This window comes from Thalassophryne amazonica, chromosome 18 (genome assembly GCF_902500255.1).
Source record: "Thalassophryne amazonica chromosome 18, fThaAma1.1, whole genome shotgun sequence".
NCBI lineage: Eukaryota > Metazoa > Chordata > Actinopteri > Batrachoidiformes > Batrachoididae > Thalassophryne > Thalassophryne amazonica.
This window is the reverse complement of record NC_047120.1, coordinates 47394631-47538809: the sequence shown is the minus strand read 5'-3', so window position 1 is coordinate 47538809 and position 144179 is coordinate 47394631. Positions and strand designations below refer to the sequence as shown.

The 144179-nt window shown below is 41.2% G+C and overlaps 3 protein-coding genes across 3 annotated transcripts; 1 reads left to right on the top strand and 2 right to left on the bottom strand.

Annotated features, from left to right (window-relative positions):
- The first annotated feature begins 64557 nt into the window (after nucleotides 1-64557).
- On the top strand, nucleotides 64558-115343 carry afap1l2 (actin filament associated protein 1-like 2). Its single transcript, XM_034193471.1, has 19 exons — nucleotides 64558-64620; nucleotides 65251-65422; nucleotides 78135-78200; nucleotides 83539-83630; nucleotides 98488-98599; nucleotides 100419-100630; nucleotides 102941-103120; nucleotides 103208-103294; nucleotides 103366-103450; nucleotides 103564-103668; nucleotides 105401-105612; nucleotides 107542-107687; nucleotides 107770-107884; nucleotides 109075-109317; nucleotides 111410-111674; nucleotides 113032-113205; nucleotides 113284-113471; nucleotides 114553-114714; nucleotides 114835-115343. The coding sequence occupies exons 1-19, from the start codon at nucleotides 64558-64560 to the stop codon at nucleotides 114859-114861; spliced, it is 2706 nt and encodes a 901-aa protein (XP_034049362.1). The 3' UTR covers nucleotides 114862-115343.
- LOC117530788 (kelch repeat and BTB domain-containing protein 13) lies at nucleotides 85413-87762 on the bottom strand. Its single transcript, XM_034193717.1, has one exon. It carries the CDS (start codon nucleotides 87435-87437, stop codon nucleotides 85920-85922), a length of 1518 nt encoding a protein of 505 aa, XP_034049608.1. The 5' UTR covers nucleotides 87438-87762; the 3' UTR covers nucleotides 85413-85919.
- Nucleotides 115047-135461, bottom strand: vwa2 (von Willebrand factor A domain containing 2). Its single transcript, XM_034193470.1, has 13 exons — nucleotides 135410-135461; nucleotides 134210-134284; nucleotides 131105-131238; nucleotides 127953-128062; nucleotides 125441-125638; nucleotides 125212-125345; nucleotides 124291-124420; nucleotides 123974-124029; nucleotides 123796-123903; nucleotides 123124-123705; nucleotides 122204-122755; nucleotides 121994-122116; nucleotides 115047-116423 (listed from the first exon to the last, which is right to left on the bottom strand). The coding sequence occupies exons 1-13, from the start codon at nucleotides 135459-135461 to the stop codon at nucleotides 116293-116295; spliced, it is 2385 nt and encodes a 794-aa protein (XP_034049361.1). The 3' UTR covers nucleotides 115047-116292.
- Nucleotides 135462-144179: the final 8718 nt, after the last annotated feature.

The window sequence follows — 144179 nt, the reverse complement described above, 5'->3', positions numbered from 1 at the left end:
TCAAATGAATTAAAGCTCTGTCTGGGTTTTTGATTAATTAATAAGCTGGAGTGGAAGATTGCTGCTAATCCTCCGCCTCGGCCCGTGCTACGAGCATTCTGGTAGTTAGTGTGACTCGGGGGTGTTGACTCATTTAAACTAACATATTCATCCTGCTAACCAGGTTTCTGTAAGGCAGAATAAATCAATATGTTGATCCATTATTATATCATTTACTAACAGGGACTTAGAAGAGAGAGATCTAATGTTTAATAGACCACATTTAACTGTTTTAGTCTGTGGTACAGTTGAAGGTGCTATATTATTTTTTCTTTTTGAATTTTTATGCTTAAATAGATTTTTACTGGTTATTGGTGGTCTGGGAGCAGGCACCATCTCTACGGGGATGGGGTAATGAGGGGATGGCAGGGGGAGAGAAGCTGCAGAGAGGTGTGTAAGACTACAACTCTGCTTCCTGGTCCCAACCCTGGATAGTCACGGTTTGGAGGATTTAAGAAAATTGGCCAGATTTCTAGAAAGGAGAATGAGCTCAGTTCTAATAACAGAGCTAACGTGTTGATGAGGGAGAACTTGGTGGAATAGTGAGGCTGCAAGAAGTAGAGGTGGTGAAGGTAGATGAGTTTAAGTACTTGGGATCAACTGTCCAAAGTAATGGAGACTGTGGTAGACAGATGAAGAAGAGAGTGCAGGCAGGGCAGAGTGGGTGAAGAAAGATTGCAGGAGTCAATGGTGACAGAAGGTTATCTGCAAGAGTGAAAGGGAAAGTTTACAAGACAGCAGTGAGACCAGCTATGTTGTACAGTTTAGAGACGGTGGCACCAACCCAGGAGGTGGAGCTGGAGGTGGCAGAGCTGAAGATGTGGAAAATGTCTTTGGGAGTGATAAGGGTAGACAAGATTAAGAACAGGGAGAGCACAGGTGAGATGACTTGGAGACAAAGTCAGAGCGGTGAGAATGAAATGGCTTGTCTATAGGTAGAGGAGTGGCCTAGGGTACATAGGGAGAAGGATGCTGAGGATGATGCCAACAGACAGGAGGAGAAGAGGGAGGCCAACGAGGAGGTTTATGGATGTGCTGAGGGAGGACATGCAGGTGGTTGGTGTGACAGAGGACAGGATGAGATGGAAATGGTTGACCTCCTGTGACGACCCCTGAATGGGAGCTAATAATAATAATAATAATAATAATAATAATAATCCTACAATGCACTGGTGGCCTGTCCAGGGTGTTATAGCCTCCAGCTCCCTTGTAACCTTTAACTGGAATAAGTGAGTATAGGAAATGAATGAATGAATGAACGAACGAATGAATGAAATCATAATGCTGGTCAACACGATTTTTTTTGCATGGAGTTTTTCAATGGATTTTGGGTAATTTGGGAGCACTGAATCCGAATCTGGTGTTAGTTTTTGCAAATCTCATCACATTTTTGCGCTATTAAAACATACTTCTCGTATTGAAGCATTGAAGCAAAAGCTGCAGTCTCGCACACCTCTTCGGCGCCGTAAACGACATTACGGCTCTTGTTCACATTTCGTGAACCTGGTTTTAAAAAACTATGCATTTGAAGCCGCTTTTGTGCATGATTAGTGGCGTCAAACTCGTGAGTGAATGAGCAATTTTTGCGTAATCCATCAATATGGAACATGCAGATTGCAAAAAAACATATGATAGCTCAGATTCAGATTCAGCACCCTAAAATGACCCTGAATCAGTTCTCAAAGTCTATGCAAGGAAAAAAATGTATTTTTTGTTGTTGCTGACCAGTGTTATGAGGTTGATTGTATTTTTAACAGCTAAAACACAGCATTCAGAGTTCTTACTTTACAACTACAGCACAGCTGCATAATTGACTAGAAAAAGATAAAAAAAAAAATGCTGCTTGTTTATTGTTGTTTGTCTTTTAACTGCTCCTGTTTTCAAAGCAGATCAGGTGCAGAATTGCGTTGGGATTTGGCACAACTTTTATGCTTGATGCCCTTCCTGACACAACTCCAGTTTTACCTGCCCCTTAGTAAGAACTTATACCTGTTCACATTTGGTTATTATGGGGGATTGTGGTGGGGTTTTTGCAAATGTTCAAATGCATTGCCATTTGAACATTTGCCATTTGTTTGTGTTTGTTTACACAACCCATGGCCTTCCTAAGAGGTCTCCCAACCAAGTACTGACACGGACCCAAACAACACAAACAAATAACTCAAAACAACAAGGAGCAGCTTGGATTGAATGTAGCTGTTTTTTGTTGTTGTTTTCATAATGCATTGCAGAGCTGTACATTTGTCATGCCTATACGTGTGGGATTGACTTTGTTGTGCTTGTCATGTGCCCTGTGCAAGTGTACTCTCCAGGAAAATCCAAATTTCAGCTCGGGACTCGATATCTGCAAATACTCAAAATTACAATACCAGTCGCTTTTCCATTCAACTGAATTGGAAACTGTGCAAACATCCGACTGGAATTGTAACACCAAAATCAAAGCTACACACAAATCAGGTTGTGCACTACAGGAACAATTCCCCTGGTTCTTGTACCTGGTACTTTCTGGATCAAAACCTTGTACTGGTGGATGAGCTCAAACAGTGGTGAGTGTGTGCTGTTTGGCAGCTGTGCACACCAGCACCAGGACACTGAATTACTAATAGTCACTGGCAGCTACTGGAAGGGGGTACAGTAAGGGAAACATGGGAAAATTCAGGGAGGATGACTAGAAGGGAAGTCTTTGTTTAGCATTCCAGATATGTTTCTCTAACTTGACTCGTCAGGATTTTCACTACAGGACTTCATTCTGCTGCTTTCTGCTTTCTGCTTTTTGCCAGAAATCAGGCTGAATTTAATGAAAGCACCCAGCGTGACGCTGAGTTTGGACAGCTTGCGGAGTGTGATGTCACGTGCCGATCAGTGTTGTAGTTACAGAGGAAACACTTCAGCAGCTCGGCCAAAAGATGATTATAGCACTGTTTGTGGACTGGTGGGCTCATCTGTCATCTTATTAATTGGAGTTTAAATGATCCTCTAATGAAAGGCATTAGAGGGCTTATGTGTGCCCTGTGTACTCTGCACACCACAATGTAAATATACCAGTAAATATACATATGTCTGTAATGGTGTTTTTGACTATGTTTGACTTCATCATATGACTTCTGTATGACTTTATTTACAAAGTCATTCATACCAGACATTAACAAATATTTTGCTGGTAAATATATGCTTCCGATCATCTATCTCAGCTTCTTGGTTGTTGCAATATACAAAAATAAGAAAAAAAACAAACAAAAATAATTCTCATCAAGCTTGATCCATCTAGGCAACTTAGTAGTTGATACATATAAAAAGATGTTTTTCGCACCATTTTTCCACCTTGACTTTGACCTGTGATCCTTGACCAAATTATTCAAAAACCTAATCAACATCTAGATATCTACCCAAGTAATATTCTCACCAAGATTGATCCATCTAGGCAACTTAGTTGTTGAGATTTAAAAAAGTTGTTTTTTGCACCATTTTCCTACCTTGACTTTGACCTGTGATCCTTGACCAAATATTCCAAAACCTAATCAACATATAGATATCTACCCAAGTAATATTCTCACCAAGCTTGATCCATCTAGGCAACTTAGTAGTTGATACATATAAAAAGATGTTTTTCGCACCATTTTCCCACCTTGACTTTGACCTGTGATCCTTGACCAAATGATTCCAAAACCTAATCAACATCTAGATATTTACACAAGTAATGTTCTCACCAAGCTTGATCCATCTAGGCAACTTAGTCATTGATACATATAAAAAGATGTTTTTCGCACCATTTTCCCACCTTGACTTTGACCTGTGATCCTTGACCAAATTATTCCAAAACCTAATCAACATATAGATATCTACCCAAGTAATATTCTCACCAAGTTTGATCCATCTAGGCAACTTAGTTGTTGATACATATAAAAAGATGTTTTTCACACCATTTTTCCACCTTGACTTTGACCTGTGATCCTTGACCAAATATTCCAAAACCTAATCAACATATAGATATCTACCCAAGTAATATTCTCACCAAGATTGATCCATCTAGGCGTCTTAGTTGTTGAGATTTTAAAAAGTTGTTTTTCACACCATTTTTCGACCTTGACTTTGACCTGTGATCCTTGACCAAATGATTCCAAAACCTAATCAACATCTAGATATCTACCCAAGTAATATTCTCACCATTAATCAATCAATTCAATCAATTTTTTTTTTTATATAGCGCCAAATCACAACAAACAGTTGCCCCAAGGCGCTTTATATTGTAAGGCAAGGCCATACAATAATTATGTAAAACCCCAACGGTCAAAACGACCCCCTGTGAGCAAGCACTTGGCTACAGTGGGAAGGAAAAACTCCCTTTTAACAGGAAGAAACCTCCAGCAGAACCAGGCTCAGGGAGGGGCAGTCTTCTGCTGGGACTGGTTGGGGCTGAGGGAGAGAACCAGGAAAAAGACATGCTGTGGAGGGGAGCAGAGATCGATCACTAATGATTAAATGCAGAGTGGTGCATACAGAGCAAAAAGAGAAAGAAACAGTGCATCATGGGAACCCCCCAGCAGTCTACGTCTATAGCAGCATAACTAAGGGATGGTTCAGGGTCACCTGATCCAGCCCCAACTATAAGCTTTCGCAAAAAGGAAAGTTTTAAGCCTAATCTTAAAAGTAGAGAGGGTGTCTGTCTCCCTGATCTGAATTGGGAGCTGGTTCCACAGGAGAGGAGCCTGAAAGCTGAAGGCTCTGCCTCCCATTCTACTCTTACAAACCCTAGGAACTACAAGTAAGCCTGCAGTCTGAGAGCGAAGCGCTCTATTGGGGTGATATGGTACTACGAGGTCCCTAAGATAAGATGGGACCTGAATATTCAAAACCTTATAAGAAGAAGAATTTTAAATTCTATTCTAGAATTAACAGGAAGCCAATGAAGAGAGGCCAATATGGGTGAGATATGCTCTCTCCTTCTAGTCCCCGTTAGTACTCCAGCTGCAGCATTTTGAATTAACTGAAGGCTTTTTAGGGAACTTTTAGGACAACCTGATAATGAATTACAATAGTCCAGCCTAGAGGAAATAAATGCATGAATTAGTTTTTCAGCATCACTCTGAGACAAGACCTTTCTGATTTTAGAGATATTGCGTAAATGCAAAAAAGCAGTCCTACATATTTGTTTAATATGCGCTTTGAATGACATATCCTGATCAAAAATGACTCCAAGATTTCTCACAGTATTACTAGAGGTCAGGGTAATGCCATCCAGAGTAAGGATCTGGTTAGACACCATGTTTCTAAGATTTGTGGGGCCAAGTACAATAACTTCAGTTTTATCTGAGTTTAAAAGCAGGAAATTAGAGGTCATCCATGTCTTTATGTCTGTAAGACAATCCTGCAGTTTAGCTAATTGGTGTGTGTCCTCTGGCTTCATGGATAGATAAAGCTGGGTATCATCTGCGTAACAATGAAAATTTAAGCAATACCGTCTAATAATACTGCCTAAGGGAAGCATGTATAAAGTGAATAAAATTGGTCCTAGCACAGAACCTTGTGGAACTCCATAATTAACTTTAGTCTGTGAAGAAGATTCCCCATTTACATGAACAAATTGTAATCTATTACCACCATGCTTGATCCATCTAGGCAACTTAGTTGATACATATAAAAAGATGTTTTTCACACCATTTTTCCACCTTGCCTTTGACCTGTGATCCTTGACCAAATATTCCAAAACCTAATCAACATATAGATGTTGGGAAAGTGTAGGTACACGGACCCACAACAGGGGGCGCAAATGAATGGACAATGGAGTAGGTCAAATAACAACACTTTACTGTTGTGAATGTGCACAACAAATACAACAGATTACAACAATGGACAAAAGTCAATTCACAAAGGTGTCGTGTGGGCAGGCTCGAAGATAGGAAACGTCTGTCCAAAGCAGAATCGGAACCACACGATTTCCTCCACCACCAGACCCCGGGAATACTGGAGCCGCCAAGTCCCGAATTCCCAGGTGGCCACTGCCTCCGCGTGTCGGACCTGGTACTGCTGGCGAGGAACAAAGAAACAATTAAATGTGGGCGCGTTTGCACCCAGTAATCCGCACGGCAGGAAAACTACCTCCACCTCTCGTTGGAAAAGGAGTCTGTTATACAACGCACAAAAGTCACAAAAGGTTACTGTCACACAGTTAGCTGAGAATGTTACCTTCCAGGTAGAACGATATCTCGGCAAAGAGGTGGAGACGTCGTCCTGCTGATGTACCCCTGCTGATTGGTAACAGCTGTTGCAGGTGATGCGTGACAGCTGTCACCCTGGCTGCTCCTGTGAGGCGGCTGCGCCCTCTGGTGCCTGGAGCCCGCACTCCAGACAGGGCGCCCTCTGGTGGTGGGCCAGCAGTACCTCCTCTTCTGGCGGCCCACACAACAATAGATATCTACCCAAGTAATATTCTCACCAAGTTTGATCCATCTAGGCAACTTAGTTGTTGATACATATAAAAAGATGTTTTTCACACCATTTTCCCACCTTGACTTTGACCATTGATTGTTGACCAAATATTCCAAAACCTAATCAACATCTAGATATCTACCCAAGTAATATTCTCACCAAGTTTGATCCATCTAGGCAACTTAGTCATTGATACATATAAAAAGATGTTTTTCGCACCATTTTCCCGCCTTGACTTTGACCAGTGATCCTTGACCAAATATTCCAAAACCTAATCAACATATAGATATCTACCCAAGTAATATTCTCACCAAGATTGATCCATCTAGGCATCTTAGTTGTTGAGATTTAAAAAAAGTTGTTTTTCACACCATTTTTCGACCTTGACTTTGACCTGTGATCCTTGACCAAATGATTCCAAAACCTAAACATTTAGATATGTACACAAGTAATATTGTCACCAATCTTGATCCATCTAGGCAACTTAGTAGTTGATACATATAAAAAGATGTTTTTCGCACCATTTTCCCACCTTGACTTTGACCTGTGATCCTTGACCAAATTATTCCAAAACCTAATCAACATATAGATATCTACCGAAGTAATATTCTCACCAAGTTTGATCCATCTAGGCAACTTAGTTGTTGATACATATAAAAAGATGTTTTTCACACCATTTTCCCACCTTGACTTTGACCTGTGATCCTTGACCAAATATTCCAAAACCTAATCAACATATAGATATCTACCCAAGTAATATTCTCACCAAGATTGATCCATCTAGGCAACTTAGTTGTTGAGATTTAAAAAAGTTGTTTTTCGCACCATTTTCCCACCTTGACTTTGACCTGTGATCCTTAACCAAATATTCCAAAACCTAATCAACATATAGATATCTACCCAAGTAATATTCTCACCAAGATTGATCCATTTAGGCGTCTTAGTTGTTGAGATTTAAAAAAGTTGTTTTTCACACCATTTTTCGACCTTGACTTTGACCTGTGATCCTTGACCAAATATTCCAAAACCTAATCAACATATAGATATCTACCCAAGTAATATTCTCACCAAGTTTGATCCATCTAGGCAACTTAGTTGTTGATACATATAAAAAGATGTTTTTCACACCATTTTTCCACCTTGACGTTGACCTGTGATCCTTGACCAAATATTCCAAAACCTAATCAACATATAGATATCTACCCAAGTAATATTCTCACCAAGTTTGATCCATCTAGGCAACTTAGTTGTTGATACATATAAAAAGATGTTTTTCACACCATTTTTCCACCTTGACGTTGACCTGTGATCCTTGACCAAATATTCCAAAACCTAATCAACATATAGATATCTACCCAAGTAATATTCTCACCAAGTTTGATCCATCTAGGCAACTTAGTTGTTGATACATATAAAAAGATGTTTTTCGCACAATTTTCCCACCTTGACTTTGACCTGTGATGTTGTGAAAGTGTAGGTACACGGACCCACAACAGGGGGCGCAATGAACGGACAATGGAGAAAAGTAAGAACAAGTTTTACTGTTGTGAAAATAGCACAACTGATACAACAATTAGCAATTTGGAGGTGTAAGCCGAAATCTGCTGGTGTCTTGTGGGCAGGCCCGAAGGTAGGAGACGTCCGTCCTAGTTGAACCGGAACCACCCAGATCTCCTCTGCCACCGAAACCCAGAAGTACTGGAACCGCCAAGTCCCGAATTCCCAGGTGGCCACTGCCTCCGCTCGTCGGATCCGGTACTGCTGGCGGGAAAGAACACAAACACACAGGTTGGGATGCGACCGCACCCGGTAGATGAGAGGGGCAAAGCCGCCTCCACCTCTTGTCACACTGAAGCAGGAAAGGTGAGTACTTATCTGAACACTTGGCCTTCCGCTGTCCTGAAAAGTTTATAAAGTATCGTCACACAGATATATGTTGCAGAGGTGATTACCTTAAACTCAAGGTGATATCTCGGCACTGAGGTGGAGACGCTGTCCTGCTGATATACCTCCGTACTGAGTGAAGTCAGCTGTGTCCAGTAATGGGTGACAGCTGTCACCCTGGCTGCTCTCATCAGGCGGCGGCGCCCTCTGGTGCCTGGAGCCCGCACTCCAGGCAGGGCGCCCTCTGGTGGTGATGGGCCAGCAGTACCTCCTCTTCAGCGGCCCACACACAACAGGACCCCCCCCTCAACGGGCGCCTCCTGGCGCACGACCGGGCTTCTCCGGATGGCGACGGTAAAAGTCGGCCAGGAGGGCCGGGTCCAGGATGAAGCTCCTCTTCACCCAGGAGCGTTCCTCGGGGCCGTACCCCTCCCAGTCCACCAGGTACTGAAGACCCCGGCCCATTCGACGGACATCGAGGAGCCGACGCACGGTCCAAGCCGGTTCCCCGTCGATGATCCGGGCAGGAGGTGGTGCCGGACCCGGGGTGCAGAGGGGTGAGGTGTGATGGGGCTTTATCCGGGAGACATGGAACACTGGGTGAATCCGCAGCGAGGCCGGCAGCTGAAGCCTCACTGCGGCGGGATTGATGATTTTGCGTATTTTGAAGGGACCGATGTATCGTTCTTGGAGCTTGGGGGAGTCCACTTGAAGGGGAATGTCCTTGGTGGACAACCACACTTCCTGCCCAGGACGATACGTGGGAGCCGGGGCCCGCCGCCGGTCTGCATGTGTTTTCGCCCTCGTCCGGGCCTTCAACAAGGCAGAGCGGGCGGCACGCCACACCCGACGGCACCTCCGTAGGTGGGCCTGGACCGAGGGCACACCGACCTCTCCCTCGACCACCGGAAACAAGGGGGGCTGATACCCCAAGCACACCTCAAACGGGGAGAGGCCGGTGGCAGATGACACTTGGCTGTTGTGAGCGTACTCGATCCAGGCCAGGTAGGTACTCCAGGCCGTCGGGTGCGCGGCTGTCACACAGCGTAGTGTCTGCTCCAATTCCTGATTCGCCCGCTCTGCTTGCCCGTTGGTCTGGGGGTGATACCCAGACGAGAGGCTGACCGTGGCCCCCAGTTCCCGGCAAAAACTCCTCCAGACGTGTGAGGTGAACTGGGGGCCGCGATCGGAGACGATGTCTGATGGGATGCCATGCAGACGGACGACGTGGTGGACCAGGAGGTCCGCTGTCTCCTGGGCCGTTGGAAGCTTCGGGAGGGCCACGAAGTGGGCCGCCTTGGAGAAACGGTCCACTATCGTGAAGACGACGGTGTTTCCCTGGGACGGCGGGAGACCTGTGACGGCGGGAGACCTGTGACGAAGTCCAGGCCGATATGGGACCAGGGGCGATGAGGCACGGGCAGTGGCTGTAGCTGCCCTGAGGTCTATTTGTGGTCAGCCTTGCCCCTGGCGCAGGTGGTACAGGCCTGGATGTAGTCCCGGACGTCGGCCTCCAGGGATGCCCACCAGAAGCGTTGCCGGACGACTGTCACGGTCCTTCGCACCCCTGGGTGACAGGAGAGCTTAGAACCGTGACAGAAGTCCAGGACTGCAGCCCTAGCCTCTGGTGGGACGTATAGTTTGTCCTTTGGTCCGTTTCCGGGGTCCGGGACACGGGTCAGGGCCTCCCGGACGGTCTTCTCCATGTCCCAGGTGAGGGCGGCCACGATAGCGGACTCCGGGATGATGGGATCCGGGGGATCCGACGGTTCCGTTTTGACTTCATCCTCGTGCACCCGGGACAATGCGTCCGATCTTTGATTCTTGGTCCCGGGGCGGTAGGTAATCCGGAAGTCAAAACGGCCAAAGAACAGTGACCAGCGGGCTTGCCTGGGGTTCAGACGCTTAGCGGTCCTGATGTACTCCAGGTTCCGATGGTCAGTGAAAACCGTGAATGGCACGGCTGTTCCCTCCAACAGATGTCTCCACTCTTCGAGGGCCTCTTTCACAGCAAGGAGTTCCCGATTGCCGACGTCATAATTCCGTTCAGCGGGGGTCAACCTGCGAGAGAAATAGGCACACGGGTGAAGGACCTTATCGGTCTTCCCGCTCTGGGAGAGCACCGCTCCTATCCCTGAGTCCGAGGCATCCACTTCAACCACTAACTGGCGGCTAGGATCGGGCTGCACCAGAACTGGTGCAGACGAGAAGCGCCGTTTCAACTCCTTGAACGCGGCCTCGCACCGGTCCGACCAGGTGAAGGGAACTTTTAGAGAGGTCAGGGCTGTCAGGGGGCTAACTACCTGACTGTAGCCCTTAATGAACCTCCTATAGAAATTAGCAAAGCCGAGGAACTGTTGCAGCTTCCTACGGCTTGTGGGTTGGGGCCAATCTCTCACCGCCGCAACCTTGGCCGGATCCGGGGCGACGGAGTTAGAGGAGATGATAAACCCCAGGAAGGACAAAGAAGTGCGGTGGAACTCACACTTCTCGCCCTTCACAAACAGACGGTTCTCCAACAACCGCTGCAGGACCTGACGGACATGCCGGACATGAGTCTCAGGATCCGGGGAAAAGATGAGTATATCGTCTAGATATACGAAGACGAACCGGTGCAGGAAGTCCCGCAAGACATCGTTTACCAACGCTTGGAAGGTCGCGGGAGCATTAGTGAGACCGAACGGCATGACCAGGTACTCAAAATGACCTAAGGGGGTGTTAAATGCCGTCTTCCATTCGTCTCCCTTCCGAATCCGAACCAAATGATACGCATTCCTAAGATCCAGCTTGGTGAAAATCTTGGCTCCATGCAAGGGGGTGAACACTGAATCCAACAAGGGCAACGGGTATCGGTTGCGGACCGTGATCTCGTTCAACCCCCTGTAATCAATGCATGGACGAAGTCCGCCATCTTTTTTACCCACAAAAAAGAAACCTGCGCCCATCGGTGAGGTGGAATTCCGGATCAACCCAGCGGCTAATGAGTCCCGGATGTAGGTCTCCATTGATTCGCGTTCCGGCCGTGAGAGGTTGTACAGCCTACTGGACGGGAACTCACTGCCTGGAACCAAATCAATGGCACAATCGTACGGGCGGTGGGGAGGAAGCGTGAGAGCCAGATCCTTGCTGAACACGTCAGCGAGGTCATGGTACTCCGCTGGCACCGCCTTCAGATTGGGCGGGACTCGGACCTCCTCCTTAGCTTGGGAGCCGGGAGGAACCGAGGAACCGAGACACTCCCGATGGCAGGTTTCGCTCCACTGCACCACTACCCCGGACGGCCAATCAATCCGGGGATTGTGCTTAAGCATCCATGGAAACCCTAAAACCACACGGGAGGTGGCCTGAGTCACGAAGAACTCGATCACCTCCCGGTGGTTACCTGACACCACCAGAGTTACTGGAGGTGTCTTATGCGTGATTGGTGGGAGTAGGGAGCCATCTAGTGCTCGAACCTGCACAGGCGAGGTAAGAGCCACCAGAGGGAGCCCTATCTCCCTGGCCCATCTGCTGTCAAGCAGATTCCCCTCAGAGCCCGTGTCCACCAGTGCTGGGGCCTTCAGGGTTGAATCCTCATACAGGATTGTGACTGGGAGTCGTGTAGCAATGTGGGTGTGTCCCACGTGAATGTTTTGGCCCACCCCTGGCCCAGTCTCTAAGGGCAGGCGTTGGAGTTTAACCGCTCGGGGCAGTCGTTTGCCATATGCTCACTCGAGCCACAAACATAACAAGCTCCGTGGGCCCGCCTCCTTTGTGCTCCAGGTGCCCTAAATGTTGCCCTGCTCGTGTCCATAGCTTCGTCAGCAGGGGGAGCCGTAAGCGCACGGAGCGCAGGAACAGAGGAGCGTGGGGAGGGCGGAGCTCGATCGGACCCGGAAGGGAGAGGGACGACGCGTGCCTGGCCACGCCCTTCGCCTCGTTCCCGACGGCGTTCTTCTAACCGGTTGTCGAGTCGTATGACTAGATCAATGAGCCCATCTAAATCTCGCGGTTCGTCCTTAGCCACCAGGTGCTCTTTTAGGACCAGAGACAGTCCGTTTACAAAGGCAGCGCGGAGGGCAGTGCTATTCCAGCCGGATCTCGCCGCCGCGATGCGAAAGGCGACTGCATAGGCAGCTGCGCTCCGACGTCCCTGTCGCATGGACAGTAGTGCGGTTGAAGCGGACTCTCCTCTGTTGGGATGATCGAACACCGTTCTGAGCTCCTGTACAAACCCATCGTACGTATGAAGGAGCCGAGAGTTCTGCTCCCAGAGCGCTGTAGCCCAAGCGCGTGCCTCCCCGCGAAGCAGGTTTATCACATAAGCTACTTTGCTAGCATCCGTCGCGTACATCACGGGACGCTGAGCGAAGACGAGCGAACACTGCATAAGAAAGTCCGCGCACGTCTCCACACAGCCTCCGTACGGTTCTGGAGGGCTTATGTATGCTTCTGGGGACGGAGGGAGGGACCGTTGAACGACCAGTGGAACGTTACTTTCGCGCGCAGGGTCCTCGGGAGGGAGAGCCGCAGCGGCGCCCGAAGGGCGTGCCTCCACTTGTGCGGCGAGAGCCTCCACCCTGCGGTTTAGGAGAACGTGTTGCTCGGTCATTAAATCGATCCGAGAGGTGAAAGCGGTGAGGATCCGCCGCAACTCACCGATTACCCCTCCCGAAGCCTCCGCCACGTCTTGGTCTTCCAGTGGCCGTTCAACAGCCGGTTGACGCCCCTCGGGATCCATGACGCTGGCCGAGATATCCTGTTGTGAAAGTGTAGGTACACGGACCCACAACAGGGGGCGCAATGAACGGACAATGGAGAAAAGTAAGAACAAGTTTTACTGTTGTGAAAATAGCACAACTGATACAACAATTAGCAATTTGGAGGTGTAAGCCGAAATCTGCTGGTGTCTTGTGGGCAGGCCCGAAGGTAGGAGACGTCCGTCCTAGTTGAACCGGAACCACCCAGATCTCCTCTGCCACCGAAACCCAGAAGTACTGGAACCGCCAAGTCCCGAATTCCCAGGTGGCCACTGCCTCCGCTCGTCGGATCCGGTACTGCTGGCGGGAAAGAACACAAACACACAGGTTGGGATGCGACTGCACCCGGTAGATGAGAGGGGCAAAGCCGCCTCCACCTCTTGTCACACTGAAGCAGGAAAGGTGAGTACTTATCTGAACACTTGGCCTTCCGCTGTCCTGAAAAGTTTATAAAGTATCGTCACACAGATATATGTTGCAGAGGTGATTACCTTAAACTCAAGGTGATATCTCGGCACTGAGGTGGAGACGCTGTCCTGCTGATATACCTCCGTACTGAGTGAAGTCAGCTGTGTCCAGTAATGGGTGACAGCTGTCACCCTGGCTGCTCTCATCAGGCGGCGGCGCCCTCTGGTGCCTGGAGCCCGCACTCCAGGCAGGGCGCCCTCTGGTGGTGATGGGCCAGCAGTGCCTCCTCTTCAGCGGCCCACACACAACATGTGATCCTTGACCAAATATTCCAAAACCTAATCAACATATAGATATCTACCCAAGTAATATTCTCACCAAGATTGATCCATCTAGGCAACTTAGTTGTTGAGATTTAAAAAAGATGTTTTTCACACCATTTTTCCACCTTGACTTTGACCTGTGATCCTTGACCAAATATTCCAAAACCTAATCAACATATAGATATCTACCCAAGTAATATTCTCAGCAAGATTGATCCATCTAGGCGTCTTAGTTGTTGAGATTTTAAAAAGTTGTTTTTCACACCATTTTTCGACCTTGACTTTGACCTGTGATCCTTGACCAAATGATTCCAAAACCTAATCAACATTTACATATGTACACAAGTAATATTCTCACCAAGTTTGATCCATCTAGGCGTCTTAGTTGTTGAGATATAAAAAAGTTGTTTTTCACACCATTTTTCGACCTTGACTTTGACCTGTGATCCTTGACCAAATATTCCAAAACCTAATCAACATATAGATATCTACCCAAGTAATATTCTCACCAAGTTTGATCCATCTAGGCAACTTAGTTGTTGATATATATAAAAAGATGTTTTTCACACCATTTTTCGACCTTGACTTTGACCTGTGATCCTTGACCAAATATTCCAAAACCTAATCAACATATAGATATCTACCCAAGTAATATTCTCACCAAGTTTGATCCATCTAGGCGTCTTAGTTGTTGAGATATAAAAAAGTTATTTTTCACACCATTTTTCGACCTTGACTGTGACCTGTGATCCTTGACCAAATATTCCAAAACCTAATCAACATATAGATATCTACCCAAGTAATATTCTCACCAAGTTTGATCCATCTAGGCGTCTTAGTTGTTGAGATATAAAAAAGTTGTTTTTCACACCATTTTTCGACCTTGACTTTGACCTGTGATCCTTGACCAAATATTCCAAAACCTAATCAACATATAGATATCTACCCAAGTAATATTCTCACCAAGTTTGATCCATCTAGGCGTCTTAGTTGTTGAGATATAAAAAAGTTATTTTTCACACCATTTTTCGACCTTGACTGTGACCTGTGATCCTTGACCAAATATTCCAAAACCTAATCAACATATAGATATCTACCCAAGTAATATTCTCACCAAGTTTGATCCATCTAGGCAACTTAGTTGTTGATACATATAAAAAGATGTTTTTCACACCATTTTTCGACCTTGACTTTGACCTGTGATCCTTGACCAAATATTCCAAAACCTAATCAACAATAGATATCTACCCAAGTAATATTCTCACCAAGTTTGATCCATCTAGGCAACTTAGTTGTTGATACATATAAAAAGTTGTTTTTCACACCATTTTTCGACCTTGACTTTGACCTGTGATCCTTGACCAAATATTCCAAAACCTAATCAACAATAGATATCTACCCAAGTAATATTCTCACCAAGTTTGATCCATCTAGGCAACTTAGTTGTTGATACATATAAAAAGATGTTTTTCACACCATTTTTCCACCTTGACTTTGACCTGTGATCCTTGACCAAATATTCCAAAACCTAATCAACATATAGATATCTACCCAAGTAATATTCTCACCAAGTTTGATCCATCTAGGCAACTTAGTTGTTGATACATATAAAAAGATGTTTTTCACACCATTTTTCCATCTTGACTTTGACCTGTGATCCTTGACCAAATATTCCAAAACCTAATCAACATCTAGATATCTACCCAAGTAATATTCTCACCAAGATTGATCCATCTAGGCAACTTAGTTGTTGAGATTTTAAAAAGTTGTTTTTCGCACCATTTTCCCACCTTGACTTTGACCTGTGATCCTTGACCAAATATTCCAAAACCTAATCAACATATAGATATCTACCCAAGTAATATTCTCACCAAGTTTGATCCATCTAGGCAACTTAGTTGTTGATACATATAAAAAGATGTTTTTCACACCATTTTTCCATCTTGACTTTGACCTGTGATCCTTGACCAAATATTCCAAAACCTAATCAACATCTAGATATCTACCCAAGTAATATTCTCACCAAGTTTGATCCATCTAGGCAACTTAGTTGTTGATACATATAAAAAGATGTTTTTCGCACCACTTTCCCACCTTGACTTTGACCTGTGATCCTTGACCAAATATTCCAAAACCTAATCAACATATAGATATCTACCGAAGTAATATTCTCACCAAGTTTGATCCATCTAGGCGTCTTAGTTGTTGAGATTTTAAAAAGTTGTTTTTCACAGCATTTTTCGACCTTGACTTTGACCTGTGATCCTTGACCAAATATTCCAAAACCTAATCAACATATAGATATCTACCCAAGTAATATTCTCACCAAGCTTTATCCATCTAGGCAACTTAGTCATTGATACATATAAAAAGATGTTTTTCGCACCATTTTCCCACCTTGACTTTGACCTGTGATCCTTGACCAAATGATTCCAAAACCTAATCAACATCTAGATATCTACCCAAGTAATATTCTCACCAAGCTTTATCCATCTAGGCAACTTAGTTGTTGAGATTTAAAAAAGATGTTTTTCACACCATTTTTCCACCTCGACGTTGACCTGTGATCATTGACCAAATATTCCAAAACCTAATCAACATATAGATATCTACCCAAGTAATATTCTCACCAAGTTTGATCCATCTAGGCAACTTAGTTGTTGATACATATAAAAAGATGTTTTTCGCACCATTTTCCCACCTTGACTTTGACCTGTGATCCTTGACCAAATATTCCAAAACCTAATCAACATATAGATATCTACCCAAGTAATATTCTCACCAAGATTGATCCATCTAGGCAACTTAGTTGTTGAGATTTAAAAAAGATGTTTTTCACACCATTTTTCCCCCTTGACTTTGACCTGTGATCCTTGACCAAATGATTCCAAAACCTAATCAACATTTAGATATGTACACAAGTAATATTGTCACCAATCTTGATCCATCTAGGCAACTTAGTCGTTGATACATATAAAAAGATGTTTTTCGCACCATTTTTCCACCTTGACTTTGACCTGTGATCCTTGACCAAATATTCCAAAACCTAATCAACATATAGATATCTACCCAAGTAATATTCTCACCAAGTTTGATCCATCTAGGCAACTTAGTTGTTGAGATTTTAAAAAGTTGTTTTTCGCACCATTTTCCCACCTTGACTTTGACCTGTGATCCTTGACCAAATATTCCAAAACCTAATCAACATATAGATATCTACCCAAGTAATATTCTCACCAAGTTTGATCCATCTAGGCAACTTAGTTGTTGATACATATAAAAAGATGTTTTTCACACCATTTTTCCATCTTGACTTTGACCTGTGATCCTTGACCAAATATTCCAAAACCTAATCAACATCTAGATATCTACCCAAGTAATATTCTCACCAAGTTTGATCCATCTAGGCAACTTAGTTGTTGATACATATAAAAAGATGTTTTTCGCACCATTTTCCCACCTTGACTTTGACCTGTGATCCTTGACCAAATATTCCAAAACCTAATCAACATATAGATATCTACCCAAGTAATATTCTCACCAAGATTGATCCATCTAGGCGTCTTAGTTGTTGAGATTTTAAAAAGTTGTTTTTCACAGCATTTTTCGACCTTGACTTTGACCTGTGATCCTTGACCAAATATTCCAAAACCTAATCAACATATAGATATCTACCCAAGTAATATTCTCACCAAGCTTTATCCATCTAGGCAACTTAGTCATTGATACATATAAAAAGTTTTTTTTCACAGCATTTTTCGACCTTGACTTTGACCTGTGATCCTTGACCAAATATTCCAAAACCTAATCAACATATAGATATCTACCCAAGTAATATTCTCACCAAGTTTGATCCATCTAGGCAACTTAGTTGTTGATACATATAAAAAGATGTTTTTCGCACCATTTTCCCACCTTGACTTTGACCTGTGATCCTTGACCAAATATTCCAAAACCTAATCAACATATAGATATCTACCCAAGTAATATTCTCACCAAGTTTGATCCATCTAGGCAACTTAGTTGTTGATACATATAAAAGATGTTTTTCGCACCATTTTCCCACCTTGACTTTGACCTGTGATCCTTGACCAAATATTCCAAAACCTAATCAACATATAGATATCTACCCAAGTAATATTCTCAGCAAGATTGATCCATCTAGGCGTCTTAGTTGTTGAGATTTTAAAAAGTTGTTTTTCACACCATTTTTCGACCTTGACTTTGACCTGTGATCCTTGACCAAATGATTCCAAAACCTAATCAACATTTAGATATGTACACAAGTAATATTGTCACCAATCTTGATCCATCTAGGCAACTTAGTCGTTGATACATATAAAAAGATGTTTTTTCGCACCATTTTTCCACCTTGACTTTGACCTGTGATCCTTGACCAAATATTCCAAAACCTAATCAACATATAGATATCTACCCAAGTAATATTCTCACCAAGTTTGATCCATCTAGGCAACTTAGTTGTTACGATATAAAAAAGTTGTTTTTCACACCATTTTTCGACCTTGACTTTGACCTGTGATCCCTGACCAAATGATTCCAAAACCTAATCAACATATAGATATCTACCCAAGTAATATTCTCACCAAGTTTGATCCATCTAGGCAACTTAGTTGTTGATACATATAAAAAGATGTTTTTCGCACCATTTTCCCACCTTGACTTTGACCTGTGATCCTTGACCAAATATTCCAAAACCTAATCAACATATAGATATCTACCCAAGTAATATTCTCAGCAAGATTGATCCATCTAGGCGTCTTAGTTGTTGAGATTTTAAAAAGTTGTTTTTCACACCATTTTTCGACCTTGACTTTGACCTGTGATCCTTGACCAAATGATTCCAAAACCTAATCAACATTTAGATATGTACACAAGTAATATTGTCACCAATCTTGATCCATCTAGGCAACTTAGTCGTTGATACATATAAAAAGATGTTTTTCGCACCATTTTTCCACCTTGACTTTGACCTGTGATCCTTGACCAAATATTCCAAAACCTAATCAACATATAGATATCTACCCAAGTAATATTCTCACCAAGTTTGATCCATCTAGGCAACTTAGTTGTTACGATATAAAAAAGTTGTTTTTCACACCATTTTTCGACCTTGACTTTGACCTGTGATCCTTGACCAAATGATTCCAAAACCTAATCAACATATAGATATCTACCCAAGTAATATTCTCACCAAGTTTGATCCATCTAGGCGTCTTAGTTGTTGAGATATAAAAAAGTTGTTTTTCACACCATTTTTCGACCTTGACTTTGACCTGTGATCCTTGACCAAATATTCCAAAACCTAATCAACATATAGATATCTACCCAAGTAATATTCTCACCAAGTTTGATCCATCTAGGCAACTTAGTTGTTACGATATAAAAAAGTTGTTTTTCACACCATTTTTCGACCTTGACTTTGACCTGTGATCCTTGACCAAATGATTCCAAAACCTAATCAACATATAGATATCTACCCAAGTAATATTCTCACCAAGTTTGATCCATCTAGGCGTCTTAGTTGTTACGATATAAAAAAGTTGTTTTTCACACCATTTTTCGACCTTGACTTTGACCTGTGATCCTTGACCAAATGATTCCAAAACCTAATCAACATTTAGATATGTACACAAGTAATATTGTCACCAATCTTGATCCATCTAGGCAACTTAGTTGTTGATACATATAAAAAGATGTTTTTCGCACCATTTTTCCACCTTGACTTTGACCTGTGATCCTTGACCAAATATTCCAAAACCTAATCAACATATAGATATCTACCCAAGTAATATTCTCACCAAGTTTGATCCATCTAGGCGTCTTAGTTGTTGAGATATAAAAAAGTTGTTTTTCACACCATTTTTCGACCTTGACTTTGACCTGTGATCCTTGACCAAATATTCCAAAACCTAATCAACATATAGATATCTACCCAAGTAATATTCTCACCAAGTTTGATCCATCTAGGCAACTTAGTTGTTACGATATAAAAAAGTTGTTTTTCACACCATTTTTCGACCTTGACTTTGACCTGTGATCCTTGACCAAATGATTCCAAAACCTAATCAACATATAGATATCTACCCAAGTAATATTCTCACCAAGTTTGATCCATCTAGGCGTCTTAGTTGTTACGATATAAAAAAGTTGTTTTTCACACCATTTTTCGACCTTGACTTTGACCTGTGATCCTTGACCAAATGATTCCAAAACCTAATCAACATTTAGATATGTACACAAGTAATATTGTCACCAATCTTGATCCATCTAGGCAACTTAGTTGTTGATACATATAAAAAGATGTTTTTCGCACCATTTTTCCACCTTGACTTTGACCTGTGATCCTTGACCAAATATTCCAAAACCCAATCTAGCCAAGTAATATTCCCACCAAGTTTGAAGAACATCCATCCAGCCCCTTTTGGGTCATCTTGTCCACCTACACGCACACCAGCGAAAACAATACCCTGTCTCATCAATGCACAGGATAATATGTATTTATATATATAATATAAATAATATGTATATATATGTATAATATGTATTGTATGTATTTTTTTTTTTTTAAATTGTGTGTTCACCTAAATAACATGAAATTATGGAGAGAAATAATAAGAACTATTTGCATGTTCCCATAAGCCTTGAAACTGAACCATATAATTGTGTATATTTATATTGTCATGTATATTGTTTAACTGAAGCTAAATTTCTTGGGGGTTTTATTAACGATAAATGAAGATGGAAAACATATTAATTATGTAAAATCTAAAATGTCAAAAGCCATTGCAATTTTGTATAAATCACAAGATTTCCTATTTCAACATTTATTAACTACCTTATATCACTCATTACTTGTTCCATATATGACCTATTGCACTGACATTTGGGGAAACACCTATAAAACTAATACAAATCCAATATTTTTACTACAAAAGAAAGCTATAAGAGTTATTAGTAATAAACTATATCATGAACCAACAAACCCATTATTTGTCTGTTTACATATTTTAAAATTTTGGGACTTAACTGATTACATCATAACATAAATCATGTTTGAAATTAAAATAAACTTTTACCACAACCAGGACGTTTAAAATGAGGGACTCCAGTTAGAATTTGCGAGGCACATTATTATTTGAGAAATCAAAGATTTGAACTACACTCAAAAACTGACTCATTGGATTGGATTTCCATCTAATATATGCAGTTCCAACTAAATTAAACAAAATTATCTTGCATGGATGTCCTTTTTTTGAGTTGGTGCTACTTATATTTATTAGATGGAAATCCTGCACATAATTGAATTGAGTCCATCCAATAAGTAATTTTTTGAGTGTACTGTAAAAATTATTATGTTTCTGTTAAAAGTGGAATAAGTGTCCTGATAACATTAAATCATTTGGAAACTTGGTTGGCTTTAAAAGGCTCTGTAAAATCATTTAATTACACTCAAAAACTGATGCATTGGATGAACTCAATTCAATTAGGGCCAGGATTTCCATCTAATAAATATGTGTAGTCCCAACTAAATTAAATTAAATCATCTTGCATGGATGCACTTTATTTGAGTTGGGGCTAAATGTATTTATTAGATGGAAATCCTGCCCCAAATTGAACTGAGTTCATCCAATGAGTCAATTGTTTGAGTAATCACTCAAATAAAACATCCTTGCAAGATAATTGAATTGAGTTCATCCAATGAGTCTGTTTTTTGAGTGTATCACTCAAAAACTGACTCACTGGATTGGATTCCATCTAATAAATATATGTTGTCCCAACTCAAATAAAACATCCTTGCAAGATAATGAAATTTAATTTAGTTGGGACAACATATATTTATTAGATGGCAATCCTGCACATAATTGAATTGAGTTCATCCAATGAGTCAGTTTTTTGAGTGATACACTGAAAAACCGACTCAATGGATTAGATTCCATCTAATAAATGTATGTAGCCTCAACTCAAATAAAACACATCCTTGCAAGATAATGTAATTTAATTTAGTTGGGACTATATATATTTATTAGATGGTAATCCTGCACATAATTGAACTGAGTTCATCAAATGAGCCATTTTTTGAGTGTACTTGTTATAGCATGATGAATTAGGTATATCGATTTTGTTTTTTGGGTTTGCACATTGTGCACTATTATTTGCATGGTTGTGCTTTGAAATTTTAGTTGTGATTAATTTATATTTTGTATTCGTTATCATGGGTATATGTATATTTCTATATACATATGTATACATTTTTTATAGTTAAAGGGCTGGGTGTTTATAAGCTCTTCCTTCTGCCTACACCCTTTCGGGCATGTTGTTAAACTGTTTTCTTTATGAGCTTTCTTTGCTATTTTTGAGTCTGTGTGTGCCGAATAAATTCATGCATTCATTCATTCATATTGTTTACCCTGTCCATACTCGTAAGTCCACTCACATTGTTGCTTATTTTGCTTTCCATGTTCTCGAGGATCCATCCTTTCCTGGGTAAAGGATTTTGGTCGGCTCAGTGTTTGTGGCTTTAGATTCTGCACAGCTGCAAAGGGGTTGGGGGGGGGCGTTGTCCATGGGTCTATGTTGGCGGCTTCTTTTCTTGCCTCTGGCGTCAGCAGTCTTCTCTAACAATGATCTGATTCTGTGATTGGAGCCAAAATAAAATGGGAGATAAATGGGAGAAGACGGACAAAAAAATGTTGACAGACATTTCTGGATCAAGGCAAAAATCAGTTGATACACGTGCAACAGTTTAAAATGTGCTGACCTTGTAACCAGCATGTCATTTTTACTTCCAACACAAGCTGTGCTATTTCATGCATCATAGTTAATCTATGCACCCATATTTTTGGCTTGTCCCATATAATCAGTTTTCTCAGCATTCCAGTAGCAGAGGGGCTTTATCAGCGAGCTAATACGGTTCACCAAGTTGATTTGGGTCGCGAGTACCAGCATCTTCGAGCAACAAATGACAACCTACGACTCCCCCAGGACACCAGTCCGACAAAGGTTACTTTCCCATCGAAGGCTGGAACTTGTTTACAATTGGACAATGCAGATGAAGTGACTTGTCCAAGATAGCGAACCCGGGAATCAAACCCTGGTCCACATATTGGTAGTTAAACTCCTCCCTCATTGAACTGATTTGATTTTTTAACAATTGCCAATTTTTGATCTATCAGTTGTGTTCAGCGCATTGCTGAATTAGATGATTTCTGTAACGGATGCGGAACGGACTCTACTGCAGGATCAGATCCAGCGAGTCCCTGACGGTGGACTGGAGACCTGCATGGACTCTCATCAATTGTTACTGTCTTGTGTTCTGTATTATAAACCTTTTTGGTAGAATGGCCTAAGCAGTGGGTCACCCCTTTGAGTCTGGTCTGCTTGAGGTTTCTTCCTTAAATTATTAGATGGACTTTGTCTTTACCACTGTCACCTGTGTGCATGCTCTAGGGGTTGGTAAGGTTAGACCTTACTTGTGCGCAGCGCCTTGAGGCAACTTTGTTGTGATTTGGCGCTATATAAACTAAATAAATTGAATTTAAATTGAATGTGTGAATTAACAACATGTATTTAGTAGACACTCGAAAATGACTTTAAAATCACTTCACCACAAAATAACCATGCCCCGGCCTTGGATCACCAAGAAAAAAATATATATATATATCTGGAGCTGCCACTACTGCCAGCGGCTTTGGCAATATATCATCAAGTGTTAGTGCGGACGGCCCCATATGACAAAAACAACAAAAAACAAAACCACCAGATGCAGTGGATGAACGGTAAATAGATTATAGATCAGACCAAGAATAAAATCACATATATTTTAAACAGATTGCTGAAATGTAGTCCACAGTAGACACCCCGTCTGAAATCCCTTCCTGAAGGTAAGTCCACTGAGTTTAGTGGGTTTGACCTCCCGTAAGTTCACCAGAGGAAGCTAAGCTGTAGGCCATCAGGGCCAGCATGGGGTCTGCATGTTCACTTGCATGTATGCGTGTCATGGGGTGTATTTGCCAAAGGGGAGCGAGTGGAGAGCGGATAATTCAGGAAGCTGCACTGGGCTATAAAAATGATGAAAAGAAAGATGGTCTTCCTGCTTCGTGGCAGTGGGGTTCTCCGTGGGAGTTTGGGCCTTGTTGCCCTCTGGGTCTAACTCTTGTTCATGTTCTACACATCAAACGTGGCTCCGTTTATGGGACACAGAAGCTCTGTGTCAGACCTCTATTGTGTTTTCGCATTTGGAGGAACTGAGACTTACAGACGAGGGTTTTACGTGCACGTGTTACCTGTGCTGTAATAACTAAGCACAGGCGCTTTTATGTGGGTGACTTTGAGGCGTTGTTGCTGCTTAGTTTTTATTTGTCAGCAGCTGCTTCTAGTCTGTCGCTTTTTCTTTCTCACTAAACTGGGACTGCTTGTAAAGTATCACTTTTACTTTGACCTGAATCACTTCAGTACCAGTGGTTTAGCTCCGGCACACGGTCGTAATCTGCACAGATCAGCACTTTTTTTGGAAGTGTGCATCATTTGAATGTTTAAAATTGCACAGTAACCCCAAAGTTAAATTTTAAGAAAAAAAAGTTAAACTAATAAAACTATAAGTGATGCTGGAATAATGGAAAAATAACAGTGAAAAGTATGTGTCTGCTTCAGGTAAATTCATACAAAATCATTTCTGGAGGGTGGTCTAGACTAGTAACTGTCTGGTACTTTAGTTTTAGAAAGTCACCACTGTGAACGCAAAAGAAATGGTTCTCTCTCTCACAGACCCCATCTAGTCTGGACATTGCTTGATCCTTTGTCCCTCAGGCCATCAGACTGTACAACTCCTCACTCAGGGAAAGGAAGAGTAACAGGAAGACAGAGGACGGGAAGGAGAGGAACAGTAGTAGCCAGTAAACCAGTATTGCTCAATATGTCCAGTATTTATATTTGCAGACTGTTTCTCTTTTTTAATTTTCATGTTTGATATTCTGTGTGCTTCTTACCCTGTGTGCTGCTATACAATACTGCTGGAACCTCAATTTCCCAGAAGGAGTCTTCCCAAGGGATCCATGAAGTTCTATCTAATCTAATCTAATCTAATCTAATCTAATCTAATCATCTCCCTTGTATTATTTTTCTTTCATGACTAAATCCTTTCCACAAGGTCATGTGTTGATATGGGCATGTTATTTGAGTTATAGAGCATAACTGTGTGTCTATTATATATTTCTGTGCATAAATGGTTTGTCTCTCTCCCTGTCAACCTCACCTGTTCCTAATCCATCATCAATCAATCGTCCATGACTTATCCAGCTGGAGGCAGACACGCATATTACATTAGTAAAACAAAGTTGTTGCTTGGACTGACCTGGTGCATCGAAGTTCAATATATTTTAATGTGTTGGACCTCATTATATGGTATTTTAACTCTGGAGGGATTACATCTCCCAGCTGGATTGGGAATGACATGGGATCCCCCAGGAAAAGCTCGATGACATGGTCAAGGATAGGGAAGTGTGGGTTGAGCTGCTTAGTCTGGTACCACTGTGACCCAGATAAGAGGCAGAAAATGAATGAATGAAAATAGTAGTATGTATTGTGTCTGAGTTATCGCATTGGCAAACCGGAGGTGATGGAGTCGTTTATCTATCTATTCACTCACTCCATTTGATATGTCAAAATACTTGAAGAGGTCATGTTGCCTTGTGCTGAAGAGGACATGCCCTTGAAATGGGTGTTTCAACAAGACAATGACCCCAAGCACACTAGTAAATGAGCAAAATCTTGGTTCCAAACCAACAAAATGAATGTTTTGGAGTGGCCTGCCCAATCCCTGGACCTAAATCCGATTGAGGACTTGTGGGGTGACGTCAAAAAAGCTGTTTCTGAAGCAAAACCAAGAAATGTGAATGAATAGTGGAATGTTGTTAAAGAATCTTGGAGTTGAATAACAGCTGAAAGGTGCCACAAGTTGGGTGACTCCATGCCTCACAGATGTGAAGAAATCATGAAAAACTGTGGTTATACCATGGTTATATCGACTTAGTTCTGATCAAGTTAGTACCACTGCTAACCAAATAATATCACAGCACTTACAGGTAACTCCAGACTGTCTGTGATCATCCTGGAGCTGATCAATGGTTGAGCCTTTGCCATTCTGGTTATTCTTCTATCCATTTTGATGGTTGTTTTCCATGTGCATGTCCCCTGTAAAATTCTTAGCCTTTCCAAAATCTAGGAATAATTCATTTAAAAAAGCAGTGGTTTTAGGATTGTCTTCCATTTTCAACAATACTTCACTGCCTTCAACGTTTCATTAATTTTGTGGTAATATGAAAGTAATCACACATTCAGTTTGCGTTGGCCAAAGAACAGGAGGACCTGAAGTTATCGTGCTACATAACAAACACAATACATTGTTGACAGACTTATTTGCTCACAAAGAAGCTTAGCAGGCTCATTTCCAAGATAGCTACATGCTAAGCTAGCATGTTATATCGACTTAGTTCTAATCAAGTTAGTACCACTGCTAACCAAATAATAACCGACCAATTACAGAGAGAGATTGTATTTGTACTATAATTGAAATACACACTGTTGAACAGTGTGTACTTTGGTCAACTATAATTGTATAAAATTAGAAAATGTACAGTAGTGTTCAGAATAATAGTAGTGCTATGTGACTAAAAAGATTAATCCAGGTTTTGAGTATATTTCTTATTGTTACATGGGAAACAAGGTACCAGTAGATTCAGTAGATTCTCACAAATCCAACAAGACCAAGCATTCATGATATGTACACTCTTAAGGCTATGAAATTGGGCTATTAGTAAAAAAAAGTAGAAAAGGGGGTGTTCACAATAATAGTAGCATCTGCTGTTGATGCTACAAACTCAAAACTATTATGTTCAAACTGCTTTTTTAGCAATCCTGTGAATCACTAAACTAGTATTTAGTTTAACCACAGTTTTTCATGATTTCTTCACATCTGTGAGGCATGGAGTCAACCAACTTGTGGCACCTTTCAGCTGTAATTTCACTCCAAGATTCTTTAACAACATTCCACAATTCATTCACATTTCTTGGTTTTGCTTTAGAAACAGCTTTTGTGATGTCACCCCACAAGTCCTCAATCGGATTTAGGTCCAGGGATTGGGCAGGCCACTCCAAAACATTCATTTTGTTGGTTTGGAACCAAGATTTTGCTTGTTTACTAGTGTGCTTGGGGTCATTGTCTTGTTGAAACACCCATTTCAAGGGCATGTCCTCTTCAGCATAAGGCAACATGACCTCTTCAAGTATTTTGACATATTCAAACTGATCCATGATACCTGGTATGCGATATATAGGCCCAACACCATAGTAGGAGAAACATGCCCATATCATGATGCTTGCACCACCATGCTTCACTGTGAACTGTGGCTTGAATTCAGAGTTTGGGGGTCATCTCACAAACTGTCTGTGGCCCTTGGACCCAAACACAACAGTTTTACTCTCATCAATCCACAAAATATTCCTCCATTTAGGCCAGTTGATGTGTTCTTTGGCAAATTGTAACCTCTTCTGCACGTCTTTTATTTAACAGAGGGACTTTGCGGGGGATTCTTGCAAATAAATTAGCTTCACACAGGTGTCTTCTAACTGTCACAGCACTTACAGGTAACTTCAGACTGTCTTTGATCATCCTGGAGCTGATCAATGGGTGAGCCTTTGCCATTCTGGTTATTCTTCTATCCATTTTGATGGTTGTTTTCCGTTTTCTCCCACGCGTCTCTGGTTTTTTTTTTTTGGTCCATTTTAAAGCATTGGAAATCATTGTAGATGAACACCCTATAATTTTTTGCACCTGCGTATAAGTTTTCCCCTCTCCAATCAACTTTTTAATCAAACTACACTGTTCTTCTGAACAATGTCTTGAACATCCCATTTTCCTCAGGCTTTCAAAGAGAAAAGCATGTTCAACAGGTGCTGCCTTCATCCTTAAATAGGGGACATCTGATTCACACCTGTTTGTTCCACAAAACTGACGAACTCACTGACTGAATCCACACTACTATTATTGTGAACACCCCCTTTTCTACTTTTTACCTACACCAAGGAGATTATGTTTTCGGTCGAGTTTGTTTGTTTGTCTGTCTGTTTGTCAGCAGGATAACTCAAAACGTTTTGAATGGATTTTGATGAAATTTTGTGGAGTGGTTGGAAATGACAAGAGGAACAAGTGATTAAATTTTAGTGGTGATCCGGATCACGATCCGGATCCAAGAATTTTTTAAAGGATTCTTCACCATTGTGGGATAGGGGGAATTTTGACATTCTAGTTTCTAACTCCACAAAAACAAGGCAGAAAGGCTTGGAAAAAAATTAGGGTGTAACATAGTCAAATGTTCTATCAAACAAGAAAGTTTGGTGATGATCGGATCCGGATTCCGGATCTGGTGATCCAGAATATGCAAAAATATAGGGAAAATAGAAAATGTGTCAGTGTGAGGTGACAAATGAAGCTATAGATGCACAACTAACACCAAATTGTAGCTGAATCTGTACTGATTCAGTAAGGTGTCATCAGATTTGATGTAGCTTCAAATGTTATGGAGCTAGATCCAGAAGAAAACCGCCATTACCGAAAAATCGTTTTTATACAATAACATTTGAACTAATAAAGACATAAAAGGGTGATTCTTAGACTACAGGCACTTATTATGTCCTTTGATCATATTGTATGAAAAACAGAAAAAAGGGGAAATTTCACACTTTTATAGTTATCTTTACAATGAAAGTGTGTTAAGAAATTTGTTGTAGTAGTCTATGATGACTTTTTCACCTTTTTTCAGCATCATTATATGCAAATATTGCCGTTTTGTGCTTGTCCCACACCCAGACTTTTGATCTTCAATGATAAAAATGAATGGTAAAGTAACATTTTTTCTAATGTTTTAAAATATCTCTGAATAAAATATCAGTAAAATAATCAAAACATAATTGGGGTATTCAATGTCATACAACTGTTGTGATTTTTTTTAAACAAAATGTAGTTGTCCCACACTATTGCCGTAATTTCCACCACAACACTGTAATGTCCCTAAACAGTGTGTATGAAAGACTGTTTGGGTAGTTTCTATGGAGATAAACAGTGACATCAGAGCACATGTATATAGCGCCAAATCACAACAAACAGTTGCCCCAAGGTGCTTTATATTGTAAGGCAATGGTGTGGTGGAAATTACATTTACAAGGCCAATAGTGCCCATAGTTAAAGAATCACCCAAAAGTGATTCCAAGTTCTAGTGGTATGTTTTCATGGTCAAGGATGTCAAATATAAAGGAAAGAAAAGTGTATATATATCATAGTTTTGGTTGTAACACTGAATTGTTGAATAGATCACTGTGCCAAGGAGGGAATCTCTTTAGGGTCAGTGACCCTGTGGCCTTGTGTAGCACATGCAACACTTAAAAAATAGTTCTATTTCAGAATTTACTGTTATTTATTTAGAGAAGTGTTTCATAAATGTTAAAAAAAATTAATATATTTGCAGTTTAGTTGAATAATAAATTGAATTTTGTCTCTCATTTGTTTTTGTCTATAAGCACATGCAATATCAATATCAGTGCTCAGATGACAGTAGCTTCTGGGAAAGGTGCAAGTTGCACCAAACTGTGATGCCAAGCACTAAGGATACATGCTATCCAGTCACAGCAGATGAAACTTTTTTTACTACTGAGCAAACATCATTGTTAGACTCTTTTAGGTTCAATGATTCCACAGCATGTAGATGTTATGGCGTCAGTGACCCCATGGCCTTGGTGGAGGTTTGCACTCTTCAAGTGCTTCTAGTTTTTACTAATAGCCCAATTTCATAGCCTTAAGAGTGTGCATATCATGAATGCTTGATCTTGTTGGATTTGTGAGAATCTACTGAATCTACTGGTACCTTGTTTCCCATGTAACAATAAGAAATATACTCAAAACCTGGATTAATCTTTTTAGTCACATAGCACTACTATTATTCTGAACACTACTGTATCTTAGCGAGCTAACATGATAACCACCCTTGGATAACATGAAGGGCAATTTAGTGAGCTGTCAAACTGCCCTCGACTCAGTGGAAGAGTCAAAATATGGAGTTGTGTGATATATTTGAACATTTTAGGCTTTTTCAAGGCCTAAAATGTTATATAGCTGAGCTGTTTCGACACACAGTCATAGCATTGTGGTATTTTGAGAATGATTACGTAACATGAAACGCACACTATCTAATTGTAAAAGGCAGACTGTATTTTATTTCATTTATTTGTTTATTTTGTACAATATGACACCCTTTATTTTAAGGACACCAGCTGATTCATTTATGTTGTGCAAATCGGCCATTTTACCAGATGTACCTTGCTCGTATCAGGTTGGACCCCCTTTTGCCTTCAGAACATACAGTAGATTCAACAAAGTGTTGGAAACATTCCCCAGAGATGTTTGGTCCATATTGAGACCAGTGCTGTAGCTGTTACTGTGTTTTCCAGACACCCCACTGGTATGTCTGAGATCTGGTTCCATTTCTCCTTCTTGACTTCACTTCCCTTTTAGGTGAAGTTGTAGCTGTTTCATTAGTTGCCAGGCACACTTTGCATCTCTTTGAGTTAAAAATGGAATTATGTAAGTGCCATTTTTTAAAATTTATCTTAATATATTGTGAGTTAGGGGAACTTAGTTCTAGGGTCTACTCGTCCTAGTCCTAGTATTAAGGAGAGCATGCTGACGTGGTTTTTACATTTGTGGTAGGCTATATGTTGCACTAAAGTAGGTTAAGTAATATTACAAAAGTGTGACAATTAAAAAAAACATTTGATTATGGTGAATTACCATTATTTGTTGATTTTCAATTCAGCAGATTTATAGACAACAGTACAATTAATATGTTTTATTTTTGTAAAATGAACAAGCCTGGATCTGGGTGGTTAGCTATTTGAAAGTATTACATTTATTTGTGAACTTTAAAATCAGTTTGGGGTTGCAATATACACTATCAAATAATATAAAGAGGTTAGGGCCAGTGGACCCTAGGACTAGTGGACTCTGGGACTAGTGGACCCTCCCTGTCAGTTGGTATGTTGTCACAAATAGATAACAAACATCGTTCACTGTTCGCAGTGAGCAATGTTTGCTATTTTGAATTACCATGAAATGGGATTAACATTTGACAGTTTAGCGAGACAATAAGATGTAGTTATATATGATTATCTGCCAGTTTGTATCGTGAATACTGATGTGTGGAAAAAAAAAAATGTTTTCATGTTTAACAAATAGCTTGTAAATGTTTCAAGAAAAATGAAAGGCATCACAGGGCTGATGTCCCTTACCAAAAAGTAGTACATGCAAGTATGTTTCAAGTATACTTCCAGTTTACTTTTTATATACTTATCAGTACTATTTTTTGGTAAGGGGTATACCCCCACACACTTCATCATATGACTTCATTACTAAATCATTCATTCCTTTGACCATAATTGTAAAGTGCTTTGAGCTTCCGATGCAGATGGAAAAGCGCTATATAAATGCAGTCCATTTACCATTTAGATTTAATTTAAGGCACACTACTCGTCTGTGTGCATTATTCCAGTCCACCAAGCTGTAACGGTACTGGACTCGACTGGGGAAGTAACCAGTGGTAGACTGGTGTCCCTTCCTGGGGGAGTTGTAGACTCTCATCCATTCGTGCTATGGAATCCAGAGATAGGCGCCACCATCAGTAGACCTCAGGGCCTACATCGAACTGTGAGCCGGACTGTCTGAGACATCTTCCAGAGTCTACGACTTGTTCTGTTGCAGAGCCTGTTCTGTTGCTGTCATGATTAGATCCTCTGTGCTGGTCATCAGACTAGCCTTCTCTTGTTCATGGTAGATCAATTTATGTAGAGATCAACTATGTCACCTATTTGTCATTGGTAGATCCAATGAAGAAGCTTCCATGCTACCTCCTCGTGTATAGTCTGAGGCCCTCACTGAGCACTTTGTACCTGGCGGCCATCCATCCTGATGTACTCACGGACCCCAGCTGAGTCGTCTCAGGGTGGTGGAACTCCCCAAGCACTGTGAGGAGTTTAACTGTCTTCTCTTCTATGACCTTTTTTGGCCAATTTATGATTCCGGCTGGGTAACTGGTTGGGCACCCATCTCGGGTCAACCTCGCTGTTGTGCTGTGAGTGAGAATGTTTTGTACTTTATGTGGATACAAATATTGGAACAGTATGACGGGACAGAAGTGAGCTATTGCCAGTCTTTGACAAACCACAGTGTGGTGTGTTCTCTGACATTTCCAGGCAAGACTGCTTGTTTTGAAGTGAAAAATTAGACTTGGGACACTATTTGAACTTAAAGGACCGATCAGTTATGGGATCAGTGGTTCTCTTTGCCGAGGATCCTGGCGACTGGACCAAGTCAAGGTGACACTTGTGTGATGCAGCACCAACACGTACGCCCAAACCTGACACGATCGGGTCTCTTTCCACGTCCTAATCTGGGAATCCTCATAGAGACACATTCCTGCCGAAAACCTTATTGACATTTGGGAAAAAAGAACAGATGGTGTGCAGTTGGTTAGCAGATCTGCATACGGACAAACAGACATCCAGAACTTGTTATATAACCAGTTTCTTAACTAGACACGGAGAAAGCAAAGTGAGCACATCTGTGGCTATTTTCAACATCTGCACCACATCTGAAAACATGAGAGTAATTCAGAAAGCAAAGGAAGTGTCCCCAACAGACCTCGAGGAGCAACTCCAACTACACGGCCACTTTATATCTCAGCCACTTTTATTACATCATCAGAATGAAGATCAGATTTTCCCCTCGCGTCTATAATTTTTCTTTTGTTTTCTTTAACTCACCGCCCATTTGCCTTCTTCACCCCAAAATCAAAATCATGAGCACAAGGAAACATTGCGTAATTATTGATTTATTTATTTATTTTAAAAAAGGGAACATATGATTATGCACGAAGTGAAAAAAAAAAATCTCACCAGAACTCGATATCTGCTCCCTGAAATGATACTAAAAGTCAATACATTACGTGATGACATGATTGTGTCTAATTTGCATATGGTGGGAAATTGAGCAGCATCCTGTTTTCTTGAAGTTTGGATCGTTTTGTTTTGTTGTTGGAGTGATGGTGTGGAAGATGGGTGGAGACTATATAGCAGCATTTTTTTTTACATTTGTTTTCATTACATTTTTTTATTTTACTTTTTTTTGTAATGTTATATTCAAATAACTATTTACAAACCGACTGGTTTGTGTGGAATAGACAGATAGGATGGCTCTTGTCTAAGGAAGCTGAAAAAGTCACTAATCTGGCAACGCTGCATGTGTGCAGTTCTCTTTAGATGGACAAGTAGTATGGATGATGCCAGACCATTTTGACATAGGGTCAGAAGAGCAGGGTGCATGACCTCCCAAAATGAATAACAAAATTAACCTCAAATAAAATCCTGACCACTTATTTGACCATTTCTAGCCTTAAAGCAAAGCAAGAAGAGGTTAATTGTGTGACCATGGCCATCTGTTCATCTGTATGGGGTGATATCTTCTAAATGCAAAGAGAAATTTCAATCTAACTTGGTGGATAAACTCAGTCATTCATCCGCTTGCAACACAGGTCATGTCAAGGTCAAAGATCAAGGTCAAATTGGTGGTATTTGTCAATAAATAAAATTAAAAAATTAAATAGACCATAATATCAATCAATCAATCAATCAATTTTTTTATATAGCGCCAAATCACAACAAACAGTTGCCCCAAGGCGCTTTATATTGTAAGGCAAGGCCATACAATAATTATGTAAAACCCCAACGGTCAAAACGACCCCCTGTGAGCAAGCACTTGGCTACAGTGGGAAGGAAAAAACTCCCTTTTAACAGGAAGAAACCTCCAGCAGAACCAGGCTCAGGGAGAGGCAGTCTTCTGCTGGGACTGGTTGGGGCTGAGGGAGAGAACCAGGAAAAAGACATGCTGTGGAGGGAGCAGAGATCAATCACTAATGATTAAATGCAGAGTGGTGCATACAGAGCAAAAGAGAAAGAAACAATGCATCATGGGAACCCCCCAGCAGTCTACGTCTATAGCAGCATAACTAAGGGATGGTTCAGGGTCACCTGATCCAGCCCTAACTATAAGCTTTAGCAAAAAGGAAAGTTTTAAGCTAATCTTAAAAGTAGAGAGGGTGTCTGTCTCCCTGATCTGAATTGGGAGCTGGTTCCACAGGAGAGGAGCCTGAAAGCTGAAGGCTCTGCCTCCCATTCTACTCTTACAACCCTAGGAACTACAAGTAAGCCTGCAGTCTGAGAGCGAAGCGCTCTATTGGGGTGATATGGTACTACGAGGTCCCTAAGATAAGATGGGACCTGATTATTCAAACCTATAAGTAAGAAGAAGAATTTTAAATTCTATTCTAGGATTAACAGGAAGCCAATGAAGAGAGGCCATATGGGTGAGATATGCTCTCTCCTTCTAGTCCCCGTCAGTACTCTAGCTGCAGCATTTTGAATTAACTGAAGGCTTTTTAGGGAACTTTTAGGACAACCTGATAATAACGAATTACAAAATATGTGACGTTATCTTCAAAATGCAAAGAGTAACTTCAGTCACAGTTGGTGGATAAGCTCTGATCCTTCCTCTTGCAACACAGGTCATGGCAAGGTCATTTGTTGAAGATCAAGGTCAAATCAAAGGCAATTCTCAAAAATACAAAGTAATATCTTCAAAGTGCAAAGAGCAATTTCAATTAAACTTGGTGGATAAAATCTGGTCCATTCTCTCAGAACATAGGTGATGTCAAGGTCATAGGTTAAATGTCATGGTTAAATCAAAGGTAATTCTGTAAAATATAAGACTACATCTTCAAAGTGCAAAGAGCAGTTTCACTCATACTTGGTAGATAAATGTAGTGAGATGAGATTTAGTGTCATTGTTATTACACGAGTGCAACAACAACGAAATTATGTTTATAATTACCTCAGACAAAATACAGCAATTAATCCACAAGTATTACTACGTGAACGTAATAATGGCACACATCAGAATTAAAGACAACACATATACATTTGACATTGTTTATGTGCACTAAACTTGAAGCAGTCCTCATTCGAACTGAGGCAAAGTGGATGAAGGCCACAGCAGGAGGGGCCTGCGCCGCCAGCTTGGGAGTTGAAGGCTGCAGCAGTAAAAACCGCGCTGCCTTCGAGGTGGCAGGGAGTAAGCCAGGGTGAGGGGAGTGGATAGACAGAAAAGGAGGAGAGGAGAGGGGAGGAATGCGACCAACCTTGCTGGAGTCCCAAGCTGAACTGTCCTCTCACAAGACAGTATTCAAACTTTTAACCTTCATGAAAGACATCATAAAACATGCATGCACACACTCATGATCGCTCTACCCCGCAACCGCTTAGACTTTGCACACACATGCTACTCACATGTAAGTGTAAAGTCACATTATGGGTATATTAAATTGATACTGTCCTATCTGGGCAGAATATTATCGTCCTATTTTATCTTATACTAAGCTACTGCATCATAATAGCTGGCGGCCAGGTGAGGCTGGAAGCCTTGTTTTCAATTGTGCATTTTCGACCTGTGGGAAAGTCAAATCATTGTGCCACAAACATCAAAATACTAAATGAGGGAAAGTGTTCACATCCCTCCTGCAGAGTTCCAGACAAAAAAAAATACTAACACTGAAAACACTGGTGCAGCATATGGTGACCTCCTGGTATTTATTGCCCTCTAGTCTCTTATCTTTGACTTTGTTTTATTCTGTTTACTCAGTTTTTTCCTTTTGATTTCTAAACACTGGAAGGTATTTCCAATGAGCCATTCATTTTTCGATATGAACTTCTTGCAGCATTCGCTTTCCACAGTAAGTGAATTAACTTGATTTCAGGATGTTTTGGAGACTGTCAGGGGAAGAAATTCTCAGCAAACCAACACACACACACATATATATATATATATATATATATATATATATATATATATATATATATATATATATAGCAACATTTTATCAGCAAGAAAATGGTCAAAGCATATGTCTAGGAAATAAATTTATGGCTGGATAGAAAGCTGAAAGGTGACGTTTTTCATACCACTGTCAATATTGGCCCTGCATTTTGTCAGTCTAGCATAAAGTCACTGCACCCGTTTGACACTCTTGGTCTGGTGCCAAAACTCAATCATTTTTGTTCGCTGTAGTACGCTTAATCTTGGCATTTTCCTGAGTCTTGCTTGGCATCAACATAAACTTCAGGGTCTCTGCAAGTAAAAAAGAAACATAAGTGATTAAGTTTGTAACATTTAAGGGTCAAACTGAGTGTTTTAAATTATATTTTTTGGGACACCCTATATATGGGTGATTCTTAGACTACGGGCACTTATTATATCCTTTGATCATATTGTATGAAAAAACAGAAAAAAGGGGAAATTTCACACTTTTATAGTTATCTTTACAATGAAAGTGTGTTAAGAAGTTTGTTCTAGTAGTCTATGATGACTTTTTCACCTTTTTCAGCATCATTATATGCAAATATTGCCGTTTTGTGCTTGTCCCACACCCAGACTTTTGATCTTCAATGATAAAAATGAATGGTAAAGTAACGTTTTTTTCTAATGTTTTAAAATATCTCTGAATAAAATATCAGTAAAATAATCAAAACATAATTGGGGTATTCAATGTCATACAACTGTTGTGATTTTTTTTAAACAAAATGTAGTTGTCCCACACTATTGCCGTAATTTCCACCACAACACATAATGTCCCTTTAAACAGTTTGTATGAAAGATCGTTTGGGTAGTTTCTATTGAGATAAACAGTGACATCAGAGCACATGTATATAGCGCCAAATCACAACAAACAGTTGCCCCAAGGCGCTTTATATTGTAAGGCAATGGTGTGGTGGAAATTACATTTACAAGGCCAATAGTGCCCGTAGTTAAAGAATCACCCATATATATGTTGTTTTTTTTTTTTTTCTTTTAATGGTAAAAGGGGTGGGTGTTTATAAGCTTTTGCTTCTGCCTACACCCTTTCGGCTGCACAAAACTGTGAAATTGTTTCATGAGATTTTTTTTTTCTTTTTTTGTTAAGTACTGTATGTATGCATGGGTGCTGAATAAACTCATTCATTCATTCATTCAAGTTTAACAAAATGAAATGCCTGCACTCAGGACCTGCACAGAAAATGAGTGCTGACAGGAGCCTGATGTGATCCCACTTTTTTTCCTTGCAGGATTTATTCACATTTAACATGAAAACTCCACTCTGTGTCCTTATATTTGTGTGGAATACACCGGCTTGCTGAACATGTGCTGTAGAAGTATGAAGGGCACTGATAGGGCCAGACATCACCAGCATGTTTCATAACATTTTACTGACATCATCCTGATGTCTCTTGTAGTCCATAATGACAACTGCTTAGCTGATTGATACAAATTTCGGATCACCTCTCTCGCTCCACCGGTTGCAGAGATATTATGGAAAATGTGTTTTTCAGACAATTATGATATCAATCTTGCCATCTTTGTGATGTCAGGATAACTTCACTCACACATTTGATTACAAATGTGATCGATATCCATTGAAATCAGTTTAACTGTAGTAGGGCGTACTAATTAACATTCTAATCCAGTTACATTTTTTTCCACAAATCTGATTGGTTAAGCGTGTGAGATTTCAGACTGTATAATATCGGGGTAACGTTGGCAAAATATTTGACAGTGTCCGGTGTTCTGACGAGATGTCATTCCCGTTGAATGTCATTACTGTCCTCCGCGCAACTGCGCGTGCGCAATATAGTCGGGATGTGGAACTGTCGATTTATGTGATGAGACACACAATTCGACAGAACACCAGCTGCATGTGCTGCTAGCTGTTAGCCCTGTTAGCTGAGAGCGAGAGAAAGTCGCGTACCGACACCGCCGCCGAAATGGGTGAATTTAAGGTACCATACGAAAGTATTGATGTGGATTCTGATACAGAATTACCGTTTCACGTTTGATGGATTACTCCGCGCCCTGACCACTGTTGGAGCGATGCAGCCTCGGCTCGACGGTAAGCCTCGCCGACCGAATTACCTACAGAAAAATAAACCGTGCAAACGATGGAAATGGATTAGAATGGGAATAACCCCGTTGTGTCTGATGATTTGCGGACGTTCATGCTGTTATACGGTCCCAAATAGCCTCCTTTTTACCTTGTTTTAATCCTCCTACGCTGTTTTAACCAGCTACGCTAACGCATCGCCAGTACACAGACACAACAGAGTTATTCCCTCATCATTGCGATTCTCAGAATGTAAAGGATGGAGAACCACGCCCTTTTTTCTGAGTAAGAACCAAAACTTCTGAATCTCCCCTCATATATTTTGGCTAAATTGTCTTTGGCCGAATGCTTTAGACAAACTTTGCCCTTTGCCCTGGATTTGTTGTCTTATCACAGAACTCAAGTGAGAGTGAAATCAAACAAAAACCTCATGACAAGAACAAGGAAATAGAACTGGAGGTGATAGTCTAGTGGTTAAAGGTGTTGGGCTTGAGTCCAGAAGATCATCGGTTCAAATCCCCGCCAGACTGGAAAATCACTAAGGGCCCTTGGGTTGTATGGCAGCACCCTGACATCGGGGTGAATGTGAGGCCTAATTGTAAAGCGCTTTGAGCGTCTGATACAGATGGAAAAGCGCTATATAAATGCAGTCCATTTACCATTTTATTTAACTGCAGGTGTGAAGAGAAGAAAGGTTGTGGAAACTTCTCGGACTTGAACGTCAACAGATTTGTCTTTGTTTTTTGTGCTGTTTAAGATGATTTCATGGCAGAATAAGGGATTTTTATGGGGGAGATGTTCAGTGGCTGTGGCCCACAGAGACGGGCCTCCCTCTTCTGTCAGCTCACTCTGTTTCCTGGGGGGCCGGGGCCAGTATCCTCACAATCCAAAAGGCCTTCTGATCCATCCCTGCTAAAACGCTCCTAGGGAGAAGGTTATTAGCAAATAAACAAGTACAAATCTGAGCAGCGGTGAAAGCAAATGCGGATTTAGCAGTCATAGGGACACGTCAACACATATGGGAGTGGGGAGTCGCTGTTTAAGCCGATTTTGATGAGGTCACACTCCCCGTGTGTGTGTTTCTGCACAGTGTAGCGCCTTGCAAAAGAAGTTGACTCTTTTTCAGTTTTTAAACATGATGCTATTTTCCTGTGAATCATCAGTTTATCTTCAAGTGGTAGCGATTGCAAAAGTCCAGCACCTTACTTTGCCAAAAAACAAACAGTCCTAATGTGGTGGAGTGCAGGGCGGGGGGAGCACGGGGGTGGGAGGTGATGACAGTCAGTATGATATGAGTTTGAGCCGGAAGGAGCCACTAAAACTGATTATTTGACAGTTTTAAATTTCAGACAGAGACAAGCTCATTAAACAGCTTTTTTATACGTCATGGGATTTTGTTTGGTTTCAATATGATCGTCACTTTGTTGCCCCAGTGGGTAATGCCACTGGCAGGGGTGGTGGAGAAATCTTTTTTGTTGTTGTTGTTTAATTCTATCAGTTGACTATAACATCTCCAAAACCCTGTGAAAAGTCGGTCATCATAAAGTAAGAATCCCTGGATTAATTTACACAAGAGGAATTGATGCGCTGAGTGGCAGCATAATATGTGTCTGTGTATGAAATAACTCAGACTTGGTTGAGCAGATTATCACCAAACTTGGTAGGAATAGTCCTTGTGTGTTTGTCTCCAGGTGATTATTTTGTAGAGTCGATCAATCTAAGGTTAAGGTTGAGGTTGTCAAAATAAAGTTGGGAGGAAAAGACATTTTTTGTGATGTCTTTGCAAATGAGACAATGTGAAACTTAAATCAATCAATAAAGTATCTCTTATCAAATGGCATGAGTGACATTATGATTTTTTTTTTTCTTTCCCTTTACATACCCATGTTTTCCACAGTATACGTCACACCGGAGTGGAAGTCGAGCCTGTCAAAAATGTCACATCTTTTTTAAGAATCATCAGCTTTTTAATTTGAGATTTGTGTGCATTATTGTATGTAGTGTACTTTCCATTATTGCCGTGTATTATTGTATTTTTATAGCTTATTTTGTTTACTGCTTTGATTCCTAGAAAATTCCTATATAAATAATCAAAATAATTATTATGGCTATTATTAACGAACACTTGATTTTTTCGGGATATAAGTCACAGGGCCTCCCAAATTAGTAAAAAATATTTAAAAAAAGTGACTTATACTCTGGAAGCGCCCTCTCGTGCCTGAAGCCCGCACTTCAGGCAGGGCGCCCTCTGGTGGTGGGCCAGCAGTACCTCCTCTTCTGGCGGCCCACACAACAGGTTTAAGGACTTTGCCCAAAGGCCCTTAGTCATCTTCCGGTCTGGCAGGGGTTTGAAGGATCCTCTCCCCCATCATCTGCCCCTCCTTAGGTCCAAGGTCACATGTTCAATTTGCCAAATCCCTAACTGTCTGTGTGGAGTTTACATGTTTCAGGACATCTATCAAACATTCACCCCAGTTTAAACGCCACATGAGGGCGGAGTCTGGTGTGGTGCGCTGGTCAAAGCCCCTTCGAGCAGAAGAAACCAGCTCAGTAAAACTGATTTGCAACAAACAAAGGGGTTTTCGTGCACTCTGAAGGCCAGTATGATGCGCTCCTACTGAGAAGCGCCTCACGTTTTCTTCTTTATTTCTCTTGTGTGTGTCTGTCTGTTGAAGCGCGCCCTTAGACTGAGGTCCTCTGTAGCTCAGGGGGCCTATTCACAAGAGTAGGGGGACAGTGAAGATCAACACAAAGAGCTTCCCACACAGCGGCGATGGTTGTGAGCTTTTAGCACTGACCCTTGAAGGATGTGTGTGGGCTGCACCCAGACATGGTGGCCCCGCCGCCTCTGTCCGAGGCTCCACCCTCCTCTAGCCTTGACCTATCGCTAAACTTGTTTAACTCTGGAAACAAGCGCAAACAGACTTGCAGCTGTCAATAGCGTACAAGAAAAGAGAGATGGGGGAAAAAAAACGGAATGACTCAAAGTCTGAATGAGGACCAACTGTCACACTCTGTACAAAATGTCAGCCTGCAGAACTGCACAACACCACGGACATGGGAGCATTCCAAGTCCTTCCTCTGAAGCACTGTTATACACTAAAATGTGTGCCAGGAACATTTGTTTTGCTCATGAAAAAAAAATCATGACTAACTGAGCTGAACTTGTTCTAATAATCCAAGAAGACAAACAGCAGGAATGTTTTTAACACTCTTATCTTTTCAGTGCTGGACCAGCTCCTGGTGGAGCTCCACCGCTTCCTGCTTATCCTGGACAAAGAGAACCTGAGCGGGAACGCCACCATCCAGAAGGGCATGCTGTCTGACCTCCTACAGGTCCTACAGAGCTTCCAGCGGTATATAACCTTAGAATAGGTGTAGATAAAAGCATCGTGTTGTGCAAAAATCTAGAAACACAACATAAAGAGTGAGGTCGCTTTCACACCGAGCTTGTTTGTTGTTCATTTTGATCCCAACCAGAATAGCAGGTGTGAAAGCTTCCTCAGACCAACAGACCATGACAAAAGACCAAAATCTGGTCCGCCCGAAAAAGGTCCAGTGTGTTTGCAGCATAAAAAACATTTTCCATGGGCTCTACATTTCTATAATGAGTTGGAATGGCGTGTGACTCCAGAGTGTTTTTAGAACCTTAGACCTCAACAGTTTTTATAACTCAACACTTTTATTTCCTGTTAATTACATTTTTTTATATTTATTTACTGTGCTACTGTATTTATAAATTGCTTAGGTTCTTGTTATTATATACACACCATTATTATTATTATTATTACTTGTATTTTGTCATCTGATTTTTAAATGGACGACAATGGAAATAAGTGTTTTCACTTACTTGTGTCATCCATGTATTTTTAACATATTTACCAATATATTATGTACTTCCATTGAATAAAATCTTAAAATTTTAATATATAGATGATTTACTGCCACCTGCTGGATTGGCGTGTGCATTCTGCTGCAAACAGGTGCTTTTAATTTGGCACACCCACAAACAGAGATGGTGGCAGAAGACATCAAATGCAGTACACGGTAACGGCAACATGACAGCTCACTCATGGTAACATGACACTTAACTAAACCGACTAAACAAATTGAACTACAAAAACACAATAAATCAATAACACTAACAGCGCTGTTAAACTAACATGAACTGCAACAACATTTAAAACCTCAACTCCCATGGTGCATTGCAGCACAATGCAGATATTAGTTAACGATTGTTCACTGGTTAAATAATATCGCTAATTTCTCCAAAAATATTAGTCCTATCAACTTCCGTTTTTGCAGTGTTCATCCTGACCCAACATATATAAGCATACCAAACAGCAAATGTCAACTCTCCCCAGTTTTCTCCATGACATACATACACAGAGAGGCACATCAGATGGAATGTTGCAACAATCTTATCATATAAACAACACAGAAACCTGTAATCGCTAAGGGTCTATGACACTTTCTCTGCCTGAAAACTGGCAAAATGTTGGCCGAAGGCATTTTTAGGCCTCACTTTGGCCTACATCTTCAATATGAAAGAGACAGAACACCAATTCAATATTTTGAAGTTTCGACAACTCGTACACATATTTTTTGCAAAACGTTTCAGAGTGGTGCTATTTATCACACATGGTGAAAAATGTGATTGAATTTCACTAACTTTCAGATTTGCCCCTAATTAAGTAGGTCTTGTAGACATAAACAGTGGTTTAAACATGTCAGTAAAGACCAATACTAAAGAATGAAATGCTATTTTATAATGTTTTTTTAGATTAAAATGGCATACAGAGGCCTTTTAATACATGGGCGAAATTAAGATTTTCAATTTTTTTTAGGAATTCCACCCTCCATAAAATTTCCCACATTCAGCCTAGTGCTAAAAACATGATTGTTTTGCAACCAGCAGTGAAAAATGAGATTTTCATGTGAATTTCTTGCCTCTAGTTGTTGTATTTCTAGAGCTGTGACCCTGTGAATTATCTACCTGAATGACTGCCATAGGTCTAAACATACCCCCTTATAATGGGGTGTAAAAACAAAATGCGTAGCGCGTACACATATGACCAAAAACCCGATTCCTACCTTCTTTTTCAACCTAATGGCACACTGAAGCTGATTATAATGCAAATCAGAATTCATATTAACTGTCAACTAGCAACCATAGATGTATTTAACCAATTCCTCAGAATAGTCATTTTAAATATTCCCAATATATAAACACGCCCAAAACATAAACTCAACCTGTGATCTTAACTATTAACAGACAAAATCAAAATCAATCACTTTGGCTTTGGCTAACCTTCAAACATTCCACCATTAAATATTAATACATATATTATCAAGCATCATATAAAAAAATCTAATAACATCTCCCTCTCCCTCCTGGGGAGGGCGGAATGTGTGTTTTCTCAAGCTCGGTTCCTCTGCCAGTTGCCTCTGAGTTTGAGGGTTTGGTACAGTATCTTAGATGTTCATAAGCATCTTGTGGACAGAGACCTCTGATTTTGTGTCTGGCATCTGCTGGAGCACTCTTCAATGTGGTGGTTACAGCTCCTAGTGCTCCTTTTATCACTGGGACCACTTTGGACTTCACTTTCCACATCGCTCCAGTTGCTCCTTCAGCCCTTGGTACTTCTCTGTTTTCTTATACTCCTTTCTGATGTAGCAATCCCAGCTGATAGCAACATCAATCACAACTGCGGTCTTCTTTCCCTTGTCGACCATGACTATGTCTGGTTGGTTTGGCCAGCAGCTTCTTGTCAGTCTCTGAATATGAAGTCCCACAGGTCCCACAGCCCTGTCATTCTCAACCACCTTTGGTGGCATCTCCTATCGGGACTTGGAGACTTCTAATCCGTATGCGGCAAGATGTTCCTGTACACGATTCCCGACACCTTGGTTGGCCAATCAGTGTACACTGTCCCAGCTTGCATCCTGCTACTATGTGTTGGACTGTCTCTGGGGCACATTTGCACAGCCTCCAACTTGGGTCCTGTTGGCTGTGGTAGACTCCTGCCTCTGTGGATCTGGTGCTTAGGGCTTGTCCTTGTGCTGCCATGATCAGAGCCTCTGCTCTGTCCTTTAGGCTGGCCTTTTCTACCCACTGGTAGGACTTGTCAGCCACTTCCTCTATCTGTCGCTGGTGTATCCCATGGAGGGACTTGGTCTTCAATGATACCTCCTCCTCTTGTTCCTAACACCATCTGTCTTCAGCTGTCTTAGGCATTCTAGTAGCAGCTGATCTCAAGGGGCCATCTTTCTAATGTATGTATGGATGCTCCTTGTTTCATCTTGATTTGTGGCTCTGACACTCACTAATCCTCCCCTCCCTCTTTCCATTGCTCATAGAGACTCAGGGTGCTGTACTTTGGGTGGAAACCTCTGTGCATGTGAGTAGTTTTTGTGTCTTAACATAAGTGGCATCTATCTCCTCCTGTGGCCAACTTACGATATTATCCCAACTGGGTATCTGATGACTGGTAGGGTGTTATGTAGATGTCTTGTATCTTATTAAGAACATCCATCCAGCCCCTTTGGGTCATCTTGTCCACTACACGCACACCAGCGAAAACAATACCCTGTCTCATCAATGCACAGGATAATATGTATTTATATATATAAATAATATGTATATATGTATAATATGTATTGTATGTATTTTTTTTTTTTAAATTGTGTGTTCACCTAAATAACATGAAATTATGGAGAGAAATAATAAGAACTATTTGCATGTTCCCATAAGCCTTGAAACTGAACCATATAATTGTGTATATTTATTGTCATGTATATTGTTTAACTGAAGCTAAATTTCTTGGGGGTTTTATTAACGATAAATGAAGATGGAAAACATATTAATTATGTAAAATCTAAAATGTCAAAAGCCATTGCAATTTTGTATAAATCACAAGATTTCCTATTTCAACATTTATTAACTACCTTATATCACTCATTACTTGTTCCATATATGACCTATTGCACTGACATTTGGGGAAACACCTATAAAACTAATACAAATCCAATATTTTTACTACAAAAGAAAGCTATAAGAGTTATTAGTAATAAACTATATCATGAACCAACAAACCCATTATTTGTCTGTTTACATATTTTAAAATTTTGGGACTTAACTGATTACATCATAACATAAATCATGTTTGAAATTAAAATAAACTTTTACCACAACCAGGACGTTTAAAATGAGGGACTCCAGTTAGAATTTGCGAGGCACATTATTATTTGAGAAATCAAAGATTTGAACTACACTCAAAAAACTGACTCATTGGATTGGATTTCCATCTAATATATGCAGTTCCAACTAAATTAAACAAAATTATCTTGCATGGATGTCCTTTTTTTGAGTTGGTGCTACTTATATTTATTAGATGGAAATCCTGCACATAATTGAATTGAGTCCATCCAATAAGTAATTTTTTGAGTGTACTGTAAAAATTATTATTTCTGTTAAAAGTGGAATAAGTGTCCTGATAACATTAAATCATTTGGAAACTTGGTTGGCTTTAAAAGGCTCTGTAAAATCATTTAATTACACTCAAAAACTGATGCATTGGATGAACTCAATTCAATTAGGGCCAGGATTTCCATCTAATAATATGTGTAGTCCCAACTAAATTAAATTAAATCATCTTGCATGGATGCACTTTATTTGAGTTGGGGCTAAATGTATTTATTAGATGGAAATCCTGCCCCAAATTGAACTGAGTTCATCCAATGAGTCAATTGTTTGAGTAATCACTCAAATAAAACATCCTGCAAGATAATTGAATTGAGTTCATCCAAGAGTCTGTTTTTTGAGTGTATCACTCAAAAACTGACTCACTGGATTGGATTCCATCTAATAAATATATGTTGTCCCAACTCAAATAAAACATCCTTGCAAGATAATGAAATTTAATTTAGTTGGGACAACATATATTTATTAGATGGCAATCCTGCACATAATTGAATTGAGTTCATCCAATGAGTCAGTTTTTGAGTGATACACTCAAAAAACAGACTCATTGGATTAGATTCCATCTAATAAATGTATGTAGCCTCAACTCAAATAAAACACATCCTTGCAAGATAATGTAATTTAATTTAGTTGGGACTATATATATTTATTAGATGGTAATCCTGCACATAATTGAACTGAGTTCATCAAATGAGCCATTTTTGAGTGTACTTGTTATAGCATGATGAATTAGGTATATCGATTTTGTTTTTTGGGTTTGCACATTGTGCACTATTATTGCATGGTTGTGCTTTGAAATTTTAGTTGTGATTAATTTATATTTTGTATTCGTTATCATGGGTATATGTATATTTCTATATACATATTATACATTTTTTATAGTTAAAGGGCTGGGTGTTTATAAGCTCTTCCTTCTGCCTACACCCTTTCGGGCATGTTGTTAAACTGTTTTCTTTATGAGCTTTCTTTGCTATTTTGAGTCTGTGTGTGCCGAATAAATTCATGCATTCATTCATTCATATTGTTTACCCTGTCCATACTCGTAAGTCCACTCACATTGTTGCTTATTTTGCTTTCCATGTTCTCGAGGATCCATCCTTTCCTGGGTAAAGGATTTTGGTCGGCTCAGTGTTTGTGGCTTTAGATTCTGCACAGCTGCAAAGGGGTTGGGGGGGGCGTTGTCCATGGGTCTATGTTGGCGGCTTCTTTTCTTGCCTCTGGCGTCAGCAGTCTTCTCCAACAATGATCTGATTCTGGTGATTGGAGCCAAAATAAATGGGAGATAAATGGGAGAAGACGGACAAAAAAATGTTGACAGACATTTCTGGATCAAGGCAAAAATCAGTTGATACACGTGCAACAGTTTAAAATGTGCTGACCTTGTAACCAGCATGTCATTTTACTTCCAACACAAGCTGTGCTATTTCATGCATCATAGTTAATCTATGCACCCATATTTTTGGCTTGTCCCATATAATCAGTTTTCTCAGCATTCCAGTAGCAGAGGGGCTTTATCAGCGAGCTAATACGGTTCACCAAGTTGATTTGGGTCGCGAGTACCAGCATCTTCGAGCAACAAATGACAACCTACGACTCCCCCAGGACACCAGTCCGACAAAGGTTACTTTCCCATCGAAGGCTGGAACTGTTTACAATTGGACAATGCAGATGAAGTGACTTGTCCAAGATAGCGAACCCGGGAATCAAACCCTGGTCCACATATTGGTAGTTAAACTCCTCCCTCATTGAACTGATTTGATTTTTTAACAATTGCCAATTTTTGATCTATCAGTTGTGTTCAGCGCATTGCTGAATTAGATGATTTCTGTAACGGATGCGGAACGGACTCTACTGCAGGATCAGATCCAGCGAGTCCCTGACGGTGGACTGGAGACCTGCATGGACTCTCATCAATTGTTACTGTCTTGTGTCTGTATTATAAACCTTTTTGGTAGAATGGCCTAAGCAGTGGGTCACCCCTTTGAGTCTGGTCTGCTTGAGGTTTCTTCCTTAAATTATTAGATGGACTTTGTCTTTACCACTGTCACCTGTGTGCATGCTCTAGGGGTTGGTAAGGTTAGACCTTACTTGTGCGCAGCGCCTTGAGGCAACTTTGTTGTGATTTGGCGCTATATAAACTAAATAAATTGAATTTAAATTGAATGTGTGAATTAAACAACATGTATTTAGTAGACACTCGAAAATGACTTTAAAATCACTTCACCCACAAAATAACCATGCCCGGCCTTGATCACCAAGAAAAAAATTATATATATATCTGGAGCTGCCACTACCTGCCAGCGGCTTTGGCAATATATCATCAAGTGGTAGTGCGGACGGCCCCATATGACAAAAACAACAAAAAACAAAACCACCAGATGCAGTGGATGAACGGTAAATAGATTATAGATCAGACCAAGAATAAAATCACATATATTTTAAACAGATTGCTGAAATGTAGTCCACAGTAGACACCCCTCTGAAATCCCTTCCTGAAGGTAAGTCCACTGAGTTTAGTGGGTTTGACCTCCCGTAAGTTCACCAGAGGAAGCTAAGCTGTAGGCCATCAGGGCCAGCATGGGGTCTGCATGTTCACTTGCATGTATGCGTGTCATGGGGTGTATTTGCCAAAGGGGAGCGAGTGGAGAGCGGATAATTCAGGAAGCTGCACTGGGCTATAAAAATGATGAAAAGAAAGATGGTCTTCCTGCTTTCGTGGCAGTGGGTTCTCCGTGGGAGTTTGGGCCTTGTTGCCCTCTGGGTCTAACTCTTGTTCATGTTCTACACATCAAACGTGGCTCCGTTATGGGACACAGAAGCTCTGTGTCAGACCTCTATTGTGTTTTCGCATTTGGAGGAACTGAGACTTACAGACGAGGGTTTTACGTGCACGTGTTACCTGTGCTGTAATAACTAAGCACAGGCGCTTTATGTGGGTGACTTTGAGGCGTTGTTGCTGCTTAGTTTTTATTTGTCAGCAGCTGCTTCTAGTCTGTCGCTTTTTCTTTCTCACTAAACTGGGACTGCTTGTAAAGTATCACTTTTACTTTGACCTGAATCACTTCAGTACCAGTGGTTTAGCTCCGGCACACGGTCGTAATCTGCACAGATCAGCACTTTTTTTGGAAGTGTGCATCATTTGAATGTTTAAAATTGCACAGTAACCCAAAGTTAAATTTTAAGAAAAAAAAGTTAAACTAATAAAACTATAAGTGATGCTGGAATAATGGAAAAATAACAGTGAAAAGTATGTGTCTGCTTCAGGTAAATTCATACAAAATCATTTCTGGAGGGTGGTCTAGACTAGTAACTGTCTGGTACTTTAGTTTTAGAAAGTCACCACTGTGAACGCAAAAGAAATGGTTCTCTCTCTCACAGACCCCATCTAGTCTGGACATTGCTTGATCCTTGTCCCTCAGGGCCATCAGACTGTACAACTCCTCACTCAGGGAAAGGAAGAGTACAGGAAGACAGAGGACGGGAAGGAGAGGAACAGTAGTAGCCAGTAAACCAGTATTGCTCAATATGTCCAGTATTTATATTTGCAGACTGTTTCTCTTTTTAATTTTCATGTTTGATATTCTGTGTGCTTCTTACCCTGTGTGCTGCTATACAATACTGCTGGAACCCTCAATTTCCCGAAGGAGTCTTCCCAAGGGATCCATGAAGTTCTATCTAATCTAATCTAATCTAATCTAATCTAATCTAATCATCTCCCTTGTATTATTTTTCTTCATGACTAAATCCTTTCCCACAAGGTCAGGTGTTGATATGGGCATGTTATTTGAGTTATAAGAGCATAACTGTGTGTCTATTATATATTTCTGTGCATAAATTGGTTTGTCCTCTCTCCCTGTCAACCTCACCTGTTCCTAATCCATCATCAATCAATCGTCCATGACTTATCCAGCTGGAGGCAGACACGCATATTACATTAGTAAAACAAAGTTGTTGCTTGGACTGACCTGGTGCATCGAAGTTCAATATATTTTAATGTGTTGGACCTCATTATATGGTATTTTAACTCTGGAGGGATTACATCTCCCAGCTGGATTGGGAATGACATGGGATCCCCCAGGAAAAGCTCGATGACATGGTCAAGGATAGGGAAGTGTGGGTTGAGCTGCTTAGTCTGGTACCACTGTGACCCAGATAAGAGGCAGAAAATGAATGAATGAAAATAGTAGTATGTATTGTGTCTGAGTTATCGCATTGGCAAACCGGAGGTGATGGAGTCGTTATCTATCTATTCACTCACATCCATTTGATATGTCAAAATACTTGAAGAGGTCATGTTGCCTTGGTGCTGAAGAGGACATGCCCTTGAAATGGGTGTTTCAACAAGACAATGACCCCAAGCACACTAGTAAATGAGCAAAATCTTGGTTCCAAACCAACAAAATGAATGTTTTGGAGTGGCCTGCCCAATCCCTGGACCTAAATCCGATTGAGGACTTGTGGGGTGACGTCAAAAAAGCTGTTTCTGAAGCAAAACCAAGAAATGTGAATGAATAGTGGAATGTTGTTAAAGAATCTTGGAGTTGAATAACAGCTGAAAGGTGCCACAAGTTGGGTGACTCCATGCCTCACAGATGTGAAGAAATCATGAAAACTGTGGTTATACCATGGTTATATCGACTTAGTTCTGATCAAGTTAGTACCACTGCTAACCAAATAATATCACAGCACTTACAGGTAACTCCAGACTGTCTGTGATCATCCTGGAGCTGATCAATGGTTGAGCCTTTGCCATTCTGGTTATTCTTCTATCCATTTTGATGGTTGTTTTCCATGTGCATGTCCCCTGTAAAATTCTTAGCCTTTCCAAAATCTAGGAATAATTCATTTAAAAAAGCAGTGGTTTTAGGATTGTCTTCCATTTTCAACAATACTTCAGTGCCTTCAACGTTTCATTAATTTTGTGGTAATATGAAAGTAATCACACATTCAGTTTGCGTTGGCCAAAGAACAGGAGGACCTGAAGTTATCGTGCTACATAACAAACACAATACATTGTTGACAGACTTGTTATTTGCTCACAAAGAAGCTTAGCAGGCTCATTTCCAAGATAGCTACATGCTAAGCTAGCATGTTATATCGACTTAGTTCTAATCAAGTTAGTACCACTGCTAACCAATAATAACCGACCAATTGCAGGAGAGAGATTGTATTTGTACTATAATTGAAATACACACTGTTGAACAGTGTGTACTTTGGTCAACTATAATTGTATAAAATTAGAAAATGTACAGTAGTGTTCAGAATAATAGTAGTGCTATGTGACTAAAAAGATTAATCCAGGTTTTGAGTATATTTCTTATTGTTACATGGGAAACAAGGTACCAGTAGATTCAGTAGATTCTCACAAATCCAACAAGACCAAGCATTCATGATATGTACACTCTTAAGGCTATGAAATTGGGCTATTAGTAAAAAAAAGTAGAAAAGGGGGTGTTCACAATAATAGTAGCATCTGCTGTTGATGCTACAAACTCAAAACTATTATGTTCAAACTGCTTTTTTAGCAATCCTGTGAATCACTAAACTAGTATTTAGTTTAACCACAGTTTTTCATGATTTCTTCACATCTGTGAGGCATGGAGTCAACCAACTTGTGGCACCTTTCAGCTGTTATTTCACTCCAAGATTCTTTAACAACATTCCACAATTCATTCACATTTCTTGGTTTTGCTTTAGAAACAGCTTTTGTGATGTCACCCCACAAGTCCTCAATCGGATTTAGGTCCAGGGATTGGGCAGGCCACTCCAAAACATTCATTTTGTTGGTTTGGAACCAAGATTTTGCTTGTTTACTAGTGTGCTTGGGGTCATTGTCTTGTTGAAACACCCATTTCAAGGGCATGTCCTCTTCAGCATAAGGCAACATGACCTCTTCAAGTATTTTGACATATTCAAACTGATCCATGATACCTGGTATGTGATATATAGGCCCAACACCATAGTAGGAGAAACATGCCCATATCATGATGCTTGCACCACCATGCTTCACTGTGAACTGTGGCTTGAATTCAGAGTTTGGGGGTCATCTCACAAACTGTCTGTGGCCCTTGGACCCAAACACAACAGTTTTACTCTCATCAATCCACAAAATATTCCTCCATTTAGGCCAGTTGATGTGTTCTTTGGCAAATTGTAACCTCTTCTGCATGTCTTTTATTTAACAGAGGGACTTTGCGGGGGATTCTTGCAAATAAATTAGCTTCACACAGGTGTCTTCTAACTGTCACAGCACTTACAGGTAACTTCAGACTGTCTTTGATCATCCTGGAGCTGATCAATGGGTGAGCCTTTGCCATTCTGGTTATTCTTCTATCCATTTTGATGGTTGTTTTCCGTTTTCTTCCACGCGTCTCTGGTTTTTTTTTTGGTCCATTTTAAAGCATTGGAAATCATTGTAGATGAACACCCTATAATTTTTTTGCACCTGCGTATAAGTTTTCCCCTCTCCAATCACTTTTTAATCAAACTACACACTGTTCTTCTGAACAATGTCTTGAACATCCCATTTTCCTCAGGCTTTCAAAGAGAAAAGCATGTTCAACAGGTGCTGCCTTCATCCTTAAATAGGGGACATCTGATTCACACCTGTTTGTTCCACAAAACTGACGAACTCACTGACTGAATCCACACTACTATTATTGTGAACACCCCCTTTTCTACTTTTTACCTACACCAAGGAGATTATGTTTTCGGTCGAGTTTGTTGTTTGTCTGTCTGTTTGTCAGCAGGATAACTCAAAACGTTTTGAATGGATTTTGATGAAATTTTGTGGAGTGGTTGGAAATGACAAGAGGAACAAGTGATTAAATTTTAGTGGTGATCCGGATCACGATCCGGATCCAAGAATTTTTTAAAGGATTCTTCACCATTGTGGGATAGGGGGAATTTTGACATTCTAGTTTCTAACTCCACAAAAACAAGGCAGAAAGGCTTGAAAAAAATTAGGGTGTAACATAGTCAAATGTTCTATCAAACAAGAAAGTTTGGTGATGATCAGATCCGGATTCCGGATCTGGTGATCCAGAATATGCAAAAATATAGGGAAAATAGAAAATGTGTCAGTGTGAGGTGACAAATGAAGCTATAGATGCACAACTAACACCAAATTGTAGCTGAATCTGTACTGATTCAGTAAGGTGTCATCAGATTTGATGTAGCTTCAAATGTTATGGAGCTAGATCCAGAAGAAAACCGCCATTACCGAAAAATCGTTTTATACAATAACATTTGAACTAATAAAGACATAAAAGGGTGATTCTTAGACTACAGGCACTTATTATGTCCTTTGATCATATTGTATGAAAAACAGAAAAAAGGGGAAATTTCACACTTTTATAGTTATCTTTACAATGAAAGTGTGTTAAGAAATTTGTTGTAGTAGTCTATGATGACTTTTTCACCTTTTTTCAGCATCATTATATGCAAATATTGCCGTTTTGTGCTTGTCCCACACCCAGACTTTTGATCTTCAATGATAAAAATGAATGGTAAAGTAACATTTTTTCTAATGTTTTAAAATATCTCTGAATAAAATATCAGTAAAATAATCAAAACATAATTGGGGTATTCAATGTCATACAACTGTTGTGATTTTTTTTAAACAAAATGTAGTTGTCCCACACTATTGCCGTAATTTCCACCACAACACTGTAATGTCCCTAAACAGTGTGTATGAAAGACTGTTTGGGTAGTTTCTATGGAGATAAACAGTGACATCAGAGCACATGTATATAGCGCCAAATCACAACAAACAGTTGCCCCAAGGTGCTTTATATTGTAAGGCAATGGTGTGGTGGAAATTACATTTACAAGGCCAATAGTGCCCATAGTTAAAGAATCACCCAAAAGTGATTCCAAGTTCTAGTGGTATGTTTTCATGGTCAAGGATGTCAAATATAAAGGAAAGAAAAGTGTATATATATCATAGTTTTGGTTGTAACACTGAATTGTTGAATAGATCAATGTGCCAAGGAGGGAATCTCTTTAGGGTCAGTGACCCTGTGGCCTTGTGTAGCACATGCAACACTTAAAAAATAGTTCTATTTCAGAATTTACTGTTATTTATTTAGAGAAGTGTTTCATAAATGTTAAAAAAATTAATATATTTGCAGTTTAGTTGAATAATAAATTGAATTTTGTCTCTCATTTGTTTTTGTCTATAAGCACATGCAATATCAATATCAGTGCTCAGATGACAGTAGCTTCTGGAAAGGTGCAAGTTGCACCAAACTGTGATGCCAAGCACTAAGGATACATGCTATCCAGTCACAGCAGATGAAACTTTTTTTACTACTGAGCAAACATCATTGTTAGACTCTTTTAGGTTCAATGATTCCACAGCATGTAGATGTTATGGCGTCAGTGACCCCATGGCCTTGGTGGAGGTTTGCACTCTTCAAGTGCTTCTAGTTTTTACTAATAGCCCAATTTCATAGCCTTAAGAGTGTGCATATCATGAATGCTTGATCTTGTTGGATTTGTGAGAATCTACTGAATCTACTGGTACCTTGTTTCCCATGTAACAATAAGAAATATACTCAAAACCTGGATTAATCTTTTAGTCACATAGCACTACTATTATTCTGAACACTACTGTATCTTAGCGAGCTAACATGATAACCACCCTTGGATAACATGAAGGGCAATTTAGTGAGCTGTCAAACTGCCCTCGACTCAGTGGAAGAGTCAAAATATGGAGTTGTGTGATATATTTGAACATTTTAGGCTTTTTCAAGGCCTAAAATGTTATATAGCTGAGCTGTTTCGACACACAGTCATAGCATTGTGGTATTTTGAGAATGATTACGTAACATGAAACGCACACTATCTAATTGTAAAAGGCAGACTGTATTTTATTTCATTTATTTGTTTATTTTGTACAATATGACACCCTTTATTTTAAGGACACCAGCTGATTCATTTATGTTGTGCAAATCGGCCATTTTACCAGATGTACCTTGCTCGTATCAGGTTGGACCCCCTTTTGCCTTCAGAACATACAGTAGATTCAACAAAGTGTTGGAAACATTCCCCAGAGATGTTTGGTCCATATTGAGACCAGTGCTGTAGCTGTTACTGTGTTTTCCAGACACCCCACTGGTATGTCTGAGATCTGGTTCCATTTCTCCTTCTTGACTTCACTTCCCTTTTAGGTGAAGTTGTAGCTGTTTCATTAGTTGCCAGGCACACTTTGCATCTCTTTGAGTTAAAAATGGAATTATGTAAGTGCCATTTTTTAAAATTTATCTTTAATATATTGTGAGTTAGGGGAACTTAGTTCTAGGGTCTACTCGTCCTAGTCCTAGTATTAAGGAGAGCATGCTGACGTGGTTTTTACATTTGTGGTAGGCTATATGTTGCACTAAAGTAGGTTAAGTAATATTACAAAAGTGTGACAATTAAAAAAAACATTTGATTATGGTGAATTACCATTATTTGTTGATTTTCAATTCAGCAGATTTATAGACAACAGTACAATTAATATGTTTTATTTTGTAAAATGAACAAGCCTGGATCTGGGTGGTTAGCTATTTGAAAGTATTACATTTATTTGTGAACTTTAAAATCAGTTTGGGGTTGCAATATACACTATCAAATAATATAAAGAGGTTAGGGCCAGTGGACCCTAGGACTAGTGGACTCTGGGACTAGTGGACCCTCCCTGTCAGTTGGTATGTTGTCACAAATAGATAACAAACATCGTTCACTGTTCGCAGTGAGCAATGTTTGCTATTTTGAATTACCATGAAATGGGATTAACATTTGACAGTTTAGCGAGACAATAAGATGTAGTTATATATGATTATCTGCCAGTTTGTATCGTGAATACTGATGTGTGGAAAAAAAAAAATGTTTTCATGTTTAACAAATAGCTTGTTAAATGTTTCAAGAAAAATGAAAGGCATCACAGGGCTGATGTCCCTTACCAAAAAGTAGTACATGCAAGTATGTTTCAAGTATACTTCCAGTTTACTTTTTATATACTTATCAGTACTATTTTTTGGTAAGGGGTATACCCCCACACACTTCATCATATGACTTCATTACTAAATCATTCATTCCTTTGACCATAATTGTAAAGTGCTTTGAGCTTCCGATGCAGATGGAAAAGCGCTATATAAATGCAGTCCATTTACCATTTAGATTTAATTTAAGGCACACTACTCGTCTGTGTGCATTATTCCAGTCCACCAAGCTGTAACGGTACTGGACTCGACTGGGGAAGTAACCAGTGGTAGACTGGTGTCCCTTCCTGGGGGAGTTGTAGACTCTCATCCATTCGTGCTATGGAATCCAGAGATAGGCGCCACCATCAGTAGACCTCAGGGCCTACATCGAACTGTGAGCCGGACTGTCTGAGACATCTTCCAGAGTCTACGACTTGTTCTGTTGCAGAGCCTGTTCTGTTGCTGTCATGATTAGATCCTCTGTGCTGGTCATCAGACTAGCCTTCTCTTGTTCATGGTAGATCAATTTATGTAGAGATCAACTATGTCACCTATTTGTCATTGGTAGATCCAATGAAGAAGCTTCCATGCTACCCTCCTCGTGTATAGTCTGAGGCCCTCACTGAGCACTTTGTACCTGGCGGCCATCCATCCTGATGTACTCACGGACCCCAGCTGAGTCGTCTCAGGGTGGTGGAACTCCCCAAGCACTGTGAGGAGTTTAACTGTCTTCTCTTCTATGACCTTTTTTGGCCAATTTTATGATTCCGGCTGGGTAACTGGTTGGGCACCCATCTCGGGTCAACCTCGCTGTTGTGCTGTGAGTGAGAATGTTTTGTACTTTATGTGGATACAAATATTGGAACAGTATGACGGGACAGAAGTGAGCTATTGCCAGTCTTTGACAAACCACAGTGTGGTGTGTTCTCTGACATTCCAGGCAAGACTGCTTGTTTTGAAGTGAAAAATTAGACTTGGGACACTATTTGAACTTAAAGGACCGATCAGTTATGGGATCAGTGGTTCTCTTTGCCGAGGATCCTGGCGACTGGACCAAGTCAAGGTGACACTTGTGTGATGCAGCACCAACACGTACGCCCAAACCTGACACGATCGGGTCTCTTTCCACGTCCTAATCTGGGAATCCTCATAGAGACACATTCCTGCCGAAAACCTTATTGACATTTGGGAAAAAAGAACAGATGGTGTGCAGTTGGTTAGCAGATCTGCATACGGACAAACAGACATCCAGAACTTGTTATATAACCAGTTTCTTAACTAGACACGGAGAAAGCAAAGTGAGCACATCTGTGGCTATTTTCAACATCTGCACCACATCTGAAAACATGAGAGTAATTCAGAAAGCAAAGGAAGTGTCCCCAACAGACCTCGAGGAGCAACTCCAACTACACGGCCACTTTATATCTCAGCCACTTTTATTACATCATCAGAATGAAGATCAGATTTTCCCCTCGCGTCTATAATTTTTCTTTTGTTTTCTTTAACTCACCGCCCATTTGCCTTCTTCACCCCAAAATCAAAATCATGAGCACAAGGAAACATTGCGTAATTATTGATTTATTTATTTATTTTAAAAAAGGGAACATATGATTATGCACGAAGTGAAAAAAAAAATCTCACCAGAACTCGATATCTGCTCCCTGAAATGATACTAAAAGTCAATACATTACGTGATGACATGATTGTGTCTAATTTGCATATGGTGGGAAATTGAGCAGCATCCTGTTTTCTTGAAGTTTGGATCGTTTTGTTTTGTTGTTGGAGTGATGGTGTGGAAGATGGGTGGAGACTATATAGCAGCATTTTTTTTTACATTTGTTTTCATTACATTTTTTATTTTACTTTTTTTTGTAATGTTATATTCAAATAACTATTTACAAACCGACTGGTTTGTGTGGAATAGACAGATAGGATGGCTCTTGTCTAAGGAAGCTGAAAAAGTCACTAAATCTGGCAACGCTGCATGTGTGCAGTTCTCTTTAGATGGACAAGTAGTATGGATGATGCCAGACCATTTTGACATAGGGTCAGAAGAGCAGGGTGCATGACCTCCCAAAATGAATAACAAAATTAACCTCAAATAAAATCCTGACCACTTATTTGACCATTTCTAGCCTTAAAGCAAAGCAAGAAGAGGTTAATTGTGTGACCATGGCCATCTGTTCATCTGTATGGGGTGATATCTTCTAAATGCAAAGAGAAATTTCAATCTAACTTGGTGGATAAACTCAGTCATTCATCCGCTTGCAACACAGGTCATGTCAAGGTCAAAGATCAAGGTCAAATTGGTGGTATTTGTCAATAAAATAAAATTAAAAAATTAAATAGACCATAATATCAATCAATCAATCAATCAATTTTTTTATATAGCGCCAAATCACAACAAACAGTTGCCCCAAGGCGCTTTATATTGTAAGGCAAGGCCATACAATAATTATGTAAAACCCCAACGGTCAAAACGACCCCCTGTGAGCAAGCACTTGGCTACAGTGGGAAGGAAAAACTCCCTTTTAACAGGAAGAAACCTCCAGCAGAACCAGGCTCAGGGAGAGGCAGTCTTCTGCTGGGACTGGTTGGGGCTGAGGGAGAGAACCAGGAAAAAGACATGCTGTGGAGGGGAGCAGAGATCAATCACTAATGATTAAATGCAGAGTGGTGCATACAGAGCAAAAAGAGAAAGAAACAATGCATCATGGGAACCCCCCAGCAGTCTACGTCTATAGCAGCATAACTAAGGGATGGTTCAGGGTCACCTGATCCAGCCCTAACTATAAGCTTTAGCAAAAAGGAAAGTTTTAAGCCTAATCTTAAAAGTAGAGAGGGTGTCTGTCTCCCTGATCTGAATTGGGAGCTGGTTCCACAGGAGAGGAGCCTGAAAGCTGAAGGCTCTGCCTCCCATTCTACTCTTACAAACCCTAGGAACTACAAGTAAGCCTGCAGTCTGAGAGCGAAGCGCTCTATTGGGGTGATATGGTACTACGAGGTCCCTAAGATAAGATGGGACCTGATTATTCAAAACCTTATAAGTAAGAAGAAGAATTTTAAATTCTATTCTAGGATTAACAGGAAGCCAATGAAGAGAGGCCAATATGGGTGAGATATGCTCTCTCCTTCTAGTCCCCGTCAGTACTCTAGCTGCAGCATTTTGAATTAACTGAAGGCTTTTTAGGGAACTTTTAGGACAACCTGATAATAACGAATTACAAAATATGTGACGTTATCTTCAAAATGCAAAGAGTAACTTCAGTCACAGTTGGTGGATAAGCTCTGATCCTTCCTCTTGCAACACAGGTCATGTCAAGGTCATTTGTTGAAGATCAAGGTCAAATCAAAGGCAATTCTCAAAAATACAAAGTAATATCTTCAAAGTGCAAAGAGCAATTTCAATTAAACTTGGTGGATAAAATCTGGTCCATTCTCTCAGAACATAGGTGATGTCAAGGTCATAGGTTAAATGTCATGGTTAAATCAAAGGTAATTCTGTAAAATATAAGACTACATCTTCAAAGTGCAAAGAGCAGTTTCACTCATACTTGGTAGATAAATGTAGTGAGATGAGATTTAGTGTCATTGTTATTACACGAGTGCAACAACAACGAAATTATGTTTATAATTACCTCAGACAAAATACAGCAATTAATCCACAAGTATTACTACGTGAACGTAATAATGGCACACATCAGAATTAAAGACAACACATATACATTTGACATTGTTTATGTGCACTAAACTTGAAGCAGTCCATCATTCGAACTGAGGCAAAGTGGATGAAGGCCACAGCAGGAGGGGCCTGCGCCGCCCAGCTTGGGGAGTTGAAGGCTGCAGCAGTAAAAACCGCGCTGCCTTCGAGGTGGCAGGGAGTAAGCCAGGGTGAGGGGAGTGGATAGACAGAAAAGGAGGAGAGGAGAGGGGAGGAATGCGACCAACCTTGCTGGAGTCCCAAGCTGAACTGTCCTCTCACAAGACAGTATTCAAAACTTTTAACCTTCATGAAAGACATCATAAAACATGCATGCACACACTCATGATCGCTCTACCACGCAACCGCTTAGACTTTGCACACACATGCTACTCACATGTAAGTGTAAAGTCACATTATGGGTATATTAAATTGATACTGTCCTATCTGGGCAGAATATTATCGTCCTATTTTATCTTATACTAAGCTACTGCATCATAATAGCTGGCGGCAGTGAGGCTGGAAGCCTTGTTTTCAATTGTGCATTTCGACCTGTGGGAAAGTCAAATCATTGTTGCCACAAACATCAAAATACTAAATGAGGGAAAGTGTTCACATCCCTCCTGCAGAGTTCCAGACAAAAAAAATACTAACACTGAAAACACTGGTGCAGCATATGGTGACCTCCTGGTATTTTATTGCCCTCTAGTCTCTTATCTTTGACTTTGTTTTTATTCTGTTTACTCAGTTTTTTCCTTTTGATTTCTAAACACTGGAAGGTATTTCCAATGAGCCATTCATTTTTCGATATGAACTTCTTGCAGCATTCGCTTTCCACAGTAAGTGAATTAACTTGATTTCAGGATGTTTTGGAGACTGTCAGGGGAAAGAAATTCTCAGCAAACCAACACACACACATATATATATATATATATATATATATATATATATATATATATATATATATATATATATGCAACATTTTATCAGCAAAGAAAATGGTCAAAGCATATGTCTAGGAAATAAATTTATGGCTGGATAGAAAGCTGAAAGGTTGACGTTTTTCATACCACTGTCAATATTGGCCCTGCATTTTGTCAGTCTAGCATAAAGTCACTGCACCCGTTTGACACTCTTGGTCTGGTGCCAAAACTCAATCATTTTTGTTCGCTGTAGTACGCTTAATCTTGGCATTTTCCTGAGTCTTGCTTGGCATCAACATAAACTTCAGGGTCTCTGCAAGTAAAAAAGAAACATAAGTGATTAAGTTTGTAACATTTAAGGGTCAAACTGAGTGTTTTAAATTTATATTTTTTGGGACACCCTATATATGGGTGATTCTTAGACTACGGGCACTTATTATATCCTTTGATCATATTGTATGAAAAACAGAAAAAAGGGGAAATTTCACACTTTTATAGTTATCTTTACAATGAAAGTGTGTTAAGAAGTTTGTTCTAGTAGTCTATGATGACTTTTTCACCTTTTTTCAGCATCATTATATGCAAATATTGCCGTTTTGTGCTTGTCCCACACCCAGACTTTTGATCTTCAATGATAAAAATGAATGGTAAAGTAACGTTTTTTTCTAATGTTTTAAAATATCTCTGAATAAAATATCAGTAAAATAATCAAAACATAATTGGGGTATTCAATGTCATACAACTGTTGTGATTTTTTTTAAACAAAATGTAGTTGTCCCACACTATTGCCGTAATTTCCACCACAACACATAATGTCCCTTTAAACAGTTTGTATGAAAGATCGTTTGGGTAGTTTCTATTGAGATAAACAGTGACATCAGAGCACATGTATATAGCGCCAAATCACAACAAACAGTTGCCCCAAGGCGCTTTATATTGTAAGGCAATGGTGTGGTGGAAATTACATTTACAAGGCCAATAGTGCCCGTAGTTAAAGAATCACCCATATATATGTTGTTTTTTTTTTTTTCTTTTAATGGTAAAAGGGGTGGGTGTTTATAAGCTTTTGCTTCTGCCTACACCCTTTCGGCTGCACAAAACTGTGAAATTGTTTCATGAGATTTTTTTTTTCTTTTTTTGTTAAGTACTGTATGTATGCATGGGTGCTGAATAAACTCATTCATTCATTCATTCAAGTTTAACAAAATGAAATGCCTGCACTCAGGACCTGCACAGAAAATGAGTGCTGACAGGAGCCTGATGTGATCCCACTTTTTTTTCCTTGCAGGATTTATTCACATTTAACATGAAAACTCCACTCTGTGTCCTTATATTTGTGTGGAATACACCGGCTTGCTGAACATGTGCTGTAGAAGTATGAAGGGCACTGATAGGGCCAGACATCACCAGCATGTTTCATAACATTTTACTGACATCATCCTGATGTCTCTTGTAGTCCATAATGACAACTGCTTAGCTGATTGATACAAATTTCGGATCACCTCTCTCGCTCCACCGGTTGCAGAGATATTATGGAAAATGTGTTTTTCAGACAATTATGATATCAATCTTGCCATCTTTGTGATGTCAGGATAACTTCACTCACACATTTGATTACAAATGTGATCGATATCCATTGAAATCAGTTTAACTGTAGTAGGGCGTACTAATTAACATTCTAATCCAGTTACATTTTTTCCACAAATCTGATTGGTTAAGCGTGTGAGATTTCAGACTGTATAATATCGGGGTAACGTTGGCAAAATATTTGACAGTGTCCGGTGTTCTGACGAGATGTCATTCCCGTTGAATGTCATTACTGTCCTCCGCGCAACTGCGCGTGCGCAATATAGTCGGGATGTGGAACTGTCGATTTATGTGATGAGACACACAATTCGACAGAACACCAGCTGCATGTGCTGCTAGCTGTTAGCCCTGTTAGCTGAGAGCGAGAGAAAGTCGCGTACCGACACCGCCGCCGAAATGGGTGAATTTAAGGTACCATACGAAAGTATTGATGTGGATTCTGATACAGAATTACCGTTTCACGTTTGATGGATTACTCCGCGCCCTGACCACTGTTGGAGCGATGCAGCCTCGGCTCGACGGTAAGCCTCGCCGACCGAATTACCTACAGAAAAATAAACCGTGCAAACGATGGAAATGGATTAGAATGGGAATAACCCCGTTGTGTCTGATGATTTGCGGACGTTCATGCTGTTATACGGTCCCAAATAGCCTCCTTTTTACCTTGTTTTAACCTCCTTTTTACCAGCTACGCTAACGCATCGCCAGTACACAGACACAACAGAGTTATTCCCTCATCATTGCGATTCTCAGAATGTAAAGGATGGAGAACCACGCCCTTTTTTCTGAGTAAGAACCAAAACTTCTGAATCTCCCCTCATATATTTTGGCTAAATTGTCTTTGGCCGAATGCTTTAGACAAACTTTGCCCTTTGCCCTGGATTTGTTGTCTTATCACAGAACTCAAGTGAGAGTGAAATCAAACAAAAACCTCATGACAAGAACAAGGAAATAGAACTGGAGGTGATGGTCTAGTGGTTAAAGGTGTTGGGCTTGAGTCCAGAAGATCATCGGTTCAAATCCCCGCCAGACTGGAAAATCACTAAGGGCCCTTGGGTTGTATGGCAGCACCCTGACATCGGGGTGAATGTGAGGCCTAATTGTAAAGCGCTTTGAGCGTCTGATACAGATGGAAAAGCGCTATATAAATGCAGTCCATTTACCATTTTATTTAACTGCAGGTGTGAAGAGAAGAAAGGTTGTGGAAACTTCTCGGACTTGAACGTCAACAGATTTGTCTTTGTTTTTTGTGCTGTTTAAGATGATTTCATGGCAGAATAAGGGATTTTATGGGGGAGATGTTCAGTGGCTGTGGCCCACAGAGACGGGCCTCCCTCTTCTGTCAGCTCACTCTGTTTCCTGGGGGGCCGGGGCCAGTATCCTCACAATCCAAAAGGCCTTCTGATCCATCCCTGCTAAAACGCTCCTAGGGAGAAGGTTATTAGCAAATAAACAAGTACAAATCTGAGCAGCGGTGAAAGCAAATGCGGATTTAGCAGTCATAGGGACACGTCAACACATATGGGAGTGGGGAGTCGCTGTTTAAGCCGATTTTGATGAGGTCACACTCCCCGTGTGTGTGTTTCTGCACAGTGTAGCGCCTTGCAAAAGAAGTTGACTCTTTTTCAGTTTTTAAACATGATGCTATTTTTCCTGTGAATCATCAGTTTATCTTCAAGTGGTAGCGATTGCAAAAGTCCAGCACCTTACTTTGCAAAAAACAAACAGTCCTAATGTGGTGGAGTGCAGGGCGGGGGGAGCACGGGGGTGGGAGGTGATGACAGTCAGTATGATATGAGTTTGAGCCGGAAGGAGCCACTAAAACTGATTATTTGACAGTTTTAAAATTTCAGACAGAGACAAGCTCATTAAACAGCTTTTTATACGTCATGGGATTTTGTTTGGTTTCAATATGATCGTCACTTTGTTGCCCCAGTGGGTAAATGCCACTGGCAGGGGTGGTGGAGAAATCTTTTTTGTTGTTGTTGTTTAATTCTATCAGTTGACTATAACATCTCCAAAACCCTGTGAAAAGTCGGTCATCATAAAGTAAGAATCCCTGGATTAATTTACACAAGAGGAATTGATGCGCTGAGTGGCAGCATAATATGTGTCTGTGTATGAAATAACTCAGACTTGGTTGAGCAGATTATCACCAAACTTGGTAGGAATAGTCCTTGTGTGTTTGTCTCCAGGTGATTATTTTGTAGAGTCGATCAATCTAAGGTTAAGGTTGAGGTTGTCAAAAATAAAGTTGGGAGGAAAAAGACATTTTTTGTGATGTCTTTGCAAATGAGACAATGTGAAACTTAAATCAATCAATAAAGTATCTCTTATCAAATGGCATGAGTGACATTATGATTTTTTTTTTTCTTTCCCTTTACATACCCATGTTTTCCACAGTATACGTCACACCGGAGTGGAAGTCGAGCCTGTCAAAAATGTCACATCTTTTTTAAAGAATCATCAGCTTTTTAATTTGAGATTTGTGTGCATTATTGTATGTAGTGTACTTTCCATTATTGCCGTGTATTATTGTATTTTTATAGCTTATTTTGTTTACTGCTTTGATTCCTAGAAAATTCCTATATAAATAATCAAAATAATTATTATGGCTATTATTAACGAACACTTGATTTTTCGGGATATAAGTCACAGGGCCTCCCAAATTAGTAAAAAATATTTAAAAAAGTGACTTATACTCTGGAAGCGCCCTCTCGTGCCTGAAGCCCGCACTTCAGGCAGGGCGCCCTCTGGTGGTGGGCCAGCAGTACCTCCTCTTCTGGCGGCCCACACAACAGGTTTAAGGACTTTGCCCAAAGGCCCTTAGTCATCTTCCGGTCTGGCAGGGGTTTGAAGGATCCTCTCCCCCATCATCTGCCCCTCCTTAGGTCCAAGGTCACATGTTCAATTTGCCAAATCCCTAACTGTCTGTGTGGAGTTTACATGTTTCAGGACATCTATCAAAACATTCACCCAGTTTAACGCCACATGAGGGCGGAGTCTGGTGTGGTGCGCTGGTCAAAGCCCCTTCGAGCAGAAGAAACCAGCTCAGTAAAACTGATTTGCAACAAACAAAGGGGTTTTCGTGCACTCTGAAGGCCAGTATGATGCGCTCCTACTGAGAAGCGCCTCACGTTTTCTTCTTTATTTCTCTTGTGTGTGTCTGTCTGTTGAAGCGCGCCCTTAGACTGAGGTCCTCTGTAGCTCAGGGGGCCTATTCACAAGAGTAGGGGACAGTGAAGATCAACACAAAGAGCTTCCCACACAGCGGCGATGGTTGTGAGCTTTTAGCACTGACCCTTGAAGGATGTGTGTGGGCTGCACCCAGACATGGTGGCCCCGCCGCCTCTGTCCGAGGCTCCACCCTCCTCTAGCCTTGACCTATCGCTAAACTTGTTTAACTCTGGAAACAAGCGCAAACAGACTTGCAGCTGTCAATAGCGTACAAGAAAAGAGAGATGGGGGAAAAAAACGGAATGACTCAAAGTCTGAATGAGGACCAACTGTCACACTCTGTACAAAATGTCAGCCTGCAGAACTGCACAACACCACGGACATGGGAGCATTCCAAGTCCTTCCTCTGAAGCACTGTTATACACTAAAACGTGTGCCAGGAACATTTGTTTTGCTCATGAAAAAAAATCATGACTAACTGAGCTGAACTTGTTCTAATAATCCAAGAAGACAAACAGCAGGAATGTTTTTAACACTCTTATCTTTTCAGTGCTGGACCAGCTCCTGGTGGAGCTCCACCGCTTCCTGCTTATCCTGGACAAAGAGAACCTGAGCGGGAACGCCACCATCCAGAAGGGCATGCTGTCTGACCTCCTACAGTCCTACAGAGCTTCCAGCGGTATATAACCTTAGAATAGGTGTAGATAAAAGCATCGTGTTGTGCAAAAATCTAGAAACACAACATAAAGAGTGAGGTCGCTTTCACACCGAGCTTGTTTGTTGTTCATTTTGATCCCAACCAGAATAGCAGGTGTGAAAGCTTCCTCAGACCAACAGACCATGACAAAAGACCAAAATCTGGTCCGCCCGAAAAAGGTCCAGTGTGTTTGCAGCATAAAAAACATTTTCCATGGGCTCTACATTTCTATAATGAGTTGGAATGGCGTGTGACTCCAGAGTGTTTTTAGAACCTTAGACCTCAACAGTTTTTATAACTCAACACTTTTATTTCCTGTTAATTACATTTTTTTATATTTATTTACTGTGCTACTGTATTTATAAATTGCTTAGGTTCTTGTTATTAATATACACACCATTATTATTATTATTATTACTTGTATTTTGTCATCTGATTTTTACATGGACGACAATGGAAATAAGTGTTTTCACTTACTTGTGTCATCCATGTATTTTTAACATATTTACCAATATATTATGTACTTCCATTGAATAAAATCTTAAAATTTTAATATATAGATGATTTACTGCCACCTGCTGGATTGGCGTGTGCATTCTGCTGCAAACAGGTGCTTTTAATTTGGCACACCCACAAACAGAGATGGTGGCAGAAGACATCAAATGCAGTACACTTTTCGCTCATGGTAACGGCAACATGACAGCTCACTCATGGTAACATGACACTTAACTAAACCGACTAAACAAATTGAACTACAAAAACACAATAAATCAATAACACTAACAGCGCTGTTAAACTAACATGAACTGCAACAACATTTAAAACCTCAAACTCCCATGGTGCATTGCAGCACAATGCAGATATTAGTTAACGATTGTTCACTGGTTAAATAATATCGCTAATTTCTCCAAAAATATTAGTCCTATCAACTTCCGTTTTTGCAGTGTTCATCCTTGACCCAACATATATAAGCATACCAAACAGCAAATGTCAACTCTCCCCAGTTTCTCCATGACATACATACACAGAGAGGCACATCAGATGGAATGTTGCAACAATCTTATCATATAAACAACACAGAAACCTGTAATCGCTAAGGGTCTATGACACTTTCTCTGCCTGAAAACTGGCAAAGATGTTGGCCGAAGGCATTTTTAGGCCTCACTTTGGCCTACATCTTCAATATGAAAGAGACAGAACACCAATTCAATATTTTGAAGTTTCGACAACTCGTACACATATTTTTTGCAAAACGTTTCAGAGTGGTGCTATTTATCACACATGGTGAAAAATGTGATTGAATTTCACTAACTTTCAGATTTGCCCCTAATTAAAGTAGGTCTTGTAGACATAAACAGTGGTTTTAACATGTCAGTAAAGACCCATACTAAAGAATGAAATGCTATTTTATAATGTTTTTTTAGATTAAAATGGCATACAGAGGCCTTTTAATACATGGGCGAAATTAAGATTTTCAATTTTTTTTAGGAATTCCACCCTCCATAAAATTTCCCACATTCAGCCTAGTGCTAAAAACATGATTGTTTTGCAACCAGCAGTGAAAAATGAGATTTTCATGTGAATTTCTTGCCTCTAGTTGTTGTATTTCTAGAGCTGTGACCCTGTGAATTATCTACCTGAATGACTGCCATAGGTCTAAACATACCCCCTTATAATGGGGTGTAAAAACAAAATGCGTAGCGCGTACACATATGACCAAAAACCCGATTCCTACCTTCTTTTTCAACCTAATGGCACACTGAAGCTGATTATAATGCAAATCAGAATTCATATTAATGTCAAATAGCAACCATAGATGTATTTTAACCAATTCCTCAGAATAGTCATTTTAAATATTCCCAATATATAAACACGCCCAAAACATAAACCTCAACCTGTGATCTTAACTATTAACAGACAAAATCAAAATCAATCACTTTGGCTTTGGCTAACCTTCAAACATTCCACCATTAAATATTAATACATATATTATCAAGCATCATATAAAAAAAATCTAATAACATCTCCCTCTCCCTCCTGGGGAGGGCGGAATGTGTGTTTCTCAAGCTCGGTTCCTCTGCCAGTTGCCTCTGAGTTTGAGGGTTTGGTACAGTATCTTAGATGTTCATAAGCACTCTTGTGGACAGAGACCTCTGATTTTGTGTCTGGCATCTGCTGGAGCCACTCTTCCAATGTGGTGGTTACAGCTCCTAGTGCTCCTTTTATCACTGGGACCACTTTGGACTTCACTTTCCACATCTGCTCCAGTTGCTCCTTCAGCCCTTGGTACTTCTCTGTTTTCTTATACTCCTTTCTGATGTAGCAATCCCAGCTGATAGCAACATCAATCACAACTGCGGTCTTCTTTCCCTTGTCGACCATGACTATGTCTGGTTGGTTGGCCAGCAGCTTCTTGTCAGTCTTGAATATGAAGTCCCACAGGTCCCACAGCCCTGTCATTCTCAACCACCTTTGGTGGCATCTCCTATCGGGACTTGGAGACTTCTAATCCGTATGCGGCACAGATGTTCCTGTACACGATTCCCGACACTTGGTTGTGCCACTCAGTGTACACTGTCCCAGCTTGCATCCTGCTACTATGTGTTGGACTGTCTCTGGGGCACATTTGCACAGCCTCCAACTTGGGTCCTGTTGGCTGTGGTAGACTCCTGCCTCTGTGGATCTGGTGCTTAGGGCTTGTCCTTGTGCTGCCATGATCAGAGCCTCTGCTCTGTCCTTTAGGCTGGCCTTTTCTACCCACTGGTAGGACTTGTCAGCCACTTCCTCTATCTGTCGCTGGTGTATCCCATGGAGGGACTTGGTCTTCAATGATACCTCCTCCTCTTGTTCCTAACACCATCTGTCTTCAGCTGTCTTAGGCATTCTAGTAGCAGCTGATCTCAAGGGGCCATCTTTCTAATGTATGTATGGATGCTCCTTGTTTCATCTTGATTTGTGGCTCTGACACTCACTAATCCTCACCCTCCCTCTTTCCATTGCTCATAGAGACTCAGGGTGCTGTACTTTGGGTGGAAACCTCTGTGCATTGTGAGTAGTTTTTGTGTCTTAACATAAGTGGCATCTATCTCCTCCTGTGGCCAACTTACGATATTATCCCAACTGGGTATCTGATGACTGGTAGGGTGTTATGTATTGATGTCTTGTATCTTATTGCTGCCATTGAACCGGCTTTTCAGCACCTGTCTGTCCTTCTGGAGGTATTTGGCTGTGGCTGACCTTCTTGCATGCTCATCATGGTTCCACACTTATCTAATGCTAATGCCATCACAATATCTTCTCCGTAGATCATGGTGAGGTACATCAGTGAGTTAATGTCTATATATCTTGGCATACAGCTTGGTGTCATCCATGTACAGGAGAAGGCTGATGGTTACTCCACCCCTGAACTGATATCTGTATCGTTTCTTTGTGATGAGCTGGCTGAGGAGCTTGAGGCCTGTGTTGAACATCAGTGGGAACAGTGTGCCATCTTGGTATATTCTGCACTTGACAGTGACTTTTGTGATTGCCTTGGAGTTGACCTCCAATGGTCTACTGGTAAATGGAGAGTCTAGCTTTCAGGCTCAGCTCTTTCTTCATCACAATGGTCTGGTACAGCGTCTACAGGACCACAGATGCAGCCCCAATCCATCTATTGAGCACATGCTCTGTGTTAACCCCACTCCAGAAAAAGACCCCAATAATACCTATGACTATAAGTCACAGAAGTAGCTGTTGTGTACCAAGGTTCTTGAAAAGGAATGGAATACCCGGTGGATTTACCATTACGGCAGGTACAATCAAATTTTGGCAAGAGCTTTCATATATATATATATATATATAGAGAGAGAGAGAGAGAGAGAGAGAGAGAGAGAGAGAGAGAGAGAGAGAGAGAGAGAGAGAGAGAGAGAGAGAGAGACTTTAGACCTTGTTGTCAGTGGGTTTGAAATAGAAAACCTGCAGAAATACTGTGCCAACTGTAACAGGAAGTTCAAGATGGCTTAGTAAGCAGTGATCAAAATCTGCAACGTAGAACAAATTTAGAGTTAAAAAGAAAACATTTTAAAATACTGTAACTGCTGCTGGCTGATTTATGGAGGTTTAAAATTCAGCAGCATCTCTCTGTGAGCTTCCATCCATCCTCACGTTCTATACCGGCTTTGTTTCAGTGTGTCGACTGAACCTTTACGCCCGTGTCTCCTTCTGTCTTTGTTCTTCAGCCGTCACACTTTTCCATGTCGGATCCTGGACCCGTCTCTCCGTACTTCCTCTCCTGGCTCCGAGCTGTATCATTTTTCCGAAGCTGCATTTATCCTCCAGAGACACTCACTTCCTTTGAGAAGCAGTTTATAAATAGCAGCTCCATTCCCCTCAGTACCATTAAAAAAAAAAAAAAGTGTTTTCGATGTAGATGCAAAACCAGCGTTTGAATTGGCCGTTGTTTGATTTCACCTCGTCGTATCGATTTCAAAGGAGAGGCGTTGTCCAGGGTGTCAGTCCAGGGTTTGTGTTTTGTTTGACTTCCTCTCGGGGTGTAATGTTACTCAGCTTAAAGTCTAAATTTAATGGAAATTAGTTCTGAAATTCTCCGGAAATAAATTCCCATAACAGGTTGCAGCAATGTGCTGGAGTCTCCGGAAAACCAAAAACCGCCGGGAATATTGTTTTGGGAAAAAGACATCCAGCCAGGCTGTTTATGTGGCAGTGTATCCACCAGCTTGTAATTACTTCACCATGTTCAGACCGACGTTAAACCAAACACAGTCCTTTTCTCACTAAGCGCACTTCAGCAGAGAGTTTCATCCTCTCTGGACTTTTCCTCAAATTATTTGATGAAATACTTGCATTTGACTGCACCGAGAGGTCGAGTTGGTCTCTGAGGTCAGACCCTCTCAACACTCAGCTCTGTGGGACATTAACCGGTTGTTCCACCCACGTGTAGCGTGAACACAGTCGTTCAAAGGGTTTGGGTCTGATTTGAATCAAACGTAGTGGAATGGTGGAGGGTCAGCTGAGGACAAAGTGATTTTATTTTTTAGGGAAAAATGGTTAAAAGTAAAGGTTATAGGCCAAGGTCAAAAGTTAGGACACACTTTCCCAATGGCTACTTTGAGGAACTGGTTTAAGATGATGACTAATATTAAATACTGACTTGAAGTAAAAGATATCTTCATATTAGTCACAGGGCCTTTGACCTTGAGTAATCTTGAAAGGTCAAAATCATTTAAAATGGCTACTGTAAGGAAATGATTAAAGACAGGTTTGTGGTTGCAACTGAACAAGAAAATCAAGTTGGTCACATGACCTTTGACCTTGGGTGACCTTGAAAAGTCAAACTAGAGTGGTTATTTTGAAGAATTGGTTAAACATAAGGGCAGCACGGTGGATTAGCGGTTAGCACTGTTGCCTCACAGCGAGAAGGTCGTGGGTTCAATTCCCGTGGTCTTTCTGTGTGGAGTTTGCATGTTCTCCCCGTGTTTGCATGGGTTTCCTCCGGGTGCTCCGGTTTCCTCCCACTTCCAAGGACATGCGGGTTAGGTGGATTGGAATCTTTAAATTGTCCGTAGGTGTGTGTGGGTGTGTCTGTGTTTGTTTGTCTGTTTGTGGCCCTGCGACAGACTGGCGTCCTGTCCTGGGTGTACCCCGCCTCGCGCTCTATGGCTGCTGGGATAGGCTCCAGCCCCCCGTGACCCTTAATTGGACTAAGCGGTAGAAGATGAATGAATGAATGAATGAATGGTTAAACATACGGCAGTGATTACTGTTACACACTAATATGAAGTTATATATCGTTGTATTGGTCACATGACATTTGACCTTGGGTGACCCTGAAAGGTCAAAACCCATTTAAAACGGCTACTTCAGGGAATTGATTAAAGACAGGCTTGTAGTTTATTACCGTGCATGAATATGAAGTTACATTTCTCCTTCCCATTGGTCATATGACCTTTGACCTTGGGTGATCTTGAACTATCAAGCTAATTTTAGAGTGGCCACTGGTGAAAGATTACTGTTACACATCAATATTAAGTCATATATCTTCTTTGTATTGGTAACATGACCTTTGATTACTTTGAAAGGTCAAACTCATTTAAATTGGCTACTTTAAGGAATCAATTAAAGATTGGCCTGTAGTTTACTACTGAACATGAATATGAAGTATTATCTTCTTTTTATTGGTCACATGACCTTTGACCTTGGGTGACCTTGAAAGGTAAAACTCATTTAAACTGCCAACTTAAAGGAATCAGTTAAAGATAGGCTTGTAGTTTACTACTGAATATGAAGTTGTATTATAGGTATTCTTTTTACTGGTCACATGACCTTTGACCTTGGGTGACCTTGGAAAAGTGCAGCGCATTTAAATTGCCAACTTGAAAGAATCACTTAAAGGTGATAGAGAGAGGTTGAATGGGGCATTAATCCTTGTTCTGTGATGTGATATGTAGCCCAAAATAATTGGTTGGGTCTGCAATGGCTCAGAACCTTCCTAAAAGGCTCTCTGAAACAGCTATGTTACTATGCTGGGTTTAGAATACTTCGTTTGCATTTAATGACGTCGTTTTGCAGCTTATTTGGCAACCTCATTATGAAATGCACATAGGTGTTGGCGCTGATCGGTTGCCGTTGTTTGACTGGCTGCCCTTGCTCTCACTGAAAAGAAAGCACTCACACTTTAGCAGCTCGGAGAAAAAAAAGCATAAAAATGTCTTTGTAAAGCTCAGTGCCATTACCGGCATCACTGGTAGCTGTTGGCGCTCTTTTTTCTTCTGGGCGAGAAGGTTCTTATAAACAGACACACGCAGAACACAATGCGCGTGCTCTCCCTTCGCGGCTCCGATGAGGACGAAAAAAAACAAAACATGCAAAATTGGACTAAAAAAAATCCGCGAAACTTGCGAAATTTGTTTTGTTTTACTTCGGTTACTGTGACTTCCAAAGGTTATGCAGTGAAATAAGCAAGCTGCCCTTTGCAGGCTTACTTGCTGCCAGCATAATAATGCAAATAGCTAGCTGCTAAGGGGTTAGCTCATTCCCTTTAGAGGAACAAACCAGAGCTAACGTGCCATTCTAACGTGCAATTCTTACAACAGGAATATAGCGCAACACAAATTTAAAACAAAAGAAAATGTGATACTCACAGGCTGTACTGATTGCTGGGGTTGATTTTGTCGCAAAGTCGGAACTGACCCTCTACTGAGTATTAAATGCCGACTGAAGCCAGCTCGAAATTGAGCAAGGTTTGTGAAACAGTCCTCCGTGAAATGTGCAGAGCAAAGAAATAGTCGGCGGTTGTTTGTCCTGGGGATGCGGTTAAAAATGAATAAAAGCCAGTGATTGTGTACACTGCTTTCCATGGGAAGAATATGGAAAGATCGTAGTCCGCTATGACAGCCTGGGAAAGCACACCTGTAGCTCACTATTGCTCCTCTTCCAGTGGTAGGAATGGGTGGGCACAACCTTATGAATAATTCATTTTGAAGGGGCGTGTGTGAAAGGGGGTGGGTGTGGGTGTGTGTGTGGGGGGGGCTATTGGTGAAAATGTGACGTAATGTTTCCCTCAAACACAAATTGGCTTATTTTCTGGCGGCAATTCAAAAAAGGAGAATTACTTGAAACAGAGGTTCTGAAACTTGCTGGCACTTCGTGTGTATTCCGCACAGCGGGGAGACTCTGAACTAACACCAAAAACATGAAAAAGATGATTTTGATTCTCTATCCCCTTTAAAGATAGGCTTGTATTTACAACTAAATATGAATATGAAGTTATATTTCGCCTCATCATTGGTCATATGACCTTTGACTTTGGGCAACCTTAAAAGGTCAAACTAATTTAGAGTGGTCACTTTGAGGAATTGGTTAACGATGCACCAGTGATTATTGTTACATACTAATTTGAAATTGTATATCTCCTTTTTCATTCATCACATGACCTTTGACCTTGGGTAACCTTAAAAGGTCAAACTTTAGGTCATAACTGATTAGGTCACACAGAAATCTTTTCAACGTCCTGCATGATAAAAGTCACTGATTTCCTGCAACGACACTGGGTTTTTTGTTTGTTTGTTTTTTTGCTCTGCTGCCTCCCCGTGAGGTAAAGTCTTGGCACGTGCACGCTGGACGCAGCCGACGGTTAAGGGGCTGCATTATACTTAGTTGTATGATCTTCAGAAAACCTTCAAACCTGGCAGTTTTCTGACTGATCTGCGATGAACGATGAGAGCAGCCATCACTGTGCCCATCTGTCCACACAATGGGCTGCCTGTTCCGAGCAAAGTTCCCCTTTAATCTTGGACATTAAGATGAAAGTATGCGCGAGACGTGCAAAAACTGAAGCGCACGACTGGGAACCTCCATCTGAGCCAGCAGAGCGAGACATTTTAAAGACAAATGTGTCAAATTTCATGAGTTGCTGCAGACTGAAGAGTGAGACTGAAAGAGGCTGCGCATTAAATCAATCTAAATTTAGCAACAGCAGTGAAACATTATAAGGCGGCGACGGAAACTGACACAACAGAAGCCCGGTGAAGAGTTTCTGATGGTTTTAATGATGCAGCAGCCTGAGTGCAAAAGCACCACAAACACACACACACACCTATTTAAAAAGTCACTCAGTGAGGGGTGGGTCTGCAGAATTTCTTTTCGCTACTTCATAAAAACAACCGCATACTCAGGCGTAAAAGTTTGGGTTCTGAGAAATATAGGTGAGGACTAGTGAACCTCATATTTTGGGGCACGTTGGTATCTTTGAACATGCAAAAATATAATAAAGACAGATAAGATTAACGAGGCGCTTGTGAAGCCTGAAGGGTTCTGTTCACCACGAGAGGCCACTTTGCAGACTCACTCACTCACTGAGTGACTGACTGAATCCTCTGCTTCTCCTGCTAATTGCAGGCAACAGGTGCATAAACCGCAAACGTACAGTAAATCAACACCCGCTGCTGTCATCAGTACTAAAAAGTATTAAATATGAGTGGAGTTTCTCATGCAATTTTTGATGATTACTTCTTAAAAACACCAATCCATCTGGTAACTGATGCAAACAGAAAGTTAATTACTCTGCACATCAGCAAAGTTGCAATAACAGGATTTTGTTGTCATTGCCGTGTGTGTATGTGTGATACGCTGGACAAGATAACTCAAAAATGGCTGGACGGATTTCCTTCAAACTTGGTGGGAATATTACTTTGATAGTCACCAAGAGACTAGTAAAAGATCAAGGACCGAGACGTCGCCCGGTATGGCGGAGCCGGGGTCCCACCCTGGAGCCAGGCCTGGGGTTGGGGCTCGCGCGCGAGTGCCTGGTGGTCGGGCCTTAGCCCATGGGGCCCAGCCGGGCTCAGCCCGAAAGAGTGACGTGGGCCCGCCCTCCTGTGGGTTCACCACCTGCAGAGGGGGCCATGGGGGTCGGGTGCAGAGAGGATTGGGTGGCGGTCGAGGGCGGGTGGCCCGGCGGCCCGGTCCATGCTCACAGCCCCTGGCTGTTGGGACGTGGAATGTCACCTTGCTAGGGGGGAAGGAGCTTGTGCGGGAGGTTGAGCGATACCGACTAGAGATAGTCAGGCTCACCTCCATGCACAGCTTGGGCTCTGGTACCCAACTCCTGGAGAGGGGCTGGACGCTTCATTTTTCTGGCGTCGCCCACGGGGAGAGGCGGAGAGCTGGGGTCGCATTGCTTATTGCTCCCCAGCTCAGTCGCCAAGTGTTGGAGTTCACTCCGGTGAACAAGAGGGTCGCGTCCCTACGCCTTCAGGTCGGGGACAGGTCTCTCACCATTGTCTCGGCCTATGGGCCGAGCAGCAGTGCAGAATACCCGACCTTCCTGGAGTCCCTGGGAGGGGTACTAGATAGCGCTCCGACTGGGGACTCCATTGTTCTCCTGGGGGATTTCAACGCCCACGTGGGCGGCGACAGTGAGACCTGGAGGGGGGTGATCGGGAAGCACGGCCTCCCCAATGTGAACCCGAGTGGTGTTCAGTTGTTGGACTTCTGTGCTAGTCACAGTTTGTCCATCACGAACACCATGTTCGAGCACAAGGGTGTCCATAAGTGCACGTGGCACCAGGACACCCTGAGCCGGAGGTCGATGATCGACTTTGTAGTCGTATCATCTGACCTTCGGCCATGTGTCTCGGACACTTGAGTGAAGAGAGGGGCAGAGCTGTCGACTGATCACCACCTGGTGGTGAGTTGGATCCACTGGGAGGGTAGGAAGCCAGTCAGACCTGGCAGGCCCAAACGAATCGTGAAGGTCTGCTGGGAATGACTGGCGGAACCCTCTGTCAGCGAGGTCTTCAACTCCCACCTCCGGGAGAGCTTCTCCCAGATCCCGGGGGAGGTTGGAGACATGGAGTCCGAGTGGACCATGTTCTCCACCTCCATTGTCGATGCGGCTGCTCGTAGCTGTGGTCGCAAGGTCTCTGGTGCCTGTCGCGGCGGCAATCCCCGAACCCGGTGGTGGACACCGGAAGTAAGGGATGCCGTCAAGCTGAAGAAGGAGTCCTACTTATCTTTGTTGGTAGGTGGGACCCCAGAGGCAGCTGACAGGTACCGGCAGGCCAAGCGTGCCGCAGCTCGTGCGGTCGCAGAAGCAAAAACACGGGTCTGGGAGGAGTTCGGGGAGGCTATGGAGGAAGACTATCGGTCGGCCTCGAAGAGATTCTGGCAAACCGTCCGACGCCTCAGGAGGCGGAAGCAGCTCTACACCAGCACTGTTTACGGTGCGGGTGGAGAGCTGTTGACCCTGACTTGGGATGTTGTCGAGCGGTGGAAGGAGTACTTCGAGGATCTCCTCAATCCCATCATCACGTCTTCCGAAGAGGAAGCAGAGACTGGGGACTCAGAGGCGGACTCATCCATTACCCAGGCCGAAGTCACCGAGGTGGTTAGAAAGCTCCTCGGTGGCAAGGCTCCTGGGGTGGATGAAATCCGTCCTGAGTACCTTAAGTCTCTGGATGTTGTGGGGCTGTCTTGGCTGACACGCCTCCGCAACATCGCGTGGCGATCAGGGACAGTGCCTCTGGATTGGCAGACCGGGGTGGTGGTCCCTCTGTTTAAGAAGGGGGACCGGAGGGTGTGTTCCAACTATAGGGGGATCACACTCCTCAGCCTCCCCGGTAAGGTCTATTCCAGAGTACTGGAGAGGAGAATTCGACCGATGGTCGAACCTCGGATTCAGGAGGAGCAGTGTGGTTTTCGTCCTGGTCGCGGCACACTGGACCAGCTCTACACGCTCCATCGGGTGCTCGAGGGTTCATGGGAGTTTGCCCAACCAGTCCACATGTGTTTTGTGGATCTGGAGAAGGCATTCGACCGTGTCCCTCAGCGCACCCTGTGGGGAGTGCTCTGGATAGTCCTTTGCTAAGGGCTATCCGGTCCCTGTACGACTGCAGCAGGAGAATGGTTCGCATTGCCGGTTGTAAGTCAAACCTGTTTCCAGTGCACGTTGGCCTCTGCCAGGGCTGCCCTTTGTCACCGGTTCTGTTCATTATTTTATGGACAGAATTTCTAGGCGCAGCCAGGGTGTAGAGGGGGTCTGGTTTGGGAACCACAGAATCTCGTCTCTGCTGTTTGCGGACGATGTGGTTCTGTTGGCTTCGTCAATCAGGACCTTCAGCGTGCACTGGGGCGGTTTGCAGCCGAGTGTGAAGCGTCCGGGATGAAAATCAGCACCTCCAAATCCGAGGCCATGGTTCTCGACTGGAAAAAGGTGCTTTGCCCTCTTCAGGTCAGTGGAGTGTCCTTGCCTCAAGTGGAGGAGTTTAAGTATCTCGGGGTCTTGTTCACGAGTGAGGGACGGATGGAGTGTGAGATCGATAGACGGATCGGTGCAGCATCTGCAGTGATGCAGTCGCTGTATCGGACCGTTGTGGTGAAGAGAGAGCTGAGTAGGGGGGCAAAGCTCTCGATTTACCGATTGATCTACGTTCCGATCCTCACCTATGGTCATGAGATTTGGCTCATGACCGAAAGAACGAGATCGCGAGTACAAGCAGCCGAGATGAGTTTCCTCCAAAGGGTGGCTGGGTGCTCCCTTAGAGATAGGGGGAGGAGCTCGGTCACTCGGGAGGAGCTCGGAGTCGAGCCGCTGCTCCTCCACGTCGAAAGGAGTCAGTTGAGGTGGCTTTTCTGGATGCCCCCTGGACGCCTCGCTGGAGAGGTGTTCCGGGCACGTCCCACTGGGAGGAGGCCCCGGGGAAGACCCAGGACACGCTGGAGGGACTACATCTCTCGGCTGGCTTGGGAACGCCTTGGGGTTCCCCCGGAGGAGCTGGGGGAGGTGTGTGTGGATCGGGAGGTCTGGGCGGCTTTGCTTGAGCTGCTGCCCCCGCGACCCGACTCCGGATAAAGCGGAAGAAAATGGATGGATGGATGGATAGTCACCAAGAGATGGTTAAATTTGGGAGTAGACTGATCAAAGGTCAAGGAAAACGTGGCGTTTAAAACCTTCTTTTGTATATCTCAGCAACCAAGAAGCCTAGATGGATGATCTGAAGCATACACTTGATGAGCAAAATATTTGTGATTGATTGGTATGAGTGACATCACAATGAAGTCATACATAACCAAAAACACCATTACAGATATATCTATATATACTTGTACCTTTATATCATGGTGTGCAGAGAGCGTGCAGGGTAGGCAGCAGCCCTCTGATGCCTTCCATTTACTGTCTGTTGTCTGTGTACAGGTGGTGATGAAGAGTACATCTACATGAACAAAGTTATTGTTATTGGAAAGGACAAAGATGACAAAGGTGAGTTTCAGAATCCACTTGTACCTCGTAAACGTGAAAATGATCAGGCTGCTTGTGTCTTCTGGTATTCTCTGTGACAACATTCTGGTTAATATGTGGGGGGGGGGGGGGGGGGGAAAGCTCCCACAAACACACACACACCCCCACTCCCCCCTCCCACCCCATTTCCTGTCTGTTTCTTTATAACTCCTCAACATGTGAGCCTGACCTGTTTTGTTTGGACAGTGATGAAGAATGCGGTTTTCAGCGAGGACCAGTTTGAACCCTCATATTTTCAGTAACGCCACAAGTTCCTTACACACACAGAGGCTGCAGGAAACGTGAACGCTGAGGTGCGACGGTCAGCTTCTCAAGCGCATATGACGGTTTTCAATGTCAGATCGAGGTCAAGAGAACGACACTGTTGACAAAAGGTTTTCAGGTTGTTGGACATGTTGCTAATAAATCAGAGCTGTGTTTAGGTCCAGACGATGGGAGCAGGGTAACATTGGAACTGGTATAGTCCATGAGCCACTCGTCAGTTTTGACCAAATCGGTACCATTAAAGGGGAATAAACAACACTTTGAATCCAGCCTCAGTGTATCATGGTCTACACAAAAAATGTATGATAACCATCCCAGGGTGGTAGCTCTAGCCAGGTAGGGGTCAATGAAGAATTATACAGAGGTCAAACTTTAAAAATGCTCTAATCATACTGAAAACTATATCACATTACTTGTCTGATCATAGCGATTCCAAAAAGGTATAGTTTGGACTATCTGTGATGGAATGGTCTGGAGTTATGGGGTAAAAACAGCAAAAATGGTGACAAAGGTCAATTTCAGTTTGTATGGGGGTCAAAAGTTAAAGTTGCTAAAATTCAGTAAAAAATTATGCAAATTATTGTTTGGGTTAATAGGGTTCTAATAAGGAATAGTCTGCACAATTTGTCATGCTTAGTTATCATGTTACAGGGCAATATACGAGGTCTGTGATGAAAAAAGCGGTCCTTTTTATTTTTTTCAAAAAATAAATGGATTTGATTCATATGTTTTTACGTCAGACAAGCTTGAACCCTCGTGCGCATGAGTGAGTTTTTTCACGCGTGTCGGTGACGTCATCCGCCTGTGGGCAGGCCTTGAGTGAGGAGTGCTCCACCCCGCCCGTCGGAATCTCTTTGTCTGAATAGCCGCTGCAGATGGCGCGCGTTGCTTTATCAACATTTTTTCTGGACCTGTGAGGGATATCTGAGTGGACACTATTCGAGAAATTAAGCTGGTTTTCGGTGAAAAGTTTAACGGCTGATGAGAGATTAATGGGTGTTTCTGTCGCTGTAAGGACTTCCCACGGAGCGGGACGTCGCGCAGCGCTTCCAGGCGCCGTCGTCGGCCTGTTTCGACCTGAAAACATCCTAATTTAAGGCTTAATTCACCCAGGACGTCGTGAGAGAACAGAGAAGATTCAGAAGAGGCCGGCATGAGGACTTTATGCGGACATTCCACGGTTTAAGGACATTTTGTAATGAAAGACGTGCGCGCAAATTCGCAGAGTCGTTTCCGTGACGACTCGGCGAATCTGTGTGTGCCGCGACAGGAAAAACACCTCCGTGTTGAAAACCATTTGTAAAATTCAGGCGGCTTTTGATGGCTTTCAACAAGTGAGTAACTGAGAAATTGTTTAACAGCTTGGGCATGTTCCAACTTGCCCATTAAGGTTTCCAACGGAGGTTTTTCCTGTCGCGACCCCCGCGGTCGGGTCCGGCCCGACATGTGACTCTGCCCGCACGTTCTTTCATTACAAAATGTCCGTTAACAATGGAATGTCCGAATAAACTCCTCATGCCGACTTCTGAAAGTTCTCTGTTCTCTGACGACTTACTGGGTCAACAGAGCCTGAAATGTGGAAGTTTTCAACTTGAAACGGCGAGACGCTGCTGCCTCGAAGCGCAGATCGCTTACGGCGACACTACCAGACCAAAATCTTTCATCAGCCGTTAAAATTTTTACCGAAAACCAGCTGAATTTATTGAATGGTGTCCGCTCAGTTGTGCCTTACAGTTTTTGAAAAAATTTTGATCAAACAAAGCAGCAGTCTCTGAGCCATTCCTAAACAATGAAAAAAACGACGAGAGGGTGGGCGACTCCTCACTCAAAGACTGCCCACAGGCGAATGACGTAACCGACAGGCGTGAAAAAACTCTCGCATGCCCACGAGGGTTCAAGCATGTCTGATGTAATCACACATGATTCAAATCCATATGGTTTTTGAAAAAAAATAATAAGGTCGGATACTTTTATCACAGACCTCGTATGTCACATGTCATAGAATCCAATAGATGTTAAACTTGTTTGATCTTTACTTTGGAGACCAAACATTCAACACAGTCAAAACTATTGCATTTATTAATCCTATTATTTCAACCAATAATTTGCATCATTTTGTACCGAAATTGGAGCAACTTTAACTTTTGACCCCTGTACAAACTGAATTTGACCTTTGTCACCATTTTTGCTGTTTTTACCCCATAACTCCAAAACATTTCATCACAGATAGTCCAAACTATATATTTTTGGAATTGTTATTGTTATGTTATGATATATTTTTCAACATGATTGGAGCATTTTTAAAGTTTGACCTCTGTGTAATTCTTCACTGACCCCTACCTGGCTACAGCTACCACCATGGGACGGTTATCATACATTTTTGTGTAGGCCATGATACACTGAGGCTGGATTCAAAGTGTTGTTTATTCCCCTTAAGTGGTACCAAAAACCTGCTTGGCTCATGAACTAAGTAATGATCTTGTGTGTGACCAGACTGTTCATTTAAATCACTGCTTTACTCTGTTTGTGAAGGTTGTAACAGAGTTACAGAGTTTTTTTTCTTTTTCTGAATTCCTTTCTCAATTTTAAAAGGTGTTTTCATACTAAATGGTAATTCTTTTAAATGGCCACTTTTTTCGAAGTCAGACATCTGCAGATATTTACTGTATTTTAATTCAATTTTAAAGCTGAAAATGTGTTTTCATTTTAATTGTTTGAAATATTGTTCATGATTTAATTGAATAATCTTGATGTAAAGTACTTTGAACTGAATTTTTGCATGAAATCTACACAAGGTTTATTATTATTATTATTATTATTGTTGTTGTATTGGCCTGAATATATGACAGTGTTTTATAATTGGAAATAATCTCAAAAATATTATATGGGATCATCTTATAATCACAGACTCTAATTTTACATCAGAGTTTCATCTCACAAGGTGCATTTATTCATACTGTTGTCAACAAATGTATTTTCTTATTAAGAAACTAGATTTAGTCTTTAGAAAGCCCCCCCCCCCCCCCAACTATTTCCGTGGAGGGCGGACTAGACTTTCACATGTCATACATCTGCAAAGCTAGGCAGAGCCAAATACACACCAAATACACTCTGTGTGCTCTTATTAGCATTATTTTCAGATATAAGCATTTTCTAATAACAACACTTGGTCAAATAATATTTAATCTTCATTAAGTATTTTTTCCAAAAATAGGCCTCGAGGTCTTAAAATCATGGACTACACTTTTATGTGTCATACGTCCACAATGGTAGTTCTTGCCAAATACGCTTTCAATCTACTTATATTAGCTTTGTTGTCAAATAATAGCATTTTCTTTTCAAGAAACAGGATTTGGACTTAAGAAAAATTTTTCAGAAAGAATTTTTTCCAAAAACATCTCTTGAAAAAGAAGGGTTGCCATCACGGACTTGAATGTTACATGACATACATGTGCAATGGTAGGTGATGCCAAATACCCAACAAATACTCTTCCAATGTGCTTTTGTTAACTTTGCTGTCAAATAATTGCTTTTTCTTTTTGAGAAACAAGATTTGCTCTTCAGAAATCTTTTTTTTTTCATAGATATGTCTTGAAAAGAGGGAGTCTTATATTTGGGCCAATACTGTTGTGATGGGTATATATGTTCCCTATGTGCAGCTTCTAACTGTAATTGTGATTCAGTTCATCATGTTGCCCACCCTCACAATCTGTCAAAATTGCTTTAAACCTCTGACAAATGCTGAGGGATACTTTGCTGAACCAGAAGATGTCCCAAATTTCCCAGCAAGTTTTTCTGTGAATCATTTTGCAAATCATTCTCATCCATTTTTCGTGCCAAAACTAAATCCTTATAGAGTGCCCTCCAAAGGTATTGCACCAGTGGAGGAGCAGAGAAGGATTTTCTTTCACCAAAACATCAAATCTAGGCTTGCATCTCAGATGTACCTTTTGGCAAATTGTAGCTGAACCATCGTGTCTTCTTTTTAAGAAAATCCTCCTCTGTACCACTTCATCATGAAGCTGTATAAATGGGAATTCAAAATGCAAAACATGCACTATGCACAATTTGTCCAGTCACAGCCACAGAAGCTTGCTGGGTTGTCTTGGTGGCTTTCCTCACTCTTCTCCTCGCACAGTCACTCAGTTTTTTGAACTGTCTACTTCACACAGATTTATCACAGGGTGCCAGGGTGTATTTCTTCATAATTGATACAAATAAAGTCCAAGACACATTCAGTGACTTGGAAATGTTCATGTATCCATCCCCTGACTTGTCTGATGAAAACTGGCAATAAAACTGATTATTTACAGGTATTATACCAAAGGGACCCATTACTTATGCAACCATCATCTTAGCTTTTATATTTTTAATTCATTTACGAGTATATTGAGTTATAGAGATTTACTATGACTGAGTTTAGGGAAGATAATTTTAGAAATTTTGATGTAAGCATGATTTACTTTTTGTGTTTGAAATGCCATAAACAAATTTAAATGTGTGAAATACCAAGGAGCCCAATACTTTTGTAGGGTACTGTATTTCCGACCTGCGTCAGAAATACAGTACCCTACAGTACCTGTCCAAAGAAAAACTACATTGAAGCTTGATGACTGAACATTACAGCGCTGTAGCGCTGCCCATCATTAGTAAACAGATCAAGTTACTAAAACCCGTAATTTTTATTCTCATATACAAACCCTTTTTGTCAGTCATGATGTTGTATTGTGGTATTGTGTGGTATGCATAATTGGATTGTTGCTACAGCACTGTACAAATACGTCCCCTAGATTCGAGTTATGTGGTCAATGTAATAGTACAATGAAGGGTCTTGTGCCCTCAGTTACCCTTAGGGGTGTTGGGATACACTCATATTTAGAGTAGACATCTGGAAATGGCATTGCATAAAAATAGAGAAAATTCTGACTTGCATGATGAATTTGTTCTTTCGTTTATCCTGAATTCCTATTCATGGGAGTGTAAATTTAAGGTTCTGTTGTCTGCTAACATCCTCCGCTTTGTTTGTATGACCCAGATGACAGATCAGACGCGCTGGTCAATGGAAAAGCAACAAAACATGCCCCCGTCCCACAGAAGAGTCTTCCTGAGCTGCCGCCGCCAAGAATAGTAAGTTTGACCCCATCAGATTGGACTAACACACGAGTTGGCGAATTGGCTTTTTTGAGCTAATGCCAGTGTGGTCCGAATGCTAATAGCGTAACTGTTAAATTTATAGTACATGGGAAAATTCATCTCATTAGAACGATAAGTCCACAAAATGTCAAATTCCAGCTTTGATTCCAGTTGACAGTATTTTGGATTCTTGTTACAGTACAAACATTAAGCACACCAACATAATGTGGACTAGAAACACGGGTTACAGTGAACCCCATCGTTTTTTATTATTATTATTATTATTATGCTAATCAATACAATCACTGACCAAACAAGCCAGATGCATTCCCCACAATCCTTGAAGTGGCTGGCCTGAGGCTACTTGAAATTTATCCTCCCACAGAAACAGGTATTTAAGCACTCGTGGGAGTTATGGACTGAGGAAATGAATATGCAGGAATTTGCATGAGAGAGTCATGGTGTTTCGGTTCAACTGTGACTTCTGGATTCTGGGTGTAAAGGGGATTATTAACATGTAAAATGAGAGGATGAGATCCCAGTCACACCAGAGATTTTGGCAATGCAAGTTTTATCAGTGTAATCTAGTTTAATCTCCGATACTGGTTCTGGTTTTGCTGTGGTCACGGTCTGGTCATTATTATATACAACCAGATAGGCTTTATAAAGTTACAAAAAAAAAAGCTGCATGTAACTTCAGTCATACCTTGCCTCTAATTTCCATCATGCATGTGATGATACGATTAGTCCTTGCAATCAGAACAGACATGTCAAGGTGGCAAACAGATCGTATATCATACAGGATACCGTTCTACCACGATTCAAAAAAGTGCAAAAATGGGATGAAACGGCTTAATCTGGCTTGCCTTCTAACAAACTGACTTATAAAGTGCAGACCTGGCAACTGGCTGGCTTATAAAGTGCAGACCTGGCAACTGGCTGGTTTATAAAGTGCAGACCTGACAACTCCTCTGAAAAGGAAAGAAAGGGGCTGTGCCCTTGAGCTGCTCAACATTGAACAAAAACCGCAACAAACGCAGCTTCTGCTTCAAATTTTTACCCAGATCTAGCGCAACAAGTTTCAAGCCATAGTCACTACCAATACCCTGTTTAAAGAAGTCCAAACATAATTAAAGCCGTTAAGACTGCAAATAGTTACCACGTACCATCAATGATTCTGAGAACCAGGATGAAATTTTCAAATGGTTCAAAAACTGGATCCTGATTTCAAATCTGGTGCCAATGATGGCTGTAACTACTATGTATACCAAGTTCATTCAAGATTTACAAAGATGGATCAAGAAGTTACTATGATGCTTCAAAGCATGTCCCGATTTGCTATTCAGGATTAAATGGGAAGGAACGGCGCTCTGTGGAATAGCCCCATTAAATAAGGAAAACAAACTTGTTTTTCTATTCACGTTAACCAAAATTTAATCATCTTATCCTCATCATCTTACCCTGCAACAAGGCTACACGTCTAGGCATCAGACAAGTTCTCACTCCATGAAATTACCAGGTAGCTACAAGGCTTTTGCAAAAGCCTAGGACTGAATACAGTTTCACAAGTACTAAGTTCAATTTATGGTAAAATAACTCACTGGGGTGACACTGGCATTACCCAAGGAACACATAATATCCCAACACATCATGAGCTTGCAAACCAGTTCCTGTTCAAGCTAGCTAAATGCTAACCAGCCAAATTAGCTGACTTGGCAGCCCACTGAAGTTGCTATGCTAAGCTAGCTGGATAGCTAACTTGCTCAGTTGGTACTAGAACAGTTACTTCAAAGTCTACTATCAAATTGTGTCTCATAAATGACTTCAAACTGAATTGATCTGTTTTGTGAACATTTCAAACTATACCAGGATTTTTATGAAATGGATTATTCTTATATATGTACAACTAGCTATTTTAGCTGCTCCAATTACCAACATTTGCTTTGGTTGCTTCAAAGATCAACAGTATAAAAATGTGATTAAATGCAAACTCTATCGCCAAGGTTCACAAAAGTTAGCGTTATTATATAAGCAAATGAAAACTCAAAGCCTAAAATAAACTAAAGTAGTGACTGTTGCTAATCAGAACGATGCTTCTGGTCAGCAGAAGTGTATTTACTTCTGTGTGTTTCGTATGTGTAGCGCATGTGAAAGTGAAAGCATCATCTCTGAAAAACATCTTTGTGAGTACAGATTAGACAGTACGACTGTGTTTCAGTTCTCCCTGCAGTCTACTTCCCCCACCATATGACCATGACACTGGTTTTCATTCATGTAGACATGTCATGGTTGTGATTCAGCCTCCTCAAATTTGAAAGACATGTCTGGCGAAGCCATTTCTTCTTCCTTCCCTTCTGCATTCAGCTGTGGGACAACTGGTCCCGTCTTGGGAAGCCTGAGTAAACACGTCCATAGTGATCCACTCTTTGGGAATCCCTTCATCTGTCGTCTAGGTTTCCATCCATCTCTCGTGATGGTATATTCAAGTGTTAGCATATGTTTAACTGTAAATGCAGAATCCCCCCTTATCATAGCAGTGAACAGCGACCCCTTGCTGTTTATATAGTGTCCTGAAATAGCGGTCCACTGGCCTGTCGTAATATTGTAGCAGTCCATTAGGCAACGAAGGAAGTCGTCGCAAGGTCCGTTACGCATCACATACAAATTGTCCCTATGGGCAACCATATAGTGGCCGTAGCTTTGATGTCTGAGCATAGTGGTTGTAAGTTTCCACTCATTGTTCACCGGTATGTACTCGTAGATATCTGTGGTATCTGGAGACTTCCAGAAGCAAATGAACATCCGCCGCCTTGCAACAGCGGATGCGGCGGACGCTACAGGTCTTGGTGCATGTTGAATGAATGTCCACTCACCCTTCTCAATGTTGTAACTCTCTGCTGTAGAAATTATGTTTTTTTTGTACTCGCCTCCTACTGCGTAGAGTCGACCCTCCAACCCCAGGAGGGTGAAATCGCATCTTGGTTGCTGGGGACCAGGAAGAGAAGTCCAGACCCCCGATTCAGGGTCGTAGCAGAAGCTGCTATCTACAGTTTCTTTACTATAACTGTAAACTCCCCCGACGATGTACAACCGATTGTCAACCACTGCCACTCCAGCCATGGAGGTGCTACAGAGAGTGGGGAGGTTTGTCAGAAATTTCCAATCACCCTCATTTTCGTCGAGGTAGCAAACAACCCTGAAGGAGTCATCCAGTATTTCCATTGAGGGAGAATGGGTGCCTATAGCGATATACGCAGCAGGGGATAATGACTGAGCGTATTCTAGCAGTTCTTCGGGTAGTGAACTCTCCGCACTTTCTTTCAAGTTATCAAAATCATCACAAAGGAAAAGAGCGGCATTGTGGAACAATGAATGCACGCCAAAGATGGAAGCTGCATGGTAAAGCAACAGGCAGTTGTCCATGTCAATGATGTCACACAGATGTTTGACCAAAAGTGATACCTGAAGGAAAGCAGCGCACTCTACAGCGTCTACCAGTTCGTCTGGGTCGCTGATGGTGGGCGTCTCTCCCCTCCACACAGAAAGAGCGATTAGGAAACCCCTGGCATGCACGCCACCCTTCAGATAAACCTCATCCTGGTTACTTTCCATCATTCCTGAGTGAAAGAGAGCACGGAAGTAGTCGCTGTACTTTGCTAGCTCGGCCCGTTCCACAGTGAAAGAGCACTCCTCCACCTTCACTCTCACACAGCCCGCTTGGTTCTCTCTGTCCTCTAGATCAAGGGTCGCATTCCCTGCACAAATATCCTGTCTTGGTCGCGGGCCTGCAGGCGCTTCCATGATCTCAGCTCGGTTTTCTTCCTAAAACATCCAGTTAAGTGACAATGCAGAAACAAGTGTGTGACTTGAGCACAGATTAGCCACATTTTTCCCAGAAATGGACGGTAAATAAAGGTTTGGGAGGGTTCCATTGCGTCCTGTCTGCATGGTCTGAAAATAGAGTTGTTCTATAGATAGCAGCTGTGCCTCTTGCAAGTGATAGGGTTGAAAGGAAAACTGTTGACATCCTCAGTACGCGTAATGTGGCGGTGAGCAACTGGTGATTATCATAACCACAATATGATTGGTTAGTATTTGCTGAATTATTCATGATTATGCCAACTACCAGTATTACCTCTTAAATACAAGCCGTAACTACCAGGGCACTCATTAAAGTGAATTCCTCTGTCAGTGCCCAAGATACACCATGTCAATATGGTTAAAGCCTTTAAAATGTTCTGGATATACTTATTTCTGCAAAAGTGATCAAAAAAATTTAATGGAAACCAAATTATTATTATTTATTATTATTGTTATTATTTTTAGGCTGATTCATTCCTAAAACACGCCCCCCAAAAACATTGTTTAATATTTGCCTCAAACAATATTAGCATTTATTAATATGCCCTAATTTGGAATGGAACAGCCCCTAAAATGTAAAGTATTTTGGAGTATCTGTCATATATATCACAAGAATTCAAGAAAAAATAATTCGGAATAATCTGGCAAAAGTATTCAGTCACAGTCTAGCCTAAACAATATAGGTTAAATGTCTTATTGTTTGACTTATAAGTCCCTTCTGAATATAAGTTGTAGGGTTTCCTATACTAGTAAACTAACCCCAACATATAGTCTGGAATATACAGCAATTTTTCTGTGACTTCACTTTAAAATGTCAAAGTGTTTATTCCAGACCGGGTGTTGTGCCAAATTTGTCTTGTTTGTCATATTAGCACAAAATTTTCATCAAGTGTTGTGAAAACTTTCAGGCTTCCCAAAAAGGCTTCATGAGTTGAAGTGTCATATTAACATAATTTCTGTTTAGACCATTTAGATTTCTGACAAACCAATCAAATCCCGTCACAATCATTTTTATATAATACAGACCAAATACATTTTCATCAGCCATCAGACTGTACAAATCCTCACTCAGGGGGAGGAGTAACAGGAAGACAGGGGACGGGAAGGAGAGGAACAGTAGTAGTCAGTAAACCAGTAGCGAGCGGTATTTCTGGTATTTATATTTGTGTATTTATATTTACAAACTGCTTTTTTTACTTTCACTTTTGATACTGTGTGTGCTTCTTACCCTGTGTGCTGCTATACAATGCTGCTGGAACCTCAATTTTCTTGAGGGAGTCTTTAACAAAGTTCTGCCTTATTTAATCTTATTTTTATTCACAATTTATGTATATTAAAATGGTAACTTTTCATTAGTAGCATATGGATAAAAAGACGTTGTACAACAACATAAGACTAGTGGTTTGGGGGAAGTGGGATTGGTGACAGGTTCGTTCATCCAGGGCGGATTCGGCTCCCTAAAGCCTGTCCATTGCGACAGGTCTGTTGTGACTTATGTCACAAGGGTCACAGAGGTCACAACAGTTTACATGTGAACTCATACAACATTATTCTGACAATGTACCATTGGCAAATTGAAGTTGGAGCAACACTGGCATCACGTTGATTGACGTCAAAATGTAATATAACCAAAAAAAAAAAAAAACATTTTGGTCGTGACCTAATTTCAACTACATCACAAGGGTCATAGGGGTCACAGAGTGCTCATGTGTATGCCAAGATTTCATCCACAGTGCATGAAAGCGATAAGACGAAGCATTGATGATTTTTTTTTTTTGCAGCGAAAACATGGATATACAGATGCAACCCATTTAAGAATGACTAAAACATGAAGGATTTACTCTGAGAGGTCAACATGTTCCCAGCACAGTCATGGAAAAATAAATAACGTACATACAAACCCTGTGTCATGTGAATTTTTAAAGGGGACGAACGTGACATTTACTGCCCCTCTTCGTCCTCATTTTGATGTTTTTTGTTCCATGTAACTAAAAAAACTGGCGTGTTTGAAGAACTGGCTCGATAGCGACGTCTCAGAGAGCGTTCCTGAATCTGGCCTTTCAGACCTGATTGTTTATATCGCTGTTTTCTGCCGCGACCTCCCAGCAGATACACTCTGTATGTGTGCTTTCGTTGCGCGGGATTCTTGGCATGGGAACTGGGGATTTTCCATGTAACTGACTGTTCGTTTCGGGGCTCTTTTTTTTTTGCCCACTCTTTACTCAAAGCCCCTCCGCCACACCCCTATCCCTCCTCCGCCACCCCCTCCGCTCACTTTGTTATTTATGCCTCGACTCCTCGATCCGTCGCTTTGAGCCCATGTTGCTGTGGTGAGGCTGTTTATTTGAAGTCACTGGGTTAAAGTGATTATGGGGAGAGGTGGAGACGATAAATATTCTGCTGATACCCCTCGAACATAAAAACCACTTATAAAAAAAAAAAAAAAAAACACACCGACAGGTCGGATTTTGTGGAATGTTTCTGCTCTTTTGTGTTTGCCTGAAAAACAGGCATATGTAGGATTTTGGAGGTGAGCGAGTGAGTGAAAGGTGGAGCGTCAGACTCTGGAAAAGAGAGATAAGTGTGGGTGGGTGGTGCAGGGGGCTGCTGGTGCGGTTCTGAAATGCCTCATTCTTCGTTTTAATTAATAACACATGCTTTAACTGCTGGAGGGTTTTTTGTGTGTGTGTTCCACTGAGGAGCACTTAACATTCGTGTTTGTGTGCACATGTGTTTGCTGTGCTTTGCAAACATTTGTTTTCTAACTTCCAACATCACTTTTGATGGTCAAGTCCGGTGCCACCGACCGAACGGTCCCCCCTAAAAAAAATCGATGCGCCCTGCCTTCACTGCGCATCGTCATGAGCCGCGGTTCACCGATTATCACCTCGTTTCTGCTTCAAACTGCACTCCAGTTATCATTTATCTCAGTGACAGATATCTGAAGCTTTTGGACAACAATCATTTCAACATAAATTCAGCATTATTTCATCATAAAAGGCGCAGGAAGCGATCAGAGCGCCGTGGCTACACGAGCTGCTAGCTGATGCGTTCACTGCGCGTTGGTCATTTCAAAGTGTCGCCTCGTTTCTGCTTAAAACCGACTTTAGAATGATTTAAGAGGTTTTACCTTTATCATCTGATGGTTAATAATCCCATGAATCCATTTGATCGCTTTATCTTATCATCTTATCAATTTTATTTATATAGCGCCAAATCACAACAAACAGTTGCCCCAAGGCTCTTTATATTGTAAGGCAAGGCCATACAATAATTACGTAAAAACCCCAACGGTCAAAACTTTAGGTGAAGAGAGTCCATCTCAGAGCTCCAAAATGACGCATGTGCAGTGGAGGGCGGACCAGTTTTTAGGGACGGACCATTTGGTCTATGACACCGGCTATCAGACATCTGTAAAGGCATCTGTAAATGGTAAATGGACTGCATTTATATAGCGCTTTTCCATCTGCATCAGACGCTCAAAGCACTTTACAATGATGCCTCACATTCACCCATTCCCATACACACTGGCGTCAGGGTGCTGCCATGCAAGGTGCTCACTACACACTGGGAGCAACTAGGGGATTAAGGACTTTGTCCAAGGGCCCTTAGTGATTTTCCGGTCAAGCTGGGATTTTAACCGAAGATCCTCTGGTCTCAGGCACAACGCTTAACCACTAGACCATCACATCACCTCCAGTAAAAGTGAACGAGAGAGTCCCTTATCTCTGCAGTGAAAATCGTGTCTCTGCGTCCTCGGTCTTTGAGATCGAGATACGCCTGGGAAGAGCCTATGGAGTCAGTCCGGCAGTTGTGAGACTTGGATGCTCCTCAGTGACCTAAGGCGACAACTAGATGTCTTTGGTGTTAGAACTCTTCAGAGAACCTTTGGGAACTGGGAGAAATCCAACGGAACACCTACATTTCTTCTGGCTGTAGCAGATAGATGGCTACTTTCCAATAGACTGACTGTCTGCTTGGGCGGTTGCCATGCAGTACCCCAAACAGGTCCATAGTGTGGTGGACGCAACGATGCACATCACCCACACGTGCTCTAAGACCTGACCTGACACAGCTCTTAGGTTTTTGACGGCTCACTCTCGGGAATGTTCAAATAATCGTCTTCATCATTCATTAAAAGTGCAAAATGCAACATTTTGACCTTCATTGTACAGTTGGACAGTAATTGTAATCGCTAAATGACTTTTTTGGGGGGAAATAGGGGCCCTCTCCACCAAAGCCAAGCGTCTCGTAGCAGAAAACTAGCCTTGCAACTTTAGGAACACCAACCCGGTGTCCTTTGAACCACAGTCTCGGGTCTCACGAGAAACACAAACTGCTTTACTGCACTCCAACAACACATACACACCCCTATCAATGCACCGGCGATCCAGCAGCTATAAGAACAAGCCAACAATGACTATTTCTTACATGTTCATCAACATGGCAAAGCCCTCGAAAAGCAAAGAACACAGCTGTCGCAGGAAGCAAGGAAGAGAAAAAGAGCGTGTGACCGCGCGAGGTGTCACGCATAGCGGGTGAGAGCCTCAGTCAGGCTCTCACCCACTAGCGAGAACTGAAAAATAAAGGAGTGTGCAAAACGGATGCAGCCCTGCTGTTCTCGCTGCTGCACTTGTAAGTATATTGAAATAAACTCGATTCTCTATGTATTTCTGTGTGTTGTCGCTTTCTTGACATGGCTCCACGGATTGCGTTCGCCAGTGCCATTGAAAACAAATACACATGGAGAGAGGGATGTTGGGCTTGCAGTGAATTTTTATGACAGTTTTGCTACATATGCACTCCAAGCTGTAGGGGGAGCTCTGTAGAGAAGAATGCGACCAAAAAAAACAGACAAAACAGCGGGAAACTGACAGGAGTTGCATCAAGCCTCATTAAACAAGAGCAATCCGAGATTTCTGATGTCCGCCAATCTGGATATGGATCACCTCCAAACTTCAGTGGAGTCTTCCATGCCCTAATATCTATTTGTGATGCAAATTTGGTGTGAATCCATGAGTTAATTTTGACGTAATCCTTCAAAGCCTATATAAGTTGAAATCTTGATCCAGAATACGGATCCTGATCATCTCCAAAATTTAATGGGTTCTTCCGTGGCCAAATATCTATCTGTGGTGAAAATTTCATCAGAATCCTTGCAGTAGTTTTGACATAATCCTGCTAACAGTCAGACAAATAAATAAATAAGCGTCTATGATTTTATTACATCCTTGGCGGATGTAATAATACAGCCGGTACCTTAGTGGCATACAGAGTTGTACTACCAATATATAGACCTAGACCTGGACAAGACATTTCATCTGCATTGTTCCAGTCCACCAAGCTGTAAACGGGCACCAACCATTGCTGGCGTAGTAACCTGTATCAGACTGGAGTCCCGTCATAGACTCTCAACCACTTCACATTGCACATTTGTTTCATGTGGAAATGTCAAACATCTGCCAGCATTGGCTCGATTAATTTCAGTAAATATAACCACTTCCATGCTGATAATTGACTTATCATTGGAGTTTGACTGATGCACACTACTCACCCAGCATCCTAGTCCCGGCCTCACTGCTGTGTCCAGGTTAGCTCAGAAAATATACCCCAAACACCTCCCAATCAAAACTGTCTCTAGTCATTTGTTGGTGCTTCATTTAAAATAGTCACTCAAATTCTCAATCTGGGCTGGTGTGGTGGCCAGTCAGTTAGTGCACTTGGCAGAAGGTTCCTGGTTCAAGACCACTCTTGCTCATTCTCCCTCAGGAAAGGCAGCCGGCATAAAACCTGCGCTAAATCAACATTGGAGATCCAGAGTTTATAAAGGAGAGAAGCCAAAGAAACTTACTTGTTCAAATTTTCTATCTGATTTGAGGTCTGAACATTTTTAAAGCACTATATTTAAGTGATTTTAACCTACATTAACCACAGGGTGAGCAGTTCTTTCTGCAATCTACCCCACCCATCCTTCTTCCACTTACTGGTATGTAGGCTAATCTCTCTCTCTCTCTCTCTCTCTCTCTCTCTCTCTCTCTCTCTCTCTCTCTCTCTCTCTCTCTCTCTCTCTCTCTCTCTCTCAGACACACATAGTTGTCCCTCTGACTGTTTGTGACTCATGACATCACTTATTGTGATAGCTGAGTGCATCATCTGCTATGTGTTAGGGAAATGTGGCTGTTCTGACATGATGGGAAAGGAGCTCATAAACAGGGAATTCCTCTTTACTGGGAACTGACAGCCCACATCAGGACCGATTCTGTCATAATTCTCTGTAAATTTATATGCATCACTAACTGTCGCCGTAGTAATTTATAATCTGGCACAATCATCATTATGCCTATGGCAACATAGTTTTTTTCTACCTTCTGGGGTGAGTCGGTTGGTGGGTGGTAGTGGGGGGGGTAATGTCTATCTGTGCTCCTTTTGGTTTGTTTAACTGATGTTGAGAAACACTTCGAACACCAAATTTGCCCCAAAATTTATCGAACGTTTGTATTGAGAGCTACTGGTTCATGTGTGTGAATGTGATTATAATTTGCATTTGTATAAACAATATCATCCCAGAAATAATTTACAAAAAAAAAAAATAAAAAAAAAAATAAATTTCATTATGTCCAATTTTATTTAACAATTCTGTTTTTATTTAACCCCATAAATATTTGGAAAGTAATAATATTTTTGTTATTTGAGCTCACTAGTTGCACCATTAGAGGCACAGAGAAAGGTGCTGATTTAAAAACTTGCCCTTTAGTGTTATAGTGCTGGACATGAGTCTTGATACCACTTTTTGAATGTCCGTCTTGTCTGGGACTCAACTATATTTTTACTTGGTCTTGTCTTGGTCTCAGACAGAGGACTATGGATTTTATTTCAAATTTGGTCAACACCACAACCCTGCCTTGGTCTTGACTTGGTCTCAACTCCTCAAGGTCTTGGTCTTGTCTCTGTCTCTCCCTGCCTTGGTCTTTGCTTTTTCAGTCTCTCCCTGCCTTGGTCTTGATTTAGTCTCACCTTCTCCTCAAAGCCTTGGTTGCCTTGATCTCAATACACTGTAGTCTTGGTCTTGACTTGGTCTCATTTTAGGTAGTCCATGGATTTCATTTTAAATCCTGTCAAGCCCACAACCATGCGTTGGTCTCAACTCTCCAAAGCCTTGGTTATCTTAGTCTTGATACACTGTAGTCTTGAGCTTGACTTAGTCTGAACTCCTCAAAGTCTTGGTCTATTACCTCTGTCACACCGTGCCTTGGACTTGGTCTCTTGTGTCTGTCTCATCCTGCCTTGTAGTGCAGCAGCTAAGAATATTTAGAGCAAAATCCTGCAAATGGTGATACAAGCATCAAATTCGACACACACACACACACAAAAAATGACTAGCCACTTGAATTTTCAATATGCAGCCAGGGAGGGAATTACACAGGGGCCAAAATTAAAAATACTTCAGTCAAATTGAAAAAAAATGATGCAAATTATTAGTTAATGGGGTGTTAAAAAGGAATAGTTTGGACCGTGTATCATGCTTAGTTATCATGTTACAGGGTAACATATGTCACATGTCATATAATCCAATGGACGTTGACCTTGTTTGACCTTTACTTTGGAGACCAAGCACTCAACACAGTCAAAACTATTCCATTTATTTAGCCTATTTGCTCAACCAATAATTTGCATCACTTTTTACCAAAATTGAAGGAACTTTAACTTTTGACCCCTGTACAAACTGAAAATGACCTTTGTCACCATTTTTGTTGTTTTTACCCCATAACTCCAGAACATTCAGTCATAGATAGTCCAAACTATACCTTTTTGGAATCATTATGATCAGACAAATAATGTAGTGTAGTTTTCAATTTGATTGGAGCATTTTTAATTTTGACCCCTGTGTAATTCTTCAATTGACCCCTCCCTGGCCGCCTACTGAAAATTCAAGTGGCTAGTTGTTTTTTTTTTCTAAGTAGTAATGTCTAAGGAGTAGTTGTGCCGACTTTGGTGCTTGTATCACCATTTGCAGGATTGTTTCAGTTATCGGCTGCACTGTTGGTCTTGGTCTCTGTCTCACCCTGCCTTGGTCTTGGCCTTGAGTTGTTCTCAACTCTCCAAAGCCTTGGTTGTCTTCCTCTCAATACACTGTAGTGCTGCAAACTCAAACCAAAATTGGTATTAAAAATGATCTTTTATTTTCTGACTTTTTAAGTCTGGTCATCTACTGTCCCTTAAAAAGGAGAAGACATTTAAAAAGGACTGCTGTAACTCCTGGTCCATTCTGTTGATATGAAAGTAAACTGACTAAAAGTCAGCTGTTAATACATAATGTCTGTATCAATGTCATAATAAATAGACCTGAGTGTAAATTCTGTATTGTACGGTCAGAAAAATTGTATGCAATAGATACAATGTGCCCTCACTGAGAAAAGCAAATACACAAATTAACTTCAGTGAAAACACATCTTTAAAATGTTTTATGAATCACAAATGTAGTTTGAATGAATGTAGCCATTTAACATGATAAAGATGTTCTGACTAAAGCATTCCAGCAGACAAACTGAGAGTTTGGTGGTTTCCAGAGGTTTGGGAGGAGACAAAAAGCCTGTTATTACCACACAGGAGATGAGAAGGACACAAGCGAAAGCAGACTGCCGACTGATTTCAGGAAAACCATCGGGTGGACATGCACACGCACACTGGGTGAGGAATTCCCTCCTTAATGTTGAGCCGACAGCTGACTTAGCAAAACGCTGATCCTGAGAAGAGGCTGCATGTTCAAATCTTCCGAATAATTACTAATAATCAATGATGGATGCCTGGTCGCCTTTATAGATCTACATCACCACCAGAAGACCACGTCACCCTGTTAGCACCTAGCATAGCCTCACAGACGTACCATCCTTGCATACACTTAAATTAAAACAGTTGCTGGGACTTCCTGTATGCTGAAATTTAAGTATTGAACTCCTCCATCTGCTGTATAATTTGCTGCACTTGAAGCCCAGTGTCGCCGACCGAATGGTCCCCCTAAAAATCGGTCCCCCCGATGACGCGGTTTACAGATTATCACCTCATTTCTGCTTCAAACTGCACTCCAGTCATCATCTATCTCAGCGACAGACATCTGAAGCTTTTGTACAACAATCATTTCCACATAAATTTAGCATTATTTCATCATAAAAGGTGGCAGAAGTGATCAGAGCGCCACGGCTAAACGAGCTGCTAACTGATGCTTTCACTGCTCGTCGGACATTTCAAAGCGTCACGGAATTTTGCCTCATTTCTGCTTAAAACTGACTTTAGAATGAATTAAGAGGTTTTACCTTTATCATCTGATGGTTAATGATTTGATTGCTTTAGGTGAAGAGACTCCATCTCAGATGTGCTGCTGCGGTCCAAAATGACGCATGCACAGATGCAAAAGCCGGACAGATTTTTAGGGACGGACCGTTCGGTCTGCTACACCGGCACTGATTAGCTACTCTGCAAGATTAACGGGCTTGACTTTGGGTTGTGTTTCTTTGCAGCCTATGCTGCTTTTTGTAACGTGTTTGATTTGGGTCATTGGGGCTGCTCTGTGGGGAAATCCTGAGAATTTGCCAGACCCCCAATAAATTCCTGGACATCATAGCTGACCTATATACAGGTACTATAAGTGCTACCCAGAGTAGAGGCAACATTTCTGACTTCTTCCCAGAAAATTCTGGCATTCATCATGGATGTGTTCTAGGTCCTACTCTATTCAGTGCTTACGTGGTCTGGGTGTTGGGTAGGGTTGTACAGCCCATTGACTTACATGCTTTTTTTTGGCAAGGAAAGGTTTACTGACACTGGTGTGATCTTTGCAAAATCAACAAATTCCCTGATTTCAGCACTTGAGAATGTGAGTGTCTGGGTGTGCAATTGTCCAGAATCAATGACTTCCTGGACTCAGCCATCTGGACTGTATTTGTGTAGGGTCAATGTGTCTAATTTCAAAGAATCACTTGTTACTCTGGCACTTTGGCTTTTTAATTCAAGAGACATAAATACCTTACTTACTCGTCTGACTGTATGGTTGTGCGCCCTGGATGCAAACCGGCAATGAAAGGTGATGATTGGACATCTTTTGTAGTAGATTCTTGAGTAGGGTTGGAATGACTTTGTGTCAAACAAACACTTACTTAGGGAGACTCAGGTGGGGTATAGTACTTAAACTGTGACAGAACATCAACTATGACACTATGTGACCATGTAGCACACTTCCCTGGGCGTGATCCAGTGCACGTACCTCAGTATGGACTAGCCTAGCAACTGGAAAAGGCCAAGATGAACATGCATCACCTGGCTGCTGCAGATAGATGGCTACTTTTGGGAGATGGGAAATGACCCCACATCTGCCTGAGTGGTTGCCAACCAGCAACAGTTGCCAACCAGAACAGTTGTGTAATTTGGTAGATGCAGTGACCCACACATTAGAAAGCTTGTACAGGAAAGGATGGAACAGCAGGACACACAACATCAATCTGTACCAAGGACCAGTCGCATACAAATCACAGTGACGAAGGGTTACAGTCGAAGTCAATCAATGTCAGAATTATGTATTTTCTTTAAAAACAATCTTGTTATTGAACATTGAACTTGAGATTCTGACTTAATCTGATGAAAATGCTTAAGATGATGACATTTAATATGTTTTTTTGAGGAAACATCGAAAAGTCCATACAGCTGGCTAACATTTCAACATTTTCTGCTTTTTTGCAGCTTATAAAAGAAATTGAATGTTTATTTAAAACATTGTGCGATGCTTCTTAATGCCTGCAGTACAGCTGACACATGTGTCTGCAAAGCAATAAACTCTTAAGTGTGTCTGAGAGAATGAGTCCCCCACATCCAACGGGCTACAAGCGCCACTGAAAAGATCTGTGATAACATCTTCTGATGTTTTAACCTTCACAACCATTTGATTCTCACACTTATCTTTGTATTTTCCTTTACTTTCCTCCATTGTAATATCTGTCAGGGTTTGGCGGGTCGGGAGCCGTTCTCTTTGCCTGCAGTTCCACCAAGAGTCAGCATAGACTCTTCTGAGGGTTACTACGAAGAGGCGCAGCCTTATGAAGAAACTATAAATGGTGAGACATCACAGTTACATTTCTCCTTCCCGTAACTAAGCTTAGACATATGTCACAATTTGATACACAAGGAACGTAGACTCTTACAGTAGATAGGGTGCTTTCTGACATTTATAGTAGGGAAATACGTTCAACAAACTGTCCTCTATCTCTGATAACATTCCTGAACAAGGTGTTGTCAGTCCTCCAAGGTTAGCCAGATTTTTATCAGAAATTTGCCTTCTACAGCAGTAATGTCCAAAAAATGCATGGAAGCCTCAGTATTGCTAATTCACCTAGCATGACACATGGTCCAATACCATTTTCCTTTTTTGTCAACCCGCTGTTCCTATTGCACAGAATCTTATGCTGATGTATGAACTCAGGAAGACTCAGAAATCAAGGCATGTTCAAGGCTGCTCCTGGAGTTGGCTTCGCCTGCCTTCAGGAAACTATTGCCATGATTTGTGTTGTTAGAAAAACTAGTTGAAAATTAACCAACATATTTTGACATCACTTCCTGAAGAACTTGAGTCTGACCTGGCATCATAAGAAGTTGGGACACTAATATGTAGACCTAGGTTAGATTCCAGGTCACACTACCTCTGTGGGTACTTGCACAAGACATTTTGTCTGTATTGTCCCAGGTAACCAGCCTATATAAGGGTACCAGTCTTAGATGGGGATATAACCTGTGATGGACTTGTGTCCTGTCCAAGGGAAGTAGTAGACTCTTATTGGCTTCATACTACAGAATTTGGGTATAACCACAAGTGCCAGTGGTCCTCAAGACCTATGAAGGACCTACTGGTCCTCTATTGTTACTTTGGAAGAACATGTGCCTGACTTGGAAGTGTCACCAGTAAAATTTGGGTTTGATATGCAGAAACAGAACAGAGCCAAAAAAAAAATAAAATAACAGTACAGTATAACCACTCATGATAGGGTGCTTTAGGCCTTGGCGATGGAAGTTTGTACAAGTTGTCTTCTTGTTTCAATTGGTGTTTTGTTTTCCTGTTGCTAAGAAAATTCTAAATTTGCTTCTCATTTTCTTGGTATATCAAATAAATTTGCTTGTTTTTTGTCCGATCAGCTGCTTTTGCTTGAAACTTTTTTCCTTCCTGTGATGTTGTGGCAATGTGGACTGTTGGTGGCCTCCTCTTGAGGCCTTGGATGTGGGTGCAGCGCTCTGACATTGGGCTCTATGTTGTTGTCACCATCTACCGCTGTGTCGCTGCACTCATGTATTAGTGTTTGGTTTGATGCACAAGACAGTGCGTGCCAATCAGCATGCCCATCATTTCATCAGACTGGCCCCTTCCATCTCTTTGTTTCACCTTTGAAGCTCTGCTGTGGTCAGTGGTGGGCAAAGTTCCGCTAATCCGCTAGCCGCTAATTATCGAAGCTAATGTTTTCATTATCCAATTAGCTTTTCAGATAACTTTGAAAACCATCAGCAGACCAATTATCTTCCAATAAACTTTGGTCCGATAATTTTTAGACCGCTAACATCTTTTTGCAGGCAGAAGTGGTGACTCATTGTTTGGGTTTGTGATTGTGGTGTTAAAACTCAAAACTGGCTTGTTGGTAGCTGAGAGTGTACCAGAGACAATGCTGAAAGATATCAGTTAGCTTTAGCTTCCCATAAATTTTGGGGTGGTTTATCAGTTTAGCTTTATAAAAGATAACTTTTCAGTTAGCTGATTAGCTGTTATAGAAGCTAACGTTTTGGTTAGCTGTGCCTACCACTGGCTGTGGTGCATCTCACCCATTTCGATGTCCCTTCACACTTCCAAGGTTTAACATTGTTCTGCACGCTGTCTGGGTTTTAATTTGTTAGATGATGGGGAGGCTGTCAGCAGCTCCTACGAGTCTTACGATGAGGAGGAGGTGACCAGGGGAAAGTCACCGTCTGCGCGGCACCAGTGGCCCTCAGCGGAGGCATCCATTGAGCTGATGAAGGACGCTCGGATCTGTGCCTTCCTGTGGAGGAAGAAGTGGTTGGGTCAGTGGGCCAAACAGCTGTGTGTCATCAAGGAACATCGTCTGCTGGTGGGTAAAGAGCCCTATACCAGAACTGAACTAGAAGGGAGGGCATGAGGGTGCAATGGGGGGTTTTATTCAAGTTAAAGGTGTAGATTCCCCTTAGATTTTTCTCAAAAATTGACAAAATTTCCTTTATGTTGAAATCTAGTTATTATAAAGTATTTTGCCCTGCAATAGTCTGGCAGAGTGTCCAGGTGTGCCCTGCCTCTTTCTCACTGAATGCTGGGATCAGCTCCAGACCCATGTGACCCTTAACTGGGATAAGTGGGTTCTGAAAATGGATGGATGGATGGATGGATGGATGTATGGATGGATGGATAGATAGATAAAGTACCCTTGGTATATTATAAAATGACCTGTCAGCTATTTTTATTGTTGGAAAATATGTGAAATAAAACACAGCAACTACCTCTGTGATAAAACAAGTTGAGCTGCCACTACGTATACCTGAGTTCAGAGGCCTTGGCTGGAGAAGTAACCTGCATCAGGCTGGAGTCCCACCCAGAGGGACTTCACGCTTCACGCTTTGGAATCCCAGGAGAATCACTGGTACCAGTGGTCCTCAGGGCCTATATAATATGGCTTTCAATTTCAATTTACTGTCATTTATATAGAGCCAAATCACAACAGAGTTGCCTCAAGGTGCTTCACACAAGTAAGGTCTACCCTTACTAACCCCCAGAGCAACAGTGGTAAGGAAAAACTCCCTCTGAGGAAGAAACCTCAAGCAGACAGACTGAAAGGGGTGACCCTCTGCTTGGGCCGTGCTACAGACATAAATTACAAAACAAATATACAGGAAAAGCTGTTGGTGCACAGGACAGGAGGCTCTCCAGCACAAAAACACACCCATCTCTGGATGGAGCTGCACCTTAAACAGAGAGAAAAAACAGAATCAAGCATCAGAAAGACAAGAAATACAGTATAATTTGTCAGCATTAAACAACAAGAAAAACAGGAAATACTAAGGTGCTCGCCGGCCACTAGCCCTAAGCTTCACTGAAAGACCCAGAATTTAGGTAAAGTTGAGGCCGCGGCACGCTCCCTTTCCTAATAAAATGAATTAAAAGAGTGAAAAGTGTAGAAATATACTATGCCAGTATGCTAGCCATACGAAAGGGAAAATAAGTGTGTCTTAAGTCTGGACTTGAAAGTCTCCACAGAATCTGACTGTTTTATTGATGCAGGGAGATCATTCCACAGAACAGCAGCACGATAAGAGAAAGCTCTGTGACCCGCAGACTTCTTATTCACCTGAGGCACGCAAAGTAGTCCTGCACCCTGAGAACGCAAAGCCCAGGCCGGTACGTAAGGTTTAATTAGGTCAGCTAAGTCGGAAGGTGCCAGTCCGTGAACAATTTTATAGACTAGTAGCAGAACCTTAAAATCTGATCTCACAGGGACAGGAAACATGAAACAGGACACAGAAGACTGTTTTTATTTATTAGCTCTGAAACATATGTCACATACGTCCATATCTGGATTGTTGCGTACTGTGAGCAAGAAACTAATCTTTTCTTTCTGAAAATGGCTTTCAGTCAGATGTAACACCTCAGTGTCTGTGAGGAATTTAAACTTTAACATGTTCAACTTGGTCTATAAAGTGACTCCTTTAATGGGTGAATCCTGTTTTTACTATGACCATTTGGTCTGAACTCAGAAATACAACTGAAGAATTTTGCTTCACTATGAAAAAACATCTTTCTGTTGTTTGCTGATCACAATGAAAGACTGATACTGATACAACCAATGTAGACAAATCTTCAGCTGCTACTAAACATACGTAGATGTTACTTTGTAACACAAAGACAGGTGTACTTTGTTAACGGGTTCTGTTTTTGACTTCAGTGACAGGGTGAGCACCAGCTGCTACACAGAGGTCCACGTGCTTCCTGTCTCACTGTATATTTGTGAAAACCGCAAGCTGATCAATGGCCTAAGGTGACAGCTAGGTGTCTCTGGTTGCAAGGATCTTTGGGTGCCGCTGGAATGACATAGTGGCAAACAATTGGAGCATCATTTGCATTGTAAACTATGACATTTTGGACAAGTCGCTGGTTTTTCTGTGTATGATCCAGCACGTCGATTCCTAAAAAGGTAAAGAAGGCCAAGGGGACACCATATTATAATGTTGCTGAAAGAGGTGGGGATGGGCTGGTTGTCTGCCTCGGTGGTTACCCAAGGGAGTTTAATGGCGTGATGGGTGCAGCAACACACGGCTCCTAATGCATGTTCCTGGACACCGGTGCACGTTCCTGGCCTCGACATGCAGCTTGACACTTTTGCATCAGGGATAACTCAGACTTTTCTGTGCAGTGCTACAAAAGCTCCAAAGAGCAAACTCCTCTGCTGGACGTGAGCCTCCTGGGCTGCAGCGTGGTCCACAAGGAGAAGCAGCTGAAGAGGAAGGAGCACAAGCTGAAGATTGTTCCGGTTGGAGGTGAGGCCATCGTACTGGGCCTTCAGAGCAAGGAGCAGGCGGAGCAGTGGCTGAAGGTGACTTTATGACTCTTTTCAGGAAGATCACAGTTTTTTTTTTTTTTAAAAAAGCCCTAAAATATTAAGAATAGATCTTCTGATTAGGTGATCCAGGAGATTAGCCCCAAGCCAGCAGAGAACTGTGACCTCCAGCAATCCGTGTCTGATTCACCAAGGCTCATCTGCACTAAGGTACACCTCTTCTAAAAATTTTTTTTCCTTCCATAACATAAGATAGTCATGATTAAAATGTTCATGTCCAGGGAGAGCTGAGTGACAGATTCTCAGTGGTGTCAGAAAGCGGCAGCAGCACAGACAGCCACGTCGAAACTCCGGAAAACAAAGATGGTGACCTTTTTTTTTTTTTTTTTTTAAAGAAACAGCCTGTTTTCTCTGACTTGCAAAGACGTGACAAGAAATTATGTATCGCACATGTATCTCAGCTGAACGTCTCTTTACAGTGAAGAAAAAATATAGCGCGGGTCTGAAGTTCAGCAACTTGATGAACATCGGCAAGAAGAAAGTGTCGTCGTTAGAGAGCCCAGAGAAGTGTGTAGACACCTCAGGTAAGATTTACAGTTAATTCACAGTTAATATGGAGATGGAACAAACTGTACTAGTGCAGTGCCCATAGGACGTTTGTATCCCTATAGAAAATTGGGAGGTAAAAAATTTAATTAAAAAAGACCATCACCAGATCAATACCATATAATGATGCCAAATACCACCATCAGACCAACTGAATTCTAAATAAAGTGTTGTGAAATGCCATCACCAGAATGCAGAGCTTTCAAATGCCACCAGTTGTAATATAAATAATAATAATCATAACCATTGAATATACCTGTACAGTATTTAGCACAGTGCTTTAATGTTCCATCAAAATATTTTATTTTACAAACTATATCTTGTAATTTTTGAACGGTTTATCTATTAAAGAAGTAAAAACTAAAGGAAATCAATTGTAAGACTTGAAAGAAGCTTCTGTAGGAAGTATATTAGCCATAAGGTCAAGTGAGAGGGGGGAAGTGTTAGTTTTTTAAATATTTGAAAGACACTGGACTCGTCGAGAGCATTTTTACTACTATAACAGACTGATGCAGAAGGTGGCAGCAGTGCAACAGTAAGCATGCCAGCTGCCGTTAAATACCATAGAAGAAGAAAGGGTATGCTTGATTTTATCCACAGGGTCACATTATGAGGGGAGCGTGTTTCGTGTCAAAATAAAGCCATAATACATACATATATTATATTTTTTTCTCTCTTTTTTTTTTCCTCTTTAAGTTAGCAGTTTTATATGATAAAATAAACGGAACATGGAAACAAATCAGAACAAAACAGAAATCCGTATACAAACAGAGGTTTTGCAGGACAGATAACACAGAGGGCGCCATCTTGGAAGTACTGTTACAATGTCAAAACAAAGGTTTAATGTCAAAATAAAGGCTGTGAAAATTAATCCCCAAAATTTTCATAATAAAGGAGGCACATCATCGTGCCATGCGCAAGTCATATCTGAAAGCTGAGGTCGATCTGACAAACAGTCAAAGAGATATGTGAGCCACATGGCCACACACACTTTTTGCTTCATAGACAGATATAGAAATGACTTGAAAACCTTATAGCCATTGGTGGCTATGCTTATTTCTGTATACTGTTGCACGAAGGGCGTGAGACTCTACAGCTCCCCCTGGACGAAATGACAGTCCATCCCAGGTGACTTCCCCAGCCAAGGCCGAGTACCCATGTACAACTGGATGACCTGGAACAAGGCAGACAAAGTGTCTTCTCCAAGAACACAGATAGGTAGTGTGAGCAAAAACTGAACTCTGGTCTACATATCAGCAGCCCAGCACCTATAGACCCTGAGGCACTTGGATGACAATGCTTATCTCTGGATTACGTAGTGTAAAGGAGGTTAGAGTCTTTGCTTCCCCCTGGATGCAACGCCAGTCCATCCCAGGTTACTTCCCCAACAAAGACTGGGCAGCCATGTAAAACTGGGTGAACTGGGACAATGCAGATGAAGTGTCTTATCCAAGGACACAGACAAGTAGCGTGACCGGATATTGAACCTAGGTCTGTAGGCCAACTCCAGCTGAAGAAAGTGCTTAATACACATTTGAATATACGCACCGGACATTTGATCATTTTCCTCCACATTAAAACTAACTGCAATACTTAGCAAGTTGTAGGACCGCGTGATTTGAAACATACAACGGTATGAGGAATCAGTGTGCAGGAAATACTGGAAGGAAATACTATATGCAACCAGTTGTCTCCTCCATCCTCCATCAGGTTTCCTCAATGTCCTCGTCAACAGTCAGTGGCGGACATGCTGGTGTCTCATCAAGAATGGACAGCTGTGGTTTTACTTGGACAAGAGCAAGACCAAAGTGAGCCAGCCGGCCGTGACCCTGGAGGGCTGCAGTGTGGTGATGGACCCCAGCCCCGAACACCTCTACTCCTTTAGGATCAACATGGATGGAACGCAGCTGGCAACCCTAGAGGTAGGACACTCGGCCAGTTAACCCCAAAATCAAGCAGTTTCCCGATGCCGATCTGCATTAACACTCAGTTCAGTAAGACAGGAAAGATCACTGTTGTTGTTCTTATACTTGTAATTTAGTCATTTCAATTCAATTTTAATCAGCTTATAATCACAACAAAAGCCATCGCAAGGCACCTCACACAGAACAATTCAACATAAAAATTAAATAAATAATTTAAAATGAATTAAAAAAATTCAAATACATAATTAAAAACAGAAGTAAAAGAATAAAACAGATCAAAAATAAAAACTATTCATAAGAAAGAGAATAAAAATGGGTTTTAAGTCTTGACTTAAAAATGTCCACGGACCCCAACTGCTTCACGGTCAAAGGAAGACCGTTCCACAGGGTGGGTGCAAGATGAGAAAAAGCTCTTTGACCCGCTGACTTCTTCTTCACCCTGGGAACACAGAAAAGTCCCACATCCTGCGACCGCAAAGCCCAGGTCGGCACGTAAGGCTCCACCAGATCAGCTAGTAGAGTTCTTATTCCGCGTTAAACAAATGAGAAACACAAGCAACCAGACTGTTTTATCCTTTAATATGATCGAATGGGTTCATTTGTGACCCTATTGACTTTACACTGGAATACTTCTATATAAATGATTGTTTTAGGTTTCTTCATATTTATTTCACTCCAATATATTTGTCCGTTATCCTTTTCATCCTCACTCTGGGCATCAACAATCAGTCTCGATGCTTGTGCAGCTGTAAATCTTAATATTCTAGCTCTTTTGGCCGTGCTTCCCTGCAAAATAGTAAAATAGAATAATTTGAGTTGGCAAATTACAATACCATCTGAAGGTATAATGTCAAAAATCTCATAGATCCTCCTGAGGTCATAAGTGACCCAGCACAAGTTTGGATTATACTTGCTACACGGATCCACCGAGCCGTGCAAAATTCTATGAACAAATGCAGGACAAATAGATTGACAAATTCATGATAGGAAACTTTTTTCCAATTAAAATTAGAAAAATGGTGCACAAAAATATATGCCCGTGGTCATAAATGACCCCACTTGGTCACTTGAGGGTTAACCATGTCTGAAGCAGAAAGTGCACATAAGCATCTGAAAACTCTCACATTTCTGCTGACATCAGATTCAGTCCATGTAATATGTGGGTACATTATATGTGCAAGAGGGTGGTCCACGTGCTTTAGTACATGTGAGTGAAGGGTGTGGATCGACTGGGATCTCCAGAAGTGATACAACACCATTTTCATTAAGTGTATAGCACCACCCTGCAGCACTGCATACTTGCTCATATCCAGTGGAATTTTAGTCTCAGTCTTCTCCCAACAATTTTTGTTGCTTTGTTTTTTTTTCCTTCAAATAAATTCATGAACTTCCCTGATGTGAGGTTTAATGAGTGAAGCTATTGTGAAAAACTGTAACGCTGTAAGTACACCCAGAGAACCCAGAACATAGAACGGCACGGGAGTAAAAGCTGAAGGGGTTTTATTCTTAGTGTGAAATGTAACAGAGTCGAGGATACAGCAGATGTTTAGTCTGTACAGCAAATACCTCTAGGAAGAAAAACAGATCTAAAATTAAACGTCGAGCCAGGCAGTGGGTTCGAGCAGACCAGAAGATCAGCCCGCCTTACAACAATGTCCATGAGGGAATAAGTACACAGGTCAAGCAGTAAATCAGGCAGAGGGCTGACACACAACAGGGAATCATACCATGCAGAGAATCTGGAAGTTGGCAGACTAACCTTGAGGAAGACCGTAAAGCAGCACAGGGCGGCAACTGTAGAACAAACACAAGAAATGGACACTCACCCAAGGAATATTGCTACCAAATTTGGTGAAAATCTTCTTACCTGTTTCAGAGTTACTTTGGACACACACATATTTATGCACTTTGATCCTCCAATTTCAGGCGAAGACTTCAGCAGACATGGGCCACTGGTTGGGCCTCCTCCTGTCTCAGACCGGGTCCAAAACTGACCCGGAGGAGCTGAATTATGACTATGTGAACTCTGAGAGGATCTCAAGCATTGTAAATGCAGCCAATGCTTCCTTATCGTAAGATGCTCACTTGTTTTGTGTGTATGCACATGGACAACTTTTGAATGGTCTTACATTTGCGGATTTCTAACCTCTTAAGCTTGATGCAGAGGAGGTATTCTGAGCCAAACACCTACATAGATAACCCGCCCACCGCGTCTCATAACTCTGATGAGCTGTACGACGATGTGGCTTCAATAGGAGCAGATCCAGAGGTATGTTCAGGATCTAAACGTTAAAGATAAATTGTCCCTGTTGACTCAGACAAACATGATTCAAACAGTAGGAGTTATAACTTAATGATGTTACACAGTCAAAAGATAGTTACTGCCAAAGAGGTTATGTTTCATTGCAATCAGTCAGTCATATATCTCAGAAGAATATTAACTGATTTAAATTAGATTTGATGGAAAGGTAGGCCTTGGCTCATGGAAGAATTTTTACTTTGATCCTGATTCCTTTGAGTCTCATCCCACCACCTGTCGTTCATTTCTGATTTATTTGATCGTGTAATCAGGATTACAGATCAGTTCAGCACTCAGGATCAAAGCAAGACCATCAGACAGACAGACAATAACAAAAATGTACCCTATTTGGCAAGGTTCCAAGATCAAAAATTAGTGATCAGGATCTAAACTCGGGACCAAAGGTCAGCAATCGGTTTCAAACCAAGACAAAGACACAAACAGCTTCAGAAACACAGCCTCTTTGGCAAGATTGAAATATCAAAGATGACTGCACAGGATCAATAATCAGGAACAATGGTCAATAATCAGGCTCAAATCAATGTGATCATGGTCAAAAGGTAGCCATTAGGATCCAAGATCTGGCTCAAAGCATAGTAATTATGATCAAAGGTCAGTAATCAGGATCAAAGTAAAAGCAAGAGAGACACACAAACAGCATCGAAAATACAACTTTTACAAGGCTCAAAGATCAGTGATCAAGATCACATAAAAGGATCAAACAACAGCAATCACATCAAAGCTTAGGATCAAAGGTTAGCAATTAGAATAAAAGCAAAAATCAACAGATAAACTGCAGCAAAACCACCTATTAAGAAAGGTCCAAAGATCAAACATTATATATCAGCATGAAAGAGGAGTAATCAGATCAAAGCACAGTGACCAGGACCAAAATGGAAAAATAACATTTTATTAAAAAAAAAAAAAAGCGAGAGAAAACATCAACAGAACTTAAGCAGAGGACTGTTGGACCTTTGTAGAGGTTTGTGCTTTCTGAGAGGTCCTCTAGTTAAATTTGCTTGTTTGATATTGATCACAGGTATCAAACATTAATTCTGGATGAAGAAGATTTGTACTGTTAATTAGGCAGAATTTACATCAGAAGTAATCAATTTCAAAAAATAGTTTGGGCTTCTTACTCCTTTGCTGATGTCACACAGGATGGTGAGGAGAGCGGCCTACCAGAAGGGGAAGAAACCCTTCAGGATCACCATGAAACATGCACACAGGATACCAGGGATACAGGGACACAACAGAATGGTGGAAACAAAGTTTATCTGGATCTAGTCCCTGTGCACTCTTTTCTCCATACAAGCTGTGCAACTAAAGTCCCCTCTGCCAAAGAAGATTCTACACAATCCCCTGTTTCTGCAGAACTGGAGCCCCCGCAACAGATTAGAGAGGTAGGTAATAAGCCCCCACAATATAGGGATGTTAAGGAGTAAAAAAATTAACAATATAGACAGATCTGTTGATATATACAAATGGCAGTGATCCCTGACATTTTATTATCAAATGCTTATAATAAGGAAATGTAATGAAGAAATGAATTTTATGATAACTATAACCAACAACTAACCAACATACATCAAGCTGCCGTCACTCGTAGTGGCAGTCGCTCAGTATTTCCATAAAATAGACTTAACATCTATTTTGGCCCCACTTAGTTGGCGGCATAGTGACTACTTGTCTCTTGTCACTGTAAAATATCCACTCTGATTGAAAATGAATGCCTGCTGGTCACTTTTCCTCTGACTCTCTTGTAGCTACAACAATATGACTCAGGGGTGATGGGGTCCCAGCCATGCTTGACGGCACTGTAAATAATGCCGTCAGAGTGCTCTCTGCTGGACAGATTCCATAATGACACCAATTCCAAGTGTTTTTCTGCATCATTTTTTGTTTAAAATTTTCATATTGTCAAAAATAACAATACCAATGTTTCATGAAAGGCTCATATCAGCTGATATCATTAACCAATTGATAATATCAGTCGGGCTCGAGTATTAAGAATTTATATCCATGAATAATGGGGGGTCTCATGGTGGTGCAGTTATTAGCACCCTTGCCTCCCAGCAAGGTCGTAGATTCAAGCCTACTATTTAAATTCTCTGCATCCGGTGTAAAAACTTTGTCAGATCCACAACTGGATCCATACTGCATTTTGCTGTGATGAATGAGAGCAGCCGAAAATATTGCTATGAAAGCCTAAACTAGAGCACCACAATCGTAGAGCGCAAACCTCCACCAACACTAATTTCCACTTCCATAAATTTTTACCTTAGAAACAATTTTCAAAGTGAAAGTCCTGTTCAAAGTGACTCTTCATAAGCTAAAATATAGATCAAAAGGGCCTTTCAATGTTAAAATCAAATATCTGCTAAATCCACAATACGGATCAGATGCGGATCAAACTTAGTCTACTCATTGAGAGTGCCAGTCTGCACCTCAATGACACAAATGAGAGTGATTGAGGCACTTTTGATTGAGATATAACACAAAATGTACACCAAATGAGCTTTTTAATATTAAATTCAAATGTCCACAAAATCCAGAATCCGGATCAGATCTGGATCAAACTTAGACAGCTGATAGTGAGTGTCAGTTTGCACCTCACTTTCAAATATGAGTGTGATTGGGGCACGTTTGGTTAAGATATAATGTAAAATATACATTAATATAGGTTTTTCAATGCTAAATTTAAATGGCCACAAAATCTGTAATCCAGATCTGATCCAGATCAAACTGTGTCAGTTGATAAAGGACACAATCCCATATAATGCTTCCAAATATGAAAGCCATTTACTTGTTTTTGGCAGAGTTATGAATTTTTGAATGTTCATTCAATGTTAAAGGATTGGGACTTTTCCAATTTTTCAAGATTCCTGACTTTGACCTTGAAAATTGAATCAGTTCTTACCCCTCAGGATATGAATCCTCTGTAAAAAATGTTGTAAGGAAATATGAAAAATTGTGAATTAAAGGCTGTTCACAAAGAAACAAACAGGGACAAAAACATTACCCCCACACAACTTTGTTGTCAGAAGTCATTAGGGCGGCACGGTGGCAGAAAGTGGTTAGAAAGTCTTTTCTTTCAAAACAGAAGGTGCCCAGTTCAAGGCCTTCGCTCCCTTTTTCTTTTTTTGTCCTGCCATGAAAAAGTTTTCTGCATCTTAATAATAACAAAGTCATGTTTTATTATTTTTGACATTTTATTTTAGATTCGGAATGTTAATTTTCTATCAAATATAATTCATTTAATTGTAATGTAATTGTGTGGATGGAAGACATTATTTTTTGACCCGTGGCCCTCCATCCAGATTAATTTCTGGTCCAAAAGAACTTTTAGGTACTCATGGACTGAAGTCAAGTTACAGTATAAACATTTCCTTACCTTTCTGTGTAAAACACTCACATAATTAATAATGTTTATTGGCATTTACATATTTTTTTAAATAATTATTTCCTCCTTGATTTTGTCTGCACTGATTTCAGGTCTATTCAGCAAATGTTTCTGAACCAGAGGTAGCGCCTGTGGCAAACAGCACCACAAGCAAATCTGAGCAAGAGCGCCCCCTCTCTCCCAGTCCACTGCAGGCACAAACACATCTGAAAACCTCCTCCCAAAGCTTGGATTCCCCTCACAGAGTAAATGTAGGAACTCCACAGGGCTTCAGTCCCTCTGGGGGCCAGAACCATAAAGCCATCCACAGCCCACAACCGCCTCGAGGGAGAAGCACCAGCAGTGGAGAGTCCGTCGGTGAGCAGAAAAACACATACACACATATATATATATATATATAGTTTACCCTTAGACATAAATAGTTATATGCATTTCCATGATTTTCCTTCATTGGTTGTTTGGATCAGCAATTTCAGTTAAATATATCATATAACAGACAAACACTGATATTTGAGAAGTGAAATGAAGATTATAGGATTTACAGAAAGTGTGCAATAATTCTTTAAACAAAATTAGGCAGGTGCATAAATTTGTTTAGGGTTAGGGTTAGGGTCATTGTTTTGTTGAAAAGATCCAACCCCGGCACAACTTCAACTTTGTCACTGATTCATGAACATTGTTCTCAAGAATCTGCTGATATTGACTGGAATCCATGTGACCTTTAACAAGATTCTCAGTACCTGCACTGGCCACACAGCCCCACAGCATGATGGAACCACCTCCAAATTTTACTGTAGGTAACAAGTGTTTTTATTGGAATGCTGTGTTCTTTTTCAGTCATACATACCTCCCCTTATGTCCAAATAACTCAATTTTAGTTTCATCAGTCCACAGCACCTTATTCCAAAATGAAGCCGGCTTGTCCAAATGTGCTTTGGCATACCACAAGCGACTCTGTTTGTGGCGTGTACGCAGAAAAGGCTTCCTCTGCATTACAGCATCTCTTTGTACAAAGTGCGCTGTATAATTGAACGATGCACAGAGACACTGTCTGCAGCAAGATCATGTTGTAGGTGTTTGGAGCAGGTCTGTGGGTTGACTATGACTGTTCTCACCATCCTTCGCTTCAGCTTATCTGAGATTTTTCTTTGCCTGCTACTTCAGGCCTTAACTAGTACTGTGCCTGCCGTCTTCCATTTCCTCACTGAGTTTCCCTACAGTGGAAACTGACAGCTGAAATCTCTGAGATAGCTTTTTATATCCTTCCCCTAAACCATGATGTTGAACAATCTTTGTGTTCAGGTCATTTGAGAGTTGTTTAGAGGCTACCATGTTGCCACTCATTAGAAGAGATGCAAAGAGGGGAAACATTTGCAAATGGCCACCTTAAATACCCTTTCTCTTGATTGGAATCACCTGTGTAAGGAGGTCAAGGGTCAATGACCTTCCTAAACCAATTTTGTGTTCCAATAATTAGTGCTAAATGTATTTAAATCAAAATGACAAGGGTGCCCAAATTTATGCACCTCATTTTGTTTAATTACTGCACACTCTTTAAATACTAGAAACTTCTCAAATATCAGTGTGTTTGTCTGCTATATGATATATTTAACTGAAATTTCTAATACAGACAACCAATGATTTATAAAGGAAAATCATGAAAATAATCAAACTTTTGCATAAAACTGTATACCTTTTTTCCACTATGTCATAGGGTCTTCCAGTGCAGTTGAAGTGAAATTAGGCAAAAACCGCACAGAAGCTGACATGCGACGCTACATTGATGAGCGCGACCGTCTGGAGAAAGAGAGGGAGGACGTGAGGAGCAATCTGGCCAGCCTGAAGAAGGAGAGAAGGGAGGCCAAGGAGGAGCTGAGCGTCTGTCAAGGTAGAAGTCCTACGTGGACTGACAGCACCGACTGCATTTTAGGACTTGTCGTACCTCACGTGTGTCGTTCACCTGCAGATCCCAAGCAGCACGCCTCACTGGAGGCCATCCTGAAGGAGAAGGAGGAGGCGTGTCGCGCGGCCGAGCGCGACAGGGTCGAAGTGGAGCTTCGACTGGTCGAAGTAAAGGAGAGTCTAAAGAAAGTGGAGTCGGGGCCTTTTACACTGGGAACCACACTGGACAGCAGTCTCCAGGACACACCTGAGGTTAGTGTTCTAGTTTTAGTCCAGAGGCCAAGCAGGTTTTCTGGACCACTTAAGGGAATTAAACATTTACAATTTAGCCCCAGTATACCATGGTCTACACAAAATGTATGGTGGCCATCCCAGGATTGTGGTTATAGCTAGGCAGGGGGTCAGTGAAGGATTACACCAATTGCTCCAATTCATATCAAAAAGTATACCACATTATTTGCCTGATCATAAAGATTCCAAAAATGTATTTCATTTATTGAGAACCAAATCCCAACAAAAGTGACACAAGGCAGTTCACACGTGTAAGGTCCAACCTTACCAACTCTTCTAAGTAAGCACACAGATGACAGTGATCAGGAAAAACTCCCCCTGGTGTTTTTGAGGAAGAAACCTGAAGCAGACCAGCCTCAGAGGAGTGAGCCACTGCTTAGGCCATTCTAACAGAGTTACAAGTAGATGCAAAAAAATGCGTATTGGTGCAAAGCCACCTTAAGGCCAAGCCAAAGAGTTTGAAAGTTGTAGAGTAGGACGTGATGATTTAGAGTCCTCAGCAGGGCTATTCTTGACCAGTCATTGAATGTAGCATCAGCTACGCCAGTCCTGTATCACTGGAATACGGTCCTGTATTATTGTCTGAGCTGTTAGAACCTTAAAAACAGATAGTTTGCACCAACCATTACGCTTAGTTATGTTACAGGGTAATGTCATAGAATCCAATGGATGTTGTCCTTGTTTGACCATGAATGTGGAGACAAAGCATTCAGCACTGTCAAAACTATTATAATTATTAATCCTATTAGCTCAAGCAATAATGTGCATCACTTTTACCAAAATTGGACCAACTTTAGCTTTTGACCCCTGAACAAACCAAAATTAGCCTGTGTAACCATTGTCATTGTTTTACACCATAACTCCATAACATTCAGTTATAGACAGTATCCTGGAAATATAGGCCAACAAACACACTGGCAGACATGACCTTGACCTCAATGAATGGCTTTTGTCAATGTTTGCTATGTTTGGTACATATAAGACTGAAAATTTTGGCCTTTTTCAATTTCCGAGCTATCTCTCTCTTCAATTTTATCTTCAGAATAAAGCGGTGAACCTGCCTGTTTCCCAGATGTCCTCATCCCAAACATCCAGTAGCGGTGTGAGTGTAGAATCCTTCTCCCCCGTCAACTCTGCTTCTGCACTGAAGAACAGACCCACCTCCATCATGGCTACTAAAGGCAACGTCCTGCAGAAAGCTAAGGTGAAACAGATTTGGAACGGATTGTAATCACGGATCAGAGTTCCAAATATTGACACTTTTCTGGTATGAAATTCTGTGTGCTGCCATAACACGTTGAATGCCATTATTTTTTATTCACAGGAGTGGGAGAAGAAATCCACCAGCTAGGAGGAGCTCTACATACCCTCTGATCCATTGTGACCTTAGAGGTCAACCCATTTTTTCAGCATAGTTGCTGTGCACTTCAAGACCCTCCTCAGCAAGGAGACATTTTTAATTTCAAGATGTTGTTCTGTGGATCACTCAGAACTTCTTGCCAAGAAAAAAAAGTAAATCACAAGCACAGTCTCCTCCATTACCACTGGATCGGTTTATTTTTCAGTGACTATTCAACTTCTTCCCTCTATTTACAAATTGAGGAATTTAATATCGTAGCATGTTGGACAGTGTAGCATTGTTCTTTAAAATAATGTGCAAACTGTGCATTTCAACACCACAAGTACCCGACAGCAGATTTGGCCACTTTGTACATTTCACATTCTACCTTGGTTCATATATGCTGGTAGCCAAGATGTAAATATATTGACAGCATTATTCAGCCTTTAGGTTGTATTGCTAGCTAAAACTGCACTTTTGAGTCAAATAAAAAACAAAAAATGTATCAACAACTCTGGTTTGAAAATGCACAATTTATGACAATATCTCCTCTTGTCTTTACGATAGCATTTGATAGCTCTTGTTTAAACTTCTGTCAACGAGAGTTATTTGTTAGAAACTTTAGTTTCATTTCTAAAAAGATTGATACATATACGCACACACACACATGGTGCTTGTGGCAAAGTTCAACTATACCTGGATTAATGGTAAATGGCCACCAGGTGGAGATATTGCTCCATTTCAAGAGCCTTGTGTACAGACTGCTGTGGGACGTGACAACGAACCTGTTGCTTTTAGTAGAGTCTGTATATATATGCATGCATATAAAAGGGAAATAAAGGTCATAAAGGCCCCTAGGGAAAACCACAAGGTGAGTATCGCAACCAGTCGTAGAGACTGATGAGAAAGAAGGAGACATGAAAGAATTAAGAAAGACTACCAACTGATAGAAAAGACTGGGATTCAAGGACATCACAGTGTTTCTAGCCATGGCAGTGTAAGAACAGGCCCAAATACAAAAAGTCAGAAGACAGGACCGGGGGGGGTCACTGGAAGCACCAAAGCTCAAACAGAGACCATGAAAGGTAGTTGAGAACAGCAGAGCTAAGGTACTGAGGCTCTTCTAGTTTTAGACCAGAGGCCTTGAACCCTGCAACAGCATCATCAGAAAGAAAGCACCAGATGATGGAGAAGTAGAACAAATGTGAAAGGTTATGGCCACAGTGATCCTAAAGTTAACAGGATGAGCACCTAACCCAAACCCCCTAACCCTAAGGAAATGGAAACTGGAATTGAATGCAACTTGAATATACCTCAAGTACAAGTTTAAATCCTGCAACAGTAAAAAGGTTTTTGTCGTTCAGCAGTAACAATCTTGGACAGCTCCTCATTGGCGAATTGGTCATATGTGATTTGTCGAATGCATTGTGTGCCTTAAACAGCTCAGGCAGCCTGTCTCCGGCGGTGCAGTTTGTAATGATGTAGGAGCTCTCGGTGGCTCTTCTTCTGACGACTGCTTCTTCTCAGGCCCAAGGGTCTTGGCAGATCTCCTCTGGATGAAGGCCTCCTGTGCCCTGCAATCAAACCACAAATAAGGATAAAGAAGTGACCACTACTACATATGCAAACAATCCAGTTTCTTACATGTTATAATCAGGAGAGTACTAGTGAATGATGAGATAAGGCACCAGCCATATACAGTGGAGCCAAAAGTATTTAGTCAGCCCTGATTATACAAGTTCTCCTGCTTAGAAAGATGAGAGAGGTCTGTAATTTTCATCATAGGTACACTTCAACTATGAGAGACAAAATTAGGAAAAAAAAAATCCAGGAAATCACATTGTAGGATTTTTAAAGAATTTATATGTAAATTATGGTGGAAAATAAGTATTTGGTCACTCACAAACAAGCAAGATTTCTGGCTCTCATAGACCTGTAACAACTTCTTTAAGAAGCTCTTCTGTCCTCCACCTGTTACCTGTATTAATAGCACCTGTTGGAACTTATCTGTATAAAAGACACCTATCCACAGCCTCAAACAGTCAGACTCCAAACTCAACCATGGCCAAGACCAAAGAGCTGTCAAAAGACACCAGGAAGAAAATTGTAGCTGTACACCAGGCTGGGGAGAGTGAATCTACAATATTCAAGCAGGTTGGTGTGAATAAATCAACTGTGGGAGCAATTGTAAGAAAATGGAAGACATACAAGACCATTGATAATCTCCCTTGATCTGGGGCTACACGCAAGATGTCATCCCATGGGGTCAAAATGATCATGAAAACGGTGAGAAAAAAATCTCAGAACTACACGGAGGGACCTGATGAAGGACCTGCAGAGAGCTGGGACCAAAGTAACAGAGGCTACACACTATGCAGAGAGAGACTCAAATCCTGCAGTGCCAGGCGTGTCCCCCTGCTTAAGCCAGAACATGTCCAGGCCCATCTAAAGTTTGCCAGAGAGCATATGGATGATCCAGAAGAGGTTTGGGAGAATATCACATGGTCAGATGAAACCAAAATAGAACATTTTAGTAAAATCTGAACTAGTCATGTTTGGAGGAAGACGAATGCTGAGTTGCAGCCCAAGAACACCATATCTACTGTGAAGTATGGGGGTGAAAACATCATGCTTTGGGGCTGTTTTCTGCAAAGGGGACAGAACAACTGATCTTTGTTAAGGGAAGAATGAATGTGGTCATGTATCATGAGATTTTAAACCAAAGCCTCTTTTCTTCAGTGAGAGCATTGAAGATGCAACATGGCTGGGTCTTCTAGCATGACAATAATCCCAAACACACTGCTCAGGCAACGAAGGATTGGCTCTGTAAAAAGCATTTCAAGGTCCTGGAGTGGCAGAGCCAGTCTCCAGACCTCAACCCCATAGAAAATTTGTTGAGGGAGTCGGAGGTCCGTGTTGCTCAGCGACAGCCCCAAAACATCACTCTAGAGGAGATCTGCATGGAGGAATGGGCCAAAATACCAGCTACCGTGTGTGCAAACCTGGTGAAGACTTACAGGAAATGTTTGACCTCTGTCATTGCCAACAAAGATTATGTTACAAAGTATTGAGCGGAACTTTTGTTATTAACCAAATACTTATTTTCCACCATAATTTACAAATAAATTCTTTAAAAATCCTACAATGTGATTTCCTGGATTTTTTTTTTCTCATTTTGTCTCTCATAGATGAAGTGTACCCATGATGAAAATTACAGACCTCTCTCATCTTTCTAAGTAGGAGAACTTGCATAATCAGGGGCTGGCTAAATACTTTTTGGCCCCACTGTAGAAAAGGCTGGAGGCTGTAATGGCTGCATGGTCCTCTTCCTGTTTCGTACGTGAATTTTACTTCCTTATCTAGAAGCATAAGTAAGTCCAACACATATAGGCCCTGGGACCCATTGTTACTAGTGTTTATCCCCGGATTCTGATTCTCCAACTCTGTTTACTAATACAGCCATTTATACCTGGGTGGACTGGGAAAAAAGAACAGGCAAAGTGTCTTGTCCAGGTACACTGACAGGTAGCATGGGCAGGAGCCGAAACCAGGTCTACTGTAGCCCAGCTCCTTAACCTGAGCTACCTGCTCCAATATTAGTCCTCTCCCTCCCAACTCTTCTGTACTTTGCTGCACGGTGAAACCATCAGATAAGAACGATTAAGTTGTGCACATATCATTCATCACAGAACCTACTGTGAACAAACTGTATCTGCATGAATTACCTACCAATTCCCATTTAAGTCAAACTGAGAGCCTGGCTACTGTCAAGACATGAAGTTTGTAAAATGTGTAAAAAAAAGATTATAATTTTGCCTGGGCTGAAGGGGACTAGTAAAGGTGAAAATTTTGGTCATTGTACTGTTTCTTTCTTTTAAATTCTCCAGTTGGATATTTTATTGTTGATATTTGGTGACATGGCATGTGCAGCCAGTACATTCTGAGTGCCAGTCCCAAGTCCGGATAAATGAAGAGGGTAGAAGGAGGCAGTGCGTAATCTTAAAGTTTGTCAAATCTCAGCCACATGGGGTGCGCAACCAGTACACTGAGTCCCGGTCCCAAGCCCGGATAAATGAGTAGGGTTGCGTCAGGAAGGGGATCTGACGTCTGACACGCCAATAAGAAAATGCAGAGTACAAATCAAATTTCCATACCAGATCGGTCAAGGCTCGAGTTAACGACGACCGCCACTGGTGCCCAACAAGGTGCCGATGGAAATTGGGCTACTGCTGGGTGAAAAAGACGAAGAAGAGGAGGAGAACATGTCCACAGACAGCGGGAGAAGAAAAAAAAACTCGAAGGGTGGAAGTGAGAGTTGGGACTTTGAATGTTGGCAGTGTGACTGGTAAAGGGAGAGAACTGACAGATATGATGGAGAGGAGAAAGGTAGATATATTGTGTGTGCAAGAGACCAAGTGGAAGGGAAGTAAGGCCAGGCGCATAGGCGGTGGGTTCAAGTTGCTGTGTCATGGTGAAGATGGGAAGAGAAATGGTGTTGGGTCATTTTAAAAGAAGAGTATGTTAAAAGTGTGTTGGGGATTAAGCGAGTGTCCAACAGTGTGATGATTGTGAAGTTCGAAATTGAAGAGATGATGATGAATATCATCAGTGCATATGCCCCACAGGTAGGTTATGAGAGAAAGGAGATTTGTAGAGTGAGTGAGATGAGGTGGTGGCATGAGAGAGTGTAGCTAGACAGCATAGGATGGTGGTGTGTAGGACGACTTTAGAGGTGAAGAGGAAGAACAGAATCAAAGCTCATAGATGGAAGCTGAAGAAGGAAGACTGTTGTGTGAAATTCAGTGAACAGGTGAGAGAGGCACTGGATGGAAGGGAAGCAATTTTGGACACCTGGAAAAGTACTGCAGATGTGGTGAGGGAGACAGGTAGGAGGGTCCGAGGTGCGACATCTGGACAGTGGAAGGAGGACAAGGAGACTTGGTGGTGGAATGAAGATGTTCAGGAAAGCATAAGGAGAAAGAGGTCGGTGAAAAAGAATTGGGATAGTTAGAGAGATGAAGAAAGTAGACAGGAGTACAAGGAGATGTGACGTGAGGCAAAAAGAAAAGAAAAGTAGCAAAAACTAAGGAAAAGGCATCTTAAAACCAAGATAAAACACTACATCTGAGGGAAATTATCTTCCTGCATGGACAGATTTCACTTAAGATGTCTTGAATTAAGATTGTTGAATCTAGAAATAGGCATGTTTAACACTAAACAAGAAATTAACCCTTAAAACAAGATAAATTATAGTAACACTTCTAAATCTAAAGATTTTTTTTTATCTTTGTACACTGAAAATTATTTGGTTCTTTCAAGACACTTGAAGAAATTACATACAACAAATTTATCTCAGGCTCCTGTTTTGAAAAAGAAACCAAAACAACCAAAATATTGCACAGTAGAGGGCGCACTTAGAGCGTGCTGCACCACTGTCTCCATGTCCTTAAATGAGCTCCAGTGTTGGTGGCGGCGACATTGTGTCATTCAAGAACAAATCACATAGAAATTAATAGGAGACGTTACAGAAATAATAGATGAAAAATGATTCTGGATCAGGGTGGCACAGTGGTTAGCACCGATGCCTCACAGCAAGAAGGTTGTGGGATCGCTTCTTCCTGCCCCTTTTCCCCCCTTTATTTATGAGACAACAACAAGGTGATACGGGACAAATAAAGTGTAAAACAGACAAGAAGACAAACAAACTAAAGCAAAACAGATGGTAGCTTATATGAGTTTTTGATTGGAAAATAGAGTATATAGGAGAGTGTGTGTGTGTGTGTGTGAGAACAGTAATAATGATGATAGACCTTGTTTTCTCTTTTTTCCTTCAAAACAAAATTCCAATTCTAACCAGAAAAAAAAGTGCTAAGCGTTGCAAAAACGCAACTAATGAGTTACAGGCAGGTGACAAAACAGGTCTATAGGCAGTGGATGAGTGGAGGCCAGATGGAGAAGGGTTCTATGACTGGTTTGTTGGGTGAAGTATTCCATAGAGATATAATCAATGAGTACGCATTCCCACTGTGCTGTCATGTTGTTATTCCTACATTTCCAGTTCATGAGGATAGTTTTCTTGGTGACAGAGCTACGAGTATGAATTCATTGTTGGAACTCGTCAGGTGTCACCAAGTAAGCAGAGAGAGGAGGATAAGGGGAAAAACACCAACAGCGACTTTGTGACCTCATACCAAAATTGTTGAACAGGTGTGCCGTTCCAGACGGGGAGGATATAAAGTGTCCACTTTCTTTTGGATGCAGTTAGTACAAATGTCTGATGAGAATCTCAATGTAAACATTTTCTGTCCTGTGAAGTATCTTGTATTGACTGTTGATTTGCGTTTTTTTGTTATAAGATAAATGTTTTGGCAGATTTGAAACCAGAAGTTGACATTAGGAGCAACTGATAAATCAGTTTCCGGTTTTATTGTTGGTATGATGAGTGTTTTATCTGAATATGAAATGAATTTGTAGAATATTTGTGGAATATGTGACTTTACTTCCAGTTTGTTTAGGGGTCAATAGTTAAAGACGCTCTCATTTTGGTAAACGATGCAAATTGTTTTTTGATCTAATATGATTAATAACCGGAATAATTCTGAGTGTGTTGATTGCTTGGTTTCCAAACTAATGGACAAACAAGATGTGTACAATGGATTCTATGACATATGTTGCCTCGTAATGGGATTAACTCAACATAACAGGTGGTGCAGACATTTCCTTTTGAAAACACTATTAGCTCAACCAATAATGTGCATCGTGTTTTATCAAAACTGGAGTAACTTTAGCTTTTGACTCCTACACAAACTGAAATTGACCTTTGTCCCCATTTTTTTTGCAGTTCATACCCTGTAACCGTCAGTCATAGATGGTCCAAACTATACCTTTTTGGAATCCCTATGATTGGACACATGTGGAATACTTATCAATATGACTGGCGCATTGTTATATGTGGAGCCCTGTGTAACCCTACACCCCTACCTGGCTATAGCTGCCACGCTGGATTAGAATGACCACTTTACATTTTTGTGTAACCCATGTCATGCTGTGGCTGGATTGCAAAGGTTGAACTGACCTTAAGTAGTAGCAAAAACCTGTCTGGCCCATTGACTATTAGAAATTAAAACTTATTAAATCCACTAACGTGTTTCGCAGTGTGGTCCTTCGTAGCCTTGGCACTGACACCAGAAGCTTCCACCTGATAGGATGCAGATCCCATCATTCATGCAAGGGTTGGGCTTGCACATATTTACCGGCTTCTTCACCTCTGAACCAAAGAGAGTTTCCGTCAAACAGATGACTACGACAACCGAAAAGTTACCAATACTTATTTGACAGTTTTGTGCATTCTCACCCGAGCACAATATCTGCACCAGCACATCCTCAAAGTACTTCAGATCCTCATAACACGGCACTGAGATTACGTGCTCCTCTGTACCAGCAATCTTTAGCAGCCTGTCTCCCTGTGCATCTCCGATACCAATCACAAGAAGTGAAACTCCATTTTCTCTGATCCTCTGAGCTGGAACAACGGCGTCGTCCCCGCCTGAGCCATCCGTCACCACGACCACAGCCTTGTTGACACCTGGGCGTGCACCGTTGGCCACAGTCAGGACGTTTGAGTGAATGTGGAGCAATGCTGACCCTGTTGAGGACACTCCACCCATGTAGTTTGCCTTGCTGACGGCCTCAAGGACAGCGGAGCCCGTTTGATGGGTGTCCAGGTTGAACACAGTAGAAGCTCTCAGATTGTAGACCACGAGTGCAATCTGGGTCACATCACGGTTGACGTCAAACTGGACGGAGACACTGCGCACAAAGTCGCGCAAACTGTCAAAGTTATCATGACCAACGCCACTGGAGGCATCCAGGGCAAAGACCAGGTCTACTGCTTGTCCTAGACAACCTAAAAGTCAAAGAAAGATCAATAAGAAGCAGAAACAGAAGTGGAGGATACCAGGAGGGTTGTGTAATTGAAGAAATAGCGTTCCAACATTTATAAGACCAACAATGATCTCGATGGCTGAGACATGGGGAGTGAAGGAATAAGAATGCTGAGGTGGATGTATGGTACAGGCATGGGAAATTATGGAGATAAATTCATATTTACACATCGCATACTCAATGTGGACAAACGGCGAAATCTACGTTCACAGAATTATTGTACAATCACAGCAAATCTTTAATAGTAAACCTCAAACACGGCCAGATTTTGCCCTCATTATTATTCCGTTACCGTAGAATTGCCCAGCTGCCCTGTTGCTCACGCGTTACCTTGAGTATCCACACTACAGATCTTGGCCTTGAGTTCCGGGATCTTAGAATTAAGCCTGTCAGGTGATGGATAGGTGATGATCCGCTGTGGATTTCCTGTGATGTTGGTCAGTTGACCCTTTAAGGCATTTGGTCCCACTGCTACAAGAAAGATCTCCCTTTCACGGGCGTATTTAGCGGATTCAACAATTTCATCACCAGCAGGAGTGGCCGTGAGCAAGACCACCACACGAGGCAGGTCATCTGTGACGTCAGCAAAATCTGGCGAGTTCACAAAGCCGTGATGTGTAACATAGCGTAGGGCTTGGCCTGTCCGTGTCTCGCCATCCACTGGTTGAAGCCCCCCTACGGCTTTGAGCAGACTCCTTAAGTCCCATTTGAACTCGCCGACGCGGGCTTCGATGCGAGTCTCTCTACCAAACACTGCTAGGCCAAAATTACCGGGGGTGCCGGACCCGATCACAGTTTGCAAAAAACGCTTTAAAAAAGACTTGAGCCGGAGAAAGCCTTCGAGGGTGAGCTTGGTTGAACCTTCCAGTAGGAAAAGCAGGTCCACAGAACAGTCCAGTGATAATGCAGGAGCTGACGAAAGCAGGAGGATGAGTTAGTACATTCTCTGCAAGACACGAACACATTAAATCATTCAGAATAAGTACAGAGAAGCGTACGGACCGCAGTGTGGGTCTTCACCATAACCAGGCGGGCATAGGCAGTGGTAACCCTGCGGACCTTCTGACACACATGACCCACCATTTAAGCAGGGCTGAGAGTCACAGAGATCTAGAGTGGAAGCACAAAAATGTAAAAATAGGGAAACAAATCAAAGATCCTTGCAGAACAGTGCTGTTACCTGAACAGATCGTCCGATGGCAGACCATCTGGTGTCTCTTATACATCTTGTTGTATCTGCAAATGAAGTTTCATCAAAGAACACATTAAACACATTGAGTGCACATATTCTCTGTCATCCACACTTGTTTGTCGTTTGATGCAAATGCTTGTCAATCCATAATCAGTGACAGAAGAGGACATAAAGAGGTAATATTCCCCGCTGGAGTCGAGAACAGAACACTGTGAAGACACAACTTCAATCAGGCTGTATTTCTGTGATGTCATACAAGCAAATCAAACGCAAATAATTAAACTTGTGTTTTTGTGAACACCTGCCTGTAGTACGGACACAGTGACATGTACGGGGAATATCCCTTTGAGCCTTTCCAACACATGAAATTCCCTTGTAGCTCTTTCACCACGTCCAGTGTCTTCCTCTCACAGGGGTATGACTCCACCTCGCAGCCTGAGGGAGGCCACAAAACGTAAATAAGTCAGTGAGAAAAACAGAAAAGTAGAAAATCAAAGAAAGAGAAGAGAGAAGATGGTGCAATTACTGCATTTATTCTCAGAACAAATTAATGTCTCTGGGTCCTCGGCCTTTGGGATCAGGAATCATGAGGTTGCAAGATAGAAGTGTTGCAGTTTTCTTTGCAGAAGGTCCAAGTCTTTAGGGTCCTGGTGTTTTCTGTCTTGCTGTGTGGTTGTGAGAGACTTGAACAGTAACCAGTGACCTAAAGTGATGACCGGATGTCTTTTGTACTAGGTCACTTTGGAAGATCCTTAAATACCACTGGAATGACTGTGTCAAATGAATGGTTACTGAAGAAGACTCCAATGAGGAATATCTTTTTGATCATGGTGAGGGAACATCACCTATGACATTGTGGCAATGTGGTGCACAATCTCTGTGCCCAATATGGCATGTAAATGCCTCAGTTTTGAGGACCCCAGCAGCCAGAAAAAAAAAACAAGGTGACAACGGTGTTCGACCTGGCTGTGTCAGACAGGTGGCTACTTTTGACACTTGGAAATGGACCAGTTGTCTGACTGGGTGGCTGCCAACCAGGACCAAAGGAGGTTCCATAATGAGATGGATGTGGCAATGCTCAGCATGAGTGGATGTTCCCAGACCTGATCTGTCCTGACCTCAGAACAAAACTGATTTAAGAATTTATACACCAGTGTCATGAAAGTCATCAACAAGCTCTACAAATGGGCAGTTAGCATCGGTAGCATTTGAATGTTCAACACCACCTGCAGGTGTGGTGTCACAGAGGGAGAAGGTGGTCAGAGTGGTGAATAGACCATTGACAGCATCGTAGAAATGCTCTGCAAAGAAAACATGGCTCTCCGCTGGTGCACTAGCAACAGCGTTTAGCTCCTCCCACCTGGAAACCAGAGGAAAAAACACAACAAGATCGTGGAAAGGTGTCACAGTTATGTTAATTTTTGCACAATGCAACAGAGGACACTGAAAACATACCTGGGGTAACGCAGGCCCACAGCAAACAAGACCAGACCAGTCTCCTTGAGCTGTGCGGCAGCCTGCACCACGTTACCCTGAGATCTTCCATCTGATAAAAGGACGACGATCTGGGCTGCAGCAGAGGACTTGCGCCCGCCTTGGAAGCCCTTCTTCATCACATACTTCAGAGCCAGGCCTGTCTGGGTGCTGCCTCCTCTGTGTAAAGAGGTCAGTGTTGCCACAGTTACTTTGAAAAGGTAATCCAATTACTGATTACTCCTTGAAAAAGTAACAGTTACTTCACTGATTACTCAATTGTAAAAGTAACTAAGTTAGATTACTAGTTACTTTTTTAGTTACTTTCCCCAGCTGCCAACAACAACCCTCTGCCACCTCAACATGACAATGATACCCGTTTTGCCAAAACTCACTTTATAGTCACCCTTTCTTGACTTCAATGAACATAAATACTTGTTTTATAAAAAGTAAAATAAAGACCTCTTTCTTGACCTCATATTTAACTGTTGACAGCACTGTAACAGTAAAACTTGAAATTTCTAACCTACATTGTTTATAAATGTAACTATTAAATTCTTTCTAACATTTTTCTAACATTTAAATTCTCTGTAAACATTTTACTTGTCGAAATTCTTCTTCTTCTTCTTCTTATTATTATTATTATAAGTAGTATTAGTAGTTGTAGTAAAAAAAGGCTTCAAAACTGGACCTTTAATCTAGGGGTGTTGTGGGGGGGGGGCACATCCTTGCCCCACACCCCTATTCCATCTGGATTCACCCCTGCTTTAGCATTTGAGCACAAAGAATGGATAACATTTATTTATGCAGAAAACATGACAGGTAAGAAAGTTTTCTTGCGTTTTCACATCATGTGGTCCTCAGAAAGAGAATTTAGGTGCATTTGAGTGGAAAATAGTGTTAGTTGTTGACGCGTCGTGGAGGATCAGCTGTTTTTAGCAGCAGATACGGAGCAGCTCAGCTCAGAATTCTAAATAAAGGAGAAAATAAAGCATTAAAATGTTTTTGTAAAGCTCAGTGCAGGTGTGCTGTTGTCACCGTGCTTTAAGAGGTGAGAACGAGTTGTAGCTGCTGCAGAAAACCGCGGATGAAAAGCTCACAGCTCGCTTAAAGTGGGCAGTTCAGTCGAACCCACAGTCGAAGTTTAATGCTGCTATCGACCCACAATGCAAAAATAATAGTAATGCACAGTGACTTGGAGAAGTAACTTTAATCTAATTACTGATTTGGAAAGATTAACGCGTTAGATTACTCGTTACTAAAAAAAGTGGTTAGATTAGAGTAACGCATTGCTAAGTAACGCGTTACCGGCATCACTGGTAAAGAGGTCAGTGTTTGGTGGAGGTGTAAGAACTGACACGATTTGTAGGACGGCAGTTACACCATTAACCAATAAAACATTTCAAAAAACCTTGACTATTAGTCTTTGGGCCAAGCAGTTTTTCTGTCTCACTTAAGGGGACTAAACAACACTTACAATCTAGCTTCAGTACACCATGGCCTACGGATAGCTATACCCAGTTATTGTATTTCCTTGATTAAATGCCCGGGTGTTTATTTTTTTTCAAACTATCCCCAGACCTGGTGCCTAAACAAGGCGAGGCATGTGGCAAACCAAAGACAACCCCTTTAGATCATGGTCAACGTCATTGCGTAGCCACAGCCTTACAGAGCTGTAGAAGCATGAATCAGAATTTTAAGGTACCATTCCACAGCGGACTTATTAAAAAAGAGTGACTCGAGCAAATGTACCTTTTTTAATGTACATAATGCCCGGCGTTTATTTTTGTCAGACAAGGTTTTGACCCAGTCATTAAACTGGGCAGACCTCTATTCAAGGTCAGCTGTTTAATCAAAGAAATAGGGTAGTCAATGAAGGATTACATAAGGTCTACATTTAAAAATCCTCCAATCATCTTGAAACTATACCACATTATTTGTCTGATCATAAAGAATCCAGAAGGTATAGTTTGGACCATCAATGACTGAATGTTGTAAAGGTATGGGTTTAAAAACAGCACTAAATGGTGACAAAGGTCAATTTCAGTTTATACAGGGATCAAAAATTAGAAGTACAGTATTCCAATTTTGGTAAAACTTTTTTGCAAACTTTTGTTGTTTTTTTTGTTTTTGTTTGAACATTACTTTAAAGACCGGGCATTCAACATGGCTAAACTGATTCCATTTATCAATACTGAGCACCAAACTTGGCTATTAGTGTTTAATTGTAACTATAGGTGTATCTTTAACCAATACGTCAAAATAGCCATTACAAATTAGCTTACCTTTCAAGGTCATCCAAGGTCAAATGTTATTTGACCACTAGGAAGGTGATATATGACTTTGTATTAATGTTCAATGGTAAACAATTCCTCAAAATAGCCACTTAAAATATCACATACATAAGCCCAACATTTTGACTTTGGCCTGTGACCTTAACTATTAGTCTATCCCATGTATACAGTGATTGAGAGTGAAAACAGATGGAACACACCTGAACAGAATATTTTTCATGTGCTTCTTCACCTCTTGTTTGTTACTGTACACGTCCAGTGGAAACTCCAGACGAGGGGTGGAGCCAAACTGAATTGAGCCGACGCGCACCTGGATATGGATGAAATTTTATTAATCCTGAGTTACATGAAACAGATGAAACCATACTAAAATCCCAGCAATGATTGTTTGTTCCCCTTCTTGTCCTATGTCCGTGGGTCGATTTCCACCAAGTTTAATATGTAAAGGACAGTCAATCTCAGAAAAACTCTTAAAGGGATTGTTTTGTCAAAGGTCAAGGTCATTAAGGTCAAATTTTTGATTTTCTTCCCACCCCATTCCGATGTCCACCAACTTGGCATACATGTCATTCTTTTCTGAACCGGCCTTGCCATAGACAAAAGTTAAACATTAAGTTTTCCATTCTGTTGTCCACCAAAATTGGCTCACATATGGACATAGGTTCTGAGGTCAATCAGTGGCATCGGGGTAATTGGGATCAAAGGTCAAAATTAGCTCTCCCCAATATACACCAAACTTGACATATTATTTTATCACACACACACACATATACATATATATGAGAGTAGGCTGAAAAGTTCTAAGGCTCACCAAGAAGGAGAAATGCCATTTCAATAAAACTTGGCATGCATTAAGTTCAACTCTTCTGATGACTAACTGTGTTATTTTCTTCCAGGTTGTGAGGTAGTTTGTGGTTCATAGCCAAGTTTGAATGTTTGTGGTAGAGGGAAACGGCAAAAATGGACAAAATCTGGCATCGCGGTGTGATTAAGTACCTGCATAAGAAGGGGTTAAAGCCCAAGGACATTCATGCGGATATGTTTGCTACTTTAGGGGATGAAGCTCCCTCCATATCTACAGTGCAGAAGTGGGCAGCTGAATTTAAGAGGGGCAGAGAGAGCCTTGAAGACAACCCAAGGTCTGGGCGGCCTGCAACAGCCACAACCCAGAAAAACATTGACCTTGTTCATGAAATGGTGATGGACGACAGATGATCGACGATTAATCAGCTAGCAGATGCTATGGGAATATCCCGTGAGAGAATTGAACACATTCTGCATGAAGAACTTGGAATGTCAAAGGTGTCAGCTCAGTGGGTGCCATGTCTTCTGACGCCTGATCAGAAACGCACCAGGCTAGTCATGTCGAAGGCAAACTTGGCACAATTTGAAGAGGATCCAGCCAATTACATGGAACGTTTTCTTACTCAGGATGAGTGTTGGGTTCACCACTTTGAACCAGAGACAAAAAAAAACAAAAAACAATCAATGCAGTGGAAATACCCAAGGTCACCACCTCCAAAGAAGGCAAAGGTCGTTTCATCTGCGGGGAAGGTCATGGTTTCAGTTTTCTGGGATGCCAAGGGCATTGTGTTCGTGGACTATCTTGAAAAGGGACCAACCATAAATGGACAGTACTATTCTAACCTACTGAGACAGTTACATGAGGCTATCAAAAAGAAGCGACCAGGAAAGCTGACCAAAGGGGTGCTGTTCCATCAAGACAATGCCCCAGCTCACAAGTCAACAGTGGCCATGGCCACTATCCACGAGTGTGGATTCGAACTGGTAGATCACCCACCATACTCCCCTGACTTGGCACCCTCTGACTTTCATCTGTTCCCAAACCTGAAAAAAAACTTGGCTGGGAAGCACTATCGGAGCAATGATGAGGTGATGGCTGCCGTTGAGGACTATTTTGACTCTCAAGGTGAAAGCTTCTATGCCAAGGGAATTGAAGCACTCAAGCACCGCTGGAAGAAGTGTGTGGAGTTACAGGGAGACTATGTAGAAAAATAACCCTGAATTTGTTCAATTCGTCAACTGCATCATAGTCAGCCTTAGAACTTTTCAGCCTACCCTCGTATATACACACACACACACACACACACACACACACACACACACACACACACACACACACACACACACACACACACACACACACACACACACACACACACACACACACACCTTTTTCTTGAGCTGCTTGGGTGGGTAGGGAGAGTTCCCATAGGATAAAAAAGCTTTTTAACCTACCATCCCTGGTTCTCAAGACCAGGCACCTAAGTGGCTCTACTCTACTCTTTTCTTCTCTCTTATTTTACTCTTCCTTTTTAGATATACCTTTGTACGAGGTCTGTGAGAAAAGTATCGGACCTTTTTATTTTTTTCAAAAACCATATGGATTTGAATCACGAGTGATTGCATCAGCCAAGCTTGAACCTTCGTGCGCATGCGTGAGTTTTTTCACGCCTGTCGGTTGCGTGATTCGCGTGTGAGCAGTGGTCCACCCCTCTCGTCGGATTTTTATTGCGAATAAATGTCTGAACGATCTGGAGCTTTGCTGCATCAAATTTCTTCCAGAAACTGTGAGAGACCTCCAGGTGGACACCGTTCGGAAAATTAATATAGCTTTCAGGGATGATTTTATGGGGATTATACAGATTAAGGAGTGTTACTGCCGCTTTAAAGACGGCCGCGCTCCCAGCGCCGATCGACATGCTCAGACCCCGCTGAAACAACCAGATCATTTCCAACGTGAAGGCTTTGTTGATCCGGGACGTCGTCTAACTTTCACAAAAAGGCAGAAGTCGTGGACATCAGCACTTTTTCGGCACATTCCACTGTTACAGGAGTTTTTTTCATGGAAAGAAAAGCGGAGGGACGTGCCACGGAGCCGTTCATTACGCGGGACAAAACCACCTCGGTGTTGGTCTCACAGGACGGCTTTCAGGTGGATTTCAGATGGATTCCGGTTGCTTTTCAGTCGTGTGAATATCCGATTGTGATTGTGCATGAGCTGGACCTGCCCCAACATGTCCTGGAAGGCTTCATCACGGCATTGCTTTTTGCTGATTTTTACTAAACTTTCTATGCTCAAGAAGGTTGACCCTGAAATTGCCCTTGAAGAATTAATTTTGGCAAAGGTCAAGGAATTCGGATTTTCAACATTTCGGAAAAAATGTGGCACACGGGTGGATTCCAGAATTGTCCTGGCAAGATCACCCAGAAATCAATCATTTGAGAGAAGCTCAAGATCACTGGGGTCAAATGTCAGACTGTCGTAGCTCTGACTATCTTTATGTTAATGGGTGGTATTACCTAAAATAAAATTAAAAGAAAAACAAACCTTGTCTGGCCCGATGTCTAGAGCATCACAAAGTTTGGTTGCAAATTGTTTCAACCTCTCAAAACTGCTTTTCCCAATGCTGTAAGAACCATCCATGAGGAAGAGGATATCCAAGGCTGCAGAGCACTGCATCACTTCCCATGTAAACAGAAAAAAAACAAAAAAATCAAACATTTCCTATCTCAGTTAAGAAGCATGTTCAAAGTCACGATTCCTAACCAAGAGAATTTTGGCAAATAACTGCCATTTTACTGTGCATGAGCTAGCTTTAACTAGTTCAGTCATCAAATGGGCATTTAAGCCCCTTTCACACTGGGGCTGCTCCCAGTTGCTCCCTGTGGCATCATGACGACGCAGGAATTTCTGCGTCAGGTGTGCACAGCAGGGGGGCAGAGAGGAGGTAAGAACACAGCCTGCAGGTTCTCTGCACAGAGAAGTCAGAGTGCACAGTTTGGCTGCAGACAGACTGTGCACTCTGACTCTCTTCTACTTGTTGTGCTGTGTCTGTTATAGTTCATCTTTCCACCCTTGACCGTGAGATGCGCGCGCACGGACCGTCCTTAAGCAAATGTGGAGATGTCTGGAGTTCTACTTGATGTTCACATGTCCTGGACTTATGTCCTTTTTTTAACTGTAATGAGAGAGTCTGAGCAGAGAAAGGAACTAACTGCCTGCAGACAATGTTTTTTCTTTTCTTTCCTCCTTTGACGGCGAGATGCGCTTGCACACGCGAACGGACCGTCAAGCAAATGTGGAGATGTCTGGAGTTCTACTTGATGTTGACATGTCCTGTCTCAGGACTTATGTCCTTTTTTGTCCTTTTTTTAACTGTGATGTGAGAGTTTGAACAGAGAACAAGGAACTAATGCCTGCAGCCAGACTTTTTTTTCTTTTAATTGTTCACATGTGCGCGCATGAACGAACATCCATGAGTGGACTAGAGATGTCCGGACATTTTACTGGATATTTCTGGCAATCAGTCTGCATGTTTTTCTTCAGCGTGTAGTTTTTACTGCATTAAGTACACGGTATAAAAACAATCCTGCATGATTTATACTGCGAGAACAACAGAACACAGCAGGAATCATAAATTGGCTTCGAGTCACGCCGGGTAACACCTCTTTGCCCAAATTACGCCTCTTTGCCCCGACTTGCGCTGGAACCACTTCCTTTCTGCATCGAGCACAGGATGCCAAAAAAATTAAACAGGTTTAATTTTTCGGCGCCCGACTTGCTTCCTCCTTTGCGCCCTCGCGCTGTTGTGGCGCCGAGCTGCATCGTCTCAGCACTGAGTTGCTTCCACGCGGCATCATCATAATGACGCATGGCGCAACTGGGAGCAACCCCGGTGTGAAAGGGGCTTTAGAGAAAAACAATATCTTGGCAAATGGACTGCATTTGGTAATATCTTGGCAAATCAAATGAGGAAGGTTAAAAAAAACTGCTGAATATAAAACTATAAGTGAATATAAAGTTGAATGAAAGAAAACAAATAACTTAATAACTAACTGAAAAACAGACTAAATCTGACTATAACACTAAGCTAATTGAAAAGCAAAATCTGAAACTAAGCGAATATAACACTAATTAAGCTAACTGATCAACTAACTCAAAAACTAAGTGAATATAATGCTAATTAAGCTAACTGACCAATAGGAACTCCACACTAGGGTCCACTAGTCCTAGTATTAAGGAGAGCATGTTGAAGTTGTTTTTACATTTATGGTAGACTACATGTTGCACTAAAGTAGGTTAAGTAATGTTACAAAAGTGTAACAATTAAAAATATATTTAATTATGGCGAATTACCATTATTTGTTGATTTTTCAATTCAACAGATTTATTGAAAACAGTAAAGGTGATTAATGGTGTATGTCAACAGAATCATGCGTTTTATTTCTGTAAATGGCTTTGTAAACTGGATCTGGTCACAGCTTTGTAAACTGGATCTGGTTTGTTAGCTATTTGAAAGTATTACATTTGTTTATGAACTTTAAAAATCAGTTTGGGGTTGTAATATACACCATCAAATAATATATAAAGGTTAGGACCAGTGGACCCTCCCCCTGACCAACTAATTCAAAAACTAAGTAAATATAATGCTAATTAAGCTAGCTCACCAACTAACTCGAAAAGTGAATATAAATTTGAAAGAAAACAAAGATAACTGAATAGCTAACTGAAAAACAGACTAAATCTGATGAAAATAATGCTAACAAAGCTAACCGAAAAGCAAAATCTGAAACTGACTATAAGGTTAATTAAGCTAACTGATCAACTAACTCAAAAACTAAGTGAATGTAAAGTTGATTGAAAGAAAAAGATAACTGAATAGCTATAAAGCTAGCTCAGCTAATTAAAAATAAAAATTTTTTAGTGAATATAAAGCAAATTAAGCTAACTGACCAACTAACTCAAAAACTAGTGAATATGGAGATAACCGAAAAAAAAATTACAGAATCTAAAATGGATGACAAAACTAACTGAATATAACTAACTGAAAAATTTACAAAATCTGACTATAAAGCTTCAATATGTTAATTAAAAAGTTGAAAATCTGAAACTACATGAACATCAAGCTAATTAAGCTAACTGACTGACACTAAGGTGCAAAGGAACACAGAGTACTATGCCTTAGCTCATTTATTTTTTTTTTGTCACAATCACAGCACTGTTAGAAAATAAAACCTCTCATTCTCCGATGCTTGGGCACGCTTATACTTGCCGGCAGCGTAAATAATCAGTGCTGCCATCATGTTCGAGCATGCAGCGGATTGTGAAGGGAGCCATTAAAATCTGGCAGTGTGCCGTCTGTTCCATAGCTTTCCGGAAACATCAAAGCTCATTCTTTCCATCCGTGTTAACATTTCCTTTAATCCCTCTATGGCACAGTTGCCAGTTTAGTTAGACCACCCACTACCTCCAAGGACTCCTCTCAAATGCTGCCACAAAACATCACAAATTACACAGTGCTTTAAATCAGCTGTACAACCTTGGAGGCATCAGGCGCGACACAATATGCCACTTTCAGGAATGTTATTATGATCTGTATTTGTTTCGCCACACTGGTGGCCGTGATGATGACGGTTTTGATTAAGTACGTACTTTCTCCAGCTGAGTTGATCTTGATGATGTTCTCACGGCTCGTGTGGATCTCCTGCACAGAGAATCCTTGCAGGACTAAACAAAAATAAACTTTGGTTACATAATCATGTCCACGTAAAGACAGTTTGTGTATTCATGGAGTAGTAATGGTAAAGCATACTTTAACCAGAGTTTACTACTGGATTTTCCCTGAAGTGGCAAAATCACATAACTTCAGCAACAAAAAAAATAGGTGAGTAGGTGGGTTAGTCCAACCCAGCTAGTTTGTATAGGCAGAAACTAAAAAAAAGTTAATATCTTGTAACTCACCAAATTGGAAGAGCACACAATGAAGATGTCATTAGATGATGGTCAACTTTATGCAACTCAACCAAAAAAAGCAACTTTCTTTAGCCTTTATAATACTCAAAATATGAGTGTGCCACCTCTTGGATGCAGCGTACGCCTTAACATGAGCACCGCCAAGAAAAATGAGGAACTGTGGGATGAAACGTGTTGCCTTCTACGTGACCAAATGTGGCATGAAATATGCAACACAATAGATCGGAAAACAAGAATTCAAGAATGGGTAGAACGTGTGGCTGGGGGTGATATCAAAATGATTGCTACAGTAAATTAGTGATTGAAAATGCAAAACACTGTTTCACTATATTTCAAAACATTTGCAATAGACATGATGCGGAATATTATTTGAGACCCCACATCCCAAATAGGTAAGTAAAACCAGATTAAAGAATGGATAGAATATGTGGCTGATTATATCAAAACGTTTTGTCAATATTACAAATTGGTGCTGGAAACACTGGCAAAATTGGCTGAAACAATGTTTCACAATATTTTGAAACCATTGCCATTCCCATGTTTAGGAACACTGTTCGACAATCCATATCCCAAATGCAGTATGAAATATACAACAGAATGGTAAAGTAAAGATGGAATTAAAGAATGGATAGAAGGTGCGGCTCGGGATGATAGAATTGTTTATAGCTACCGCAAATTAGTGACAGCAAACTCGAAACGCTGTTATAAAACTTTTGCAACATCATTTCTAAAATCGGACTGTGGCACAACTAGTTAAGAATGTTGATTTTATCCTGCCAAATCTCTGTTAATTTCATTCTAGCTAATTAATGTATAGCAGATACTCACATGCTTGAGAAGCACAGAAAGCAAAACGGTAAGAAAAAGCAACCAACTGACCTTGAAGCAGCAGCACTGTTATAAAGAAGCAGAGACAGATATCAAAGTTCATGGTGCGACACCTGGAATGAGGAAAGAGAGATAAACACTTAGTAACCAAAAATACTTTAAAGAACATAAGGTCATGGGTTCAATTCCCGCCTGTAGCCTTTCTGTGTGGAGTTTGCATGTTCTCCCCGTGTTTGCGTGGGTTTCCTTCGGGTGCTCCGGTTTCCTCCCAGGGAAACTGGGACGAAATCCTCCCTGGGTTAGATGGATTGGAATCTTTAAATTGTCGGTAGGTGTGTATGTGTTTGTTTGTGGCCCTGTGACAGACTGGCGTCCTGTCCAGAGTGTACCCTGTCTCTTACTCTATGACTGCTGGGATAGGCTCCAGCCCCCGTGACCCTTAATTGGGCTTTTGAGTTTTCCGTGCAATTTTAGCCCCTGCTAAAACAAATACTACGTAAAACACTGGTTGCATTTTCCAAACAATTTTGCTCACTACTGAAACAAATATTACAATGGCAGCTGAATTTTCCAAACACTTTTGCCTACTACTGGAACAAATACTACAATGGCAGTTGAGTTTTCCCATGCAATTTTACCCATTGTTGGAATTACTACTAAAAATCTGGTTGCGTTTTCCAAGAAATTACGCCCATTACTGAAACAAGTATTACAATGTCAGTTGAGTTTTCCATGCAATTTTACCCATGGCTGAAACAAATCCGTGGGAAGCTCGGAGTAGAGTCGCTGCTTCTTCGCATTGAAAGGAGCCAGCTGAGGTGGTTCGGACATCTGGTAAGGATGCCTCCTAGGCGCCTCCCAGTGGAGGTGTTCCAGGCATATCAGTCTGGGAGGAGACCGGGGGAAGACCCAGGACTAGGTGGAGAGATTATATCTCCACACTAGCCTGGGAATGCCTCGGGATCCCCCAGTCAGAGGTGGTCAATATGGCACGGGAAAGGGAAGTCTGGGGTCCCCTGCTGGAGGTGTTGCCCCCACGACCCGAACCCGGAAAAGCGGTTGATGAATGAATGAATGAAACAAATACTAAAATGCTGGTTGTGTTTTCCAAGCAATATCGCCCACTACTGGAACAAATATTACAATGGTAGTTGAGTTTTGCATGCAATTTTACCTGCCACTGAAACAAATATTAAAATGCTGGTTGAGTTTTCCAAGCAATTTCTCCCACCACTGGAGCAAATATTAAAATGCTGGTTGAGTTTTCCAAGCAATTTCTCCCACCACTGGAGCAAATATTACAATAGCAGTTGAGTTATCCAAGCAATTTTGCGTATTGTTGGAATAAATATTACAATGGCAGTTAGGGTGGCCAGATTGTCCTCCTTTGTGCCACAAATTTAGATGTTTTCTGGCCTTGATCCAGCTTCAGTTTTGACATGTGTGTTTGATACATGCATTTCTAAAACTGAAGCCAGACTGTCAATAAAAACGCTGGAAACGATGTCAATTTCTGGCACAAAGGAGGATATCTGGATATCACCCTAACGGAAGGTGAGTTTTCCAAGCAATTTTTCCCATTGTTGGAACAAATATTACAATGGCAGTTGAGTTTTGCATGCAATTTTGCAGCCACTGAAACAAATATTAGAATGCTGGTTGTATTTTCCAAGCAATTTTGCCTGATACTGAAACAAGTACTAGTCTCAATCTAAGAACATGGAAACACAATTCATACGCGTAGTTTCATGTTCATGACACACTTATGAACCAATAGTAACGAATGCTATACTTCAATTAACCTTATGCAGCAGTGGCCCAGGACCTGTTCTAATAGCACATCTCCAAAACTTAGAAATCATTATGGGACTTAAAAATTACCTCAAAATAAATACATGGGAAAGTTGGGATTTTTTTTTTTTTTTTTTTATCATTTCCGTCAAAATCTGCTTTATAGCCTCTAGTCGTGAGTGAATGCTGTTTGGGGGTGTTACTATGATAACACTTCATTTTCCGGCACTGATCCAGAGGCTGAACAAAATTGCATCTTGCAAATAACTTGACACTAAAATTAACAAAATCCACACTTTTATTTCAAGTCATCCTTTGCATCGGTGTGCAGGTTGTGCAAGTCCACATGACTACATGTTGGCTGGTGTAAGAAGTCAACAGGCTGCAGATAAGATCTGATGACCTGTGGTGCTGATGTTTGTGGGTGATTCTTAGACTACGGGCACTTATTATGTCCTTTGATCATATTGTATGAAAAACAGAAAAAAGGGGAAATTTCACACTTATAGTTATCTTTACAATGAAAGTGTGTTAAGAAATTTGTTCTAGTAGTCTATGATGACTTTTTCACCTTTTTTCAGCATCATTATATGCAAATATTGCCGTTTTGTGCTTGTCCCACACCCAGACTTTTGATCTTCAATGATAAAAATGAATGGTAAAGAAACGTTTTTTCTAATGTTTTAAAATATCTCTGAATAAAATATCAGTAAAATAATCAAAACATAATTGGGGTATTCAATGTCATACAACTGTTGTGATTTTTTTTAAACAAAATGTAGTTGTCCCACACTATTGCCGTAATTTCCACCACAACACTGTAATGTTCCTTTAAACAGTTTGTATGAAAGATTGTTTGGGTAGTTTCTATGGAGATAAACAGTGACATCAGAGCACATGTATATAGTGCTAAATCACAACAAACAGTTGCCCCAAGGCGCTTTATATTGTAAGGCAATGGTGTGGTGGAAATTACATTTACAAGGCCAATAGTGCCCGTAGTTAAAGAATCACCCTTGTGTGTGTGTGTGTGTGTGTGTGTGTGAGAGAGACTTTGGCTGTGTGTATTTCTGAGACAGAGGCAGGATTGTGTGCACAAGGCCTCCTCTTTAACAATCTGCCATACATATCCGCGCAGCTGATATGTGCTGGCCACAGGAGGACCCATGACATCAGGAGCTACTGAAGCATCTCACCTACACACATGCATGTAAAACACACGCTTGTTTCAAAATTGGCTGCATGTTCACAGGCATTCCACAGGATCTTTTTTTCCCCCCATCTGTCTGCTCCTTATTCTCTGCTTGGCAGTGAAAGCCGTGCACATTCTGCATGGGAACTTTGATTTTAGATCATCTGGAAGACTAGTTTCAAACTGACTGTAGATTTTTAGGACTCAGATTGGGATGAATTCCTATATTTGTACATTGACTTTTTTCTAAAATGGACATTTTTAAAGGGGTCATATTGTACAAATTATCTTTTTAAATCTAAGTTTACAGTTCTGCTTTTGAATTTAATTGTAAACATCCTCAAAGACCTACAACTCTGTTGAAAGTCTCCTGAATCTGCAGCAGACTGCCATTTATACCAGATGTAATAAAATGGTGCCTTTAGCTACTCATGGGCTGTATTAAACATAAAACTGTTCTCAGGGTAAGCGTGTATGTTCCATCTAATATGCAAATCAGGACAAAATCTATTTTGCATTACAGAAACTATCCGCCAGTACTGGAAGGGCGGTGTGCACTTCCACTGTCTAAACCTGATGCATCGTTTCAAAAAATTGCATTTCATTACAGAGACAACAGCAGCCGTGACAGACTAATTTTGTTTTTTCATCATCCAGTTGTGTAAAATATGCACACTAAGCACTATAGTGATAAACAAGGTGACAAATTTGCTCCTTAGTGCTGCAAAAATAATATTTATAATGTGTTAAAGTCACTAAGCTAGTTTCTCTTTACTTCTCCAACGACACTTTGAATGTCAAAAGTCAAGCAACTGAAATAAAGGAGCTAGCTTTCTGGCACACAGTGCAGTCACTCCAAAATTTATAGCAAAAGTTAATGTACTTTAGGCAAATTTTCCCCTTAGAAAAATGGGGGAGAGGACTACAAAGAGCAAGGAGGAGCGTCACACTATGTCGGACGCAGGGGTGCCGAATAGGGGAGAATAAGGAACAGGATTCTAGGGGCCCAGAGAGGCCCCTAATACATTTATAATACTGACAAAATAATATGTGGGGTGGCCTAGTAAGATTTTTCATGGAGCCCAAAATCCCTGGTGGCACCCCTGGTCGGACGTCACAGAGGCTTCCATAGAAATCAATAGGTAAATGGACCTAGAAACAAAGTGTCAGGTCTCAGCTGCCTAGTGACATTGCAAATTATTTCATCTTAAATAATTTAGTTTTTAGTTTTTGTTTTTAACGGAAATGCATAAAAAGACGGAAAATTTTAAACATAGCATCTGCCGTAACCGCATGTATCAGCGCCTATACAGTCTACAACCCCTGGCAAAAATTATGGAATCACCGGCATCGGAGGATGTTCATTCAGTTGTTTAATTTTGTAGAAAAAAAAGCAGATCACAGACATGACACAAAACTAAAGTCATTTCAAATGGCAACTTTTTCGCTTTAAGAAACACTATAAGAAATCAGGGAAAAAAAAAAAAATTGTGGCAGTCAGTAACGGTTACTTTTTTAGACCAAGCAGAGGTAAAAACAAATATGGACTCACTCAATTCTGAGGAATAAATTATGGAATCACCCTGTAAATTTTCATCCCCAAAACTAACACCTGCATCAAATCAGATCTGCTCGTTAGTCTGCATCTAAAAAGGAGTGATCACACCTTGGAGAGCTGCTGCACCAACTGGACTGACATGAATCATGGCTCCAACACGAAAGATGTCAACTGAAACAAAGGAGAGGATTATCAAACTCTTAAAAAGAGGGTAAATCATCACGCAATGTTGCAAAAGATGTTGGTTGTTCACAGTCAGCTGTGTCTAAACTCTGGACCAAATACAAACAACATGGGAAGGTTGTTAAAGGCAAACATACTGGTAGACCAAGGAAGACAAAGCGTCAAGACAGAAAATGAGGAACGAATGGGATGAAACTGGAGTCAATGTCTGTGACTGAACTGTAAGAAACCGCCTAAAGGAAATGGGATTTACACACAGAAAAGCTAAACTGAAGCCATCATTAACACCTAAACAGAAAAAAAAAACAAGGTTACAATGGGCTAAGGAAAAGCAATCGTGGACTGTGGATGACTTGATGAAAGTCATATTCAGTGATGAATCTCAAATCTGCATTGGGCAAGGTGATGATGCTGGAACTTTTGTTTTGTGCCATTCCAATGAGATTTATAAAGATGACTGCCTGAAAAGAACATGTAAATTTCCACAGTCATTGATGATATGGGGCTGCATGTCAGGTAAAGGCACTGGGGAGATGGCTGTCATTACATCATCAATAAATGCACAAGTTTACATTGATATTTTGGACACTTTTCTTATCACATCAATTGAAAGGATGTTTGGGGATGATGAAATCATTTTTCAAGATGATAATGCATCTTGCCATAGAGCAAAAACTGTGAAAACATTCCTTGCAAAAAGACACATAGGGTCAATGTCATGGCCTGCAAATAGTCCGGATCTTAATCCAATTGAAAATCTTTGGTGGAAGTTGAAGAAAATGGTCCATGACAAGGCTCCAACCTGCAAAGCTGATCTGGCAACAGCAATCAGAGAAAGTTGGAGCCAGATTGATGAAGAGTACTGTTTGTCACTCATTAAGTCCATGCCTCAGAGACTGCAAGCTGTTATAAAAGCCAGAGGTGGTTCAACAAAATACTAGTGATGTGTTGGAGCGTTCTTTTGTTTTTCATGATTCCATAATTTTTTCCTCAGAATTAACGAGCAGATCTGATTTGATGCAGGTGTTAGTTTTGGGGATGAAAATTTACAGGGTGATTCCATAATTTATTCCTCAGAATTGAGTGAGTTCATATTTTTTCCCTCTGCTTGGTCTAAAAAGTAACCGTTACTGACTGCCACAATTATTTTTCCTGATTTCTTATAGTGTTTCTTAAAACCAGAAAGTTGCCATTTGAAATGACTTTAGTTTTGTGTCATGTCTGTGATCTGCTTTTTTTCTACAAAATTAAACAATTGAATGAACATCCTCCGAGGCCGGTGATTCCATAATTTTTGCCAGGGGTTGTATAAGTGATGCTAATAATGTCAAGCAGCAGCTCTTTTCCATTTAAAGTGACAGTGGGATATTAAGTCATTTGATGCCTGAAAACAGCTATTTTTTATGCATTACTCCATTGTCTGAAGAATTGTTTTAAAACCACACACAGCAGCTATATCATCTTAAAGGTATAGTGCCATTGGGTGAACCTACATTATGCTTTGATTTTGGTACAAACTAAACTTTCAGTTTTGTGAAATTCGAAAGGCCCTATAGCTTTAATGAAAAGGTACATAAACTAATATCTGTGGCTTTAATAATAATAAAAAAAGGCTCGATCCTGGATGTCTCTTAAATCACCAGCAGGTTGGAAAGTGCCTCCATTCTGCAATCACAGTTGTCGGACCAACTTCATACAAAAAAACAAAAAATTCAAAGCTTCATTTGGATGAGAGTTACTGTGAGGACCATCCCAACACTTGAAATTTCATCTTGTGTCAGCCAGAACTAAGTAATTGCAAAGTCCTATCTTCTTTAACAAATACAGTAGTGTTCAGAATAATAGTAGTGCTATGTGACTATAAAGATTAATCCAGGTTTTGAGTATATTTCTTATTGTTACATGGGAAACAAGGTACCAGTAGATTCAGTAGATTCTCACAAATCCAACAAGACCAAGCATTCATGATATTCACACTCTTAAGGCTATGAAATTGGGCTATTAGTAAAAAAAAAAGTAGAAAAGGGGGTGTTCACAATAATAGTAGTGTGGCATTCAGTCAGTGAGTTCGTCAATTTTGTGGAACAAACAGGTGTGAATCAGATGTCCCCTATTTAAGGATGAAGGCAGCACCTGTTGAACATGCTTTTCTCTTTGAAAGCCTGAGGAAAATGGGACGTTCAAGACATTGTTCAGAACAGCGTAGTTTGATTAAAAAGTTGATTGGAGAGGGGAAAACGTATACGCAGGTGCAAAAAATTATAGGCTGTTCATCTACAATGATCTCCAATGCTTTAAAATGGACAAAAAAAAAAAAAAAAAAACGCGTGGAAGAAAACGAAAAACCACCATCAAAATAGATAGAGGAATAACCAGAATGGCAAAGGCTTACCCATTGATCAGCTCCAGGATGATCAAAGACAGTCTGGAGTTACCTGTAAGTGCTGTGACAGTTAGAAGACGCCTGTGTGAAGTTAATTTATTTGCAAGAATCTCCTGCAAAGTCCCTCTGTTAAATAAAAGACGTGCAGAAGAGGTTACAATTTGCCAAAGAATACATCAACTAGCCTAAAGAGAAATGGAGGAATATTTTGTGGATTGATGAGAGTAAAATTGTTCTTTTTGGGTCCAATGGCCGCTGACAATTTGTGAGACGACCCCCAAACGCTGAATTCAAGCCACAGTTCACAGTGAAGACAGTGAAGCATGGTGGTGCAAGCATCATGATATGGGCATGTTTCTCCTACTATGGTGTTGGGCCTATACGAGTATATCGCATACCAGGTATCAGGGATCAGTTTGGATATGTCAAAATACTTGAAGAGGTCATGTTGCCTTATGCTGAAGAGGACATGTCCTTGAAATGGGTGTTTCAACAAGACAATGACCCCAAGCACACTAGTAAACGAGCAAAATCTTGGTTCCAAACCAACAAAATGAATGTTTTGGAGTGGCCTGTCCAATCCCTGGACCTAAATTCAATTGAGAACTTGTGGGGTGACATCAAAAAAGCTGTTTCTGAAGCAAAACCAAGAAATGTGAATTAATTGTGGAATGTTGTCAAAGAATCTTGGAGTGGAATAACAGCTGAAAGGTGCCACAAGTTTTTTGACTCCATGCCTCGCAGATGTGAAGAAATCATGAAAAACTGTGGTTATACAACTAAATACTAGTTTAGTGATTCACAGGATTGCTAAAAAAGCAGTTTGAACATAATAGTTTTGAGTTTGTAGCATCAACAGCAGTTGCTATTATTGTGAACACCCCCTTTTCTACTTTTTTTTTTACTAATAGCCCAATTTCAAAGCCTTAAGTGTGTGCATATCATGAATGCTTGGTCTTGTTGGATTTGTGAGAATCTACTGGTACCTTGTTTCCCATGTAACAATAAGAAATATACTCAAAACCTGGATTAATATTTTTAGTCACATAGCACTACTGTTATTCTGAACACTACTGTAATTATGAAACCTGATGAAGGGGCAGGGCACAAACCAAGGACCTACTGGTATCAAACCAAATATGCTTTTGTCAACATTGACTTTTCCAGCATTTGCAGCTTCTCATTAAATAATTCAAACGCCCTTGTTTAAAAAGTTAGGCTGTAATTAGTTTTAAACTTGTATGTTAGGGCTGAAATTGCATATATATTACATTACACACACACACACACAATATAATTAACTGTACTTTACTGGATAAAAATAACATTAATGGCTTCTTTGCTGGTCTAATAAAATAAATGAGCAGGTTTTTGATTGATCATAGTGACAAAACCTTTAGCTTAAAAACAGACACACGTGTATGTCACATTACCACTTACTAAAACCACAATAAAATTTCACTACACTGCCTTGAGTGCATTTCTCTTTTTTTTTTTTCTTTGTGGTCAAAGATACTAAAGGTCACTGGGGTCAAAAGTCATGAACCTGACCAAACAAGAGCTAAAGTTGACAGCAAAACCTGTGTTCTTACAAGTGAACAAACTGTACTCACTTTGATTTACATTTACCTGCAGATTTAACTCCCATTAACCTGACAATCCTGTAGGTCAGAGTTTTAACAGATCTTTTCTTACCCCGTGCTGTTCGGTCAGG

Bases quoted from the DNA above. Each gene is read 5' to 3' on its own strand.
- LOC117530788 (XM_034193717.1), bottom strand. From the start codon at position 87,437: ATGGAAGCGCCTGCAGGCCCGCGACCAAGACAGGATATTTGTGCAGGG.
- afap1l2 (XM_034193471.1), top strand. From the start codon at position 64,558: ATGAGGGCGGAGTCTGGTGTGGTGCGCTGGTCAAAGCCCCTTCGAGCA. The intron at 83,631-98,487 runs GTAAGTTTGACC...AATATCTGTCAG, and splicing joins AGCTGCCGCCGCCAAGAATA to GGTTTGGCGGGTCGGGAGCC. The intron at 98,600-100,418 runs GTGAGACATCAC...TTAATTTGTTAG, and splicing joins TTATGAAGAAACTATAAATG to ATGATGGGGAGGCTGTCAGC.
- vwa2 (XM_034193470.1), bottom strand. From the start codon at position 135,461: ATGAACTTTGATATCTGTCTCTGCTTCTTTATAACAGTGCTGCTGCTT. The intron at 123,904-123,973 runs GTAACAGCACTG...CTTCCACTCTAG, and splicing joins CCATCGGACGATCTGTTCAG to ATCTCTGTGACTCTCAGCCC. The intron at 122,117-122,203 runs GTGAGAATGCAC...TCTTTGGTTCAG, and splicing joins GGTGCAGATATTGTGCTCGG to AGGTGAAGAAGCCGGTAAAT.